At 43.9% G+C, this 144,179-nt stretch overlaps 5 protein-coding genes across 20 annotated transcripts in view; 4 read left to right on the top strand and 1 right to left on the bottom strand.

Moving 5' to 3' along the window:
* LOC139542996 (rho GTPase-activating protein 39-like) overlaps positions 1 to 18,081 on the top strand; it is a 151,969-nt gene extending 133,888 nt beyond the window's left edge. For all 4 annotated transcript variants that reach the window (XM_071349051.1, XM_071349052.1, XM_071349053.1 and 1 more), the window contains 4 exons: positions 3,990 to 4,189; positions 12,582 to 12,673; positions 12,986 to 13,155; positions 13,428 to 18,081. In XM_071349051.1, coding sequence (XP_071205152.1) covers positions 3,990 to 4,189; positions 12,582 to 12,673; positions 12,986 to 13,155; positions 13,428 to 13,622 — 657 coding nt within the window. In that variant the 3' untranslated portion in view covers positions 13,623 to 18,081. The remainder of the gene's footprint in view (positions 1 to 3,989; positions 4,190 to 12,581; positions 12,674 to 12,985; positions 13,156 to 13,427) is intronic.
* Positions 18,082 to 32,812: 14,731 nt separating this feature from the next.
* On the top strand, positions 32,813 to 93,639 carry LOC139542995 (protein NDRG3-like). 9 transcript variants are annotated; one of them, XM_071349042.1, is made up of 18 exons: positions 32,813 to 33,058; positions 57,352 to 57,424; positions 58,835 to 58,867; positions 77,093 to 77,198; positions 77,590 to 77,710; positions 80,446 to 80,508; positions 80,656 to 80,716; positions 81,954 to 82,040; positions 82,150 to 82,206; positions 83,205 to 83,308; positions 83,405 to 83,470; positions 83,817 to 83,868; positions 84,080 to 84,127; positions 84,353 to 84,388; positions 84,653 to 84,704; positions 85,265 to 85,282; positions 88,941 to 88,979; positions 92,019 to 93,639. In XM_071349042.1, exons 2-18 carry the CDS (start codon positions 57,368 to 57,370, stop codon positions 92,186 to 92,188), a joined length of 1,170 nt encoding a protein of 389 aa, XP_071205143.1. In that variant the 5' UTR covers positions 32,813 to 33,058; positions 57,352 to 57,367; the 3' UTR covers positions 92,189 to 93,639. The 9 variants fall into 9 exon arrangements, with proteins under 9 accessions (XP_071205143.1, XP_071205142.1, XP_071205146.1 ...); XM_071349041.1 differs by having other exon boundaries at positions 88,941 to 88,994; XM_071349045.1 differs by lacking the exon at positions 85,265 to 85,282 and having other exon boundaries at positions 32,814 to 33,058.
* Positions 93,640 to 98,091: 4,452 nt separating this feature from the next.
* LOC139542976 (src-like-adapter 2) lies at positions 98,092 to 110,068 on the top strand. 2 transcript variants are annotated; one of them, XM_071349006.1, is made up of 9 exons: positions 98,092 to 98,410; positions 104,668 to 104,703; positions 104,981 to 105,106; positions 107,030 to 107,129; positions 107,305 to 107,391; positions 107,494 to 107,597; positions 107,735 to 107,884; positions 108,099 to 108,231; positions 109,115 to 110,068. In XM_071349006.1, the coding sequence occupies exons 3-9, from the start codon at positions 105,016 to 105,018 to the stop codon at positions 109,248 to 109,250; spliced, it is 801 nt and encodes a 266-aa protein (XP_071205107.1). In that variant the 5' UTR covers positions 98,092 to 98,410; positions 104,668 to 104,703; positions 104,981 to 105,015; the 3' UTR covers positions 109,251 to 110,068. The 2 variants fall into 2 exon arrangements, with proteins under 2 accessions (XP_071205107.1, XP_071205106.1); XM_071349005.1 differs by lacking the exon at positions 104,668 to 104,703.
* Positions 110,069 to 116,756: 6,688 nt separating this feature from the next.
* LOC139542974 (short transient receptor potential channel 4-associated protein-like) lies at positions 116,757 to 130,232 on the top strand. The gene is made up of 19 exons (XM_071348999.1): positions 116,757 to 116,915; positions 117,438 to 117,566; positions 117,728 to 117,844; positions 117,945 to 118,002; positions 118,101 to 118,156; positions 118,447 to 118,575; positions 118,865 to 119,066; positions 119,955 to 120,143; positions 122,361 to 122,503; positions 122,956 to 123,084; positions 123,185 to 123,243; positions 123,382 to 123,483; positions 123,586 to 123,669; positions 123,753 to 123,843; positions 123,951 to 124,091; positions 124,235 to 124,346; positions 127,542 to 127,654; positions 127,871 to 128,077; positions 128,592 to 130,232. The coding sequence occupies exons 1-19, from the start codon at positions 116,799 to 116,801 to the stop codon at positions 128,727 to 128,729; spliced, it is 2,316 nt and encodes a 771-aa protein (XP_071205100.1). The 5' UTR covers positions 116,757 to 116,798; the 3' UTR covers positions 128,730 to 130,232.
* Positions 130,233 to 131,171: 939 nt separating this feature from the next.
* Positions 131,172 to 144,046, bottom strand: LOC139542975 (uncharacterized). Of its 4 annotated transcripts, none has more exons than XM_071349003.1 (11): positions 143,972 to 144,027; positions 143,276 to 143,373; positions 141,958 to 142,175; positions 139,851 to 139,969; positions 139,055 to 139,485; positions 138,452 to 138,928; positions 138,002 to 138,307; positions 137,306 to 137,433; positions 134,958 to 135,498; positions 134,490 to 134,730; positions 131,172 to 133,539 (listed from the first exon to the last, which is right to left on the bottom strand). In XM_071349003.1, the coding sequence occupies exons 9-11, from the start codon at positions 135,363 to 135,365 to the stop codon at positions 133,436 to 133,438; spliced, it is 753 nt and encodes a 250-aa protein (XP_071205104.1). In that variant the 5' UTR covers positions 135,366 to 135,498; positions 137,306 to 137,433; positions 138,002 to 138,307; positions 138,452 to 138,928; positions 139,055 to 139,485; positions 139,851 to 139,969; positions 141,958 to 142,175; positions 143,276 to 143,373; positions 143,972 to 144,027; the 3' UTR covers positions 131,172 to 133,435. The 4 variants fall into 4 exon arrangements, with proteins under 4 accessions (XP_071205104.1, XP_071205103.1, XP_071205102.1 ...); XM_071349002.1 differs by lacking the exon at positions 141,958 to 142,175 and having other exon boundaries at positions 138,452 to 138,639; positions 138,757 to 138,928; positions 143,972 to 144,023; XM_071349001.1 differs by lacking the exon at positions 141,958 to 142,175 and having other exon boundaries at positions 143,972 to 144,023.
* Positions 144,047 to 144,179: the final 133 nt, after the last annotated feature.

The raw sequence follows: 144,179 nt of genomic DNA, 5'->3' as shown, positions 1-144,179 counted from the left end.
CGCTCTCTCCCAAATCCCCACTGGACACGTGGATCTAAAGAGAGGGTTCAAGTCTGAGCTTGTGCCTACCAAACCACCCCTCCATCAGTCAGCCAGTAGAGCAGCCATCTCCCAACCTCCACCCTGTCCTCTGTTGTGTCCCACCCTGTAATCAGCCAGCCCACAGCCCGCCCCCTGCAGCCTTACTGCAGCCTTACTGCAGCCTCACAGCCTTACTGCAGCCTTACTGCAGCCTCACTGCAACCTTACTGCAGCCTCACTGCAGCCTCACTGCAGCCTCCCTGCAGCCTTACTGCAGCCTCACTGCAGCCTTACTGCAGCCTTACTGCAGCCTCACTGCAGCCTTACTGCAGCCTCACTGCAGCCTCACTGCAGCCTCCCTGCAGCCTTACTGCAGCCTCACTGCAGCCCCAGGGCAGCCTCACTGCAGCCCCAGGGCAGCCTCACTGCAGCCTTACTGCAGCCTTACTGCAGCCTCCCTGCAGCCTCACTGCAGCCTTACTGCAGCCCCAGGCCCTTTTACTGGGGGCTATATTTTATTTGTCACATGCTTCGTAAACAACAGGTTTGGACTAACAGTGTAATGTTTACATACGGGCCCTTCCCAACAATGCAGAGAGAAAGAAAATAGAGAAATAATAGAAAAGTAAAACACGTAATAATGAAAGTAATAATAAATACACAATGAGTCATGATAACTTGGCTGTATAGACGGGGTACCAGTACTGAGTTGATATGCAGGGGTACGAGGTCTTTGAGGTAGATACAGTAGGCACATATAACCAGGAATAGAGTGAGAGATAGCAAACAGTAGCAGCAGGGTATGTAATGAGTCAACAAAAAGTTATTGCAAAAAGGGTCAATGCAGAAGATAGTTAAATAGTTAACCAACTAGCTACCCAGACTAACTATTTAGCAGTCCTATGGCTTGGGGGTAGAAGCTGTTCAGGGTCCTGTTGGTTCCAGACTTGCTGTATCGGTACCGTTTGCTGTGCGGTAGCAGAGAGAACAGTCTATGACTTGGGTGGCTGGAGTCTTTGACAATTTTTAGGGCCTTCTTCTAACACCATCTGCTATAGAGGTTCTGGATGGCAGGTAGCTCGGCCCCAGTGATTTACTGGGCCATACGTACTACCCTCTGTAGCGCCTTGCGGTCGGATGCCAAGCAGTTCCCATACCACGCCGTGATGCAGCCAGTCAAGATGTTCTCAATGGTGCAGCTGTGTAACTTGTTAAGGATCTGAGGATCCATGCCAAATATTTTCAGCCTACTGAGGTGGAAGAGGCATTGTTTTGCCTTATTCACGACTGTGTTGGTGTGTTTGGAACATCATAGATCCTTAGTGATCTGGACACCGAGGACTTGAAGCTCGACCCGCTCCACTACAGCCCTGTGGATGTGGATGTGGGTGTGCCCAGCCCTCCGTTTCCTGAAGTCCACGATCAGCTCCTTGGTCTTGCTGATGTTGAGGGAGAGGTTGTTGTCCTGGCACCACACTGCCAGGTCTCTGGCCTCCTCCTTATAGGCTGTCTCAATGTCGTAGGTGATCAGGCCTACCACCGTCGTGTCGTCGGCAAACTTAATGATGGTGTTGGAGTCATGCATGGCCATGCAGTTGTGGGTGAACAGAGAGTACAGGAGGGGGCAAAGCACACACCCCTGAGGGGCCCCCGTGTTGAGGGTCAGTGTGGCGGATGTGTTGTTGCCTACCCTCACCACCTAGTGGCGTCCCGTCTGGAAGTCCAGGATCCAGTTGCAGAGGGAGGTGTTCAGTCCGTAGTGTTGAATGCTGAGCTGAAGTCAATGAACAGCATTTTCACGTAGGTGTTCCTTTTGTCCAAGTGGGAAAGAGCAGTGTGGAGTACAATTGAGATTGCATCAATTGTGGATCTGTTGAGGTGGTATGGAAATTGGAGTGGGTCCAGGGTGTCTGGGATGATGGTGTTGATGTGAGCCATGACCAGCCTTTCAAAGCATTTCATGTCTACAGATGTGAGTGCTACGGAGCGATAGACATTCAGACAGTTTTCCTTGGCATTCTTGGGCACAGGGACTATGGTGGTCTACTTGAAACACTTGCCAGCTGGTCAGCACATGCGCGTGTCCTGGTAATCCTGTTTAATGATCTTACTCACACCGGCCACACAGAGCTGGTGCTGTCACTCATGGTTCAAACATAGAAGGCATTTAGCTCTGGTAGGCTCGCGTCACTGGGCATAGAAGGCATTTAGCTCTGGTAGGCTCGCGTCACTGGGCATAGAAGGCATTTAACTCTGGTAGGCTCGCGTCACTGGGCATAGAAGGCATTTAACTCTGGTAGGCTCGCGTCACTGGGCATAGAAGGCATTTAGCTCTGGTAGGCTCGCGTCACTGGGCATAGCTAGGCTCGCGTCACTGGGCATAGAAGGCATTTAGCTCTGGTAGGTTCACGTCACTGGGCAGCTTGCGGCTGGATTTCCCTTTGTAATCCATGATAGTTTGCAAGCCCTGCCACATCCGACGAGCACCAGAGCTGGTGTAGTAGGATTCGATCTTAGTCCTGTATTGACACTTTGCCTGTTTGATGGTTTGTCGGAGGGCGTAGCAGGATTTTTTAATAAATGTCCAGATTAGTGTCCCACTCCTTGAAAGTGGTAGCTCTAGCTTTTAGCTCAGTGCGGATGTTGCCTGTAATTCATGGCTTCTGGTTGGGATATGTACGTACGGTCACTGTGGGGACGTCGTCGTTGATGCACTTATTAATAAAAAAATAATAATAATAAAAATAAAATAAATAAATAAATAAATAAAAAATAAAGATGGTGATTGATGTGATAATCAATGCCATCAGATGAGTCCCGGAACATATTCCAGTCTGTGCTAGCAAAACAGTCCTGTAGCGTAGCATCCACATCATCTGATCACTTCCGTATTAAGCAAGTCACTGGTACTTCCTGCTTTAGTTTTTTCTTGTAAGCAGGAGTCAGAAGGATATAATTATGGTCAGATTTACCAAATGGAGGGCGAGGGAGAGCTTTGTACATGTCTCTGTGTGTGGAGTAAAGGTGGTCTGGAGTTTTTTCCCTCTGGTTGCACATGTGACATGCTGGTAGAAATTAGGTAAAACAGATTTAAGTTTTCCTGCATTAAAGTCCACGGCCACTAGGAGCACCGTTTCTGGATGAGCATTTTCTTGTTTGCTTATGGCCTTACACAGCTTGTTGAGTGCAGTCTTAGTGCCAGCATCGGTTTGTGGTGGTAAATAGACAGCTACAAAAAATATAAATTGTAAATAGTACGGTCTACAGCGCATCATGGGTTATTTTAACTCAGGCAAGCAGAACCTCGAGACTTCCTTAGTATTACACCAATTGAACAGAGGGTAGAGGATGATTATTTACTCGTCGCCATAGTTTCATCAGGGTACCCACACGTCGGCCTCTAGGTTGCAGTTTATTTTTCGTCTGAATGTCGGGGATTGGGGTCAGGGGTAAGGAGTATATGCCGCTGACTCATTGAAGTAGAAATGTTCTACCAAATCGAGGTTAGGGATCGCTGTTCTGATGTCCAGAAGCTATTTTTATGGTCATAGGAAGCAATGGCAGAAACATTATGTACAAAAACAGCTAAGATCTGTGTGGGGAAAAACACACAAAATAGCAGAATTGTTCAGGACCCATTAAAATGTCCGCCAAACATTCCAGCGCCATTCTTTCTTTTAAACCTTATTTAACCCCTCGGAGCTGCTGAGATGGAAGCTGGGCTTTAAACATGGCTGGGTGTCTCCTGTCTACTTCTGTATATGAGGGACCTGACCTACAGTTCAGCTGTGATTGCAGTAGGGAAGTTACAGTAGTGTGAGCGACTCCACCTGGGCCTGACATAGATAGACAATGTACCTAGATAAGGGTCGGCTTAAAACCAGTTCTAAGATCAAGACTTTCTAGAGCTGTGTTTAGGGACAGGTCCCTTTTTCCTACTCACACCCCCACCCCCTCCCCCCTCACAGGGTCTGAGGAAGCCCACCCTGGAGGAGTTAGACCAGGGGAGGAATGCCATCGTGACCCCTTCCTTGTTCGGCAGCGCCCTGGAGGAGATCATGGAGCGCCAGAGCGAGCTGTTCCCGGAGCGCAGACTCCCCTGGGTGCAGGTGCAGCTTTCTCAGTACGTCCTAGCCCTAGGAGGGGCCCAGACAGAGGGAATCTTCAGGTGAGGAGTCACACCACCATACCATCACACCACACCACATCACCATACCACCACACCAGGCTCGGCTCCTGGGAGAAGGGGTGGGCGTCACGGTGGAAGGATAGGGGGAGCAGAGCAATGTTGGTGGAATTGGATAAACTTAGGGTTCCAGAAACGGTCTCCACAGATGAGGATCACTTTGAGGGGGTAAGTAGCGGTATGTGGTAAAGAAAGACAGGCGTGCATCATGGGAGAAAATACAGTATAGCCATCCCTGACACACATGGTATGCAGAACCAGACTGGGTGGGAGCCATTGTTTCAGCATTAATTAGCAGTACAGACAGACAGAACTATTCTGCTCCTTCTCTCCCAGCCCCAGGCCAGCAGCGTTATAGGACCAGCCTCATCAGAGACTCCCATTGGTCGGGAGGGGAGGAAGTGAGGCTCTTTCTCCTCTGATCTCAGGCTATGTTAATCAGTTAAACAAACACCCTATGTTAACCCGGGGAGGTTAATCCTTACTGACTGGGCTGTGGAGGGAAAATGGAGGAGATGACTGTACACCGTTCTCGCTGATTCATACCCTCTCCTGTGGCATCGGTACAGATGTCTGGCGCTCTGAAGACCCCTTCAAACTCGGGGCCCTGCTCATGGCTCAGACAGACTGGGTGGTCCTACTGAGAAATGGTAGTTCAAACAAACATTAATATGTTTGACATTACCAAATGATACAAATTCACAGACTAAATCCTTGTCACACAGCAAATAATGAAAATCCACCAAGTTCATGCTTCAGATAAAAGCATCCGATGATTAAAGACATTGTTTTCTGCCTGTGTGTGTGAATGTAAATACAGTGGGCAGAGTTTCCTCTTTCTCTCCCGTTCTGTTTGTATTGAAGTACATTTAGAGCCCAGTGGTCTGCACACCATCTCTGTGTAAGTTCCTCTTTGGCTAAGGTCTCATCACATACTGACAGACTGTGGATTGTACATAAAACAAACAGGAGATTATGTGAGATACTGTAAACATATTTTAAGACAGTTCCCTTTTTGTCACAGTTCTCATTTTGTCACTCACATCTCCCTTCAGTCTGGTGTGTGATTTGAACATTGACAGGAATTCTACCCTGACAGTTTTTTTTAAAACCCCTGCTGTCAGAGGATTGTCTTTATTTTTGTTTTCTTATTGAGCATCACGGTTTATTTATTTTTACTTGACAGGGATCCCGGTGTCGGGGGAATGACTGGCGTTATCCTTGTGGCTCAGTGATTTTGCTTTGGTTTTTATCCTTGGCACAATCAGTCCCCATGTAAAGGATACCTCCTAGACGTGTAGCACTGCTATGTCCGTGTCTGCGGACATGAAACACCTTTCTTACTAATTATATCTGCGAGGTATTGTATAACCATGTCCACCTGGGATCATATATCCCCCATATGTGTGGACTAGACCACGGTAACATGCTGAAGTGATACCGTGGTTGTCCCCAGAGACATGTATTAAATACATGGCTTTGGTCTTCACTGGGCAGCTTCAAGGGAACTTTCACAGCTGCTCTCATTTCACTATAAATGATATTAACATATCATGTGTCAAAACATTTTTTTCCCCTCACTACACGCAAATACAACACTGCATCGGTAGAAACGGGTTAGCTACATTTCCTGATTGTAAAAACCACAATATCCAGAATTCATAACAATTTCAGGACGTGGAGGACAGCGCCGTGACGGTTTATCCAATTGATGTGAGAAATATCAAAATGTCTGTTTGTAGCAAGCACTTTCAGCCAGAGGATTTTGAAACGGAACTGAAGTCTCAACTGATGGAGTTGGTACGTTGTCGGTCGTTGACAAGGGATGCTATTCCAATCCCTTCACTTCAAAGGGGAAGGCATCCGATCAGCCAACATCAGTGCAGCAGAAAAGAGGACAAGCTGAGGTAAGGTAGCTAACTTTACCTAGCTAGCTAGCGAACTAAATGTATTTATCTAAACCAAAATCGAGCTAGCTAGCTAGCTAACTTTCATAATACGCTGGCTAAACATTCCAAAGCATATCAATGTAATTAGCCAGCTGCTATCTAGCGATGTGATTTGTAACTTTGCAAGCTAACATTAGCTTCGTTAGGTTATGTTAGCTAACCATTAGCTAGCTAGCTAACTAACTACCGCTGAGGCTAATGTGACTGTTCTATTTAGAGTCCAATCTCATCAACATCTGCAGAGGCATCAACATCAATAGGTTGTGCGTGGGTCCTTAAAAAGTATTACATTAATTTATCTGATTTAAAGGCCTTAAGTCTTAAATTCAGTTTTCAAAGGTCTTAAAAAATGCCACGGCGTGTCACTGCTTAATTGTTGCCACCACAGCAAAAAAAGAAAACAATTGAAAATCAAAATATACTGGAGGCCACTTTAAGATGTTAGAGAGCTATCCACATGTGCGCTTCTGCGTGTGCACGTCACGTGCGTGTGCCAGTGCGAGTCGGGCCGTTGCCAGAGGAGGATCTGCCCTGTCCCCGTTTCGCTGCAGGCTCTCACTCCTGCTCTCCCCCTTTGCACACAGAGGGAAGGGAGAAATGCAAGGGCAAGTATACTGACAGTTGAGCAACATTTTGAAATGTAATTGCAGGAAGGACACCATTTTTAAAACAACAACTGTTACTGTTGTTAAAACATAGTAGTTTCAGCTTTATGTGAGTACAACAATTATTTCTCAACTGTCAATTATAGAGGAAACAACATCACAAACAGAGTATATAATTGAGATGATTTGCCGGCAGAATGGAGAGGAGCCTGTCATTTGCAGTGAATTCATCAAGTAGCCTATATAGGCCTACCAATGGAATGTTTTTGTAGGACATTCCATTTACTGTTAAATCAATTGCATGGCTATCTAGAAATTCTGTTATACCTTTTCTTACCTCCTGTTTCAGGAAGTTATGTCACTGAGTACTGCCCCTATATATAGGACCTTCCACCCCCACCTGGGCTATGGATGCCTGGTGACCTAAGGGTCGAAAACGTTGTTGTAAATACATTTCACCTGGGAGCATGAGCAGCAGGGTGCTGCGTTTTCCTGTCTGTTTTCCATCTAGCAACAATATCATATTTAGAGTTAGCAATCTAGCTAATTGTGTTTTGAGCCCTCACTTCCTCAGGTGGTAAATGATGTACCATGGGCATAGCCTAGGCCAATATGCACAAAAAACATGCAGGCAAATTCATCTCTAAAGAGCCAAACATATATCTGATTTTTCCCGATCCTATTTCGACATGTTGCACATCATCATGCATTCCTTGAACATATTAGATGAAATAGCTAACTTCTCTCATGTCTTACTTGGCACTGGAAATAGTCAGTCTAGAGCCCTCAGCCTTAGCTTCCTTCCTTGGAAGTATTGCCATTTGATACCTAATTCACTGAATGAGGGAATTATTTGATTAGACCTCTTTGTTGTAGGCTAATGTTGTAATGTTCTAATGTCATAGCATAGCATAATACTACCTCCAGGAGAACTACTGGAGCTGGTATTGGTATCAAAGTAAAAATTCTGAACACTTGATATAGCTAATGATTAGCCCATTGGGGTAGCCTAAACAAATGCAGATGGGCAACCCCATGCTTCAGCCATCTATAGCCTAGCCGCTATGCTACTACATCCGTCAGACTACAGGAGAATGTTCATGGCTGCAATAGCACACCTGCCTGATAATATGAGCCATGTAGGCTATAGCCTTTGGGGAAAGAGCTAGCTCTATAAATACAACTTTTTGGCAACATGGGCTCATCTCTGGAGATGAACATTGGCAGGTGTGTGCTGTGCACAGACCTCAAAATTGGTATTGCATTGCATTCCAAGTGGCATTCAAATGGTCTTCAAAAGACTTAAATTTAACTTCATGGAACCTGCAGATAGCCTTGATTCAAGCGCCGCACCAGAGAACAGTGACACCTTCTTAAGTCACCTTCTAAAGTCACCTTCTAAAGTCACCTTCTAAAGTCACCCTCTAAAGTCACCTTCTAAAGTCACCCTCTAAAGTCACCTTCTAAAGTCACCTTCTAAAGTCACCTTCTAAAGTCACCTTCTAAAGTCAACTTCTAAAGTCACCTTCTAAAGTCACCTTCTAAAGTCACCTTCTAAAGTCACCTTCTAAAGTCACCTTCTAAAGTCACTCTCTAAAGTCACCTTCTAAAGTCACCCTCTAAAGTCACCTTCTAACGTCACCTTCTAAAGTCATCTTCTAAAGTCACCTTCTAAAGTCAACTTCTAAAGTCACCTTCTAAAGTCAACTTCTAAAGTCACCTTCTAAAGTCACCTTCTAAAATCTGACTAAAATCTACTAAATCTTTCCATGACTCCATGATTAGCAAATAATATACTGGAGCTAGGCATAAACAGGTCTTGTTGTCAAGGTTGGTGTGTTTACAAGTAGGCTACAACTTCTACTGTAGTTTTGTCTCTATTATGACTGCAAGGCTTGAAGGCTACATTTGCGATAATGAGGTATTAGTAAGGAGGCGATGGTGTGGGTGACTGACTACTGTCTGTTGGGGGGTGGGTATTGTGTGTGAACGTTAGTATGCATGATCTATTGACATGAACAAAAATTCACCAATACACTAAACTGTCTACAAGACAAGTGTTCCTCAAACTTTTCACACCCTTGCAGTCAGTTCTTTGGCATAGGGGAGAGGGTCTGTTAGTGTACCCTTCTAGACTATTAACACTATTGTTGACAGTGCTTGTCTACTCAACAACTGTAGGTGCTCATACACAACTAGACTGTCTACAAGTCAACTCAAACTTTTCACATCTTTGCTAACAGCCCATCTCAATGGCACACTCCGAGTCAATAATGGAACAAAACACATACCAGTCTACCGTACCCTTTTTAGTTTATAGATGAACATGGTTTATTTTATGGTTACACATCCTAATGATCAGTCTTCATGTCTTTCCAGGAGACTTGCAGTACAACAAATCTCCTGCAAGAGGTCGAAGGAGTGGGTGGTGAAGAAAGTGTATGAGAGGCTTGTCTACCTGACTGTGGAGTGTAGAAAGGACCAGACGGTTGTCTACCTGACTGTGGAGTGCAGAAAGGACCAGACGGTTGTCCACCTGACTGTGGAGTGCAGAAAGGACCAGACGGTTGTCTACCTGACTGTGGAGTGTAGAAAGGACCAGACGGTTGTCTACCTGACTGTGGAGTGCAGAAAGGACCAGACGGTTGTCTACCTGACTGTGGAGTGTAGAAAGGACCAGACGGTTGTCTACCTGACTGTGGAGTGCAGAAAGGACCAGACGGTTGTCCACCTGACTGTGGAGTGCAGAAAGAACCAGACGGTTGTCCACCTGACTGTGGAGTGCAGAAAGGACCAGACGGTTGTCTACCTGACTGTGGAGTGTAGAAAGGACCAGACGGTTGTCTACCTGACTGTGGAGTGCAGAAAGGACCAGACGGTTGTCTACCTGACTGTGGAGTGCAGAAAGAACCAGACGGTTGTCCACCTGACTGTGGAGTGCAGAAAGGACCAGACGGTTGTCTACCTGACTGTGGAGTGTAGAAAGGACCAGACGGTTGTCTACCTGACTGTGGAGTGCAGAAAGAACCAGACGGTTGTCCACCTGACTGTGGAGTGCAGAAAGGACCAGACGGTTGTCTACCTGATTGTGGAGTGTAGAAAGGACCAGACGGTTGTCTACCTGACTGTGGAGTGCAGAAAGGACCAGACGGTTGTCTACCTGACTGTGGAGTGCAGAAAGGACCAGACGGTTGTCTACCTGACTGTGGAGTGCAGAAAGGACCAGACGGTTGTCCACCTGACTGTGGAGTGCAGAAAGGACCAGACGGTTGTCTACCTGACTGTGGAGTGTAGAAAGAACCAGACGGTTGTCCACCTGACTGTGGAGTGTAGAAAGAACCAGACGGTTGTCTACCTGACTGTGGAGTGTAGAAAGAACCAGACGGTTGTCTACCTGACTGTGGAGTGCAGAAAGGACCAGACGGTTTTCCACCTGACTGTGGAGTGCAGAAAGAACCAGACGGTTGTCCACCTGACTGTGGAGTGCAGAAAGGACCAGACGGTTGTCCACCTGACTGTGGAGTGCAGAAAGGACCAGACGGTTGTCCACCTGACTGTGGAGTGCAGAAAGGACCAGACGGTTGTCTACCTGACTGTGGAGTGTAGAAAGGACCAGACGGTTGTCTACCTGACTGTGGAGTGCAGAAAGAACCAGACGGTTGTCTACCTGACTGTGGAGTGTAGAAAGGACCAGACGGTTGTCTACCTGACTGTGGAGTGCAGAAAGAACCAGACGGTTGTCTACCTGACTGTGGAGTGTAGAAAGGACCAGACGGTTGTCTACCTGACTGTGGAGTGTAGAAAGGACCAGACGGTTGTCTACCTGACTGTGGAGTGCAGAAAGAACCAGACGGTTGTCCACCTGACTGTGGAGTGCAGAAAGGACCAGACGGTTGTCTACCTGATTGTGGAGTGTAGAAAGGACCAGACGGTTGTCTACCTGACTGTGGAGTGCAGAAAGGACCAGACGGTTGTCTACCTGACTGTGGAGTGTAGAAAGGACCAGACGGTTGTCTACCTGACTGTGGAGTGCAGAAAGGACCAGACGGTTGTCTACCTGACTGTGGAGTGTAGAAAGGACCAGACGGTTGTCTACCTGACTGTGGAGTGCAGAAAGGACCAGACGGTTGTCTACCTGACTGTGGAGTGTAGAAAGGACCAGACGGTTGTCCACCTGACTGTGGAGTGTAGAAAGGACCAGACGGTTGTCTACCTGACTGTGGAGTGCAGAAAGAACCAGACGGTTGTCCACCTGACTGTGGAGTGCAGAAAGGACCAGACGGTTGTCTACCTGACTGTGGAGTGCAGAAAGGACCAGACGGTTGTCCACCTGACTGTGGAGTGCAGAAAGGACCAGACGGTTGTCTACCTGACTGTGGAGTGCAGAAAGAACCAGACGGTTGTCCACCTGACTGTGGAGTGCAGAAAGGACCAGACGGTTGTCTACCTGACTGTGGAGTGCAGAAAGGACCAGACGGTTGTCTACCTGATTGTGGAGTGTAGAAAGGACCAGACGGTTGTCTACCTGACTGTGGAGTGCAGAAAGGACCAGACGGTTGTCCACCTGACTGTGGAGTGCAGAAAGGACCAGACGGTTGTCTACCTGACTGTGGAGTGTAGAAAGAACCAGACGGTTGTCCACCTGACTGTGGAGTGTAGAAAGAACCAGACGGTTGTCCACCTGACTGTGGAGTGCAGAAAGGACCAGACGGTTGTCTACCTGACTGTGGAGTGTAGAAAGAACCAGACGGTTGTCTACCTGACTGTGGAGTGTAGAAAGGACCAGACGGTTGTCCACAAGGAGCCAGAGCCAAAGCCCCCCAAACCCAACATCCCTGCCAACATCGCCACAGCGCCTAAGCCTGCTAAACCAGCTGCCATTACCCAACACAAGAAGAGGCTCACCAGCTGAAGAACATTCTGGAACTTGCCTGGAACATTCAGCCAACACAACATCCATATTCAGTACTGATGTTGTAGTATAATATAGAATGCTCACAACTGCATTGTGGTATAAACATTGCTAGCTGTTGTAGATATGTATATAATGCGTTTTACTAAATGTAACAACATTTTACAAGTGACTAAATTATTCCAGCTGCATCAAAAACCAATAAAGTGTTGACTTCAATTTCTTGATCAATTCATTGTGATATTCAAGTCCAATGCACGGTAACATAGCTCCTGCGAACCTGTAAACTAGTACTGCCCCCGTTTTGAAAAGCCTGCCTTCGAGGGTGAGAACAAGGAAGTATGACTCCTGTCAGGCTGTAGTCTTTACAAAGCCAGGGAAAATGAGTCAACCTAGGTATCCTGCAATGTCCTGGCAGATAGGAACATCGTTGAGACAAGTCCGGTGGCTCTATTGAACAATGATGACCAAATCTACTCGCTGATAGCATGATCGTCCAATCGGCGAAACACAAAGGCCACAATAATTGCTACAAAACTTGACTCCATACATTGTTTTGATCAGACAGCTGACTCAATCAACTAATGACGTCAGTGGTTGAACTCTCCCGGCGAGTAAATTCAAAAATACAGCTATAGTGCATAATTATGTCTGAAACACCCTCTCATCACTCATAATTATGTAGGGAGACTGGAAAAACACCCCAAATACTGGCTAGTGGCGAAATGTCCCTTTAAAGGACCTGCTGCACCACCTAGTGGAGCAGTATCACACTACAACAATCAATATCAACGCTGTCATAATACTGTAGTTCAGCTTCTAGTCCTCCGTTGACATAGCTTTATCTCCTAGCACTTCCTCGTCTGTAGCAGCTGTTAAACCTATCTGCTGTGTGTCTCTTCTCTCAGGGTGCCTGGAGATATTGACGAGGTGAATGCGCTGAAGCTGCAGGTAGATCAGTGGAATATTCCAGAAAACCTTGGGGACCCCAACGTCCCGGGTAAGAAATAAATCCCTCTCATTCAACATCAAAAAAACACTAAATTCCTTCTCTTGGCTGCCTGTCTTGAATGGAGAAACTAACTTTTTCTTTGAAAATGTTGTCAAGGCGGTATATTTAGCAGTCTGCACTCCATCATGCCTGGGGGACAGCAGAGGTGTGGGTGTCAGAGGGGTTCTGTGTACAGTGGAAAAAGAGGGGGGGGGGCTTGTTTTTTTATCTTTTTAGCTCTGGTAAAATGAGGTAAAGATTGTTCTCAAATGTACGGAAAAATAAATATATTTAAAAAATAAGAACATCTCTCTCCCCTAGCGTCTCTGCTGAAGCTGTGGTACAGGGAGCTGGAGGAGCCAGTCATCCCTCAGAGCTTCTATCAGCAGTGCATCAGTAACTATGAGGATCCTGAAGCAGCTATCAGCGTGGTGCAGTCTCTGCCTGAGCTCAGCAGACTGGTGCTCTGCTACTTTATACACTTCTTACAGGTAACCCTCCGACATATAGACGGCTTGGTTGTTTAGCAACAAACCCATACTTGCGCAACCGCGGAGCAAAACAGGCGAGGGTTAGCTTAGAATCACAGGCTTGTTGACAACATGTAAACTACACTGAGTGTACAAAACATTACTTTGTATGTTTTGAAGTCATATCTACATAATAACTAGATGTATTAGTATAAACACAACAAATACCACATAAATGTCTCTGATCTTGACTCGCACCCTAAACTCATCCACTCTCCTTCTCCCTCCTGCAGGTGTTTGCTCAGCCCGTCAATGTGAGTAAGACCAAGATGGACGTCAATAACCTGGCCATGGTAATGGCTCCCAACTGTCTCCGCTGCCAGTCAGACGACCCACGCGTAATCTTTGAGAACACGAGGAAGGAGATGTCCTTCTTACGCATGCTCATTGTTCACCTGGACACCAGCTTCGTCAAGGACATCCTCTGAGGGGGTCAACTCTATCCCTCTTTATCAAGGACATCCTCTGAGGGGGTCAACTCTATCCCTCTTTATCAAGGACATCCTCTGAGGGGGTCAACTCTATCCCTCTTTATCAAGGACATCCTCTGAGGGGGTCAACTATCCCTCTTTATCAAGGACATCCTCTGAGGGGGTCAACTCTATCCCTCTTTATCAAGGACATCCTCTGAGGGGGTCAACTCTATCCCTCTTTATCAAGGACATCCTCTGAGGGGGTCAACTCCATCCCTCTTTATCAAGGACATCCTCTGAGGGGGTCAACTTTATCCCTCTTTATCAAGGACATCCTCTGAGGGGGTCAACTCTATCCCTCTTTATCAAGGACATCCTCTGAGGGGGTCAACTCCATCCCTCTTTATCAAGGACATCCTCTGAGGGGGTCAACTTTATCCCTCTTTATCAAGGACATCCTCTGAGGGGGTCAACTCCATCCCTCTTTATCAAGGACATCCTCTGAGGGGGTCAACTTTATCCCTCTTTATCAAGGACATCCTCTGAGGGGGTCAACTCTATCCCTCTTTATCAAGGACATCCTCTGAGGGGGTCAACTCCATCCCTCTTTATCAAGGACATCCTCTGAGGGGGTCAACTCTATCCCTCTTTATCAAGGACATCCTCTGAGGGGGTCAACTCCATCCCTCTTTATCAAGGACATCCTCTGAGGGGGTCAACTTTATCCCTCTTTATCAAGGACATCCTCTGAGGGGGTCAACTCTATCCCTCTTTATCAAGGACATCCTCTGAGGGGGTCAACTCCATCCCTCTTTATCAAGGACATCCTCTGAGGGGGTCAACTCTATCCCTCTTTATCAAGGACATCCTCTGAGGGGGTCAACTCCATCCCTCTTTATCAAGGACATCCTCTGAGGGGGTCAACTTTATCCCTCTTTATCAAGGACATCCTCTGAGGGGGTCAACTCTATCCCTCTTTATCAAGGACATCCTCTGAGGGGGTCAACTCCATCCCTCTTTATCAAGGACATCCTCTGAGGGGGTCAACTTTATCCCTCTTTATCAAGGACATCCTCTGAGGGGGTCAACTCTATCCCTCTTTATCAAGGACATCCTCTGAGGGGGTCAACTCTATCCCTCTTTATCAAGGACATCCTCTGAGGGGGTCAACTCTATCCCTCTTTATCAAGGACATCCTCTTGAGGGGGTCAACTCTATCCCTCTTTATCAAAGACATCCTCTGAGGGGGTCAACTCTATCCCTCTTTATCAAGGACATCCTCTGAGGGGTCAACTCTATCCCTCTTTATCAAGGACATCCTCTGAGGGGGTCAACTCTATCCCTCTTTATCAAGGACATCCTCTTGAGGGGGTCAACTCTATCCCTCTTTATCAAAGACATCCTCTGAGGGGGTCAACTCTATCCCTCTTTATCAAGGACATCCTCTGATGGGGTCAACTCTATCCCTCTTTATCAAGGACATCCTCTGAGGGGGTCAACTCTATCCCTCTTTATCAAGGACATCCTCTGAGGGGGTCATCTGTTTATCCGTCACCATGCCCTGGAGAGCTGCACTCGTTCATCAGCCCTCATAGCTGCTCTGTCTTTCTATCATACAACTCTCTACAACTGTCTACCACCTTATTCACAACAAGCCCTCTGTTCCTTCACACTTCTCATCAACCATATCACATCTCAACCCTAGATTCCTTCTGGTTCACGAACACCACAGCTGGAGGAACACAGACAGTGGACTGCACAAACAGTGATCGGGTATCTAGACGGTTTTTCGTGCTCCGAATCATCTTCCCTTTTTGTTTGAGACTTTGGGACAAGCTCACATGTAATGGTAGTGGGAGACTGTTTATCCGTTGGAAAGCAGGACATACAGTACACGGTGTTCTTGGGCTCGTGTTAATGACTGGAGCGGAATCAGTGGAATGGTATCAAACATGGTTTTCTATGTGTTTGATACCATTCCATTTGCGCCGTTCCAGCCATTATTATGAGGCGTCCTCCCCTCAGCAGCCTCCTGTGCTACTGTTTCTGCTCCAAACACTGGACCGTGCTGGCGTGAGATTCAGCATGTGAAGAAGAGCAATCGCAATACGAGACTATTATGCACAAGAAGCATGTGTGCAGGGAAAAGTCCAGAGACAAATGTGTAAATATGATGTTGGTTTTTTTTGTGGGGGGGGGGATTAGTTCCTGCTTTGAGTGCCACATATGTATCTGACTGCCATGGTTGTGAATGATGATGATGTCTCATCACGTTTAGACATGACGAATTGAGGGGAAACCCACTACAGACAGAATCTGTATTATACCGTTCTCTTGCAGCCAACGCTTTCCTTCGCATTTCATTTGGAACGCTTTTTTGACAAATTTTAATATGAATTCTGGCTGTGTTGCCAGAGCTGCAGGATGAGTTGATAGTAAAGGTTTAGACTTCCCCTGACCTCTTCACTGGCCGCAGAGAGACCGATTCCCCCTCTGGGCAAAACATAATAATATTTATTTCTAAACCGTTTCTCTTATAAGAAGAATGATAACCCATCAGTTAGGCAGAGATGTGTGTACATATGTGAGAGACAGAGTTTTGGATTAAAACCTTGAGGACAACACATGCCTATTCTCCTCAGCGGTGGAGTTGGGGGGGGATAGGGAAAATTTGTGGAGCACTTTCTGCTGTTTTACTCCAGACAATTACATTTGGCTTATTTTGGAGAGGGCCAAAAAAAAAATTATCCTCCCTTCGAACACAAGTATACCTTTGATGGAGCTTGTAAAAATGCTAATTTTAGCTATTAGCCGGTCAGGGGAAAAGGATGCAGGAGAAAATGAGATCGCTGCTGCTGCCTGGACCTAAAGCCACGCAGACAGCTGTGGATTTACAGTGCGAGCCAAAGGGAGAGGCAATCTGGCAGTGGTTTTAGGGTCTGGGGGTACATTAGTTTAGTGCCATATACTGGAAGGACAAAAAAACAAGCCGATTTAGTATTTTTAGACAATATTGCCTAACAAGGACTTTCCTATTCCTCAAAATCTTGTGCCACATAAGGAGAAGAGGGTTTAAAATCCATATTTCAGCTGTCTTAAGGGCCATGCGGTCTCTGTTATATTTAGCGGTGCGGTCAGGGTTTAGGTTTTAATGCCCCACGTGTTTTCTCTGTGTCTACTTCATCTTAGTGATGGGGTCTGTGCTGCGAGGCTTGTGTGTATGTGTGCGCACGTGTACGTAAGTACTTGCACGTGTGTGTATGTGTGTGTGTATGTTTGCCGACTATGCGTGTGTGTCAACTGTAAATGTGTGTGTTTGTGTGGTAGGAGTCTGTTCATATAGCATATACTTCGTAGTTACTGGAAGCTGGAGCCCCTAAATTAGAGGGTGTGTTTAGCCAGAAAAATGCATCTAGAGGTTATATGGTTGTTAACCCCTTTTCTGCACTCACAGCATTTACAGCGGCCGCTCCTTCGTTTCCTGCTTTAATGCTTTACTGTTAGTCTTACGAAAACCCAAGCCACCAGAGTTGGGTACTCCATAGCCACATCAGAGGACACTACCCAGCTTTCTCCTCACCTCTAGCCAACAGGGGCAGCTCTGAGGTGGGGTGGAGGATGGCTAGGCAGTGCCAGTAGTTCTGGGAGTGCATGAGAAATATATACTGAGCCTGCAGAACGAGGAGGAAGATTTCAGGGGCCAATAGTCACTGGTCTATTGCTAAAGTTGTTGTATTTGTATCACAATGTGATAGTGTTCTTCTAGAATCTATACACAGACCTTTAATAAAACAGCCGAGGACCTGTAACTTTTAAGACACTGAACTCCTGAAGCTCTGGTTGAACTATTCTCCATCCTGTGTTCTTCAGTGGCTGATGATGAATATATACACAGTGTTATATATGAATAGTAGCATGGTCTTTGGTCACTGAATGTTCACAACAATGACGGTTGATTCCACAATGATTCCACAATATTGTGAAAACAAGTTCAATTCTTCAGTAATGTCAATATTCTCTTCGTTTGACACCAATGCTTATGGTGCGAGTCAACGGTGTAATTTCTTGATTTGATAAATCATTTTTGACTCTATTTTGTTCCTAACTGGAATGAGTGTCGATAATGTTTGTTGAGATGATAGAGAAACGGAAGTGTGTCATGTTTAGACTGTGTTTGATGACAGTTACAACACATGTTGTAACTGTTTGCACATATGCTTCCTCTTCCCTGGCCCTCACATGATGGGTGCTATTGAGTCTTGTTGTAAATATGCTTGCAGGTCTTTTGGGTATGCTGGTGTGTGTGTGTGTGTGTGAGTGTGTGTGTGTGAGTGTTTGAAAACAAGAAAAACAGCAACGGTGATTGTGTGGATGGATTTATTTCATAAATAATTGAAAAAATAAAGTTTGTAAAATAAATTTGTCATCACTTGTTTTATACTGAACAAAAATAAACACAACATGTAAAGTGTTAGTCTCATGTTTCATGAGCTGAAATATAAGATCCCAGAAATGTCATACGCACAAAAATATTATTTCTCTCAAATTGAGCACAAATTTGTTTACCTCCCTGTTAGTGAGCATTTCTCCTTTGCCAAGATATTCCATCTACCTCGCAGGTGTGGCATATTAAGAAACTGATTTAAAAACATGATCATTACACAGGTGCACCTTGTGCTGGGGCCAATAAAAGGCCATTCTAAAATGTGCAGTTTTGTCACACAACACAATACCACAGATGTCTCAAGTTGAGGGAGCATGCATATGGCATGATGACTGCAGGAATGTCCATCAGAGCTGTTGCCAGATGAATCCCAGTTTCAACTCTACTGGGCAGATGGCATCGTGTGGGCGAGCGGTTTGCTGATGTCAACGTTGTGAACAGAGGGCCCCAAGTAACTTCACACAGCCATCGAAAAGCAGTGGGACAACATTCCACAGGCCACAATCAACAGCCCGATCAACTCTATGTGAAGATGTGCTACGCTGCACACCAGATACAGACTGGTTTTCTGATCCATGCTCCTACTTTTTTTTTTAAAGGTATCTGTGACAAACATATTCATATCAGTATTCCCAAATCATGTGAAATCCATACATTTGGGCCTAAAGAATTTATTTCAATTTACTGATTTCCTTATATGAACTGTAACTCGGTAAAATCTTTGACATTTGCATGTTGCGTTTATATTTGTGTTCAGTGTATCTTGAAAAGATTTGTTAACAAGGGATGAGTCGAACTTGTGCAAGTCTCCCATTGACATCAATATGCATTTCAGGGTTTTAGTCTCTGGTGACCTACAGAAACATTGGAGTACACAAGTTTGGTTGCGGGGGCCGAGGATACCATTAGGTCCATATGTTATGATAGAATGATGTTTTTCACTGCACCCAACACACCCCGACACTGCCACATCTGAACGTATTTGACAAATAAGCAGCAAATGTTAACCCAATCCCAACAGAGCCATGGCAACTCTGTGTTAAAGCAAAGCTCTGGTATCCACCTGGACAGCTGTAAGCATCAGGCCAAGTAGAGTAGAATAAGCAGACCTGCAATAAATAAAAAGTCTGCAAAATGCTCAAAATACAGGTAACTGCCAAAATACAGGAAACGTTGGAGTAAATGAGGGTTCTGGTGTGGGGTGCATTTTCCTGGCATGGTTTAGGTCCACTCAGCCCCTTAGAGGGCAAGGTAAACACCAATAAATACACAGCCATTCAAAGTGATGACCTTCAACCTGTGGTGAATCATTTCTATGCTGATGGGAGTGGTCTCTTCCAGGATGACAATGCTCCCATCCACAGGGCACAAGGGGTCACTAAATGGTTTGATGAGCATGAAAATGGTGTTACACCATGTGCCATGGCAGTCTCATTCACCAGATCTTAACCCCAATTGAACACTCATGGGAGATTCTGCAGTGATGCCTGAGAGAGTTTTCCATCTACAAAACACAAAAATATGGAATAAGTCACTTGTAGCACTATCCAGACACTTGTAGCATTCCAATCTAGAGGCGAAAGAAACGCACACCTATTTAGGCGAGGTGCTGGCTAGAGGAATAGAACACTTGAAAAATGTAAGGAGAGCAGCACACTCTAGGAGCTCAGATGCAATAACCTAATCACCAGCGTTTCCACAGACAAGCTGTCTTCATCAGGGTTCATCAGGGTACTTGTAACATTCTTATTATTATTATTCTTCCAAGGCGTATTGAAGGTGTTCTGGCGGTTTGTGGTGGTCCAACAGCCTATTAAGACGCTTTGTTGGTGTTTCCTTTCTTTTCGCCATGCTACCTGTACACCATAGCCTAGGCCTACATGGAGATGTTTCTAGCTAGCACAGTGACTGAACATTATCAAGGAAAATACAAAAGCACATTGCTGAAGTTGTTCTTAAAGGCCCAGTTCAGTCAAAAACTTGAGGTTGCTGTGTTATATATATATATATTTCCACAATATGATGTTGGAATAACTGTGAAAATTATGATAATGCACTTTTAGTGTAAAAGCTGTTTGAAAAGACCACCTGAAATTACAGCCTGTTTTGGTGGGAGGGAGTTTTGGCCTTCCATGATGACATCACCATGTGGTAAATTAGTTAATAGACCAATAAGAAAGAGCGTTCCAAACCTCTCTGCCAATAACAGCTTTCCCCTCGCCACTCCTACAGTTTATTCAAAATTCTTGCTAGAGAAATTGCCCTTTGCTAAGAAGCTTTTTTTTTTTTTTTACCATTGAAATTGAAAACAATCACAGTAAGGAACTTAATTGTTACCCAGAAATGATTTGATATTGAGATAAAAACGGCATTGGACCTTTAATAAACTAGAATGAGAAGTGGCTGAACTTAACATCTACATTATGTATGTACGGAGAAACAAAGAAAGTTGGTAGCAGTAGCAAGGAGATCTGTTCTCCTAAATTAAAGCTATACTGCTCTCTGGTGGACAGATGTTTTATAGCATTTGTTTACGTGTAGACCTACTTAATACATGCACAATGCAAAACACAAGTTTCTCAAATTATGACGACTGCATTTCATACAAAAGAGGATTTAAGCCCTACTCTTCTCAAAGTCCTACATATAGTGTAGGTTCATCACAAAGCATGTACACTGGACATTAACACGAAGGGGAATCAAAATGATACAGAATAATAGAATTGAAAAGTACAAACTAAAAAAGCACATGGATCATCATCACTGTGTAGCCTATATTCTCTCTCTCTCAGACAAAAAGAATGCGAGAAGCAATGTGAAAACCGGAAAAAAAAATCTAAATTCTCTCCAAAAAGTTACATTTCATAATAGAAAGACATCGAAAATGTTATGTACACTTCTTGTTCTTGAGCTAGGAGGCAGACAGTAGAATAGCACACACGCATTAGTTATCTGCTTCGTAACAGTGGCCTTGCTCTGACAGACAACGTTTTCCATAGAGGCCCGAGAAGCACGTTGCTCGAAGGAAGGATTTGCAACGCAGTGTGAAACAACTGCGGAGCGCAAGGTAAACGTCTTTGTAAAGAACATGTACAGTGTATTTAAATGTAGCTGTATAATTTAAACGTAAAACTAAAATGTAAAAAGTTTTGGTGGCGGTAATGATGACGCTTCTGTGGATATGAAACTTGCCTGCACGCGTGCGGGATGATGTCTGTCTCGTCATGGTAACGTTAGGCAGTTCAACACATACAACAACACAGAGTTACACATGGAGTAAAACAAACATACAGTCAATATTACAGTAGAAAAATAAGTCTATATACAATGTGAGCAAGTGAGGTGAGATAAGGGAGGTGAAGGCAAAGAAAAAGGCCATGGTGGCGAAGTAAATACAATATAGCAAGTAAAACACTGGAATGGTTGATTTGCAGTGGAGGAATGTGCAAAGAGATAGAAATAATGGGGTGCAAAGGAGCAAAATAAATAAATAAATAAATACAGTAGGGAAAGAGGTAGTTGTTTGGGATAAATTATAGATGGGCTATGTACAGGTGCAGTAATCTATGAGCTGCTCTGACAGCTGGTGCTTAAAGCTAGTGAGGGAGATAAGTGTTTTCAGTTTCAGAGATTTTTGTAGTTCGTTCCAGTCATTGGCAGCAGAGAACTGGAAGGAGAGGCGGCCAAAGGAAGAATTGGTTTTGGGGGTGACCAGAGAGATATACCTGCTGGAGCGTGTGCTACAGGAGGGTGCTGCTATGGTGACCAGCGAGCTGAGATAAGGCGGGTCTTTACCTAGCAGGGTCTTGTAGATGACCTGGAGCCAGTGGGTTTGGCGACGAGTATGAAGCGAGGCCCAGCCAACAAGAGTGTACAGGTCGCAGTGGTGGGTAGTATATGGGGCTTTGGTGACAAAACGGATGGCACTGTGATAGACTGCATCCAATTTATTGAGTAGGGTATTGGAGGCTATTTTGTAAATGACATCACCGAAGTCGAGGATTGGTAGGATGGTCAGTTTTACAAGGGTATGTTTGGCAGCATGAGTGAAGGATGCTTTGTTGCGGAATAGGAAGCCAATTCTAGATTTAAATTTGGATTGGAGATGTTTGATGTGAGTCTGGAAGGAGAGTTTACAGTCTAACCAGACACCTAGGTATTTGTAGTTGTCCACATATTCTAAGTCAGAGCCGTCCAGAGTAGTGATGTTGGACAGGCGGGCAGGTACAGGCGGGCAGGTGCAGGCAGCGATCGGTTGAATAGCATGCATTTAGTTTTACTTGCATTTAAGAGCAATATATTCGCTAGCTACAGCAACATAATTTGTTTAGGGAAAAGTTTCGAAACTCAAGTGAAGTGTAGTATATAATTGTATTTATTTGATTTGCTGCATAAGTGAAGTTAATGTTCTGTGTTCTCAGACTGTAGTTACTTACCGTAGGCAGTGAAAACCATAGTGAGAGCAGGCCTACGGGGCCCCGGGAAAGGAAATCACTGATTGACAGTGGCTGCATCCTATGAAACGTCTGTATCGACCTCCGTCATAAATTGTAACCAATCATTCATCGGCGGCAGTTGCTATCAGTAGAACGCGGAGACAAATTTTTCTTTTTACATTGGCAAATTATGGTTTTCACTGTTTTAACACAATTACGTTAAATGGCTGCATCCCGCTACCGGGATCGATATGACAGCAGCCAGATAAAGTGCAGGGCGCCAAATTCAAAAAACAGAAATCTCATAATTAAAATTCCTCAAACATACATGTGTCTTATATAATTTTAAAGGTATTCTTGTTGTTAATCCCACCAAAGTGTCCGATTTCAAATATGCTTTTCAGTGAAAGCACTACAAACGATTATGTTAGGTCACCATCAAACCACAATAAGCACAGCCATTTTTCCAGCGAAAGATAGCAGTCAGAAAAAGCAGAAATAGAGATAAAATGAATCACTAACCTTTGATTATCTTCATCAGATGACACTCATAGGACTTAATGTTACACAATACATGCATGTTTTGTTTGATAAAGTTCATATTTATAACAAAAAAATCTGAGTTTACATTGGCGCGTTAGATTCACTAGTTCCAAAAACATCCAGTGATAGTGCATAGCCACATCGTTTCAACAGAAATACTCATCATAAATGTAGATGATAATACAAGTTATACACATGGAATTATAGATATACCTCTCCTTAATGCAACCGCTGTGTCAGATTTTAAAAAAACTTTACGGAAAAAGCAAATCATGCAATAATCTGAGACGGCGCTCAGAACAATAGCCAAATTAGCTGCCATGTTGGAGTCAACAGAAACCAGAAAATACATGATAAATGTTTCCTTACCTTTGATGAACTTCATCAGAATGCAGTCCTAGGAATCCCAGGTCCACAATAAATGCTTGATTTGTTCGATAATGTCCGTTATTTATGTCCAATTAGCTACTTTGGTTCGCGCCTTCGGTAAACAATTGCAAAGTCAGAAAGGGCCTCCACTATAACGTGACGAAATGTCCAAAAGTTCCGTAACAGTCAGTAGAAACATGTCAAACGATGTACTGAATCAATCTTTAGAATGTTGTTAACATACATCTTGAATAACGTTCCAACCGGAAAATGTAATTGACTTCAGAAGAGCGATGGAACGGACGTCCTAAGTTGTTCGATGGAGTCGTCAAGACCGTTAAGCCAACCAAAGTAAAGCCATATAAGCTAGAGGTGAGAGCTCCATATGACTGTTGGTTCACAGAAGATGGTAGAAGATGTAGAAGATGGTTGCTCAGGTTATCTTAATGTTTTAAATGTTGTCTTGTGTAATAGAATGTGAAGGCCAGGGAGAGAGACATAACTCAAAGTGAGCAGAGCAATGGGAAAGATGAAGCCAAGGTGAACGGGAAAGCAGAGAGTTACAAATCTTGGCTCTGTCTGGGTGCAGTGGGCCACCGTAGCGCTGCGCCAGCTCCAGCAGGTCCTCAGTGCTCCTCAGGCTGTCCTGCAGCTCAGAGCCTCCCGGTGTCTCCACCATCAGCCTCTGCTCCACCGCTGGGTAGTACGCCCACGGCTGCTGGTAGCAGTGCTCACTGCTGATATAGGAAGCGTTCGAGTCCTAGAACGAGGTTGGGCTCTTCTGAACCCTGTTGGTGCTGCTCAGAGTGTGTTGAAATTCACGTTGCACTCAGCGTGTCGCCCACCTCCTCTCTGTCGTTGGCTGAGGTGAAGGGGCCCTGCTGGTCTCCATACTGCAGCTCCTACCCACCTCCTCTCTGTCGTTGGCTGAGGTGAAGGGGCCCTGCTGGTCTCCATACTGCAGCTCCTACCCAGCTCCTCGTCCTGCTTCCAGGGCTGGCGCTTCAGATCAGAGTGTGTCTGGGTCCTGTACAGAATGACAGAGAGGGGTGAGGGAGAATTCACATTCATTGAAGATGGATCATCCAAGAACCAGTCACACCCCAAATTGTGGAACATGATGTTTTTAGGAAGTATTTGCAGTAACTTTGATAGTACTCACTGGAGGATGCTAATCTTAAGATGTAGGCCGTTGAGCACGTCAAAGACGTGATGCACGTTGCACAGGAGCTGGTGAGTGCTGCCCTTACCACTGTCATCAGACCCAACACTCTTAACCACTAGAATACCTGCTGCCCTTACCACTGTCATCAGACCCAACACTCTTAACCACTAGACTACCTGCTGCCCTTACCACTGTCATCAGACCCAACACTCTTAACCACTAGACTACCTGCTGCCCTTACCACTGTCATCAGACCCAACACTCTTAACCACTAGAATACCTGCTGCCCTTACTATTGTCATCAGACCCAACACTCTTAACCACTAGACTACCCTTACCACTGTCATCAGACCCAACACTCTTAACCACTAGACTACCTGCTGCCCTTACCACTGTCATCAGACCCAACACTCTTAACCACTAGACTACCTGCTGCCCTTACCACTGTCATCAGACCCAACACTCTTAACCACTAGAATACCTGCTGCCCTTACCACTGTTATCAGACCCAACACTCTTAACCACTAGAATACCTGCTGCCCTTACCACTGTTAGCAGACCCAACACTCTTAACCACTAGAATACCTGCTGCCCTTACCACTTATCAGACCCAACACTCTTAACCACTAGAATACCTGCTGCCCTTACCACTGTTATCAGACCCAACACTCTTAACCACTAGAATACCTGCTGCCCTTACCACTGTTATCAGACCCAACACTCTTAACCACTAGAATACCTGCTGCCCTTACCACTTATCAGACCCAACACTCTTAACCACTAGAATACCTGCTGCCCTTACCACTGTTATCAGACCCAACACTCTTAACCACTAGAATACCTGCTGCCCTTACCACTTATCAGACCCAACACTCTTAACCACTAGAATACCTGCTGCCCTTACCACTGTTATCAGACCCAACACTCTTAACCACTAGAATACCTGCTGCCCTTACCACTGTTATCAGACCCAACACTCTTAACCACTAGAATACCTGCTGCCCTTACCACTTATCAGACCCAACACTCTTAACCACTAGAATACCTGCTGCCCTTACCACTGTCATCAGACCCAACACTCTTAACCACTAGAATACCTGCTGCCCTTACCACTGTCATCAGACCTAACACTCTTAACCACTAGAATACCTGCTGCCCTTACCACTGTTATCAGACCCAACACTCTTAACCACTAGACTACCTGCTGCCCTTACCACTGTTATCAGACCCAACACTCTTAACCACTAGAATACCTGCTGCCCTTACCACTTATCAGACCCAACACTCTTAACCACTAGAATACCTGCTGCCCTTACCACTGTCATCAGACCCAACACTCTTAACCACTAGAATACCTGCTGCCCTTACCACTGTTATCAGACCCAACACTCTTAACCACTAGACTACCTGCTGCCCTTACCACTGTCATCAGACCCAACACTCTTAACCACTAGAATACCTGCTGCCCTTACCACTGTTATCAGACCCAACACTCTTAACCACTAGAATACCTGCTGCCCTTACCACTGTTAGCAGACCCAACACTCTTAACCACTAGAATACCTGCTGCCCTTACCACTGTCATCAGACCCAACACTCTTAACCACTAGACTACCTGCTGCCCTTACCACTGTTATCAGACCCAACACTCTTAACCACTAGACTACCTGCTGCCCTTACCACTGTTATCAGACCTAACACTCTTAACCACTAGACTACCTGCTGCCCTTACCACTGTTATCAGACCCAACACTCTTAACCACTAGACTACCTGCTGCCCTTACCACTGTTATCAGACCCAACACTCTTAACCACTAGAATACCTGCTGCCCTTACCACTGTCATCAGACCTAACACTCTTAACCACTAGACTACCTGCTGCCCTTACCACTGTTATCAGACCCAACACTCTTAACCACTAGAATACCTGCTGCCCTTACCACTGTTATCAGACCCAACACTCTTAACCACTAGAATACCTGCTGTCCTTACCACTGTTATCAGACCCAACACTCTTAACCACTAGACTACCTGCTGCCCTTACCACTGTTATCAGACTCAACACTCTTAACCACTAGACTACCTGCTGCCCTTACCACTGTTATCAGACCTAACACTCTTAACCACTAGACTACCTGCTGCCCTTACCACTGTTAGCAGACCCAACACTCTTAACCACTAGAATACCTGCTGCCCTTACCACTTATCAGACCCAACACTCTTAACCACTAGAATACCTGCTGCCCTTACCACTGTTATCAGACCCAACACTCTTAACCACTAGAATACCTGCTGCCCTTACCACTGTTATCAGACCCAACACTCTTAACCACTAGAATACCTGCTGCCCTTACCACTTATCAGACCCAACACTCTTAACCACTAGAATACCTGCTGCCCTTACCACTGTTATCAGACCCAACACTCTTAACCACTAGAATACATGCTGCCCTTACCACTGTTATCAGACCCAACACTCTTAACCACTAGAATACCTGCTGCCCTTACCACTTATCAGACCCAACACTCTTAACCAATAGAATACCTGCTGCCCTTACCACTGTTATCAGACCCAACACTCTTAACCACTAGAATACCTGCTGCCCTTACCACTGTTATCAGACCCAACACTCTTAACCACTAGAATACCTGCTGCCCTTACCACTTATCAGACCCAACACTCTTAACCACTAGAATACCTGCTGCCCTTACCACTGTCATCAGACCCAACACTCTTAACCACTAGAATACCTGCTGCCCTTACCACTGTCATCAGACCTAACACTCTTAACCACTAGAATACCTGCTGCCCTTACCACTGTTATCAGACCCAACACTCTTAACCACTAGACTACCTGCTGCCCTTACCACTGTTATCAGACCCAACACTCTTAACCACTAGAATACCTGCTGCCCTTACCACTTATCAGACCCAACACTCTTAACCACTAGAATACCTGCTGCCCTTACCACTGTCATCAGACCCAACACTCTTAACCACTAGAATACCTGCTGCCCTTACCACTGTTATCAGACCCAACACTCTTAACCACTAGACTACCTGCTGCCCTTACCACTGTTATCAGACCTAACACTCTTAACCACTAGACTACCTGCTGCCCTTACCACTGTTATCAGACCCAACACTCTTAACCACTAGAATACCTGCTGCCCTTACCACTGTCATCAGACCTAACACTCTTAACCACTAGACTACCTGCTGCCCTTACCACTGTTATCAGACCCAACACTCTTAACCACTAGAATACCTGTTGCCCTTACCACTGTCATCAGACCTAACACTCTTAACCACTAGAATACCTGCTGCCCTTACCACTGTCATCAGACCCAACACTCTTAACCACTAGAATACCTGCTGCCCTTACCACTGTCATCAGACCTAACACTCTTAACCACTAGAATACCTGCTGCCCTTACCACTGTCATCAGACCCAACACTCTTAACCACTAGACTACCTGCTGCCCTTACCACTGTTATCAGACCTAACACTCTTAACCACTAGAATACCTGCTGCCCTTACCACTGTCATCAGACCCAACACTCTTAACCACTAGAATACCTGCTGCCCTTACCACTGTCATCAGACCCAACACTCTTAACCACTAGAATACCTGCTGCCCTTACCACTGTTATCAGACCCAACACTCTTAACCACTAGACTACCTGCTGCCCTTACCACTGTTATCAGACCTAACACTCTTAACCACTAGAATACCTGCTGCCCTTACCACTGTTATCAAACCCAACACTCTTAACCACTAGAATACCTGCTGCCCTTACCACTGTCAGACCCAACACTCTTAACCACTAGAATACCTGCTGCCCTTACCACTGTCATCAGACCCAACACTCTTAACCACTAGAATACCTGCTGCCCTTACCACTGTTATCAGACCCAACACTCTTAACCACTAGACTACCTGCTGCCCTTACCACTGTTATCAGACCCAACACTCTTAACCACTAGACTACCTGCTGCCCTTACCACTGTTATCAGACCTAACACTCTTAACCACTAGAATACCTGCTGCCCTTACCACTGTTATCAGACCTAACACTCTTAACCACTAGAATACCTGCTGCCCTTACCACTGTTATCAGACCCAACACTCTTAACCACTAGAATACCTGCTGCCCTTACCACTGTTATCAGACCTAACACTCTTAACCACTAGACTACCTGCTGCCCTTACCACTGTCATCAGACCCAACACTCTTAACCACTAGACTACCTGCTGCCCTTACCACTGTTATCAGACCTAACACTCTTAACCACTAGACTACCTGCTGCCCTTACCACTGTCATCAGACCTAACACTCTTAACCACTAGACTACCTGCCACCTATACCAATGTCTGTTCCATACCACTGTCATCAGACCCTATGTGGCACAGAGATTATTCATTATAGAGATACATTTAAATGATCCTGTTGAAGGAAGATACATTTTTACATGGATGTAAGTATGATGGAACTATTATTTATTCTTGCCATGTCTTCCTCACTCGGTTTCTCCCCTTTCTGCTCTTCCTGCTCCTCCTGCTCTTCCTCCTCCTGCTGCTCTTCCTCCTCCTCCTATCCCTCTGCAGTTTTGGAGAGTAGGCTGGACTACACAGGGGAACTGGAACCTCCTGACCCGTTGACCCGATTGCCTCAGCTCAAACATCGCATCAGACAGATGGTCACAGACCTGGGCACCGTGCATCAGATGTCCCTCTGCTCCTCCAACACATGAGTGCGCCACTGAGTTCAGCACTTCACCACAGAGACCTGGCTGGAGCAGGGCGTAGCAAGCAAGGCTACAGTACAAATGATGTGTGGGCAGGGTAGGGGAGTAACACAAACTGTCGTTAATCAGTTATTATACGAGCAAAACTATTGTAATCAGATTACAGATACTTTTGAAAAACTACATTACTTCTTGGATTACTTTTCAAATCAGAAAAAAATACATTATGACACCTTTCAGTTTTCTTAATGACATTCAATTCAGCATTTTAAAAAAGGCGCAAGTTTAAGTTTGTTCCAACTGAGCAAGTCTGACCGGATGTCAGAGACCACTATGATGACACACCAAATGCATTTGATGGATCCTTTTCTGTCTTCAGTCCAAAAGTAACTGAAAGTAATCAGATTGATAATGAGTTTAGATAATCCAAAAGTTACGTAACTGATTACAATTGTGGACAGGTAACTGTAACGGATTACATTTTTGAAAGTAACCTACAGTCCCCAACCCTGTGTGGGTTACAGGGACAGAGACGTTAACAGGGGATTCCTGACTGAGACACCTGCTACTACTGACGATTCGAGAATCAACAATATGAAATGTCTGGCAACCTGCATTCCTGCCACTGTGATGCAGGATGGATAGGACAGGCTACTTTTCTGAAATGTCTGGCAACCTGCATTCCTGCCACTGTGATGCAGGATGGATAGGACAGGCTACTTTTCTGAAATGTCTGGCACCTGCATTCCTGCCACGGTGAAGCAGGATGGATAGGACAGGCTACTTTTCTGAAATGTCTGGCAACCTGCATTCTTGCCAAGGTGAAGCAGGATGTATAGGACAGGCTACTTTTCTGAAATGAAAGAAAAATAAGAACAGAACATAACCATGTTCAACACTTTTAATTTAGTTTATTAATTCGACCATTTAAAAAAAAAAACAAGCACACATAAAACCTAAAAGCCATACATGCACATGAAACTTAGGTTTTTGATTGTAAGTCAACCCCTCCTAATAATGTAGTTCTTGCAATTAAATGTAAAACATGGTTAATACTTTGTTTTTGCTAACATAAATAATCTATATCCAACAGTGCTTTATGATTGGATGGTTTTGCTATAAGGTTCAAATATAGACCACTGTAGGCTTTTTTTTTCTAGTTAAATGTTTGTATAACATTACACATGTTTGTTCAATGTAAGCACATAGGATTACATATGTTTCAAATGCATATTTTTGATGAGTGTTTCAATGAAATGCATTTGGAAAAAATTGCTTAATAATGATGTTTTAAGATCATAAAAAATAAGGGTCACACTTTATTTGGATAGTCCGGATTTTCCATCTGTAGATGCTCTACAGATAGTATGGCCATCTTGTTGATAAGCAACCTAGCAAGGTTAGGTTTAGAATAAGGTTAGTGTTAGGGGTAGGGTTAGTAGATAGTTAGTTGAAATGTTACTGATAGTCTGTAGATCATCTACAGATGAACTATCCAAAAAGTCATACAAAAAAACAGAAGTAATTTTTAAAGGGAGGGGAAATATTTTCATATTTGCAAATATTGTCCTGTCTTTTGAATGTCCAGAATGTTCTTGAGAATAGATGGTATCTGGTTTCTTTCCTCATAGATATTGACGTAGTATAGTATACAAAGTTATTTAGAGGACATTGACAATATTAATGCTTTTGCAAACAAACAGTATATTTTGTGAATGTAAATACTTTGTTAAGATATTTCTCTTTGATTGAAATATTTAGTTGTGATGTTTGTTTTTTTGTTTCGTTTTTTGTTCTTATTTCATGTTTTTCCATGCGGGCACTGTGCTCTTATCCTTTTATATATTCTGATTCAGAATTTAATTTAGAATTTTTTTGATTGCATCTTTGTAATCAGTAAAGTAATGGTATGTATAGCACGTAGTCCATAGAGTATAGGACTGTGTCACAGTATATTTAGTACTGATATACGCAGTACATTGCCTGTGTATCCTTCCCTGGTGGGTAAAACTAGAGGATGTGTGTGTGCGTATATGTGTTGACTGGAGAGCAGTGGGGGAAAAGCAGATGGAGCCAGCCCAGCATATGGCCCCACAGTGTGTAGTCAGAAGACTCTGGAGTCCCTTATGGTAGTGCCACCCAGATTTTTATATTGGAATTAAAGTGCAGACCTCTGCGTTTCCTTGTACCATATCGGGAATATTACTTTGGTTTCTTTCTATTGTGCATTTTCTTAATCTTTGCATGTGAAATGGGTATTTTATTTAACTAGGCAAGTCAGTTAAGAACAAATTCTAATTTACAATGATGGCCTACCCCAGCCAAACCCTAACGACCCTGGGCCAATTGTGCGCCACCCTATGGGACTCCCAATCACGGCCGGTTGTGATACAGCCTGGAATCAAACCAGAGTCTGTAGTGATGCCTCTAGCACTGAGATGCAGTGCCTTAGACCACTGCGTGCCACTCTGAGCCCCAAATTGACATGTGACTTTGACCTGACCCATTTCAGAATGATTTGTTTTCCCTTACTGTTTGTTTCAATGGTTAAATAATACTTTATACTTCAGCACAAAAGGTGCATTTAATTATTATTCCCCAAGTTGCTAGCAACATTAGCTTACTACTGATGGTATTAGCTATGCAGATACTAAGCATAACTGACATGGATTCATTAATTTGAAGTACCAGAGATCTATAAAATCTTGCTAGCTACTGAGCGCACTGCCAGTAAATTATATTCGCAACGATGTTCACGCTGTGTGTTGGTTTCACTGCTTTGCTCACCTCGCTCCACCCGCTCACTTCTGGTGAGTTTTGCACTTTAGCTGTTTTAGTAAACGCATCAACTACTCTCATTAAGCTAACTTCCCACATTTTAATTAACAGCCATTTAACCAGAAATTTCCATTTATTGCACATTCTAATCATGTATTTATTTAACTAGAAAAGTCAGTTAAAAACAAATTCTAATTTACAATAATGGCCTACCCCAGCCAAACCCTAACGACGCTGGGCCAATTGTGCGCCGCCCTATGGGACTCCCAATCACGGTCGGTTGTAATACAGCCTGGAATCAAACCAGGGTCTATAGTGGCCCCTCTAGCAAATTGACGTTTGATGTGACCCATTTCAGAATGATTTATTTTCCCTTACTGTTTGTTTCAATGGTTAATAATATTTTATATTTCAGCTGTATGTTGGCAGCGTCAGATTTATCAATGTCAGTTTTTTTAATGTATTAGATTTTGTCATGAGAGGACTGAGATTTTTTAAGAAATAATTATTTAATATTTCCATGCATGAAAATAAACATTTTTATTTATCTAAATTACGTGTTGTCTGTACGTTGTGTTACTCTTGGAACATTATAATTCAGACTAGCAAGCATATGATATGCAAATTCACGATTTTACATTGCCAAGAATCAGTCTAGGGAAAGTAGCTAGGTCAATACCAGTATTCATTTTTAGATAAAATAAAACTGATTCAGATACAAAGCAACACGGCTGAAGGAAGTCACAGTATACCTCCTATCACTCACACTGGTCATCCTCTAGGGTCGGTGAATGGAAATTCATTCGAGTTGGCCACCATTTACACGTTGAAGGGTCCGCCTTTAATGTGTCAGATCAGCGTGGTGGTGGTTTCAGTTGGTACATTGTTGGTATCAAGCGGTTCGAGCACTACGAGACCGCCAGTCCGACTGCTATTTCCATTGTTTTATCAAAAATCAACGGGTGAGTAACATGGTGCAAAAGGTACATTCTCGGATATAAATTGTGTAGCTAAGACATTTGTATGGCAGTTGCTGATTTTCTTAGCCAAAGCAAAGGTTTGGTAAAGTGCGTTGTTCTTAGCTAGACAACGTTAGCGAGCTGCTAACGGTAGTTAACTAATTGTAGCTAGCTAGTTCAACGTTAATTGATTAAGCTAGTTATCTATGAAGCCTAGCGTAATCCTTATAATTAATTTGGTTTGATAACATTTTCACACATGTTTTAATAGCTAAACGTTACTGTTTAACTTGGCTAGTTAACGACCATTGGACCAGCAGAGAGTGGTTGGAAGAGTAGCATGTCTGGTGTAATCCTAGCTAAAGTTAGCTAGCCAGGACTTGAGATGCTAACTAGTCACCCCAAACCGTTAGTTATAGCTATCTTGGGTGTGTATGTATAGTTAGTGTGATACTGAATGAATGATTTCACATTAAGAATCAGAACACGGCAAGGGATTTAGGGAGATGGACTGTCAATGTTTAGTTACAGAGAAAGAAGCAAGTCCTTGGCAGAAGAACCATGCCCTTTAAACATAGCTGTCCCTTTGATTGTGTATTCGTGCTGCTAACCTAGATTCCCAAAATACAGAGATTAACAACACAAACAAAGGCCAGCAAAACCATGAGATTAGTGACAGCTGTTTAGGAGTCCAGATGGCCTCTGCAACCCTACAGTAAACCTACACACAAATTATGGCGTTCTGTTCAGACAGAGACCAGAGACTAACATTGAGGGTTGAATTGTGCTTCGTCCCTGTACGTAATCTGCAGCCCTTGGATTTATGTACTTCTTTAAACTGTGTTAATCGATATGTACTTTTTATAATGTACACTACTGCTTCGAAATTGCTATAAAGGAACTGTGGAATTTACGCTCTTTCCAAGACAGCTGAGTTCTGTTGGCAATGGCAAGAGATGATGCCCCCCCCAGGGCTGCTGAAACAAGCAAAGCCTTCTAATGTACTTGAGCTGGATTTTCCAGGTTTCTGTTTTTGTGTGTTACATACAACAGCTGCTGCACAGCCAAGGTGCGGGACAGTTCTCTCCATCCTTGGTTCTATTTCTGTGGCTGTCCCTGGGGAAGTCTTTGCCAAGCTCTGCTGGAGGGGAGGGGAAGAAGGCACCACTACTGTATGTAAACAATGGTGAACATTGTATCCCCTGGGCCCGAGTTCCATTCAATGTGGTTTTGGTTTATTCAATTTGTTTTTGTCCTGTTAATAACTGCTAGGGGGTTGGTTGATGTCTGTAATTTAGATAATTGTGATTAAGCAATGTAATGACAGCAACCAACCTCAATATTACACTCAAGGACCACGTGCAATTGCACGTTACACAGTTGAGATTGAGGTTATCATCCTAAAGTTCCAACATCTTTTATGATTGTGCATCAGCTACTGTGTGGATGGGCGCTAGCTGGCGTATTAAAAATGCTAGCAGACACTCGGCCCTCCGTGGAATGAGTTTGACAGCTGTGATGTAGACCGTCATGAAAGTAAAATAACCGCTATAACCATTTCTTTACGAACAGCCGACTGAAGACCGGAAGGCCAGGCATTCGTGCGGTTGAGTCTGTTTCTGTGATAACATGGACTCTTAGTAACGTAATAACTTTTGTTTTCCCTTGCTGAAACAAGAAAGGTGTTTTAGCAAACAATGAATAGAATGGGCTTGGAACCTCTAACCCTGCCGATTTGACTGGTAAACTCATGAGCTGTGTTCTTATACTCATACTAACCATACTATTTGTTATGTAAATTGAGTATGTAGTATGCTTATTGGCCATAGTATGGATATATTTAGTATGCCAAAAGTTCCAGGCAGTATATTAATTAGTTGTCTAACTAACTCACCAACATTTATTGATTTGATTATTCACGTCATTCTTAGCTAAATGGTTTATTCGTTGTTAATTCTGTCTATCTACTCCGATTTCAGAGCACTCTCGTCTGTGTGCCAGAGCGCAGAATAACTGATGAATTTACGAATGCTCAACACCTGGTTGAATATAGCTGGTGTCTGTAAACATCGGCAAATTTTTGGGGGATTAAATTGTTGCCAGCAGCACAGTTAGTCACCAGCGCTCTGGTTAACATGAAAGCAGCCTAACCAGCTCTGCTAGGGCGGGTAAATTGGTCAGAGTAAGGTGTTCTCTTATTTGTGTCTAGAAGTAGCTAGCCAACGTTAGCCTGTTAGCTTGGGTGCTTGACTGCTGTTGTGAGGTCAGAACCCTCGGATCAACCCTACTCCTCAGCCAGAGCGTCCAGAATGAGGTCAGAACCCTCGGATCAACCCGACTCCTCGACTAGAGGAGTCCAGTATGAGGTCAGAACCCTCGGATCAACCCTACTCCTCAGCCAGAGCGTCCAGTATGAGGTCAGAACCCTCGGATCAACCCTACTCCTCGGCCAGAGGAGTCCAGTATGAGGTCAGCACCCTCGGATCAACCCTACTCCTCGACTAGAGGAGTCCAGTATGAGGTCAGAACCCTCGGATCAACCCTACTCCTCGACTAGAGGAGTCCAGTATGAGGTCAGAACCCTCGGATCAACCCTACTCCTCGGCCAGAGGAGTCCAGTATGAGGTCAGAACCCTCGGATCAACCCTACTCCTCGACTAGAGGAGTCCAGTATGAGGTCAGAACCCTCGGATCAACCCTACTCCTCGACTAGAGGAGTCCAGTATGAGGTCAGAACCCTCGGATCAACCCTACTCCTCGGCCAGAGGAGTCCAGTATGAGGTCAGAACCCTCGGATCAACCCTACTCCTCGGCTAGAGGAGTCCAGTATGAGGTCAGAACCCTCGGATCAACCCTACTCCTCGGCCAGAGGAGTCCAGTATGAGGTCAGGACCATCGGATCAACCCTACTCCTCGGCCAGAGGAGTCCAGTATGAGGTCAGGACCCTCGGATCAACCCTACTCCTCGACCAGAGGAGTCCAGTATGTGGTCAGGACCCTCGGATCAACCCTACTCCTCGGCCAGAGGAGTCCAGTATGAGGTCAGGACCCTCGGATCAACCCTACTCCTCGGCCAGAGGAGTCCAGTATGAGGTCAGAACCCTCGGATCAACCCTACTCCTCGACTAGAGGAGTCCAGTATGAGGTCAGAACCCTCGGATCAACCCTACTCCTCGACTAGAGGAGTCCAGTATGAGGTCAGAACCCTCGGATCAACCCTACTCCTCGGCCAGAGGAGTCCAGTATGAGGTCAGAACCCTCGGATCAACCCTACTCCTCGACCAGAGGAGTCCAGTATGAGGTCAGAACCCTCGGATCAACCCTACTCCTCGGCCAGAGGAGTCCAGTATGAGGTCAGAACCCTCGGATCAACCCTACTCCTCGACTAGAGGAGTCCAGTATGAGGTCAGAACCCTCGGATCAACCCTACTCCTCGACCAGAGGAGTCCAGTATGAGGTCAGAACCCTCGGATCAACCCTACTCCTCGGCCAGAGGAGTCCAGTATGAGGTCAGAACCCTCGGATCAACCCTACTCCTCGACTAGAGGAGTCCAGTATGAGGTCAGAACCCTCGGATCAACCCTACTCCTCGACTAGAGGAGTCCAGTATGAGGTCAGAACCCTCGGATCAACCCTACTCCTCGACTAGAGGAGTCCAGTATGAGGTCAGAACCCTCGGATCAACCCTACTCCTCGACTAGAGGAGTCCAGAATGAGGTCAGAACCCTCGGATCAACCCTACTCCTCGGCTAGAGGAGTCCAGTATGAGGTCAGAACCCTCGGATCAACCCTACTCCTCGACTAGAGGAGTCCAGTATGAGGTCAGCACCCTCGGATCAACCCTACTCCTCGGCCAGAGGAGTCCAGTATGAGGTCAGGACCCTCGGATCAACCCTACTCCTCGACTAGAGGAGTCCAGTATGCGCTCCGACAGCAAAAAGCTCTGAATTTACGAATGGACAATCTGACTGCTCTGGATTTACGTACGCCCAGAGCCACTCTGGCACTCCAGATTGAATTTACAAACACCCAAAATCGTCAAATGCCTAGCTAGTCATTAGTTATGCTAACAAGCTAGCAAGAGTATCAACTTCTGGCAGACAGGCGACTAGTATGCTCAACTGAAACGATACCGTTTGTTTACAGTATACTAAAATGAAGTAATAGTATGTAGTAGATACTCATTAAGTATACAGTATGTTAGTATGGGTATTTGAACACAGCTATGGTTACACTCACAATGACTGCCTGGTATTGTGATGCCATAATGTCCATGGTAATGTTGAATCCTCATTCAAATGATGTTAGCTGATATGGCTCATGGAATGGAATGTAGTTTTTGTGATGTCAGTTGAGTTGAATCAAAAAATCACAGCACATATTGATGGGTACACTCCTTGCTTTTACTTCCTGCTTTGCTCCTAAGTGTACACTCGCTACGGCCGCCAGTCCACCCATTATGCTGTCATTGACTTGAATGGGGACTCCTGGTCTATTCATTCTATTTCTATGGCAGTGCATGCGGTCAGGAAAGGAGAATATGTGAGTGTAAATGATTTGTTGTTGCTATTCGAATGGTTATCACGGAGCCCGTGGTCATTTGGCTGGACAATTACCGTCATACAAAATTCCATGACCGTCACTGTCCGAGCAGCAGCACTGCAGAGATGCCTGGTAAAGAGCTGCGCAGTGGCATTACCAATTAGGCTACCCAAACAAGACTGGTTTGAGCGGGTGTTGTATCACAGAACAGAGAAAGCACTGGCTGCTCCCTGATATTGTGTCGGCCTATATGCAGGGCACCTTTGTAAAATAGATATTGGTTTCTATGGGACTCCCTGCTAAAATAAAGGTGAAATAAAAAAATAATGGCTGATTTCTATATTTAGATATTTTTTCCTTACTAAATCACAAACTTGGCTGAGTATAACCCAGGAGGAACAGGTCCCTTGGCTGTGTATTAGTAAGCACAGTTACTCAGGTAGAGAGGGTGGGGAATACAAAGCAGTGCAAAGGAAGGAGCTAACATCAAATGCTAGTTACCCAGCCCAACGGCTCATAAAGAATATTCTGTCAGAGGTTTTTGCTTGCCGTTTGGATAGCCTTATTACCTCCTGTGGCTTGTCCTGGCTGCTTGGTCACGGTCCCCTAGCCAGGCTACTCTCCCTCTCCTTACTGTGTTGCCAGGAATGAACTATTCTCCTAGCAAAACCAGTGTCTCCATTTCCCCCCCCCCCCCTAGCTCTTCTCTCTTTGGAAGCAGATGTCACCCTCATCTGCTCCGTTGCGTCTTGAATACCAACCTCAATATGTAATGGAGACGAGTCACGAGTGAGTCACTTTGCAGTGCTCAGCCTGCCAACCTTATTCTCCTAGTATTGTGGCTGGCGCCCATACAGACTCTCCATTAGCTGACCATCAGTAGGAGACACCGATGCCTGACCTGGCAGCTCTCCACAGGTGAATCCCTGTGAAACCAGTGCCAGAGGAGAGCCAGACCTTGGGGGCTGCACTGGAATAAAAGAAACCTGAATGTTAGTTGTTTAGTCACTTTAGTGTGGGTTTGTGAGATACTTGGATGGAGTTGGTGACCTTGAGCTTGCTGGAGTGATGTGAGCTTATAGTCCCTGTGCCCAAGAATGCCAAGGTAACCTGTCTAAATGACTATCTCCCCGTAGAACTCACATCTTTAGCCTCGACATGCTTTGAAAGGCTGGTCATGGCTCAACACCATCATTCCAGACACCCTGGACCCACTCCAATTCACACACTGCCCCAACTGATCCACAGATGATGCAATCTCTATTACTCTCCACACTGCCCCTCCCACCTGGACAAGAGGACCACTTGTGTGAGAATGCTGTTCATTGACTACAGCTCAGCTCCAAGCTCATCACTAAGCTCAGGAACATGGGACTGAACAACTGGATCCTGGACTTCCTGACGGGCCGCCCCCAGGTGGTGAGGGTAGGCAACAACACATCTGCCACACAGACCCTCAACACGAGGGGCCCCTCAGGGTGTGTGCTTAGTCCCCTCCTGTACTCCATGTTCACCCACGACTATGTGAATGAGCATGACTCCAAAACCTTTAAAGTTTGCTGACGAGACAAGTGGTAGGCCTGACCGCCAACGACTATGCGCACGCCCCTTTGATCATTCCTTAGTGATGTGGACACTGGGAACTTGACTCGCTCCACATCGTCAGAGCTGTGGTGGAGCTGGTCAAGAGCTTCAAGTTTCCAGTGTCCACGTCACTAAGGAATGATCATGGTCCACACACACCAACACAGTCGTGAAGAAGGCATAACAATGCCTCTTCCCCCTCAGGAGGCTGAAAATATTTGGCATGGATCCTCAAAGTTCTACAGCTGCACCATTGAGAACATCTTGACTGGCTGCATCACGGCGTGGTATGGGAACTGCTTGGCATCCGACCGCAAGGCACTACAGAGGGTGGTACGTATGGCCCAGTAAATCACTGGGGCTGAGCTCCCTGCCATCCAGAACCTCTATAGCAGATGGTGTCAGAAGGCCCCTAAAAATGTTCAGACTCCAGCCACCCAAGTCATAGACTGTTCTCTCTGCTACCGCACGGGAAGCGGTACCAATAGGACCCTGAACAGCTTCTCCCCCCAAGCCATAAGACTGCTAAATAACTACCCGGACTATCTGCATTCATCCTTTTTGCACCCACTCTTTTGACTCCTCACATACTCTGCTGCTACTATTTTTATATATCCTCTTGCCTAGTCACTTACCTATATGTACATATCTACCTCAATTACCTTGTACCCCTGCACATTGACTCGGTACTGGTACCCGGGTATATAGCCAAGTTGTCGTTACTTATTGTGTATTATTTTTCTCTGTGTTGTTGGGAAGGGCCCGTGAGGAAGCATTTCACTGTTAGTCTACATGTATTCTATGCGACACATACAATTTGATTTGATCCCCTGCACTGCTGCAGAGAGGCTGTTGAATATTACATGTGATACACTGGTGTAGCATCGGAGTTTCTGTCTCCTCCAAATTCCAGCCCTGCAATTATCCCCATGGACCTGCTGCATCTGTGGAATGACAGTTCAGTCCTCCTTTTTGAAATAAACTCAAAGACAAAGGGGTTAAATAAGGCTCCCTTTGTTAGTGTCTTCCCCTCTGTACAATGCGACGTTAATGGAAACCACCCACACACACAGCTGAGACTCGGTGTGTGTGTATAAATGAGCCTAGAGAGCCCTGGGCTTTGTCATCACTTTCTCTCCCCCCCTGGCCTCCATGCATCTTTAATACAGTATAGTGACAGTGTGGATATCATATTAGGCCTTACACTGGGTCCATCTATTTAAGTAGCCGTGGTTGACAGACGGAACGGCGGTCACCTGGCTGTTTTACACTCACTGATCTGTTTGTAGCCTGGTGTGTGTATGACCATTGTGTTTTCTCTCCGCCCAGACAGCTTCCAACATGGAACAATTTATTCATTTTTTTGCCAAGAAGTACGTGGCACACTAGGACTAAATCTGGTGTTGTGAAATCTGTTTCGATACTCTAAGGTAAACGTGAGAAGAGGGGGGGGGAAAGTATTAAACTTTAAACTGCAATTTTTTTATTTCATAGTTTTAAAGAAAGAAAAAAAAATGCCGTGAATTTCACAAAACAGATATGGTCCTACATATGACCGGTAGGGGGTGATTCAGTTCAATGTACCTCAGTCCAGGCTACCAGACGGTGCTCACCTTATTGCTGTCCCCCACCCACTCAGCAACCATGGTAGGTCGTGCTGTTTTTTTAGGTTCTCTGCTGTGTGCCTCCCCCATGTTCTCAGGTCAGTACATGGGACTTCATATCCCACTTCTCATCCGTGTGATGGCTCGCTGCAGTGATGTATGAAGCGTGTTCATATGCAGCCAACAATCTGTTGTTAACGCATATGGTGTTTGATAGCTTGCGCTTTGTACTTGTAGAGCAATCATTGTACAATCTCTCAATCCAGACCATCACATTTTTTTTTTCATGGCATCTTGTAGTCGGGCGTAGATATGCCATCAGGCATTGAAGCCAACATCCTCTACCATTGGCTGCATGTCAACTGCAATCTTTTCTGTAATCAACGCTGTGATTTTGTCACTCCGTCCCTCATCGCCTCTGTCTGTTTGTGTCTCACCGTGCCTCCCTTTCAGATGGTTGAGCATTGCACCTGTACTGCCACTGTAGCTCATTTCCACCTCCTAAAGTTTCACCACCTTCTCATTTAACTACTCAAAGTATTGTCCATTGGCCATACAGGACTTTGCTTCCCTTTCTCACTCTCTGCCATTTTTCCAACTGTGAACAACGACGACGCTTTATAACCGTGGTAAATCATGTGAAAGATGCTTATCTCTTAACGTTACAGCATTGTTGCGTTAGGCATTTTCTGCAATTTAAATGTTTCCCTTTTATGATAATGATGATCAGAACCTGTTAGTGGTAGTTTCGTGATAACTGCACTGTGACATTTAAAAAATAAAAACAGTTTTTCAGTTCAGGATTTTTTTCCTAAAGGTTAACAATCCCAATTTCGTTTAAACGTTCACACCCCTACTGTGAGGTGTCATTATCTAGGCTAAAATGTGGACAAAGTGGGAAGCAATTGAAGAGTGTTAACCAGGTTGTGAATAAATGGCTCAGCGGTGTCAAACTAATTCTCATGGAGAGGTGTGTGTGTGTGTGTGTGTGTGTGTGTAGTTACTTTAATCAGTAAATGGCCTGTGTGTTTCCTTAGTCTGTCTGGATCAGAGCACAGCAAAGCGTCATGTAGGAGTGACGTCACCTGACGTAAGACAATGAGAGTGAATTACAGTTGGTTTGAATTGAAACCGTTAACTCAGGAGGTGACAGGGAAGACGTACATATTATCTCCCACAGAAATATAACCCCCTGCCAGAATGTTATAATGATGTCAATGGAAGATGCTCTAAGGATTAGGAAATGAAAAAAGTTAGAGTAAATCTGTGATGCCCTAACCGCAGGGGCTCTGGTGCTTGCATCTGTTGCCAGTCATGCAGTGGCAGCTAGACAGACTGCCAGTTGGACTAGTTATTGGCAGCCCATCTTTATTCCCTTGTGTTGTGCCACAAACTTACCCCAAATGTGCAATGGAACAGTCGGACTGGTCTGACAAATGCCCAGACTGCTGAACATTTTTGGGGGTCACTGGACCGGGTCCCCTAACCCAAGGATCTGAAACCTAAGCCTGTACTGTTCCCTGGGCCCCTCTGTCACAGTTTTTTTAAAATATTTTTTATTCTAAGCACAGATGCAGACTGCCAGTGGTCCAGGAGAGAAGTTCTCATGGGCTTTGACTGCACATGCTGGGTCCAGTGAAGGGAGGTAATTACCCACTAGCATGGCCAGAGTGGTGCTGTCCCTCCACCGCTCCCAGACTCTGTTCCCCCTGTGGCCTGTCTGCTGCCCAGGCCTGCAGGGCAGTGTGACAGAGACCATCAGCCCTGTGATTAGGCTCCCAGATTACTCCAGCAGCTCCCTGAGCCACGCCCAGCTCCCAGAGCTACAACCACCTGCTGCACGTTACTTGCCCTCTTCCTCCATCTATCATAGGAGGTTGGTGGCACCTTAATTGGGGAGGACGGGCTTGTGGTAATGGCTTGAGTGGAATGGTATCAAACACATGGTATCTGATGCCATTCCATTCACTCCGTTCCAGATATTATTATGAGTCGTCCTCCCCTCAGCTACCTCCAAGATTGTGGGGGCTGCTTTGTTAGATTTCAGTGCGGCTTTTGACATTATCGATCATAGTCTGTTGCTGGACAAACATATGTGTTATGGCTTAACACCTCCTGCTATATTGTGGATAAAGAGTTACATGTCTAACAGAACACAGAGCGTGTTCTTTAATGGAAACCTCTCCAACAAAATCCAGGTAAAGTCAGGAATTCCGCAGGGCAGCTGTCTAGGCCCCTTTACATTTTTCAATCTTTACTAACAACATGCCTTTGAGTAAAGCCAGTATGTCTATCCATGCGGATGACTCAACACTATACATGTCAGCTACCACAGGGACTGAAATGACTGCAGCACTTAACGAAGAGCTGCAGTTCGTTTCAGAATGGGTGGCAAGGAATAAGTTAGTATTTCAAAAACTAAAAGCATTGTATTTGGGACAAAGCATCCACTAAACCTCAACTAAATCTTGTAATGTGGTAATTGAGCAAGTTGAGGAGACTAAACTGCTTGGACTAACCCAGGATTGGAAACTGTCATGGTCAAAACATATCCATACAACAGTAGCTAGGATGGGGAGCAGTCTGTCCATAATAAAACGCTACTCTGCTTTCTTAACAGCACTATCAACAAGGCAGGTCCTAGGTTTGTTGCACCTGGACTACTGTTCAGTCGTGTGGTCAGGTGCCACAGAGGGACTTAAGAAAATTGCAATTGGCTCAGAACAGGGCAGCGCGACTGGCCCTTGGACGTACACAGAGCGCTAACATGAGTAATATGCATGTCAATCTCTCCTGGTTCAAAGTGGAGGACAGATTGACTTCATCACTGCTTGTATTTGTAAGGGGTATTGACATGTTGAATGCACAGAGCTGTCTGTCTGAACTACTGGCACACAGATCCGGCACTCATGCGTACCCCACAAGACATGCCACCATAAGTCTCTTCACAGTCCCCAAGTCCAGAACAGACTATGAGAGGCGCACAGTACTACATAGAGCCATGACTACATGGAACTCTATTCCACATCAAGTATCTCATGCAAGCAGTAAAATGTAATTTAATGTTTTAAATACACCTTATGGAACAGCGGGGACCATGAAGCTACAGATAGGCACAGACTCATGCATACATACACATGATAACATACGCACTATACACACGTACACATGGATTTTGTGTTGTAGATATGTGGTAGTAGAGTACGGGCCTGAGGGCACACACTTAATGTGTTGTAATGTTTAAAAAACTATAACTGCCTTTATGTTGCTGGACCCCAGGAAGAGTAGACAGCAGCTAATGTGGGTCCATAATAAATACACTGCCACCTACACTGAGTGTACAAAACATTTAAGGACCTCTTCCTAATATTGAGTTGCACCCCCCCTGAAAGGGTTCCACAGGGATGCTGGTCAACGTTGTGTCAAGTTGGATGGACGTCCTTTGGATGGTGAACCATTTTTGATACACACGGGAACTGTTTAAGGTGAAGAATGCAGCAGCGGTGCAGTTCTTGACACAAACCGCTGTGCCTGGCACCTACCACCAAACCCCGTTCAAAGGCACTTCAATCTTTTGTCTCGCCCTCAATGCCACACATACACAATCCATATCTCAAATGTTTCAAGGGTTAAAAATCCTTCTTTAACCTCTCTCTTCCCCTTCATCTACACTGATTTTTGAAGTGGATTCATCAAGTGACATCAATAAGGGATAATAGATGTCAGTCTGTCATGGAAAGAGCAGATGTTGTTAACATTTTGTACACTCAGTGTATATATCTTGTATTTGCTTCTCTCGTTTTTCCGTCCCATCTTTTATCATTTCGGTTCATCTTCATTTCCCTTTTTCGATGAATACAGGCAGGTCCTTAATATTTTAATTGTGTGTTTGGGGAATGGGGATAACCAATGATATCTCTTCTCGCACCTGATGACGAAGATTGGTCACCATGGCAACTTAGGTTCCGTTCGGGCAGATGTTGCGCTGGGTGGGTGGGGGGAATTGGGGGAGCTGGGCCATGGCTCTCTGTCTGAGAAATCGGGTTAGGAGTTGCCATGATCTGTCTCTCAATAAGACTAATCAGATCTGCATGTCTGTGTCTCTGTATGGCTGTATGTGTATCTCTTATCGCTGCATGTCTGTATCTCTGTATGGCTGTATGTGTATCTCTATCGCTGCATGTCTGTTTCTCTGTATGGCTGTATGTGTATCTATCGCTGCATGTCTGTATCTCTGTATGGCTGTATGTGTATCTCTATCGCTGCATATCTGTATCTCTGTATGGCTGTATGTGTTTCTCTATCGCTGCATGTCCGTGTATCTCTGTATGGCTGTATGTGTATCTCTATCGCTGCATGTCTGTTTCTCTGTATGGCTGTATATGTATCTCTATCGCTGCATGTCTGTTTCTCTGTATGGCTGTATGTGTATCTCTATCGCTGCATGTCTGTTTCTCTGTATGGCTGTATGTGTTTCTCTATCGCTGCATGTCTGTTTCTCTGTATGGCTGTATGTGTATCTCTATCGCTGCATGTCTGTTTCTCTGTATGGCTGTATGTGTATCTATCGCTGCATGTCTGTTTCTCTGTATGGCTGTATGTGTATCTCTATCGCTGCATGTCTGTTTCTCTGTATGGCTGTATGTGTATCTCTATCGCTGCATGTCTGTTTCTCTGTATGGCTGTATGTGTATCTCTATCGCTGCATGTCTGTTTCTCTGTATGGCTGTATGTGTTTCTCTATCGCTGCATGTCTTTCTCTGTATGGCTGTATATGTATATGTATCGCTGCTTGTCCGTGTATCTCTGTATGGCTGTATGTGTATCTCTATCGCTGCATGTCTGTTTCTCTGTATGGCTGTATATGTATCTCTATCGCTGCATGTCTGTTTCTCTGTATGGCTGTATATGTTTCTCTATTGCTGCATGTCTGTATCTCCATTACAGAAAGTGATTGGGGATTCATATCTAATGTCTTTAGTCTTGCTACGGAATGCTGGCTGATGATTCCTCTGATCTAGGATACATGAACTAGTCTACTATGCTCAGTGCTGGGCAGAAAACTGTCTAGGCAGATCTGGGGACTAAGGGAAAGGCCTATATTACAGTAGCACTGTCTGGCTGCACTGGATCCTCACCTGTCCCCCCTCCCTCATAGCCCTGGCTGTGACCCTCCCTACTAATGCTTGACTAACTTTGTTTTCAGACAAGTATTATTTTGCTTGTCCAAAAGCTCAGGTCACTGCAAGGAACCACTTTACAAAATATAATGTATTACAATATTTTTGAACATAGACAATCAGACAATAATGTAGGCTACACTCTGCCTATTGGCTGCTTTGCATATCTGTCAAAAAAATAAAAACAACACTGTCCCTTTAAGGCTCTCCTGCAGGATGGTTGGCCACCCTTTTAAAAACATTTATTTATTTAACTAGGCAAGCCAGTTAAGAAGAAAATCTTATTTACAATGACGGCCAACCGGGGAACAGTGGGTTAACTGTCTTGTTCAGGGGCAGAATGACAGAATTTTACCTTGTCAGCTCGGGGATTCGATCTACCAAACTTTTGGGTTACTGGCCCAGCGCTCTAACCACTAGGCTACCTGCCGCCCTTGGTAGCCTATAAAATATTGCAACATTACAATTACAACCAAATACTTTTTATGTCTTTATAAAATAATTCCCTTCAGGGCTTGAAATTAGGGCCGGCCCGTCGTCCCTCAGACGATAAATATGTCTACGGTTCGAAACAGACTCTGGGACAGTTCTCGGACTACAGATTAAACATTCGTACAACCACTGCACACCATTTTTAGTGTAAAGCAATGAGGCTGATGCAGCAGATCAGACCGTTTTAGTTTAAAATGTTGATTGTTTTATTTCTTCATATTTTAAGCTCAACAAATCAAATCAAGTTTATTTTATATAGCCCTTCGTACATCAGCTAATATCTCGAAGTGCTGTACAGAAACCCAGCCTAAAACCCCAAACAGCAAGCAATGCAGGTGTAGAAGCACGGTGGCTAGGAAAAACTCCCTAAACTCCCAAATGCACACATACATGGCTGTTGGCTAGTATAGGCATATGCACTGTTCCAAAAAGTAATTACTGGTGAAAACACCGTTCTCAAAAGTGCATCGCATGCACGTGCGATTTCATGTGATGAAGATGAAAATACTCCGTTAGAAAGAGGGGGAATCTGATAGCAACATTTAGGATGGGTTATTAATATGACTAGGATTATGCCTTGGTTGCTTTGGGACAATGAAAGAATATTGAATTTGAAAACCAATGGAACATGAGAGAAATGCTGGTTTCAATGGCATTGAGTGTTAGTTCCCTCAACATTTGTATGGTTGTGTTTTGGCTAGGCTACTTTGAAACAAGATAAGACATGCTTCATAAAATGTCCAGGTTTTAAACGATATAGTGAATGGTTAAATAGTTTCAAAATGCTGACCGCCGCCTCTCAGATTCAAGGTGGGTGATGTGCTATACACAACTTGCACTGTCTTTCACTCGGATCTTGTGACCATTTGATCTGAACCAACTGTGCCTCGTATGTCGACAGAATCAAGCCTTTAGACGTTAATGTTAGTTGTCCTTCATTATATTTGTCGAACATGACTGGCTTTTAGCCTATATTTATACACTTCAAAATCTCATTCAAGTTCAGCTTCATTTTCTGGTGCTCCCCTCATGTCAGCGTCAGTTTTAACATGAGGCTGTAGCCAATATGCATATCACCTACACTTTGATCTGTAGGCTTTTTTTTTTTAAATATATGTACATCGAAAAATTTATTTTTATTTTTCCAATGTCGGCCTCCAAACCTGGCCGGCATAATTGTTTGATTGTAATTTTTGAATTTTTTTACTTGTCCATTTCGACATCTTAAATCTATATTCTTCTTGTCCGACTATATTCTTTTTTTAATTGTCCCGGACAAGATGGCAAGCGTTAATGTCGAGCCCTGCTACTCTGTCAACTGCTTTTCTCAAACTCATTATTTATCAACTCATCTGACATGTTAATCTCTTCTTATTCTTTATTCCTGAAAATAAGGCTATACTAGATTACAATTGATGACGTGAGCTACATAATCTGATTGTGAAAGACTCTGTGATACACATGGTCATGGACAGGATATTGGTGTGTATGGCAATAACAGGATTTGTGATTGACGTGTTAGAAAATAGAATTTTGTGATTATTTTTTTTCAAGGGAAAAGGTCATCTCAGTCCTGTCTTGTGTATGCCATGGTTAGCGGGATTGTGGGCGTGTTAGTTTGACCGACTCATCCACGGCTGATATCTTGGGACAGTGTCTCTGTTGCTGCAGAGCTCCTGACTAGGGTTTAATAGCAGGAACCGGGTTACAGAGATTTACTGAGATTTCACCCACTCCGTTTTCCCGGGATAAATAATTGAGGAACCGGTGAAATATAAAGATTTATTTCTATCAACAGCATGACGTGAAATGGAATTGTTAAATTATATGCAATGTCTAAATCTGGCTTCTCTATGGCCTCTGTCTGCATGATCAATCATCAATGCTGAGAGTGGGGACAGACGGTGCATCTCATATGGATCGCAGTTTACAATGCATGTATCATATTGTTTTCTTGCGACAGGTACATTTACTGCAGCATAGCCTATGCATGCCTAATTTACATATCACCATCTGGCTTTCAGGGGGTCACCTTATTTTTGATTTGTAAAAAAGCAGCTGCACAGTTTTCTTTTTTTTTAAACAACCCTATCACTCAAATATCATTGCTTTAAACGGTAGGAAGGATGTGTGGTCCAAATCTTAGTTAGTTGTCACGATCTGCTTACCTATAACTATTATTTTTATATTTAACTTATTTCCAGATATCTTCGGAACTACCCACAATGCACTATTTCTCAAGGTCATATGGAGGATCTACTCTGTGCTAAAGAGTTCATATGCTAGCTCGGCCTGGGTACCGTTAGCAACACCTCTTGATTTTCACAGACTTTGTGGCTGTATTATCTAGTTGGAACGCTTTAGACTGCAGGATCTGGTGCATTCTTGCAGTGGGCTCAAAATGAAAGACAAAATCATACCTGCTTGCTCTAATTGTGCAACAGTGGTGGTACCTTGTCTCTTCTCCTTTTTGTTTTGTCAACTTTTTGTCATGATCTCTGAAGTAGGCGACGCAAGTTGTAACTTTTTCCACCTTACTTAGTGCTAGTGCTAGTTGATTTGACATCTGGAAGCTATCCATTTTGAATTTTTCTCGCTATTGAATTTCCCTCACTCTTACTTACAGATTGATGCCTGGGGCCCATTCGATGGTATCTGCTCTTTTGTTCTGCGGTTGTTATGTGTTGTTTTAACTGGTTTTCAGTAGTTGGGCTCTAGCATGCCGACCGTAGCCGTGCTGGTTGTCTAGGCTGGCTAGGCTAATGTTACCTGGTTATGCTAATAGCTAACTTTAGCTGGCTACCTTTTTTTATTAAAGTTTTGTTGATTACTGGCTAACATAACTGAATATTAGTGATGCACCGATATGACATTTTTGGCCGATACCGATATTTTCCTTGCCCCTAAAAAAACGATACCGATATTTAAAATGTTAGTGGCTATTTTAAGCATTCAGTACAGTTAAATAGTTAACACACACACATGGACGCATCGGTCTCAGGCTGTATCACATCCGGCCATGATTGGGAGTCCAATAGGTCAGCGCACAATTGGCCCAGCGTTGTCCGGGTTTGGCTGGGGTAAGCCGGCATTGTAAATAAGAATTTGTTCTTACCTGACTTGCCTAGTTAAATAAACATTACACACCACACTGACCAAAAAGTTATTTTGTTGGCATTTACGTATGTCCCCATTACCAGTAAAACATAATCAAAACCAATTTCTTTCACTTACTTGCTGTGCTGTTTCGCTGTTCAGTCGTTTCATTCTCAACCAGGATTTCTATGGAACGCCACTTGGGTCTTTGCATGTCAAAAAAGATACACGTCAAATATCACTAATTGACATGTCAAATAAGCTTGTTGCCCAATCAGGACCTGAATTTGACTGCGCGTCACAATTTAACGCGTTCATACATATTTTACGTAGTTATTTCACTATCACTCCTATTTCATGTCACAACGATTCATCGATACGTGTGCTATGATGCTGGTAAAGTTGTCTCGCGCACCTACAGTGCTGGTCATTAAAAAAAAAAGATGCAAATGGATGCAAACAATGTTCTTCCCCAAAAACATAGCAAAACAACATCTGTTTCAGTAGCTATATAGTTTGCTAGCTAACTATATAACTAAGTGTCATCATCTAAAATAACCCTAATTTTATAACAGTTATTATTTGATTAGTGGTCGGATCCATCTATGTGAAGCTAGCCACAAGAAATAGCCACAATAGTGGACTTTGCGGTTAGCCTTCAAAATAAAAGTATGTAATTGACAGTGATGCAAATGAATACAAATGGTACATTTTGCAGTAATTGAATAGATCATGCTAAACGAGGTTGGAATGTTGTTTATATAAAATCAACAAAAGACAATTTGTTAATTTGAAAAATCTGAAATCACACTGGATGTATTATACTTTAGAATTGCATTGGGGGCATACTTATTTTACTGTACAGCCTTACCTATAGATTGATACCATGTCATTGATCTACAATCTACTCAGTGACACCCAGAGAACATTAGGGAGAACGTTAGTCTAACTCTGAGGACGTTGGCAAAAAATATCTTGGATATTGAGTAGACTGATACCCCATTTCATTCATTCCCAATCCTTAGGAAAAGCTGTACAGTGCAATATGAATCTCAATACACACAATAGGCTGACTGAGGTGATTTCACACCTCAGAGTTGCAACGCTAATATTTGCGTAAACTCTTCACAGTTGTGTTCTGTGAGTCACCGAGTAGACTGATACCCCATTTCATTGCTTCACATTCCAACCTTGTTTAACATTATCTAGTCTAAATATGCCATGATTCCAACAATTTGTAATCTTCTGCATCACTTTCAGAGGTACTTTTATTTTGAAGGCAAACCGCAAATTCTACTATGGTGCTTAATCCCAGGGTTAAGTAGCTAGCTATTTATTTTCATGAACCGATGTTCAATTTCAATAGGCAAACAACAAGTGGCTACCTAGCTAATACTTACTCACAAGGATTACTTTATCATTGCTAAGAATAATGAAAATGACTGCAGTTTCTACTGGTCATTGTTTTCAGGCTGGTTGTATTGGTGCTACAGTGGTCCCTCCTTTAAAGTTGCGGCACACCTTGCGTGCTGCCGCAGAATTCTGTGGCACGTCATTAAATTGTCAGACATTTTTTTTCTGTTATTACTAGTTTGACCACCAGAGGGCATCTTTGAGAAGCATTTGATAGTATTCCGTATTTTTATTACCAGATCATTTAAAACCTTTTTTGTAATAACATAGTATATGGGATTGATTTTAAGAAATTTGACTTAATTAATTTGATTAATATTATGGTGTTTCTATTCAGAGGAAAAACTAAGCCCTCAAGGTTTCCATTAGGATGGAATGGAAAATATGACGCTGTACAACGTGATAGTCGGGAGTTGGCTACAGGATTGGAGGATTCTCTACATTGTTTGCCTTCATTAGACAACTTTCTTCCAATATTTCTGTAAATCAGTGATATTTATTCCCATAGTAATTTGTTATGGATCCATAACTAAATCAACATCTGCATTTTGAAAGGGTATTTCTTTTTTTAATCATTATTTAACAAAATGTGTATTAGGCTACTGTGCAGTCTACAATACATACTGTAGTAAACATGGGAAAGTGCCTAATTCCTTACATAAGGGAGAGCAGGCCATGTCTTTACTACAGAATGCGGGGCATGTGGGAGACCGGTGTTATTTCATAGTTGTGATCCTGGAATGAGTAGGTGTGTCCAAACTTTTGACTGGTACTAGCTTAATTAATTTGATTAATATTATGGTGTTTCTATTCCATCAAATAATGTAATAATTGTTCTGAAAGCAACTTTTCTGACACAAAGGAAGTCTAAGCGGACACCTACGAAGAAGGACTGTGTGATGATGGCATCTCAGGTAAGCAGCACTGGGCGTTCTTCCATCCAACTTTTACATAGCTAGTATTTAGCTCCTACGATTTAGTGTCGGTTCATAACATTCTACTATATTACATACATACCGTAGAATGATAAATCATGCAATTATTATTCTCGAGCTAACCAAAGGCATTTAGCTACGAACGCCTGTTCTCGCCAGTCGAATTGATCTAACTTTCTTTCATGGAAACTCATAAGCAGGCCATGTCATATTTGTTTCATAGTCGATATATAATCATATTTCATGACTGTGTAACGGTTAGCTTTTTTTTACAGAAGGATGAAAGAACACGAAGAGTTAGTCTTTGCAGCGTGTAGATGGTGCAGGTATCATTGCATATTTCCCATCACCTAATGAACAACCACAATACCAGTCTGGTGTTAAGCTTTCTCTGCTGTATTGACGTATCCTGAAAATGACATCTTCATCCATCTCCCCCTGCTCCCTAAATCCTCTAGGTTAGATCAGCTGTTTTGGTGAACCCCTCCTGTATCTGAACTGGCTGACAGAGGGCACAGCATGATCATAGGTGAGAGGTCACTTGGTCGGGTCAACAGGAAGTATTATTAAAAATATGCTTTACATTGAAATACAGACAGAGATGTAGTAGTCCCAGAGTTAATGATCCAAGGTCTGTTTAGCATTTCACCTCCTGATGATTATGATGACTGACCGTGTTAGATTAAAAAAACAAAAAAACAAGGCTTAATCATGGTCTCTCACTATCCATCTGTCTCTCGTCTGCAGGTATGTTTTGATGTGAGAGAGGACGCCATCGCCACCTCAACCTTCGGGCCAAATGGGGGCCCAAGGCTGGTTAGGATAAACTGCAATTGTGATGAACTGAGAGAATATTAGGGTAGCACTGCAATTCATTAATCATATGCTGTCTGCCGCTGTTCTTACCTCTTTCCCTTTCTGTCTTCTACACCTCTCTCCCCACCTCGTGTATCTTCCTTGTTTTATAATGCACACCATATGTGCATTGAAGTACAGATTGAACTTGTATATATAATATATTACAATTATCATAATTATAATGCATGTATTATGTATTTATAACACCTGGATAATGAACTTCTTTCAGTAAAGCGTTTCACATTCTCCACTGGTTGAAATTAAGTATCTCATTGAAATACTATCCTGTGTCCTCAGATTGATGCAGGGAGTTAGATATGCATATTTTTTTTTCTGTATAGGAATTACAAATCAGCGTTACTTAAATCATGTTTCTTGTCTATTGCATAGTTACAATGTGTAATCATTAATGTCCCAGGTGCAGGAGTGGTAAACACTGTTGAAGTGTATAATTGTAATACATACATGCAGACACAGCATCATTCAAATAATGGAGTTTGATATGACTGAAAAATAATGTCTCAATGTCTTTATTTGCCAAGGAAGAGTACATGATCAGTGAACATATTCAAAGTACAGGCTACAATGTGAGAATCTCATGCATGGTAATAACTACAGTACATGTATATAGGACTTGCATCCTTGGCACAGTAAAGTTATTATATTCTACTCTATCCATAGGCTTCATTAATGCCATCCAGACTTGAAGTTGATACAACAACTATGATAGCTGAGGTTCATAGATTCTGGTTCTGAACTAATATTCATACCAAACGTTTTAGGGTTGATACACAGATCGGCTACATACTTTAGCTAGCTACACATCCATAGGCATACAGTTATTTTTATCCTCTACTACACAATAAGCAAGTAAATAGTTAGCTAAGTTACTTCAGCTGCAAGGCAAGCTTACACAATAGTACGTTCAATTTGCAGTAAATGCTTTAGCTAGCTAGATTCTTTACATCCACTGTTTCCCAAGATGACAGCCTGGTTTGCTGGTTTTCTCAGGAGTCCCTAAAACATTAAACAACACGAATTATAACTCATTCTCCTATCATAACGCTGGCTAGCTAGCTAGCTGGTTAATGTTAGCTAGTCAGCAAACTTGCTAAATAGCTATTTTCGTAAATTAACTATATGACAAAAATATGTACTAACGTTTGTCTCTACATTAACTAACATTCCTCTCAATTGTACATTTTTTTGCTTGACTCGTTATGACGTTATAACTACTTACATTTGGTTCCACCGTAATGATTTGTCAGCCATCTTCACACAGGGATGGGTGGCTCGCGTCAAATTCGTCATTGGAACCACTCGATATGATTGGTCATATAAAACCCTTGGGACCCAAATGTATAATGAGTGCTCTAACTCCCCCTTGTCGTGGTCTGGAGCAATGAAGCCGTGATGCTGGGTACCTCAAAGTCCTGCGGTGAAAGCTCGCAGCTTTTAAAGGAGGAAACACTGTAGCTAGCTACCCCAGAAGTTGCAGTCGAACAAATAATGCTTTATTATCAACGCAGTATTGTAAACACATCGTTCATGGCCAGTGTTTGCTTGTTTTCAGAACATTTTTTGTACAGCTTTGACAGTGCTACTGATAGTAGTGGTGCTTGGCTTGCACGTGCAAATTCAGAATACACAACATTCTATAATAGAACTGTGTTATTTGACGTGTCAAATTAAAAGCTTATTTAACTATTCAAATAGTGTTATTGTCAAATAGTGTTCTTTGACGTGTATATCTTTTGACACGCAAAGACCCAAACGGCATTCCATAGTATGTCGTGAAGCTAATACCAGTGACGCTTTTACTGTGTAACTCCGGTAGGGCAACATCTGGAAAAATAGCGCACTTGGTAGTTTGTACTGGTGCTGGACCAGTCGGCGAAAGCCAACATCACCCACGACCGAGAACGGTTGATTGTCAAGGGCAATGAATTCCATTATCTTGGCTTTAATGGATTTCTCCTTTCTCGCTGAAATTTTCTTACTCTTTCAAATGACTGCTGGACTTGTTGACTGCTCGATGCACACAGCATTTTTAGCTAATGTTCACCGATATATCGTACATCCCTACTGAATATAGCTAACATTCTTTGATGTTTGTTTAGATTCCGTTATATATTTCCAAAACATTGGTTTACTTTTTATGTAGCTGGAAGCTAGGTGTTGATAGCAACTGGCACTGCTAATGTAACGTTAGCAGGCTGGTAGGGCTTGTGAGACAAGGGCCGATCCTACAAAAACATCTGTAGAGTCCGAATGGTTTGTGCTACAAACTATATTAAAAGCTATCCATGAAAAGCTGAGACTCTCATGATATGTTTTGCTCTGTGACACTCGCAAGCTACACAAGTCATTAGAAGGTAAGGTTAATTCTACATAGGAGATCATAGGGAATAATAAGCTCACATAGTGACTGTTACAAACGCCAAACTCACTGACTGACTTGTTTGACGTTTTGTCAATAAAACTTATGAATGCAACTTTGTCAAATTTTTGTAGTCCTGACTAAAAAAATTCTTTCTCCATAAATTCCATTCAAATTGCATCCATAATAGATCATCTTGTTCAAGGTAGATGTGCTAGCCTCCCTCTTTCAGGCAATACATTCAATGCAGTATTAGCCTTATATTTAGCTAATGAATTAGGGTTTAATATGCATAAGATTCTAATTTAGCTATAGCCTCTGCAGTGTTCTTTTGCACAATGAAACTGCTCTCCCAGGAAAAGCTAGACTAGAATAGATGGTTTGAAGAGGGACGCAAGGTTGCTCTCGTTTGCTGAACGTTAAATACAGCAGCGAAAATAACTCGCAATGAGATTGAACGAAGAGAGAGAGAGAGGGAGAAAGCATGGATGGCTATAGCAGTTATTTATTTGTCTTACAATGTAATGTCTTTGTCCTTGGCTGCCATCGACTTCATTCGACTCTTCCTGAAAGCAAATCCCTTAGCATAGTCATTGAGCTGATCTAACATGGTGGGAGAAATAATGTCTGCTTCGTTCAGGACGTCTCCAGTGATCCATCAGTAGTGCAGGCAGGTAAGCTGCAGGCAGAGTTTTGGTAACAATCATCTCCTGGGTCAGCAAGTGCAACCATCGTCAGCGACTACAGGTTTTCTCTTGGCTTTGTTTGTCCCCCTTTCAGCTTTGTCACATTGAAGGAAGTGTTGGATCCATCCCCTCTCCCGGAATAATACCGCCCCTCCAGTCTCCAGTATGCTTGGCTGATATGGTTTTAATTGAGAGCGATTGTACGGAGATGTTGCTTTGACCTCCGTCCACTTATAGCTTCCTGTTAGTGGGCTTCCCATGTTTGGTTTTCCTGCCTGTTTTGTAATTTAATCAATACTATAGAAAGAGACATGTTTGAGTGGTAGGCTCTGTTGAGTTCTCTGCTGAAAATCTCTTCATCAATGTACCCATCAAAGATGCATTCTATTTTCAGCCCACACTTTCAAATCCCTTTGTTTTCTGTCTAAAAAATTCCTTCCAGATTATGTGAGTGAGACTGTGTGAGACACAGGCATGCTGTGAAGTCCTCATCTACCCCACATATAATTAGATTTAGAACTGGGACAGACTTGGCAACGTTCACTAAAAAAACATAGCAGCACAGAGAGAGAGAGGAGCGTTCAATAAACCAGGGGACATTCATCATGACAGTCAGGATGATATCCACTACATGTGATCCTGGGGCCATTTGCTAGATCCTTGTCTTGTTGGTTCTCTTCTGGCTCATTTCACCACTACTGTAGCATTTAGACGTTGGCCACACAGTGATGACACTCTGTCACATGCTCCCCTACTGCGACAGGATAAGGGACTGTCCCCACTGACACCCCCATGGGGAGGGAGATGAGGGTCGGTGTTGACATGCCCAAATGCACATGACACACAATTTATTTTCCCTTTCTTATTGCACCCTCAGTGTGCAATAATATAGGAATTATTTTGGTGCACTGTTAGAGTTCAGTGGAATATGTCTGCCAGTGAATGGCTGAAAACTCATACTAGTATCCATTTAGGGGTTCTGACAACTTGAGTAGCTAGGCTACTACTGCGATTAAATCTAATTTCTATTTTAAATGGATTCGTCATAAAATAGAAGTGTAGCAGTTATTATACTGACAATTTCCAGCCAGACGTGTCAGTACTACTACATCAATACTCCCTCTCCATGTCATTACTTATTCATGTCCTCATTTCTAGTGCTCTCCATCTCTGGTTAACAGGATTCTTCCTGCTCTCTAATCCTGTTCTCTCTCTCTTCCCAGTTCTGCTCCCTTTCTGTGGGTAACAGAGCTCCAGTCCACACATCCTAATCTACCACTATAGCATCCTGTTCCTATCTAGTGAGCAATGTTAAGAGGACACTCTGTGTCCATGGCAACGGAGCCGCTGTTTCTCTCTTGGTTTCTCCTGATCTCTGTTTTTGAGTCTTCTATCCTCAGACTTATTCATGCTGGCAGAATACAGGATATCACTCAGGGAGTTGAAGTCAGGGAAATAAGTTGGTGGTAGTAGCTTACTACTGCTTCCTGTGTCTGATACATTTCTCTCTCTGTCTCCCTCAGGTGTTGTCAGACCTAAGTTGAGATGGACGAGCTCCAGGACGTGCAGCTGACTGAGATCAAGCCCCTGCTCACAGATAAGGTGAGTGGACAGGAAGAATAAACCCACTCCTTTACTCCCACCAATAGGTTCAGAAGTCACTAGCCTGGGCTGATCAGCTTAGCACTGCACAGCTCTGCCTTTCAGTCAGTCTGCACTCTCTGCATAGATCGGTTCCTTTTATTTACATTTGATCAATTTGCCTGCCAGGCCCCAGGGTGCTGCTGCTGCTAGTTACCCTGGGAACGAGATTGGCTGGGGTACATGGTGGTGGGGTTGGAGGTGCTGCAGGGGTGGATGTGCTATAGGGGAGAGCAGTGCTAGACTTGGACTGGAAATAGGTGCCGGTACACATTTTGGGTGCCGGTACTGTTTATATTTAGGTGCAGTAGCTCCAGCAGTAGAACATTTGAGATGTAGGTACTCAGCTCCGGTGAGCTCCTGCCCAAGTCAAGCACTGGGGAAGAGGAGAGGCTGATATGAAATTAGATTGAAATGAGATGTTATTAGATGTGATGGCAGATTAGATGTGTCTATATTGGTAGCTAGCAGATACTGGGAGCTGATGTAAGGTTGTCTACATTGTCAGGAAGAGGGCTTGCTTAGTGAGCTGTGGTTTTGATATCACAGTGAATCAGCCATTTGAGTTTCAAAACACCGTCCCACTTTGCTCACTATAGTGGATGGCTGAGGCACTTGAACCACTCTGCAAATCATTAACCCCTTGACCCTGCCTCGTTAGAATGAAAGGGCCTGACTGACTGTAGTAGGGAATGTGCCTGTGTTTTCTGCCCATGTAAAGGGCGGCAGGTAGCCTAGTGGTTAGAGCGTTGGGCCAGTAACCGAAAGGTTGCTAGATCGGATCCCGAGCTGACAAGGTAAAAATCTGTCGTTCTGCCCCTGAACAAGGCAGTTAACCCACTGTTCCCCAGTAGGCCGTCATTGAAAATAAGAATTTGTTCTTAACTGACTTGCCTAGTTAAATAAAGGTTAAATAAAAAAGGTCTTATCTGCAGTAATGATCCTGTTTTAGCTCCTCAGCGACATCTGCTCAGTGTCTCCACTCTCCGCTCCAGCAGTACATTACTGCTAATGATGAGGGTGGGTGGAGGGCTCAGTATGAGGACAGTAATGACACAGAGAGAACCCAGGGTGTCCTCCACATTGCTGGGAGCACAGCGAGACAGAGCGAGAGAGAGGCAGGCTCTGGCATCAACCACTAGAGGTAATTTACTCCACACATTGATCTGAGATGGCTCTTGTTGCCCTCTGCCGCCTCCTGGTGACACCTGTGGCTCTACAGACTCTTCTGCAGGCCTTGGAGCAGAATGACTGAGGGATAATGAGGGAGAAGAGGCGCTTCGGATCTCGTTCAATCAAAACATATATATAAATATCTGGCACTTGTTTATGACTTAAATACATCTAATTTTTCTTCTCATCCCTCTGCAGAATGGGCGTAACTTCCAGGACTTTGATTGTCAGGTGAGTCAAACGTCTCTTAAGCAGTGTTCACGTTGGCAGTTTGAAGTGACTCAAATCCAATTTTTTTGCATATCCGATAGAATCTGTTGTTTTCCTCCAGTCTGAACAGTCAAAAGCACATGGAATCGGGTATTTCAAGTCACATTTCAAACCACCTTCATAGGTGGTTTGAAATCAGATACAAATCTGATCCCTGACCATGTGACTTGTCTGAATAGTCAAATCTGATTTTCCCTCAAGTGGTTTTAGACTGTTATTTGGCATATCTTGTTTTTTGCTGGCTACTCTGTTGACAGTTGGACAAGAACATGTGGTAGCTAACTAGCTTGGTAGTTGTTTACAAACAAATTAGTGAATGTGCTAGAAAGCTATACAGATACCTAGCTAGCGAGTGGACTGCTGTGGCTAGCTAGCGAGTGGACTGCTGTGGCTAGCTAGCGAGTGGACTGCTGTGGCTAGCTAGCGAGTGGACTGCTGTGGCTAGCTAGCGAGTGGACTGCTGTGGCTAGCCAAAAAGGACTCGTTTTTGAAAGTGTGTGCACACACACACCCATTGTTACTATGACAACTAGCGTAGCCATGTCAACAAACAGATGTCTGAACACACACACATCCGATTTGGTCACTTAGAGCTTGCTGTTTGCACAGTCGCTATTTCTTAACAGATTTGAAAAGCGAAAGCGCAAAGAGAACTGTGAAGACAGTCTAAATATGTGTAGTCCAATTTAGAAGCGTATGCAACCCATCATTCATTAGCTAAATGTCAGGCCTAACACTGCAGTGAATAGCCTATAGCCTACCCAATGAATTTACACAGTGAAATATATATTTTTGATCAGATGATGAAATAACAGGTAGCCTAGGATGGTGTGCTCCCCAGGCTGCGCTCCAGCTTTTTAGCGAAAACAAAATGATCATACCTAGACTATAACAACACAAAATAATATTTCTAAATGTTTTGTTGTCATTGGTGTGGACGGCCCTTTGACCATTCTACTGTGAATAGGCCTAGTCTGAGATTGTTGCAGCTTTAGGCCTACCCATAGTAGAATGGTCAGTCTGAGATCGATGCAGCTTTAGGCCTACCCACAATAGGATGGTCACTCTGTGAGATCGTTGCAGCTTTAGGCCTACCCACAATAGGATGGTCAGTCTGAGATCGTTGCAGCTTTAGGCCTACCCACAATAGGATGGTCAGTCTGTGAGATCGTTGCAGCTTTAGGCCTACCCACAATAGGATGGTCAGTCTGTGAGATCGATGCAGCTTTAGGCCTTCCCACAATAGGCGCGTCGACGCGTTTCCCCGTGGCGCGTCGTCACGGTAACCTTCTCCCCGTGGCGCGTCGTCACGGTAACCTTCTCCCCGTGGCGCGTCGTCACGGTAACCTTCTCCCCGTGGCGCGTCGTCACGGTTCCTTCTCCCCGTGGCGCGTCGTCACGGTTTACTTATTTCCTCTATACAGTCAGCCTAAAAACACACTCCTCTCGGTTGACCCTGTTGGACACATCTCTATGGTGATTGATTGGCTAATCGACTGCTTGTGGCGGGGCGTGGGCGATGTATGTTGTCAGCATGTGATGAGCACAGCCTCGTGTCCTCTGGGTTGATGTGTAGTAGATTGCTGTTATTAGACTGAGTGTGGATGTATTCACTGAATCCAAACAACCCTGAGGCTTTACAATGCAATACATGCAACCCAGCCGCCTGCAGGAGCCTTGAGAGAAGCCTTGCTGCATCTGATTCCCTTAATGACTCTTCTTCTCTTTCAGTCCTTCATTGCTTTTCTTCCTTAATTAACATCCTGTGTCTCAGCGGGCTTATGAAGCACCAGGTTTACCTCATCTTGACAGTTTCAGACACGCAGACAGACAGGGACGGGCGGGGGCAGGCAGGCAGACGCGCAGGCGCTCGCGCAGGCAGACAGACAGACGCAGGCAGCACGGCGCCCTCCCCCCTCATGGCAGCACGGCGCCCTCCCCCCTCATGGCAGCACGGCGCCCTCCCCCCTCATGGCAGCACGGCGCCCTCCCCCCTCATGGCAGCACGGCGCCCTCCCCCCTCATGGCAGCACGGCGCCCTCCCCCCTCATGGCAGCACGGCGCCCTCCCCCCTCATGGCAGCACGGCGCCCTCCCCCCTCATGGCAGCACGGCGCCCTCCCCCCTCATGGCAGCACGGCGCCCTCCCCCCTCATGGCAGCACGGCGCCCTCCCCCCTCATGGCAGCACGGCGCCCTCCCCCCTCATGGCAGCACGTGATGACTATTGATGAGGGGCATCATTAAAGATGGTTGTCATGGTATGAATCATTATGTTGGCCAATCCACCTGCTCTTCTCCCAGAATATGTCACAGTATTTTCCGAGCCTTATTACTGTTTAAAGGGGTTGGAAAAGGTTGCTGTACTTTGTCACTCAGTTGGGTCTCCTATCCGTGTTTGTTATGAGTCAGAAATGGATTGGAGGAACGTTGGTGTAGTAGGAGGGAATGGAGGACAGTGTTCCCAGTGTGTGTTCTGTTGCTTTTCAAGGTACACTGGAGAACATTGGGGTGGACTGAGTTGTGGTTATGATAGTGGACACTGTGGAGAACATTGGGATGGACTGAGTTGTTGTTATGATAGTGGACACTGTGGAGAACATTGGGATGGACTGAGTTGTGGTTATGATAGTGGACACTGTGGAGAACATTGGGATGGACTGAGTTGTGGTTATGATAGTGGACACTGTGGAGAACATTGGGATGGACTGAGTTGTGGTTATGATAGTGGACACTGTGGAGAACATTGGGATGGACTGAGTTGTGGTTATGATAGTGGACACTGGAGAACATTGGGATGGACTGAGTTGTGGTTATGATAGTGGACACTGTGGAGAACATTGGGGTGAACTGAGTTGTGGTTATGATAGTGAACATTAGAGTGGACTCAGTTGTGCCTAGGCTAATGGACCATTCACCATTTTATCTTTTGTCACAAAAAAGAGAGAGGCATGGTTGTCATGGCAATCCCCTCAACTCTATTCTTTACAAAGCAGATAGAGGATGTTCTTTTTCCATCCAAGTGGTTGAGGGGAAATGGAGTTTCATTACTGTACTTAAAAGCACCGGTGCCTCCAGAAGAGGGCATCATGAGCACACGTGTGAATCTCCGAGTCAACCCCAGGGAACATGGTTATAGAATTATTGCAAAACCTTCCATTGATGTAATGAACTATTGTTGACAGAGCTGAACTCAACATGTATTCGCTTTAGCCTCACTGATCATGAGGACTTAATGAATGGTTCGCCGACTGGATAGCATGTGTACGATCAGGGAGGTTCTCGAGGCTAATGAAAAGTGTGCTTTGGTTTGATAATGGTGTCCCTGACTGAACAGGTTTAGGCCATCACTATCTTGTGCTTGGTTTTATTAGTTACATGTTAGTCATTTAGCAGACGCTCTTATCCAGAGCGACTTGCAGTAGTGAGTACATACGTTTTTCGTACTGATTTTATGTGACGGCTTAACACCAAACTATCCTCCATCCTGGCCTGTCATGTGGGCTGCCTGTTTTCTGCATAGGGCATCACAGCAGCCAGTGAGACTGCGTCGGGACGAGTGATTTTGAATGGCAGAAGGCCTGGGATTAAACGATACAGTGCTGACAGCAACCTTGCCTATCATGTCCACTCAGTGTTTTCCCTATACTGTAGGTCAGCCATGTTGTCTCTCCTGGTGCCATGTGACCTAGATGGGCTAGCTATCTTAAGATGAACACACTAACTGTAAGTCGCTCTGGGTAAGAGTGTCTGCTAAATGACTAACATGTAAGTGCCAATGGGAGAGGGGTGAGGAGGGCTGAGAGAGTGTGAGGGAAAGGGGAGTGATTCAGTGTCAGGGGAAGAACACTAATGGTTGGATCGGAAGAGGATCAATAAACTACCTGTGGATTGGCTGATACTGAACACCTGACTAAAATATTAGGTTTAGGCATGATATGGTAATAACCTCACATAGACGTCTAATCCATTCCAATCCATAGAGTTCTTAGAAAATGGCGTGTTGGTGGTTGATTTGGGTATTAGCATGTCATGTGCATACCATCCGTTTCCTTTAGGTCTGGCTGCCCCCTAACATGCCGACTAGACCGGGTGCGCGCACTGCTGAAGGGCAGGGTCCGAAATCCTGCCTGCCGATAGATGTTGGGAAGCTGCCTGCCGAGAGACTGATTTATTCTGATGAAGTCGTTATTGGAGCCATATGGTTGAGATATTTATATCCCGACATGGCCGGTAGGGGTAGGGGTGGTGGAGAGGAAGAGGGGTAGGTGAATGCACACTAAGGTCAGTGTAAACACATGGAACATTGGTATAGGGAAAACATACAACTCACTGTAAGTATGTAGCGCCCTCTGTGACCGATGCCATGAACTACAATTTTATGAGTAGAGCTATTTCTATGCAAGCATGAAGTTACTATTTCTTGTGACAATTGTTTTAGTTTTTTTATATTAAATTTTACCCTTTTTCTCCCCAATTTCGTGGTATCCAATTGTTAGTAGTTACTATCTTGTCTCATCGCTACAACTCCCGTATGGGCTCGGGAGAGACGAAGGTCGAAAGCCATGCGTCCTCCGAAACACAACCCAACCAAGCCGCACTGCTTCTTAACACAGGGCGCATCCAACCCGGAAGCCAGCCGCACCAATGTGTCAGAGGAAACACCGTGCACCTGGCGACCTTGGTTAGCGTGCACTGCGCCCGGCCCGCCACAGGAGTCGCTGGTGCGCGATGAGACAAGGATATCCCCACCGGCCAAACCCTCCCTAACCCGGACGACGCTAGGCCAATTGTGCGTCGCCCCACGGACCTCCGGTCGCGGGCGCGAACCCAGAGTCTCTGGTGGCACAGCTAGCGCTGCGATGCAGTGCCCTAGACCACCTGGGAGGCCTTCTTGTGACAATTGTTGAGCTGATAGTTCAGCACTGCACACAATTATTACCTCAAGTTGGCAGTTGGTTATCTGAGCACAACAGCCTTACAGCCTCACACTGCAGCGAACGCCTGGTTTCCGCCTCTTCCTACATCGAATATGTGCTCAGAGTGGGTAACCTGTAGAGAGGGGGCTGAATGTGGCCCAGGGAACCCTCGTTTGCAGGGATTCCCTCTCCCCCTCACAGTAATGTCACTATGAGGGAGGTGTTTCCTGTCAATATGTTTGAATACGCTCACAGACAGGTGTCTCTCAAAGATCTCTACCTTTGTAGATCTCTGCTATCAGAGGTGGTCTGCACAGCTATAGACTGTTCGGGGCCAGCTCCCTGTCTTTCTGGGCCTGAGGAGGATATCCTTGTCCCAGCATTACTTCGGCGACCCCATTCATATGACCCACATAAATGGTTCAAAACTTGTAAAGAAAGTGTTATCTAACATTTGTTGTGTAATTCCAGGCATGCCACTTTACATCAATTAGCCAGATGATGGTCATTCTAACCCCAGGAACCTGCTCTAATTTGGGTTTGTCTCCAGATTGGAGGTGGAGAGATTAGCCTGCTGCAGGCCATGGCAGCTGGGGATCCCAGGGTTGAGCCGAGGATCCCAGGGTTGGGCAGAGGTAGCAACAATAGCACTGACCCAGTTTGGAGCGTAGTTTTGGGCTGCTTTCCCTGTCCTGAATCGGCCCTAATCCTGACCTCCAAATCCATCGTGTACTCGTTTTAGCAGATCTACAGTGTTTCTGCCACAGTGTCTCTGTATGTTTACAGTGAGTATACCAAACATTAGAAACACCTTCCTAATATTGAGTTGCCCCCCCCCCCTTTGCCCTCAGAACAGCCTGAAGTCGTCGGGGCATGAACTCTACAAGGAGTAAAAAGCCTTCCACAGGGAAGCTGGCCCATGTTGACTCCCAATACTTCCCACAGTTCTGTCAAGTTGGATGAATGTCCTTTGAACCATTCTTGATACACACGGGAAACAGCATTGCAGTTCTTGAAACACTCAAACTGGTGTGTCTGGCACTTGTATCATCCTCATCCAGAGCCAATGGCTAAATAACAGACTTTTAGTGCAAACTGGTTCTGAAATGGACTGCCATCACAATGTATAGTAGCCTAACTGGAGACTGAGGAGAGCTAGTTCTTACCTTTCAATGAATGCCTTATGTTGTAGGCTGTGTTATGTTGCACTACTGTGCTGTAACCGTTGTCTCCTGATTTATTATTGCTGAAAGACTGCAACATGAAGGAACGAACAATGGGCCACAGACATTGCTGGTGCTACTGTCTGTCTGGATATCCCTCTGACAGAGAAACTGAGTGGACATTGCTGGTGCTACTGTCTGTCTGGATATCCCTCTGACAGAGAAACTGAGTGGACATTGCAGACAGGGTCCAGAGAGCTGGCTGGCTAGCCCTGGCTGAGAAAGCCATATTGTCTTCTTGACATCCCATATCTGCAGTTAACCCCCCCCAATTCATGCCAATGCTCCCTCCGTCTCGGTTCTGGTGCTGCAGACAGCAGGCCAGGGAGGCAGAGCAGAAAGATTGTTTCCCAATGAACAGACTGAGGATTAAACCCAGGCCAGGCTCCTTACATGCTGACCACACCAGTCACGTCGTGTGCACATACATGTTATTCAATCATTGTACCCACACTTCTCCCGCGCATCAACAAGCGTCTGCGTAGCCAGGTGCTAAAATAGAACTTGGTTCTATTTGTGAAGCTTGACATGCTGCAAGTCCCGTCTATCCCATCTCCTCATTGGTTTTTAGGAGCATATACCCATGTGGGTGATTGAAAGATGAACGGAGGTCCACACTCCAGTTAGTGGTGGTAATGCACCTTAAAGTTGGTTGCCAACCGCCATATGAAGTCTGAAGAAGAAGAAGCCTGAAGGAGGAGAGATTACTAGAAACAAACTTGGTTTACCCTTTTATCTGTGGAGTAATATTCAGAGTAGAGGACCTTGTGCATTTCAGGTCAAATAACAACCCAATGTTTATATCCCAGGACAAATTAGCTAGCAACAGCAAGCTAGCTAGCTAAATTGCTATAAATGTTTAATTATTTTCAACCTGTCCCCAAATTAATATAGTTGGTTCAGAGTTTGTTTTGATATTACAAACTGTGTCTGTTGTGGCTGGACAAAATCAACATGTGTGCGAAAGCGCGCGCACCCGGTCTAGTCAGCATGTTAGAGGGGGCAGCCAGACCTAAAGGAAACGGATGGTATGCACATGACATGCTAATACCCAAATCAACCACCAACACGCCATTTTCTAAGAACTCTATGGATTGTAATGGATTAGACGTCTATGTGAGGTTATTACCATATCATGCCTAAACCTAATATTTTAGTCAGGTGTTCAGTATCAGCCAATCCACAGGTAGTTTATTGATCTTCTTCCGATCCAACCATTAGTGTTCTTCCCCTGACACTGAATCACTCCCCTTTCCCTCACACTCTCTCAGCCCTCCTCACCCCTCTCCCATTGGCACTTACATGTTAGTCATTTAGCAGACACTCTTACCCAGAGCGACTTACAGTTAGTGCATTCATCTTAAGATAGCTAGGTGGGACAACCACACATCAATCACAGTAAGCTACTTTGAGGGTTAATTGATCAGCAAAGTCAGTGCTAGTAAGGGGGGAGGAAAGTAAAGTGCGAGTGTTTAATTCACGAAAGGCTTTTTTTAAGATACTCTTTGAAGAGGTAGGGTTTCAGATGTTTTCGGGAAGATGGCCAGTGACTCTGCTGTCCTAGCTTCAGGGGGAAGATGGCCAGTGACTCTGCTATTCTAGCTTCAGGGGGAAGATGGCCAGGGACTCTGCTATTCTAGCTTCAGGGGGAAGATGGCCAGTGACTCTGCTGTCCTAGCTTCAGGGGGAAGATGGACAGGGACTCTGCTGTCCTAGCTTCAGGGGGAAGATGGACAGGGACTCTGCTGTCCTAGCTTCAGGGGGAAGATGGCCAGGGACTCTGCTGTCCTAGCTTCAGGGGGAAGATGGACAGGGACTCTGCTGTCCTAGCTTCAGGGGGAAGATGGCCAGTGACTCTGCTATTCTAGCTTCAGGGGGAAGATGGCCAGGGACTCTGCTATTCTAGCTTCAGGGGGAAGATGGCCAGTGACTCTGCTGTCCTAGCTTCAGGGGGAAGATGGACAGGGACTCTGCTGTCCTAGCTTCAGGGGGAAGATGGCCAGGGACTCTGCTGTCCTAGCTTCAGGGGGAAGATGGACAGGGACTCTGCTGTCCTAGCTTCAGGGGGAAGATGGACAGGGACTCTGCTATTCTAGCTTCAGGGGGAAGCTTGTTCCACCATTGGGGTGCCAGGACAGCGAAGAGCTTGGACTGGGCTGAGCGGGAGTTGCCTTCCCATAGGGGTGGGAGAGCCAAGAGACCAGAACGGAGTACTCAGGTTGGGGTGTAAGGTGTGAGCATCCGGTGCATTAGGAAAGTATTCAGACTCCTTCCCTTTTTCCACGTCTTATTCTAAAAAAGAATGATGAGGGGGAATAAACAAAATAACAATCTACACACAATACCCCATAATGACAAAGCGAAAACAGGTTTTCTGGCAAATTTGCAAATGTATTAAAAATAAAAAACCTTATTTACATAAATATTCAGACACTTTTGTATGAGACTAAATTAAGGTGCATTCTGTTTCCTGTTTCCATTGATCATCCTTGAGATGTTTCTATAACTGGATTGGAGTCCACCCGTGATAAATTAAATTGATTGGACATGTTATCAGGGCCCACAGTTGACAGTGGATGTCAGTGCAAAAACCAAGCCATGAGGTTCGAAATAATTGTTCCTCGAGCTCTGAGGCAGAATTGTGTCGAGGCACAGATCTGGGGAAGGGTACCAGAAAATGTTTGCAGCATTGAAGGTCCCCAAGAACACAGTGCAGTGGCCTCCATCATTCTTAAACGGAAGAAGTTTGGAACCACCAAGACTCTTCCTAGGGCTGGCCGCCCAGCCAAACTGAGCAATCCGGGGAGAAGGTTCTTTGTCAGGGAGGTGACCAAGAACCCGATGGTCACTCTTGACAGAGCTCCAGAGTTCCTCTGTGGAGATGGGAGAACCTTCCAGAAGGACAACCATCTCTGCAGCACTCCAGATCAGGGCTTTATAGTAGAGTGGCCAGACGAAAGCCACTCCTCAGTAAAAGGCACATGACAGCCCGCTTGGAGTTTGCTAAAAGGCCCCTGAAGGGCGGACCGCGAGAAACAAGATTCTCTGGTCTGATGAAACAAAGATTGAACTCTTTGGCCTGAATGCCAAGTGTCATGTCTGTATGAAACCTGGCACCATCCTTATGGTGAAGCATGGTGGCAGCATCATGATATGGGGATGTTTTTCAGCGGCAGGGACTAGGAGAATAGTCAGGATCGAGGGAAAGATGATCGGAGCAAAGTACAAAGAGGTCCTTGAAGAAAACCTGCTCCAGAGCGCTCAGGACCTCAGACTGGGGTGAAGGTTCACCTTCCAATAGGAAAATGACCCTAAGCACACAGCCAAGACAATGCAGAAGTGGCTTCGGGACAAGTCTCTGAATGTCCTTGAGTGGCCAAGCAAGAGCCCGGACATGAACCCGATCAAACATCTCTGGAGAGACCTAAAAATAGCTGTGCAGTGGCGTTCCCCATCCAACCTGACAGAGCTTGAGAGGATCTGCAGAGAAGAATGGGAGAAACTCCCCAAATACAGGTGTGCCAAGCTTGTAGCGTCATACCTACGAAGACTAGGTGCTGTAATCGCTGCCAAAGGTGCTTCAACAAAGTACTGAGTAAAGGGTCTGAAATGCTTATGTAAATAATTTCAATATTTAATTTGTAATAAATGTGCAAAAAAATCTATACCTGTTTTTGCTTTGTCATTGTGTGGTATTGTGTGTAGATTGATGAAGGAAAAAAAACAATTCACTACATTTTAGAATAAGGCTGTAACGTAACAAAGTGGAAAAAGTTGAGGGGTCTGAAACTTTCCGAATGCACTGTAGCCTGCTCTTAAATGCTAGTAAAACTAAATGCATGCTCTTCAACCGATCGCTGCCCCTACCTACCCGCCCGACTAGCATCGCTACTCTGGCTTAGAATATGTGGACAACTACAAATACCTAGGTGTCTGGTTAGACTGTAAACTCTCCTTCCAGACTCACATTAAGCATCTTCAATCCAAAATTACATCTAGAATCAGCTTTCTATTTCGCAACAAAGCCTCCTTCACTCATGCTGCCAGACATATCTTCGTAAAACTGACTATCCTACCGATCCTTGACTTCAGCGATGTCATTTACAAAATAGCCTCCAACACTCTACTCAACAAATTGGATGCAGTCTATCACAGTGCCATCCGATTTGTCACCAAAGCCCCATATACTACCCACCACTGCGACCTGTATGCTCTCCGTTGGCTGGCCCTCGCGTCATATTTGTCACCAAACCCACTGGCTCCAGGTCATCTATAAGTCTTTGCTAGGTAAAGCCCCGCCTTATCTTAGCTCACTGGTCTCCATAGCAACACCCACCCGTAGCACGCGCTCCAGCAGGTATATCTCACTGGTCATCCCAAAAGCCAACACCCCCTTTGGCTGCCTCTCCTTCCAGTACTCTACTGCCAATGACTGAAACAAATTGTAAAAATCACTGAAGCTGGAGTCTTATCTCCCTCACTAACTATAAGCATCAGCTGTCAGAGCAGCTTACCGATCACTGCACCTGTACACAGCGCATCTGTAAATAGCCCAACCAACTACCTCATCCCCATTTCTTTCTTTTGCACCCCAGTATCTATACTTGCACATCATCTGCACATCTATCACTCGTGTTAATGCTAAATTGTAATTATTTCGCCACTATGGCCTTTTTATTGCCATACCTCCCTAATCTTAATACATTTGCACACACTGTATATACATTTTTCTATTGTATTATTGACTGTATGTTTGTTTATCCGATGTGTAACTCTGTTGTTTGTGTCGCACTACTTTGCTTTATCTTGGCCAGGTCGCAGTTGTAAATGAGAACTTGTTCTCAACCGGCCTACCTGGTTAAATAAAGGTGAAATAAAAAATAAACAAAGCCTGAAGTTAGGGAGGGGCAGTTCCTCTTGTTGCTCCGTAGGCAAGTACCATGGTCTTGTAGTGGATGCGCGTTTCGACTGGAAGCCGGTGGAGTTTTTGCGGAGGAGCGGGGTGACATGGTAGAATTTGTTCAACCTACTGGCCCACCTGACCTTCTAAATGCAATTACAAAGGGCTACTGAGTGCCCAGACGACCGTGAGAGCTTTGTGCAGCAAGAAACACACTCCCTCCCCCTTCTTCCTCCACGTCTCTCTCGAGCTTCCATTCACACCGCCTCGCCACTCCCTCAGTCTCTCTCCCTCTCTCCCTCCCCTCTCACACACATTCTCCTCCCATCTTTTGATGGGACCAGCTGCTGCTATCGAAAAAATTTCAGTCGTTCCTTGTGGGCTCTCCTCTCCGTTCTGTCGCTGCCCCCTCTCCGCCGTCATCTCTCCGCCACTACCGCCCCTTTCACAGACAACACAGGGACAGACAGCACTCTTCTCTCCTTTCTCTGGCTGACAAAATGACAGCCGTTATGGACCTCAATCAGATTGCCATTGCCTGTTCGGCCATTGCTGTGGTGGTGAGTGAGACTGTCTGTTAGATTGTGTGGGGTTGTGTTTATTGCTGATACCATCGCCAGTCACCCTCCGTGGCCTGCCTGTTGCTGGAGCTCTGAGCAGCAGTGTGTTCGATTTCTCTGGGTTGTTTCTCGGGGGTGTGATCTCTATGGCATGGGAAAGTGGGTGTTAGGCAGTGTGGTGATGTGGGCGAGCGTATGACTGAGGAAACAAAAAACCTGCTGAGCATATTTGTGCTAGTGAGTGTGACTGTGTTGTGTTCGTGACGAAGAGATAATGCATCTGTCTTTGTCTCTGTCTCTCTGTGTGTGTTTTATTCACCCTCTTACTGATGCCGATCCAGCGAAAGGCGAATGAACAGTGTTGTCAGTGTATCAATACACCAGGCAGGTAAAGGGTTTGTCACAGTCAGGGGCCTTGAGAATATCAATCAGACTGAGGGAAATGTGACAGGCGTCTAGCAAGTGGAAAGCATTGCGAAGGTGGGAAGAGTACAGAGACTGCATTGTTTACCCCATCCAGTGGAGTGAAGGGTGTGACAAGAGGAATGGGGGTGGGTTTAGTCCTGGGGGTGGGTTTAGTCCTGGGGGTGGGTTTAGTCCTGGGGGTGGGTTTAGTCCTGGGGGTGGGTTTAGTCCTGGGGGTGGGTTTAGTCCTGGGAGTTTAGTCCTGGGGTTTAGCCCTGGGGGTGGGGTTTAGTCCTGGGGGTTTAGCCCTGGGGGTGGGGTTTAGTCCTGGGGGTGGGGTTTAGCCCTGGGGGGGGGGGGGGGTTAGTCCTGGGGGTGGGGTTTAGCCCTGGGGGTTAGTCTTGGGCGAGCGAGGGACCAGATTTATTTTTTAAATGGACGCTCCGCTTGCTTACTGAGTCACTACCTGGTTCCACTGTGTGGACTGGACCTAACTGGTTCCTGCGCTTCCTTCACTTCCTTCACTGCGTTCAGTGGTGGTGTGGTCCTGCCTAGACTAAAACCCAGACTCCTACCACACAATGGGTTAGGTTATCCATCTCTCCTCCCTGTGTCTCTTTCGCCCCAGGCTACTGGGAGACATACACACTACAACCACACATAGATACAGTACAATGCCATTAAAATCATTGAGGATGACACCAAAAAGTTTAAACGTATTCTGTTGTGGTCCTCATGAAAATACATGCAAACAAAATATACACGATTATAACATAAACAAAATGCTTCTCAAATTCATCTCAATAGGGAGGAAACCGTTAAAGGAATAAAATAGATGACCAAGTAACGTTAATTGAAACAATTATACTTTAAGCCTGTGCCGTTTTTAAAGCATTTTGTCCATGAACCATTTCTTAACTTCCTAGCGTACGGATGGTTTTGATATCGTTTGGTCCACCATTCCGTTCCTCTGCTCCAGTGTTAAGGACAGAGCTCAGCGGTCTGATAGTGACAATAGGGAATCTGGTGTGATGGCTGTGAGAGAAATGTAATGAAATTAAATGAAATTAAAATAACCAGATATGTAACTGGGGGTAAGGTCATGTATAACTTTTAAAAACCTTCTACAGTTTGAGATCAACTGGAAGCCAGTTAATTTTCCTGAAATGATTAGGATCCATGTGCGTCCTAGGGCTGAGCTTGAGTATAATTCTCATTAGTTGGTTTTGGTGTGTTTTGAAGTTTGTCCTTCAGGTTTTAGGGTTATGGCATTGAACAATGAGATACAAGCATGGTCATAGTGGCACTGTATCAGAGATGTTGCCACGGTCCTCAGTCTCTGTATCCAGGAACTTGGCTACCTTTGCCAGGAACTTTTTCCTGAAGTGAACCTTCCAAATGTTCACCTGTCATGTGTTGGTCTAGTTCACATCCCAGAGCATTTTTCCTTCACCTCTACACCATTACACTTGACTGAGAAGTTGGAAGAGTTTCTCACTTTGTGTTTGGAACCAAACAGGATACATTGTCTTCCCTAAATGCAGAGACTGTTGTCGGATAACCACTTACTGACTTTAGTCAGTTGGCTGCTTAGGTTCTTTTCAATGGTCTCGTTTTCCTAATGTGAAACCAAGAGGGCAGCATCATCCACATACAGGAACAGAGGGCATGAACAGGCAGAGTCCATGTCATTTAGGTAGAGTAACAAATCGAAGACCCCAAAATGCTCCCCAGGGGTACATCACAGTTTATCTCCTTAGCGTCAGACGGTGTCCTGCCCACATCCACCCTTTGGATCCTATCAGTTAGGTATGACGTCATCCTATCAGTTAGGTATGACGTCATCCTATCAGTTAGGTATGACGTCATCCTATCAGTTAGGTATGACGTCATCCTATCAGTTAGGTATGACGTCATCCTATCAGTTAGGTATGACGTCATCCTATCTGTTAGGTATGACGTCATCCTATCTGTTAGGTATGACGTCATCCTATCTGTTAGGTATGACGTCATCCTATCTGTTAGGTATGACGTCATCCTATCTGTTAGGTATGACGTCATCCTATCTGTTAGGTATGACGTCATCCTATCTGTTAGGTATGACGTCATCCTATCTGTTAGGTATGACGTCATCCTATCTGTTAGGTATGACGTCATCCTATCTGTTAGGTATGACGTCATCCTATCTGTTAGGTATGACGTCATCCTATCTGTTAGGTATGACGTCACCCATAATAAGGAGCTGTTGCCAAAACCAATTATGTTCCGTTTGTACAACTAAATATCATGGTTCACAGTATCAAATGCTTTTTGTATGTCAAGCATGACCATAGCACAGAAGTTGCCCTTTGTGTGAATTCAATTTCATGCTTGATAAAATCTGTCAAGTATAGCAAACAAGTGTCAGTATAATAGGATTGTGTAAAACCCGGACTGAAGATCATATACAATGTTATGGTCATCATGTACTTTATGACCTGTTCATGGAGTGCTCTTCCTAAAACATTTGACAAGACACTGAAGATTGACACTGGTCTGTAGTTCCCTTGTTCAACTTGGCTTCCTTTCTTGTATAAAGGAACAACTCTTGCATGTTTAAACTCTTGTGGTACCTTTCCATACCGAATGGAAACACTCATGTGTCTTTTTACATGACGCCCAGTAGGATCAGCAGCATCACTTAGGAATCTAGCTGGGATCCAATCGTGTTCCTTTCTGTTTGTCAAGATCGTTAAACATCTTTGTAACCGTTGAAACCTCGTAAATGCAAACTGTCCTTTGGAGATGCCGTTGACTGAATAATAGGTTTCAATAGGATGGTTTCCAAAGGTTCCAGAGTATTCTGGGAGTTGGTCAACGGGGTTGCTAGTAATGGTGGTGGAAAACTCTTGAATGTTTATCAGAACACCTGCCTCTCCTGCTGCTGAACTATCCTTGAATCCTTCTTCCTCATTTAGCATAAAGTGGCTCTACAAAACAACACCACCGACATGATTATTGCCATGTTGCTTTTCTCTCTATAATATGGAAAAGCAGGATCCGTGTTGTCGTGGTAACCGATAGTGTTCAGCTTTTCTCTTTAACTTGTTCCGTATTAATTGCCTCCTCTCGGTCTGTCTTTGTTGTCGTTCAGAGGGGGTGAATTTGAGGCTTTTACCAATGAATACTAACATTTTAGGCTTTTACCAATGAATACTAACATTTTAGGCTTCATCAAAACAAAAATAGTATGGCTATTGTTTACACCTCAAACCCCCTCAAATGCCACCTCAGATCCACATGCCCCTTTTGAGAAATGGGTCCAAACTTGCAGTGCTCTCTGAATGACACGATCTAGACCAAGGGTAGTAGGGCTGGAAATTGCCAGTGACCTCATTATTCTATATGTATTGCAACTCGATTTTTGTGATTCGATGGTTCCGAACATATTGCTCACGATATGTCTGCTGCAGAGGGACAAGAGAGCCATAAGAAAACGTGTTTTGATCTGTCATGGAAATAAAAGTGCTGAAAACAAACTGGCTCCCTAATTTAAAAACTAGAGATCAATCTATGAAGGGAAAAACATGAGTTTTTACTAGAGGTACTGCCAACTAGCGCAAAAATATTGTCAATGATACAATATGTCATCAAAAATAATATATAATTTCCCCCCCCATCACTAAGGGGTAGGCAACTATATTCAGACGTGGGACGATTTCTGTCTGGATGGATAGTTGGGTGGGCCGGAACATAATTATAATTTGTACACTGCAAATTGGCCACAACTAAGCCAAAAAATAAAATAAGTTGACACTTTATTTGGATAGTCCGTCTATCTACTAACCCTAGCTCTATCTTAACCCTAACCTAAATCCTTACCCTAGCCCTTATTCTAAACCTAACCGTAACCTTAGCAGTTGCTTGTCAACAGATAGTCCATCTGTAGATGATCATACTATCAACAAACTATCTGTTGACAAGCAACTGCTTGCTAAGGTTACGGTTAGGTTTAGAATAAGGGCTAGGGTAAGGATTTAGGTTAGGGTTAAGATAGAGCTAGGGTTAGGATAGAGCTAGGGTTAGTAGATAGACGGACTATCCAAATAAAGTGTGACTGAAAATAACAATTTCATACCTTAATTACATTGAGACACAAGTTTAAAAAATTACAAAAAAAAGCCCATTCTCAGGATACTGCTGCAGCAGATCTCCTCATCACATGACCCCTCCATTGTAACAAGCCAGATATCAGCAGTGCACAGCCGCTCAACCTTGTGCCAGGAATACATAAAACGGTTATTGGGACTGCTGCTGTTTTCAAAGCACCGAGTGGTTTGTTTTGTTTGGTCAAGGCCACCATTGACTCGGAAGCTATTTGAGGTCATTGACATTTCAGACGAAAAAGCAATGTTGTTTTTTGTCTTTCTCTCAGGCTTCCATTTCATCTGGTAGATAAAAGCCCCAGGCTACAAAATATATTTCTCTTTTTAGTTTTTTTTATCCTTCAGTTGTGGCAATCCTTGCCTACTGAAGCCTCTTTGATCAGAGTCGTCATATTCAACATGGTTACAGGTGTCTGTATGAGGGACCAAGCTGATGGCACCTCACATGTATCCTCCATCTCTCACAAACACAACCTTTCACACAGCCAAGCCCTTCAACCGCAGCTTCTATTTGTACTCCTCACCACCCAGATAGGAGTGTGACTCTGCCAGCGCAGCTGATGGAAGTGTTTATACAGGCTAGGGTTGAACAACTACAATCCGTATTGTATAACTATTGTATTTGCTTTTTGCAGACATGGCTGAATAGACTGGTTTAGCCTAATCTCTAACCTACCCCCTCCCAGCCCCCATGGTGTTGAGTGTTGCTCAATGTTCTGGTGACGTGGCGGATTCTGAACAGTTGTTGAGAGGGCCTCATGTCTCCGCGTGGAGTCCTTCCACCCAGTTTAGATCTCTGACGCAGTACGGCCCTCAAACCGCCGTCTCTGTGGTTTTCAGCTGCACCAATGGACCGGAAGCTGAACACTGTGACATAGCTACACGCGTTATAGTACTGTTCCTATATTTAGGTCTCTGCTTGTTGATTGGTTTTCTCGCTATAACTAAATGACCACCATGCCATTAATGCTACCAGACAGAAACATGCCTCACACTAGGCTGTAGTAGCACTGTGCTTACTAGTAAACTGTATGGTTGTATCACACCTCTATATGCATTGCCTTCATTAACTTTTTGATGTTGATGTGTTCCTGTGTTGAATAAACGGCATATGTGGGAGAAGTTAACTCTACCTACATGTACATATTACCTCAACTAACTGGTGCCCCCGCATATTGACTCTGTACCGGCACCCCCCTGTATATATTGTTATTTTTTTACTGCTGCTCTTTAATGACTTGTTACTTTTATCTCTTATTCTTGTCTGTATTTTTTGAAACTGCACTCTTGGTTAGGGCCTTTAAGTAAGCATTTCACTGTAAGGTCTACTACACCTGTTATATTCGGAGCATGTGACTAATAACATTTGATTTGAAGTTGTGACCTGTTAAATGACGTGTAATGTTGAATTAGCGTCAGGTCTAAGGGCTGTGGACAGACAGAGATTCCCATCCCCACGTAATTACATTAGCCAGACGTCAGATGATGTTATCTGTGAGACGGGACAGGTAGAGGGCCCTCTACTTATCCACACATCTGCGTATGGCGTGAGACTCTACAGTGTGCACATATGTGTCTGGTGTGGCGCCAACAGCACCTCCTGACATTAGCCGTGCCGCTCACATGCAGCGGTCATTGTGACCACAGAGATATGGGTCATGATGATCCAGCCAGTCAGTTTTCAATCTAGGTCATCCTCTAGGCTACCTGCTAAAGAGGACCCAGTTTTCATCATGACCTGCACGTCCTGAAATTATTTTCTCTCTCCTGACACTTAGCCTCGCTGAGGAAGTGATTTTCTGTCTCCTACTGACACATTGAAAATCACTTCCTCAGCGAGGCTAATTGTCAGTAGGAGACCGAAAATCACTTCCTCAGCGAGGATTTCTCCTACTCGGTGTATGAATGAATAATACATGTTTTTTTCTCATCTGCACCTGTATAGTGCTATGACTGACTGGCACTAAAAGGCTGGCTCCTCTAAGCTCCACAGACACCGCTGGCCCTGACCCAGACCATGCTGTCTTGTGTTTCAGGAGCATGACATCGAGACCCCCCATGGTGTTCTGCACGTGACGATGAGGGGCACCCCCAAGGGCAATAGACCAGTCATCCTCACCTACCATGACATTGGTCTCAACCGTGAGTGTACACACATTCAGGCTCTCATTGGCCTAGCTTTGAAATCTCTCCAAACACCCCTAAAATGCATAATATCACGGGTGAATTGTCATTAGAACAGTTGACGCTGTAGAGATGTAAGAAACTGGAGGGTTGAAGGTAGAAATCTCTTTGAGCATTGGGGATATGAGCCACTATGTCCGACTGGATTGCTCCACCAGTTGGCTGCCTCATTGTAAAACAACACTGATCGTTTCAGTATGTTTTTTGGTTGATTACTGGTATGGGATGGGATTTGTTGACACGCTCAATATTACATTCAGTGTTGTCGTTTTTGTTAAATGTCTATTTGAGTAGGACCCATAAATGAGGTGACTTTAAACAGTGCTGGGTCTCTCCTCCCCCCCTGCAGATAAGTCCTGTTTCAACACACTGTTCAACTTTGAAGACATGCAGGAGATCACATCACACTTTGCTGTGGTCCACGTGGACGCCCCAGGACAGCAGGAGGGTGCTCCCCCATTCCCCACAGGGTAAGAGACCAGTTCACTCAAGTCATCATCCTCAACATCATGTAATAATATCACCACAAGTATCAACACATTCATGATTGATATTGTAGACCTGAATAAATGGTGGCTATGTCATCAGAGCCAGAGTAAACCATGAGGTCCTCTGGCTGCACCCCCCCCCCCCCCCCCCCCGCGCTGACTCTTCCCCTGGCCGTGCCTCCCCTTCCCCTGGCCGTGCCTCCCCTTCCCCTGGCCGTGCCTCCCCTGGCCCCGCCTCCCCTTCCCCTGGCCCCGCCTCCCCTTCCTCTGTGTGAGTGAGTGAAAGGACCGTTTCAGACCAGGAGACAGACGGCCGGCCAGAACATGACATGGTGCCTGGATAGAATAGGTGTCTGGCTTTGGACTTTCATCAACTTGATAGGAGGGTGTGCTGCTCCAGGTGTCTGGTAGTGTCTCTGGTCATCTGTTTGTCCCAGGTCCCAATACCCTACAAACCTATCTGTCTGTTTGTCCCAGGTCACAATACCCTACAAACCTATCTGTCTGTTTGTCCCAGGTCCCAATACCCTACAAACCTATCTGTCTGTTTGTCCCAGGTCCCAATACCCTACAAACCTATCTGTCTGTTTGTCCCAGGTCCCAATACCCTACAAACCTATCTGTCTGTTTGTCCCAGGTCCCAATACCCTACAAACCTATCTGTCTGTTTGTCCCAGGTCCCAATACCCTACAAACCTATCTGTCTGTTTGTCCCAGGTCCCAATACCCTACAAACCTATCTGTCTGTTTGTCCCAGGTCCCAATACCCTACAAACCTATCTGTCTGTTTGTCCCAGGTCCCAATACCCTACAAACCTATCTGTCTGTTTGTCCCAGGTCCCAATACCCTACAAACCTATCTGTCTGTTTGTCCCAGGTCCCAATACCCTACAAACCTATCTGTCTGTTTGTCCCAGGTCCCAATACCCTACAAACCTATCTGTCTGTTTGTCCCAGGTCCCAATACCCTACAAACCTATCTGTCTGTTTGTCCCAGGTCCCAGTACCCTACAAACCTATCTGTCTGTTTGTCCCAGGTACCAGTACCCTACAAACCTATCTGTCTGTTTGTCCCAGGTCCCAATACCCTACAAACCTATCTGTCTGTTTGTCCCAGGTCCCAATACCCTACAAACCTATCTGTCTGTTTGTCCCAGGTCCCAGTACCCTACAAACCTATCTGTCTGTTTGTCCCAGGTACCAGTACCCTACAAACCTATCTGTCTGTTTGTCCCAGGTCCCAGTACCCTACAAACCTATCTGTCTGTTTGTCCCAGGTCCCAGTACCCTACAAACCTATCTGTCTGTTTGTCCCAGGTACCAGTACCCTACAAACCTATCTGTCTGTTTGTCCCAGGTCCCAATACCCTACAAACCTATCTGTCTGTTTGTCCCAGGTCACAATACCCTACAAACCTATCTGTCTGTTTGTCCCAGGTCCCAGTACCCTACAAACCTATCTGTCTGTTTGTCCCAGGTCCCAATACCCTACAAACCTATCTGTCTGTTTGTCCCAGGTCCCAGTACCCTACAAACCTATCTGTCTGTTTGTCCCAGGTCCCAGTACCCTACAAACCTATCTGTCTGTTTGTCCCAGGTCCCAATACCCTACAAACCTATCTGTCTGTTTGTCCCAGGTCCCAGTACCCTACAAACCTATCTGTCTGTTTGTCCCAGGTCCCAATACCCTACAAACCTATCTGTCTGTTTGTCCCAGGTACCAATACCCTACAAACCTATCTGTCTGTTTGTCCCAGGTCCCAATACCCTACAAACCTATCTGTCTGTTTGTCCCAGGTCCCAATACCCTACAAACCTATCTGTCTGTTTGTCCCAGGTCCCAATACCCTACAAACCTATCTGTCTGTTTGTCCCAGGTACCAGTACCCTACAAACCTATCTGTCTGTTTGTCCCAGGTCCCAATACCCTACAAACCTATCTGTCTGTTTGTCCCAGGTCCCAATACCCTACAAACCTATCTGTCTGTTTGTCCCAGGTCCCAATACCCTACAAACCTATCTGTCTGTTTGTCCCAGGTCCCAATACCCTACAAACCTATCTGTCTGTTTGTCCCAGGTCCCAATACCCTACAAACCTATCTGTCTGTTTGTCCCAGGTCCCAATACCCTACAAACCTATCTGTCTGTTTGTCCCAGGTCCCAATACCCTACAAACCTATCTGTCTGTTTGTCCCAGGTCCCAATACCCTACAAACCTATCTGTCTGTTTGTCCCAGGTCCCAATACCCTACAAACCTATCTGTCTGTTTGTCCCAGGTACCAATACCCTACAAACCTATCTGTCTGTTTGTCCCAGGTCCCAATACCCTACAAACCTATCTGTCTGTTTGTCCCAGGTCCCAATACCCTACAAACCTATCTGTCTGTTTGTCCCAGGTACCAGTACCCTACAAACCTATCTGTCTGTTTGTCCCAGGTCCCAATACCCTACAAACCTATCTGTCTGTTTGTCCCAGGTCCCAATACCCTACAAACCTATCTGTCTGTTTGTCCCAGGTCCCAATACCCTACAAACCTATCTGTCTGTTTGTCCCAGGTCCCAATACCCTACAAACCTATCTGTCTGTTTGTCCCAGGTACCAATACCCTACAAACCTATCTGTCTGTTTGTCCCAGGTACCAATACCCTACAAACCTATCTGTCTGTTTGTCCCAGGTCCCAATACCCTACAAACCTATCTGTCTGTTTGTCCCAGGTACCAGTACCCTACCATGGATGAGCTGTCTGAGATGCTGCCGTCTGTCATGACTCAGCTGAAGTAAGTTCTCCTGCGGTGTTTCCATCATAGATATAGAACCCTATATTGTCTATGGTTTCCATATCTACCTCTTACACTGTCGTTTAATGACTTTAATTGTTGTTCCATCTTCATGGAGGCTTATATTTTTCTCTCCCCTTTCCCCAGGGTGAACAGTGTGATTGGGATTGGAGTTGGAGCTGGAGCCTACATCCTGTCCAGACTGGCTGTAAGTCCCCATTCCTCCTAGTTCTCCATATACCACATGAACTCCTGCTCACCCTGCTTGTTTCCAAACATATAACAGGATCATTTGTTAAGACAAAGGTCTTTAAGGGATAATTCGAGATTTTGGCAATGATGACCTTTATCTGTTTCCCCAGAGTCAAATGAACGTGTGGATGCCATTTTTATGTCTCTGTGTCCAGTATGAAGGAAGTTCGAGCTAGTTTCGCGAGACAGTGCTAGCTAGCGTAATGACTGGATATCTATGGTATCTGCTAGCATCTGCACTACTCAGTCTGTCCTCTGTCTTCAATAATAACTGGGCTGAACAAGGATGAACAGAGCACTCTATCTCCACTAACAAAATAGGTTTACTACTTCTTCAACATAGATAAGGTATACTTTCACAAACTCTCTCTTTCCCCCTCTTGTTGTTGTGTACATTCCTCTCTCATGCGGTCTGTGTGTATCTAACCTAATGTAGCCGGTGTAAAACTGTATCCATCTCGGTCCGAGCCAGAAAAAACAGACGCAATGGAATATGGTCATTGCAGTTAATTACCACAGCGCAGTGTCCCACGTAGTTCTGGACATGAAGGATTAGATTTCTCTCTAGAGAAACGGCGCGTTGGGCTCACATTTTTTTTATTTTATACTGAATAAAAATATAAACGCAACATATAAAGTGTTGTTTCATGAGCTGAAGTAAAAGATCCCAGAATTTTCCAGACCATTCCAAAAAGCTTAGTTGTCTCCAATTTTGTGCAGAAATTGTGCAATTTTATGCATTTCTCCTTTGCCAATATAATCCATCCACCTGACAGGTGTGGTATATCAAGAAGCTGATTAAACAGCATGGTTATTACACAGATGCACCTTGTGCTGGGGACAGTAAAAGGCCACTCTAAAATATGTGGTTGTCACACAAGACTTCGCCAAAGATGTCTTAAGTTTTTGAGGAAGCGTGCAATTGGCATGCTGGCAGCAGGACTGTCCACCAGTCCTGCGTGCGGCAGGTAGCCTAGCGGTTAAAACTGTTGGACCAGTAACCGAGAGGTCGCTGGTTCGAATCCCCGAAACCGACTAGGGGGGAAATCTGTCTGTGCCATTGAGAAAGGCACTTAACCCTACATTTGTGTGCTGCCCTGCTTCCTCTGCTGCTGGGCCCTGTCTGTGACTCCTTTGGTCCTCTATGTTCCACACAGTACGGTCAGTACAGTAACCCCCTATCCTCTCTCCAGCTCAATGAGCCGGCCCTGGTCGAAGGTCTGGTCCTCATCAATGTGGACCCCTGTGCAAAGGGCTGGATGGACTGGGCTGCCTCCAAGGTAAGAACGTGCACACACACACACACACACATTTCTATGCTAACTCTGTACATTTTAGAGTCACACTAGATTGGCACGTTGGAACATAATTATTTGTTCTTTGTTTTAGATGTCCGGCTGGACCAGCAACCTGGTGGACATAGTGATGTCCCACCACTTCAGTGATGTGAGTCAGAGGGCTGTCTGGAGGGGTGGGAGACTGAGATGGGACAGAGGGCTGTCTGGAGGGGTGGGAGACTGGGATGGGACAGAGGGCTGTCTGGAGGGGTGGGAGACTGGGATGGGACAGAGGGCTGTCTGGAGGGGTGGGAGACTGGGATGGGACAGAGGGCTGTCTGGAGGGGTGGGAGACTGGGATGGGACAGAGGGCTGTCTGGAGGGGTGGGAGACTGGGATGGGACAGAGGGCTGTCTGGAGGGGTGGGAGACTGGGATGGGACAGAGGGCTGTCTGGAGGGGTGGGAGACTGGGATGGGACAGAGGGCTGTCTGGAGGGGTGGGAGACTGGGATGGGACAGAGGGCTGTCTGGAGGGGTGGGAGACTGGGATGGGACAGAGGGCTGTCTGGAGGGGTGGGAGACTGGGATGGGACAGAGGGCTGTCTGGAGGGGTGGGAGACTGGGATGGGACAGAGGGCTGTCTGGAGGGGTGGGAGACTGGGATGGGACAGAGGGCTGTCTGGAGGGGTGGGAGACTGGGATGGGACAGAGGGCTGTCTGGAGGGGTGGGAGACTGGGATGGGACAGAGGGCTGTCTGGAGGGGTGGGAGACTGGGATGGGACAGAGGGCTGTCTGGAGGGGTGGGAGACTGGGATGGGACAGAGGGCTGTCTGGAGGGGTGGGAGACTGGGATGGGACAGAGGGCTGTCTGGAGGGGTGGGAGACTGGGATGGGACAGAGGGCTGTCTGGAGGGGTGGGAGACTGGGATGGGACAGAGGGCTGTCTGGAGGGGTGGGAGACTGGGATGGGAAAGAGGGAAAGGGCCATGCAGACATTTCTGACGTGCAAACTGATATTTAATTTCAGGATAAGTTAATGGTTTAGTTAAGGATCCGTTTTTGGCGAGTCAGTTTGAAAGGTCTTGATAACTCTGTCCAGGGGCAGAGCATACTGGCTGAATACTGTGGGTGGTTGAAAGTGATTTAACAATCTTTGCCCCCTCAGGATGAGCTGTCTGACAACCAGGAGATCACCCAGACGTATCGGCTGCACATCGCCCAGGATATCAACCAGGAAAACCTGGCCCTCTTCTGCAATGCCTACAACAGGTACAGTACTGTACATAGAACCCCAAGAGTAACTGCCTGTACATTTTGGGTAGAAATGATAGATGGGTTGATTGGTTCATCTATTTGTTATGACAGCCGTCGGGACTTGGAGATTGAGAGGCCTGTCACCGGTCTGACTGACAACACGGTGAACACACTGACGTATGTAAACATGCTGCAGACGGTATTACTGCAGCTCTGTCTTATTGCCTATGGACTGTATGTTTTGTATGTGAGTTGTTGTTTTTTATAAATTGACTGGTTCGAGCCCTGAAGGCTGATTGGCTGACAGCTGTGGTATATCAGACCATATACCACAGGTATAAAAAAACATGTATTTTTACTGCTATAATTACGTTAGTAACCAGTTTATATAGCAATAAGGCACCTCGGGCGGTTTGTGGTATCTGACCAATATACCACGGCTAAGGACTGTGTCCAGGCACTCTGCGTTGCGTTGTGCATTAAGAACAGCCCTTAACCGGTTTTCCCTCCTGTCTCCATCCAGATGCACTTCTCTGCTGGTGGTTGGTGACACGTCCCCGGCTGTCGATGCAGTGGTGGGTGCACACTTTATCTCCATGGCAACACAGTAGCGAATAAGCCAGAGGGTCTGATTCCAATACAAAGTATCAACCCCCCTCAGGGACAGTGTGTTCAGTCTATAGAGACGGGGGTTGAGGTCACTAGACGTTTCTGAATAGGAGAGGCCAGACTGAACCCTGTCTAAACTGTTGTTGTATCTCATCTATCTTCTTTTCCTGTTTACAGGTTGAATGCAACTCGAGGTTAAATCCAACCAAAACAACCCTTCTTAAGGTGTGTTCAGTTACTCTGTTGTTGTTAGAAATAGGAGTGGTAATGCTATGGTGTCCCTGCTGTTCTGCTCTTTAGTAATGCACATGATCTGACTGGTACGCTAGAGGAGGTTCAGCATTCTTCCATGTGTTCATAGACCAGTGAATGTTAAGGTGTTTTGACTAACGGCATGGTCCTGTCTGTGAGATTCTCCACTCTGGTCATGCTCTGGTTACTTCCCTATAGATGCAAGACTGTGGCGGGCTTCCTCAGGTCATCCAGGTGAGTCATGAACTAGTTTTGTGTTTGGCTTAAACTACACTTAAGTGGTCCTCTGTAACTCAGTTGGTTAGAGAATGGCGCTTGCAATGCCAGGACCGTGAGTTTGATTCCCGGCACCACCCGTACGTAAAATGTATTACTGTAAGTCGCTTTGGATGAAAGCTTCTGATTTATATATGCCATTTAGCAATCTCAACTGTTACTTAATTCAGTTTTATTTCAAATGGCTCCGTTTAACGGATGTTTTCTGTTTGTGTCTTACAGCCGGGTAAACTCGCGGAGGCCTTCAAATACTTTGTCCAGGGAATGGGTTACAGTGAGTACTGCTCTCTTTCCTTCTCCTTCAGTCGTCTCTGGTGTCAGACTTGGGTTTTTTCATGTCCTGGTTGTATCAGTCTGTTCCATGTCCTGTTTACTGAAGTCCACCTCTATCTCAGAATGAGACCTCAGTCCAACTGATATCCCATAGAACGTGACCATTTCAGGCAGCAGCCCTCCCATGTGGGCATCACACACAGACACACACAGAAGACACTCTTATCCAGAGTGACTTACAGTTGAGTGCCATGCTCAAGGGCACATCGACAGATTTGTCACCTAGTCGGCTCAGGGATTCGAACCAGCGACCTTTTGGTTACTAGCCCAACGGTCTTAACCGCTAGGCTAGCAGCCACACACATTTGTGCCCTAAACTAAGGCTAATGTAGCATTCATGTAGCACTTCAAGAATAGAGCGGAACCCCAGTATCTACAAGACAACTTGTACTGGATGTCCAAGGATGACATTACTGACAGCCAATTGTTGCATACAAACCATTACTGGTAACTGACGAGGGAACTAACCTCAAGCTAACCTTGTTTCTTGTCTGTTTGCAGTGACTCTTAACAACGGGTGTAAGTAGTGTGATGCTGAGTAAATAAATTACATGCAGCATGGTCTTCCCTTGAACATGCACTACATTGACAAAAGTATGTGGACACCCCTTCAAATTAGCGTATTTGGCTATTTCAGCCATACACGTTGCTGACGGGTGTATAAAATCGAGCACACAGACATGCAATCTCCATAGACAAACAGTCGGTAGAAGACCTCAGTGATCTTCGACGTGGCACGTCAAAGGATGCCACCTTTCCAAAAAGTCAGTTCGTCACATTTCTGTCCTGCTAGAGCTGCCCCGGTCAACTGTAAGTACTGTTATTGTGAAGTGGAAACGTTTAGGAGCAACAAAGGCTCAGCCGCAAAGTGGTAGGCCACACAAGCTCACAGAACGGATCCGCCAAGTGCTGAAGCATGTAGCGTGTAAAATCGTCTGCCTTCGGTTGCAACACTAACTACAGACTTCCAATCTGCCTCTGGAAGCAACATCAGCACAAGAACTGTTCGTCGGGAGCTTCATGAAATGGGTTTCCATGGTCGAGCAGCTGCACACAAGCCTAAGATCACCATGCGCAATGCCAAGCATCGGCTGGAGTGGTGTAAAGCTCAACGCCATTGGACTCTGGAGCACTGGAAACACATTCTCTGGCAGTCCGACGGACGAATCTGGGTTTGGCGAATGCCAGGAGAACACTACCTACCTAAATGTGTAGTGCCAACTGTGAAGTTTGGTGGAGGAGGAATAATGGTCTGGGGCTGTTTTTCATGGTTCAGGCTAGGCCCCTTAGTTCCAGTGAAGGGAAATCTTAATGCTACAGCATACAATGACAATTAGACCAGGGATCATAAACTAGATCCAGCCATGGGCCGATTTTATTTCTTGAGTGGATGATCGGGGGACCGGAACATAATTACTAATCATTTGTAGACTTTAAATTGACCGCAAGAAGATCAAACATATATATTTGACTAAAACAATCATTTCAAACCTTGCTTACTTTTTGTATACAATCACATGTCTCTCTATTGTGCTTAGGAATACTTGGAAACAGATTTTTTAAATTAATATCACTTGGAAATTATTTCCTGGTGTTTTTACAGTATTTTATGTCCAACAATAAAAAAATTACACCAGAAAACTTGGGGGTCAAATAAAAACACAGCGGGCCAAATTTGGGCAACAGTTTGGGGAAGGCCCTTTCCTGGTTCAGCATGACAAAGCCCCTGTGCACAAAGCGAAGTCCATACAGAAATGATTTGTCAAGATCGGTGTGGAAGAACTTGACTGGCCTGCACAGAGCCCTGACCTCAACCCCATCGAACGCTGAATGCGAGCCAGGCCTAATCGCCCAACATCAGTGCCCGACCTCACTAATACTCGTGGCTGAATGGAAGCAAGTCCCTGCAGCAATGTTCCAACATCTAGTGGAAAGCCTTCCCAGATGAGTGGATGCTGTTATAGCAGCAAAGGGGGACCAACTCCATGTTAATGCCCATGATTTAGGAATTAGATGTTCGATGAGCACATACTTTTGGCAATGTAATATACCTTGGTGTGTGGGTTGATCTGTAACACACACCTGACAATGGTTCCTTCCCCCAGGTCTTAAGATGCAGTGCCCTAAACAGGGAGCGTGTTTACAGGCCTACCTTTTAAAGCTGTGGTTCATTTAGGCCTGCTGAGAGCTGATCTGGCTTGTGGAATGATCATCGTAATAGAAACAGACCACGTATTGGGCACTGTATCTTAGAACGGCCAAATTCCATTCGCTGTCTTTGATCACTTTTTTTTTCTCTGCGCTTCAAAATGTTTATTTTGTTCATATAAACATTTAAAGGTTTGAGTTGCTAATTCAGAGTGGAAAATGGAAGGTGTTAGTGAGGTCAGAGTAAAAGCTGCTTGATTATTACAATAGTCTCAATTAGTTTTTGTTGTTCTCCCTCTGGAATCTTCATCTGAACATTAAGCCTTCTGTACCTGTGTAAACCTCACTGGCAAAACCCTGCATCCCCTTCCACACCTCGTCTGGCTTGCCCTCACCATCCTCACCCCTGGCCCTCTCCCCATCACCCCTGGCCTTCACCTACCCTCCCCTGGTCCTCACTCCTCCAGTGAGGGCTGACTGAGGCTCCAGTGGTTCTCCAGGTATGGTAATGTCAGTGGCAGATTAGTGTTCTCATTAAAGGCTGCTCTTAAGCCTCACATGGTGCTGCTGGAGGGTAATGTTAGGAGAGCAGGGCCTCAGAGAACCATGCTGCCTCCGCACAGCACTGTGGGAAGGAAGATTTGTCGTTGCCTTATTCCAAATCCTACCCACTGAGGGTGACCCTTGATGTTTTGTCTGCAACAAGTGACTACAGGGGCGCTCCAGGGGCTGGCCCGGGGTTCGTTTTGGATTGAGTGGTGGTTTATCCCACGCCCCCTCATTCTTCCACCTCTTGGAGGTCTGTTTTCCTGCTTGAAGAGTTATTCTGGATACCCATCCTACTTATTGAAATGAACTAGATACAGTATAGCTTGAAAAACTATTTTCACTCATCAAACCCTGATAGCCCTCCTTTCTGTTGTTTTTCTTGTGAACCCTGTCTCTGTTGAGGTGTTAAGTATGGTGGTTTCCTCGCCGTCTTAGCTTTCACATCACACACGTTATGCTCTTCGCCCACACCAAGCAATAGCACGTTTCAGAAAGTACCTCCCCTTTCTGAGAATACCGAAACAGTTGAGGACATTGTGAGCTTTCACAAACACAATTGTGGCATACTGTAGGAGGTTTGTAACTCTGTAGTGTTCGGGCTGCGCCTTCTGCCAGGTGGATCATCCCAGAAGATCAGCATTGTGTTGAAAGGAAAGCAGTAAGCTAGCAGGAGATTGGTTTGAGTGTGAATAGATGAGCAGTAGAGCTGGGACGATAAACTGAAAATGATCGACACCGACCGTACCACAACCAATTTACTGATACCGATAATCCCAATAAATAGCCTACTAGAGAAATGTGAAGTTTAAAGGAAATAAGTTTGCTAATATGGGCTAATGGTACAATTGATTGATAGTACAACATTCAAAATAGTAGTAGTAGTGCTAATGGTATGGTAATATATAAAAGAAGGCTAACAAGTGTACATGAATGTTATAAACGTATCGTTCTATTTATGGTTATCGTGATAATTCAGTCAATTTATCGTTCTATGGATTTGTGTCCATATCGCCGAGCTTTACTGAACAGTCAAGTGCTCGTCGAGGCCCTGTTTGAATGGTTACTTTAGCGCGGAAGACTGTAGTTCAGTGGGGAAATGATTGCAGTCGGGGGACGACGACACATTAAACTAACTGAACTGGATCAGACAATGTACTCATGAAGCACATCTTGGCTCAAAGTTCTCTTCAGGTAATCTCAGGGCCACAGGTGACATTGCCTTTAGATTGGCAGAACAGTAAGAAAGCTTTCTGGCTATTTTCACAACTGTCAGATATTTACTGAAAATTCATGTAAACGTAGATAGTGCTAGAATGAACTGTACACAGTGCTGCTTCAAGTCTCTCCTAGGTAAAGCTGTAGGACACAATGTTTGTTTCCAGATCTTTTGTGAAAGACAGAGCATTAATCTGACAGTCTCTCTGTACCCCTCCTTTATTTCTTCCCTCCTTCCTTTCTGCCCGTCCGTCAATGCTAACAGTCCCTCATGTACTGCTTAGCCACGTAAGCAGTGAATCAGGTACCAGGGCCATAGGTAACAGCCTTGGCTGCACCAGCCTGCCCTCTCTACCTACAGTACGCTATCCTCCCAACCCTGTTTGCCCATCGCTGGTAGTCACTTTTTAGCCATCCTCTCAAGTCTGAGATTTGAAGCATGTGGTCAACTTTATTATTTTTTAAAGATTCCTTTGTCTCTCTAAATGTGTGGTTTGAGAGGGCGTGGATGTTTTATGTGATGTCTATCAGGTAACATGGTTGTCTTATGTCTGTCTGTTCTTGTCTTTGTTATTTTTCTCTTCTGAACAGATGGCCCTCAAATCTCTTGTGCATGCTGCATAATCATATTGGCCTTTCCTATTTATTCATTTTTTCTCCAACAGTAAAAATGAATTGGAACTTGACCTGATCAGGCAATCTCTTTTTCTTTATGGGAGAATAATGAACACAGTGAGGGATTCTGCTCAGACATTTCAGACCCCAACCACTTTAATGAGATGCATATGCAGGACCAGTCAAAAGTTTGGACACACCTACTCATTCCAGGGTTTTTCTTAATTTTTTACTATTTTTTACATTGTAGAATATTAGTGACGACATCAAAACTATGAAATAACACATTTATTTATTGTATTTAACCTTTATTTAACTAGGCAAGTCAGTTAAGAACAAATTCTTATTTACAATGACGGACGACGCTGGGCCAATTGTGCGCCGCCCTATGGGACTCCCAATCACGGCCGGTTGTGATACAGCCTGGAATCGAGCCAGGGTCTGTAGTGACGCCTCTAGCACTGAGATGCAGTGCCTTAGACCGCTGTGCCACTCAGGAGCCCACACATGGAATCATGTAGTAAGCAAAAAAGTGTTAAACAAATCCAAATATTAAATTTTTGAGATTCTTCAAAGTAGCCACCCTTTGCCTCAAATTAGCCACCCTTTGCCTTGATGACAGCTTTGCACACTCTTGGCATTCTCTCAACCAGCTTCATGAAGAGGTCACCTGGAATGCATTTCAATTAACAGATGTGTCTTGTTAAAAGTTAATTTGTGGAATTTCTTTCTTAATGTGTTTGAGCCAATCTGTTGTGTTGTGACAATGTAGGGGTGGTATACATAAGATATCCCTATTTGGTAAAAGACCAAGTCCATATAATGGCAAGAACAGCTCAAATAAGCAAAGAGAAAAAACAGTCCCTCATTACTTTAAGACATGAAGGTCGAGAGAATGCCAAGAGTGTGCAAAGCTGTCATCAAGGCAAAGGGGTGGCTACTTTGAAGAATCTCAAATATAAAATATATTTTGATTTGTTTAACACTTTTTTTGGTTACTACATGATTCCATATGTGTTATATCATAGTTTTGATGTCTTCACTGTTATTCTACAATGTAGAAAATAGTAAAAAAAATAAAAACCCTTGAATGTCCAGAACTTTTTGACATACGGTGAAATTTCCAGTATTCCTGCTTCACTGATATCAATCTCCTGGACCCTGACTAGAAGGCAGTGTAGCTAGCACGAGCTGAACACTACAAGGTGATCAGGTTATTAACTGTTTAGAGATTTCATTATTCTCCCTGGGCTGCAGTCCACCCCATCTTAAATTGGGAATGTTGATGCAATAATGATTGTGGTATGATTACCAGGGGCCTCATTTACAAACATTGCGTATGCACAGAATATGCCCCAAAACATTTATAAAAACTGAACTTATCCTCCTGCAAACTTCAGACCATGAGTACGCACACTTTCTAGTGGTTGAAGTATTGCATTGCAAGAAGGCAAAAGTAGCCTAGTAGCCTTGTGCAAATGGGGGATATACTGTATGATGACTTATACATAACTAAAAAAAACAGGTAACGAAATATAATAAGATGCAATCATTTGCTGTTAGTGAGAAGAGAATCTATGTTTGTTATCTTTGCATTCTAAAATAATTAGAAGTCACCTTTTCTGACTGATGGTTTCATACTCACAAAATAGCCTACAGGCCAACAACAAGTTAGTAAAGGCTACCATTCATCCCAGCTCTCATTTAATTGGACCCACTTCACAGTAGTAAGTAGGTAAGTTATTGAGATTTAAAGTGTTTTGCTCTCTGCGATCCAAAGGGCAGTTTAATGGTAGAACAGACGGTTCACCTTTTCCATTGACGTTTGTAGGCTATTTTTGAATACTGTAATGTAACATTTCTCCTGTAGCCTAGACAATTTATAAACATAATACATGTATCATAACCAATTGCACCTCTTCTGGCCGTGATGCGCTCATATTGCTGAAGTAGCCATACAACAAATTACCGTACGCATCTCTCATTTAATTGGGCCTATTAGATAGGCTATTATAATTTCTAGTTTTTGCTATATGCATCCAACAGGGAGCGTGGTTTCTAATGTACAGTAGAATTGAAGTGTGTGCTACCACTGTATGTAGGCATACTGTAGGTTTTATTCCAGAGTAAACAATGTTTCAGAATTCACGGGCAGTGCAGCATGTTTCGGAGAAAGTAAATGAAAAACTTTATTGAATTCAAACGATCTGTTTTCCAGGTCCACAAAAATGTGCAATTGTTTTTGTGTTTCAGAAACGGTCAAATATAGCATATGTCACACACAAAAAACACATTCCGCCAACATCTCCAAAGACATTTGATCGCCGTTGCTATTTCCTTCAGATGTCTTGGCTTAATTCCAATACTTCCGAAGTATTCAGGAAAGAATGGCGTTATTGTCACCTTCAAGGGTGAATGAAGGGCGTTATAATCCTGGTTCACAGTTTTACAACCGGTCTGATTTATAATGTGAAACGTGTATGTATGGCATGCGCCAAGTTTATACATCTACATTTTTCCATACGTGTGTAGTGTTTTCAGAAATGGCTCATGCAGATATTTAGTGTAAAATTCACACAACGGTTATAAATGAGGCCCCAGCATCCTACCCCTAGCCACGTTCTCTAAAGCAAACTACCCCTCCCACAAAACATTCAACACACACTAAGCAAATATCCTCATACGTGACTTCTTAACCTAAATGTTCTCCTCTCTCTCTCGTCTGTAGTGCCCACGGCCAGTATGACCCGCCTGGTGCGTTCTCGTACCCACTCTACCTCCAGCATGGGCTCTGTGGAGGGGAGTCGCAGCCGCACCCACACACAGCTAGAGGGCGCCACAGCTGCCGGCCCGGGTGTCGAACAGGCCAGGCCACAGACCATGGAGGTTTCCTGTTAAAGAACCCTGCCCAGAAAACCACCACCTCTCCCTTCCTCTCTCTCTCTCCCTCTCTTTTTCCTTTCCCAGGCTCAAGGTCAGAGAGGATTGGAATCCTGAGGGGGTGTCTGAAACGTGTTCTGAAAGATAATTTATGAAGACAGAAGCAGTCAGGTTCTCTGCTGTGTTCTCTCACCATTTCCTGTTGTCTGTCTATCATGCCTGTCTGTGCATGACTGCTGTGGTAGGGCAACCTGAAAGTCAGTAAGCAGGCGGACGATGCTGCTTGTCTGGTTTTCCTTTTGCTGTCTACCAGCTCTCCCCATTAAAAGAGGAAGAGGTTGTTTTTTAATCCTTGAGATATGAGATATATTTGTATTTATAACTATTTTGGGTCAGTGTGTCAGTTTTAAAGATAACAGATGGAAAGGCATCAGGAGTTTTCTCTTGTAAAGTACTCTATACGGAGTAATGTTGCCCCTCTTTCTGTCTCCCTCTGGGGTCTTCCTCACCTTGCTAACTGGTAAGATCAGACCAAGTCACACCGCCCCTCCTTAGTGGTTCATCCTTAATCAGTCTCATGACACACCATTTTTTCTTCTTTTTTATTGTTGTTTTTATGTTGTGATTTGTGAAAAAAATACCTTTTGCTTTCCTGGATTGCAATACGATGTGATAAACTTGCTCCTGCTCTGTACCTTTATACCAAGAATATCTGACAGAATGACCCTCTAGTAGATGAAACGTAATGGACGTGTCTGTAGAATTGCTTTTGTCTAGATGTATCTAGAAATAGTTGTCTTGTTTGATATTTTCTTTATCGAGTGAGTTATTTGAAATGGCAGGCCCTGGGTGTTTGATCCCCCCCCCACATTTATTATTGACGGGCAGAGAAAAGAACCAACCCACAGGGCACAGACGCCACTTCAGTGTGTGTCCCATGTTGGTTCAACGTAATGATGTGGAAACAACATTGATTCGACCAGTGTGTGCCCAGTGGGAACATTTACTGTAGTTTATTGAAAATTCCAGTCAAAAACGGAGAGTACCTAAACTAGCCCCAGCTTAGAGGTGAGTAAATGTCTGCGAATTGAGGTACAGATAACATTACTGCCTCTTTCATCAAATAAAACACAAATATATTAACTTCCTATTTTCTACTAACTGGAAGCAATGTATGTTTCCCTCCTGATGAAATAAAGACGGGGTGAAAAGGTCAACGGGTCAGATGCCTGAGGGACTGTGGATTGTGTAATAAATGTTTTGATTTAGTTTGTTAATAATGTTATTAGTTGTTAGTTTTCTCTGTGGTTTTCCTGCATTTCTCTCTGATTGTACTACAGCTTGGGTGAGCAAGTGGTGGTGATGCATTGTACTCTGCCCGCATAGTATACGGGGTGCTGTAAGTCATACTGTCTGCTGACTATATCAATTTGTACTGATTATAAAATAAAGCTAGAAGCTGTACATGACTGGACTTTTCATCTTATCCTTCTGTCACTGGCATGTCTGTTTTCTTACTTGGTCAACTAGCCTGATTATAATAGTGGTCCTTTGTAGCTCTGTTGGTAGAGCATGGTGCTTGTAATGTCAGGGGAGTGACTTCCATACCTGGGACCATCCATGCATAAACTGGATGCACCCATGACTAAGTTTGGATAAAAATGTCTGATAAATGGTATACATTTATTATTATTAGGTTCTGCATCAACAGTTTCTCTTTCTATGTCAGTCACTGACACAATCAATTAGCCATGTCCGCTAATTTGGTATGTTTATCTCGCCAACTATCTAAACCAGTGGTATGTTTATCTAGCCAACTATCTAAACCAGTGGTATGTTTATCTAGCCAACTATCTAAACCAGTGGTATGTTTATCTAGCCAACTATCTAAACCAGTGGTATGTTTATCTCGCCAACTATCTAAACCAGTGGTATGTTTATCTCGCCAACTATCTAAACCAGTGGTATGTTTATCTAGCCAACTATCTAAACCAGTGGTATGTTTATCTCGCCAACTATCTAAACCAGTGGTATGTTTATCTAGCCAACTATCTAAACCAGTGGTATGTTTATCTAGCCAACTATCTAAACCAGTGGTATGTTTATCTCGCCAACTATCTAAACCAGTGGTATGTTTATCTCGCCAACTATCTAAACCAGTGGTATGTTTATCTAGCCAACTATCTAAACCAGTGGTATGTTTATCTAGCCAACTATCTAAACCAGTGGTATGTTTATCTCGCCAACTATCTAAACCAGTGGTATGTTTATCTCGCCAACTATCTAAACCAGTGGTATGTTTATCTCGCCAACTATCTAAACCAGTGGTATGTTTATCTAGCCAACTATCTAAACCAGTGGTATGTTTATCTAGCCAACTATCTAAACCAGTGGTATGTTTATCTAGCCAACTATCTAAACCAGTGGTATGTTTATCTAGCCAACTATCTAAACCAGTGGTATGTTTATCTCGCCAACTATCTAAACCAGTGGTATGTTTATCTAGCCAACTATCTAAACCAGTGGTATGTTTATCTAGCCAACTATCTAAACCAGTGGTATGTTTATCTCTCCAACTATCTAAACCAGTGGTATGTTTATCTCGCCAACTATCTAAACCAGTGGTATGTTTATCTCGCCAACTATCTAAACCAGTGGTATGTTTATCTAGCCAACTATCTAAACCAGTGGTATGTTTATCTAGCCAACTATCTAAACCAGTGGTATGTTTATCTAGCCAACTATCTAAACCAGTGGTATGTTTATCTCGCCAACTATCTAAACCAGTGGTATGTTTATCTCGCCAACTATCTAAACCAGTGGTATGTTTATCTCGCCAACTATCTAAACCAGTGGTATGTTTATCTAGCCAACTATCTAAACCAGTGGTATGTTTATCTAGCCAACTATCTAAACCAGTGGTATGTTTATCTAGCCAACTATCTAAACCAGTGGTATGTTTATCTAGCCAACTATCTAAACCAGTGGTATGTTTATCTAGCCAACTATCTAAACCAGTGGTATGTTTATCTAGCCAACTATCTAAACCAGTGGCATGTTTATCTAGCCAACTATCTAAACCAGTGGTATGTTTATCTAGCCAACTATCTAAACCAGTGGTATGTTTATCTAGCCAACTATCTAAACCAGTGGTATGTTTATCTAGCCAACTATCTAAACCAGTGGTATGTTTATCTAGCCAACTATCTAAACCAGTGGTATGTTTATCTAGCCAACTATCTAAACCAGTGGTATGTTTATCTAGCCAACTATCTAAACCAGTGGTATGTTTATCTAGCCAACTATCTAAACCAGTGGTATGTTTATCTAGCCAACTATCTAAACCAGTGGTATGTTTATCTAGCCAACTATCTAAACCAGTGGTATGTTTATCTAGCCAACTATCTAAACCAGTGGTATGTTTATCTAGCCAACTATCTAAACCAGTGGTATGTTTATCTAGCCAACTATCTAAACCAGTGGCATGTTTATCTAGCCAACTATCTAAACCAGTGGCATGTTTATCTAGCCAACTATCTAAACCAGTGGTATGTTTATCTAGCCAACTATCTAAACCAGTGGTATGTTTATCTAGCCAACTATCTAAACCAGTGGTGGTCGGTGCCGTTTAAAATGAGGGAGGATGTTTATTTTTATTTTTTTAATGAGCACGGCCTTATTTCTATTACAGCATGTTGGATTATTGTCATTCATATTCCATTCATCCAGCTCAATGTAACATCCATAGGTTTAGGCTACTACATAATACTCAAATCGGCGCAATGAATATCCCCCTGATCACACGCAAACACATTTTACTTTCATACCAGACACACACAAACAGCTCGTTGTATATATAATTCCTTTTCGCATCTATCCACTCTCCTCTCACATGCTCCCCTTGCTTGTGGACTTCAGTGAAGAACACATCAGCTGTCTGTGACCAGGTGGGAAAATAACTTTCCAAGCTAAACCTTCATATCATGACTGCTAACTGCTACACACAGCTTACATCATTGTCACGTCATAGTTAACATAGGCATAGCTACTAGAACTAAGGCACCGTGTAGTCCGGCAAGCAGTTTAGCAGTTACACCTGCGGGCCCCAGAGGCAATGAATTAATAAAGCCAAAAGCTTACCTTGACTTGGAAGAGTTCCAGTATTGGATAGCAATAGCCAGCTAGCTAACATAGCATCTGTTGGAGCCGGGTGTTTGAGTAGGCTAAACTAGCTAGCTGCATTGGACACTAGCTAAGTAAGTGAAAATTGGAACAAAAAATCTAAGAAATATAGCTAGATCTCTCTTGCTTCTTTAATTTTGGAAGAAGTTAATTTGTTCAAAACTGTTCAACTATTGTATTTCTCTGAGTCAACTACCGCATGTTATGCACTGCAGTGCTAGCTAGCTGTAGCTAATGCTTTCAGTGCTAGATTCATTGTCTGATCCTTTGATTGGGTGGACAACATGTCAGTTCATGCTGCAAGAGCTCTGATAGGCTAGAGGACGTCCTCTGGAAGATGTCATAATTACTGTGGAAGTCTATGGAAGGGGGTGCGAACCATGAGCCTCCTAGGTTTTGTATTGAAGTCAATGTACCCAGAGGAGGACAGAAGCTAGCTGTCCTCCGGCTACACCATGGTGCTACTCTAGAGAGTGCTGTTGAGGCTACTATAGACCTTCATTGCAAAACAGTGTGTTTTAATACATTTTTTGGTAACAAACATATTTAGTATAGTTTTATCTAAAAATAATGTTTTTTAATGTTTCACTTTTTATTTTTATGAAATTCACTAAGGAGGATAGTCCTCCCCTTCCTCCACTGAAGAGCCTCCACTGATCTAAACTTGTAGACCTCATGGCCCGAATGACTGGGCACGTGCCAGACCAGACTATCGCATTTGGGGCCCCGGGACACCAACCTCTGGAGAGTTGGTGCTGCATTTCAACACATTTTGCCATAGTGCAGAGTAAAATGTGCAGCTTTATAATGCTACTGTACACATTTTGTCATGAGGCAGATCATTATTTTGCTGTTTTATAGCTCATCTCATGCTTTTAACATTTTGCCATGAGAAAATGCTAGTCACTCTCACTCATATTATATTGTCATGGCAAAATGTGTAGAATGCCAGGAAATTTGTTTTAAAACTGCAAACATTTCTCTACACCCCATGGCAAAATGGGTATAATTGCAGGAAATTCTTTTTAAAACATAGATTTTCTCTACACCATCAAGATGCGGTGCCAGTAGAAAAATCTTGTTTAGGGCCCCTAAAAGGCTAGGACCAGCCCTGGCTACTGGTATAATACAGTTAGTTCAGAGGGTTCATTAGTTTAACTGCACAAATGGATTGATTGCACAAATCAGTGTGGGTATAAATGTGGGTATGCAGAGAACCATGAGCCCATGTCTCTTGATAATGAGTACAAAAGGGTTATGAAGAGAAAAATAATTGCTCAACACTTTTACCCAATCAACAGCATTTACCTGAATGACGAAGAATATGAAGCTCTATTCTGGGGAAAAACCATTGTGACCTCACTCCACACCAGTGTATGTATGCCACCGCTCATGCAGATGCTGCAAAAACAGAACATTTGCACAGACCAAATGCATCTCATTGCTACAGCTGATGACTCATTGATCAAGTCACTGATGTCAAAGGTCTGTCTGTTCCAATTACTACAGCCCCATGTTCAGTAGATATTGTTGAACAAAATCTTTCTTCCTTTCTCTTTGTGCATCACTTTTTCTTTGTCTTCCCTCACTCTTCTCCATTTCCCTCTCTTCACTCTGATGTCTGAATTGTGGTGTGTAAAAGTTTCAGGCCTCATTGAAACAGGAAGCAGTGTGTGTGAGGTGAATATAAAAAAAAAAGCCCTCCTGTCACATCTCTCCACTCAGATGTACTATAGATCACTCTGCTCTGCTATACGTACAGAGCCTCTACCTACCACGGCTGGCTCCTTTCCTCTTGGAACACCACAAAGGAGAACACTCTTTCTTCATTGGAGCCTAAAGAAGTCTCACACAGACTCTCATACACACGTCATCCTCTCGTTCCACATGTGAACACTACCAGCAGCGTGCAACTCCCAGATCCGCTGGACTCTTCTGCCCTCTGGGCCGCACCTCTATCCATGTGCTAGTCTACTGTGGTACTCTACAGCTCTGACATCAACTCATACCACAGCATCAGAAGACTGACGTTCACCAGTGCCACAACAGGGAAATGCTGTGAGTATAAACATATTTTTGAGCTGACAATTGTCTAATCGATCTGACTGTACTGTACACGTAAAAGGTTAGTTTTATCCAACCCAGATTTAAAATATTAAAAGTAGACTTTTTTGTTTTAAAGAAGAAGACAAAGGTCAAGTACACTCAGAATAGCATCTATTTGTCGGGGCATGAACTCTACAAGGTGTCGAAAGCGTTCCACAGTAATGCTGGCCGATGTTGACTCCAGTGCTTCCCACAGTTGTGTCAAGTTGGCTGGATGTCCTTTGGGTGGTGGACCATTCTTGATACACACAGGAAACTGTTGAGCGTTAAAAACCCTGCCAGCGGTGCAGTTTTTGACACAAAACGGTGCGCCTTGCACCTACTACCATACCCCGTTCAAAGGCACTTAAATCTTTTGTCTTGTCCATTCACCCTCTAAATGGCACACATACACAATCCATGTCTCAATTGTTTCAAAGCTTAAAAATCATTCTTTAATCTCTCCTCCCATTCATCTACACTGATTGAAGAAGATTAAACAAGTGATATCAATAAGGGATCACAGTTTTCACCTGGATTTACCTGGTCAGTCCATGTCTTGGAAAAAGCAGGTGTTCTTAATGTTTTGTACACTCAGTGTATAGGACAAACTGATCTTATATGAACAGAAATTTGCCCCGCTAAATGCTTAAATGAATAGTGTAGCTTGGTGTCCAGCCAGGTCTACACCTCTGGATTACAGCGTCTGCTAAATGTCATATGCATACACTATATATACGAAAGTATGTGGACACCCCTTCAAATGAGTGGATTCGGCTATTTCAGCCACACCTGTTGCTGACAGGTGTATAAGACTGAGCACACAGCCATGCAATCTCTATAGATAAACATTGGCACTAGAATGGCCTTACTGAAGAGCTCAGTGACTTTCAACGTGGCACCGTCATAGGATGACACCTTTCCAACAATTCAGTTGGTCAAATTTCTGCCCTGGTAGAGCTGCCCCGGTCAACTGTAAGTGCTGTTATTTTGAAGTGGAAACGCCGCCATTGGACTCTGGAGCAGTGGAAACGCATTCTCTTTAGTGATGATTCACGCTTCACCATTTGGCAGTCCGATGGACAAATCTGGGTTTGGCAGATGCCAGGAAAACACTACCTGCCCCAATGCATAGTACCAACTGTAATGTTTGGTGAAGGAGGAATAATGGTCTGGTGCTGTTTTTCATGGTTCGGGCTAGGCCCCGTAGTTCCAGTGAAGGGAAATCTTAACGCTACAGCATACAATGACATTGTAGATTATTCTGTGCTTCCAACTTTGTGACAACAGTTTGGGGAAGGCCCTTTCCTGTTTCAGCATGACAATGACCCCGTGCACAAAGCGAGGTCCATACAGAAATGGTTTGGAAGAACTTGACTGGCCTCCACGGAGCCCTGACCTCAACCCCATCGAACACTTTTGGGATGAATTGGAACGCTGACTGCGAGCCAGGCCTAATCGCTCAACATCAGCGCCTGATCTCACTAACGTTCTTATGGCTAAATGGAAACAAGTCCCTGCAGCAATGTTCCAACATCTAGTGGAAAGCCAGAAGAGTGGAGGCTGTAATAGCAGAAAAGGGGGGGATCAACTCCATATTAATACCCATGATTTTGGAATGAGATGTTATATATTATTATTATTATATTACCTCTCGTGTGTTTCCTGACCCCTGGTTGGCAGACTGACTACTGTGGTTGATAATGGTCATCTGTTCTCTGTTATAATGGAACATTAGAGAGCAAGGTTATTTTAGTCCCTTATACTATATGGGGCCTGCTTTTCTGTCTGTCCATCCCCATGACCCTGTGGTGCCATCTGGCTTAACAGGTGGCCATTTTCTCAATGATTATGAAACGTGCCATATTACAGAGCATTGAGGGAAGATATTTAGAAATATTTAATGCCAATATATTTCATATGACTATTTCTGAAATTATCATCTATTTTTGTGTCTACTACCATTGTCAAAATTAGACAAACACACACCGGGGTAGAAAGGTGTTCACAAAAAGACAGCATTTATTTTCTACTCAATGATATCCTGCCACTTTTATATTTGACTCCAGTGTTCAGACACACCCACCCGGGATCTGTAAGGATGCTTGAGATCTCATGCATTACTTTACAGTAAAACATGTTGCAAATTACGACACAAAACTTTTCATCTTATGCGGTGGTTTCTGCATCAGTGTATTGCTGCGAACTAATTTACCTATCCTCCATGGTTCCTGTGGAGCAGAAGGTTGCCATGAAATGTCATATTTGTCACACGTGTGTTTGTGCAAATCACCAATGAATGACACTTCAACTAGTTGCACATTAGAGCATTGTTGTTTACATCAATTAGAGCAGTGGTCCCCAACCGATCCATCACGATCGTCAATCGGATGGTTCAGATTACGGTGTCTGCAGTAATTTAGAAGGCATAAAAGAAAGCAACAGAAAAATTAATACTGTGAGATTTCAAAATGTTTAAAACCATCACTAGAGAGAAACTGTCAAGAAAGAGATGCTGTTTTTATTTAACCAGGCAAGTCAGTTAAGAACAAATTCTTATTTACAATGACGGCCTACCCCGGCGACGGTGGGTCAATTGTGTGCCACCCTATGGGACTCCCAATCAAGGCCGGATGTGATTCAGCCTGGATTCGAACCAGGGACTGTAGTGATGCCTCTTGCACCGAGATGCAGTGTCAGAGACGCAGCTCCACTCGGGAGCCCAGTGAGTTGAGTTTAAGTTCTTACTCAGCACTGTCAACACTTAGTATTCAACACTTTTATAAGCCATGAAATGTGCGTTCTTCCTATTTCCACTCAGTTCTACAACGAGTAGTGCAGCAGTAATGAACGAGTAGGCAAATGTATTTATAGACTTGCGTTGTTGTTATTATTAGCAGCTTGGGTATTTTTTAATATCGAGGAATATTTCACTTTCTCTGTTCATAGTAGTAATTTTCGCATTAAATAATGCAGTGCGACTCGAGTTTCCCCATCAGCTGGAAGACGGTGTCCCTTTATGGTCAGTGTCAGTGGAGGAAAGGGAGAACGGAGGGATGTTGAGGGGTGGACCCTCACTCTGCTGCTCTCTCCCTCCGCTGAGACTGACCATCAGATGCAGACATTATCAGCCCAGTAAAATAAAAAGCGAATTATTTAAATGTATGCTCACTCAGCTGTGCCTCACCAGTAATATAACAACGGATCTATTACCAGTCTGATCATATGGCCTACCTCAAATTAAGAAATATATATATATTTTTAATGGCCCAAACAACAATGCTTTGTCAGGGCAATTCAAGCAAAGCCAATATGCGGTGATAATGTATTGGGCCTATAGCTTACTGCACGAACCTCATTGCTACAGTACTGTTTTTAATTGGTTAATGTTGCATAGGCTTGTGTTTAAAAAAAAGTCTGAGCCGTAGATCTCGGCTTGTATTTTGACTCAAAAAGTGATCTCAAAAGGTTGGTGACCACTGAATTAGAGAGTGTTCTGTTATGTGTTCTAATATTGTTATTTATTCAGTCGAAAGCCCATTATTTTCCTTGCCAACAGCACCTCGACAACCAGAAACCCATGTGTAAAAACAAAAGTGTGGTTGGAAACTAAAGGGTGTTCAGAAGAGTGGTTTTCAACTTCCTCCCTTCTTTTGTTTGACTTTGTTTGACTAGCTACCTGGCAGTAAATAAAATTAAAATAGGCAGGGCTATTTTAAATTCCCTTCACATTGTTTGTGTTGATATATATTACCTGTAATAAGTTACAGTGAATTGGGATTGATACAATAGTATGCATAGAAAACGTGTCTCTACCCATATGAAGAGTTTAATTCCAAAATGCTATACAGTGCATTTGTAATGTATTCAGACCCCTTGACATTTTCCACATTTTGTTACATTACAGCTTTATTCTAAAATTGATTAATACAACAATAACAAATCCTTACACAATACCCCATAATGACAAAGCGAAAACAGGCTTTTAGAAATGTTTGCAAATATATTAAAAATTAAAAACACATACCTTATTTACTTATGTATTCAGACCCTTTGCTATGAGACATGAGATTGAGCTCAGGTGCATGCTGTTTCCATTGATCATCCTTGAGATGTTTCTACAACTTGATTGGAGTCCACCTGTGGTAAATTCAATTGATTGGACATGATTTGGAAAGGCACACACCTGTCTATATATGGTCCCACAGTTGACAGTGCATGTCAGAGCAAAAACCATGCCATGAGGTCGAAGGAATTGTCCGTAGAGCTCTGAGACAGGATTGCGTCGAGGCAAAGATCTGGGGAATGGTAACAAAACATTTCTGCAGCATTGAAGGCCCCCAAAAACACAGTGGGCTCCATCATTCTTAAATGGAAGAAGTTTGGAACCACCAAGACTCTTCTTAGAGCTGCCCGCCAAGCCAAACTGAGCAATAGGAAGAGAAGGGCCTTGGTCAGGGAGGTGACCAAGAACCCGATGGTCACTCTGACAGAGCTCCAGAGTTCCTCTGTGGATATGAGAAAACCTTCCAGAAGGACAACCATCTCTGCAGCACTCCACCAATCAGGCCTTTATGGTAGAGTGACCAGACGGAAGCCACTCCTCAGTAAAAGGCACGTGACAGGCCGCTTGGGGTTTGTCAAAAGGCACCTAAAGGACTCAGACCATGAGAAACAAGATTCTCTCATCTGATGAAACCAAGATTGAACTCTTTGGCCTGAATGCCAAATCTGGAGGAACCCTTGCACCATCCCTATGGTGAAGCATGGTAGTGGCAGCATCATGCTATGGGGATGTTTTTCAGCGGCAGGGACTGGGAGACTAGTCAGGATCGAGGGAAAGATGAACGGAGCAAACTACCGAGAGATCCTTGATGATAACCTGCTCCAGAGCACTCAGGACCTCAGACTGGGGCGAAGGTTCACCTTCCAACAGGACAACGACCCTAAGCACACAGCCAAGACAACGCATGAGTGGCTTTGGGACAAATCTCTGAATGTCCTTGAATGGTTCAGCCAGAGACTGGACTTGATTCATATCGAATATCTCTGGAGAAACCTGAAAATAGCTGTGCGGCGACACTCCCCTGACAGAGCTTGAGAGGATCTGCAGAGAAGAATGGGAAAAACTCCCCAAATACAGGTGTGCTGAGCTTATAGCCTCATTCCCAAGAAGACCTGTGGATGTAATCACTGCCAAAGGTGCTTCAACAAAGTACTGAGTAAAGGGTCTGAATTCTTATGTAAATGTGATATTTCATTTTTATGTTTTGTTAAACATTTGCAAAAATTTCCCAAAAACTTTTTATGCTTCATCATTATGGGGTATTGTGTGCAAATTGATAAGGGGGGGGGAATTATTACATCCGTATTAGAATAAGGCTGTTGTGTAACTAAATGTGGAAATAGTCAAGGGATCTGAATACTTTCCGAATGCACTGTATATCAGAAATGTTGGTAAATTAGGTGTAAATGTTTGAAAGAAGTTTTTCTAATCATGGCAAGGAGTTGTTCAATGACAGACATATTTGTTTAAAATATATCACTTGATGGTGTCACGCCCTGGCCTTAGTTATCTTTTGTTTTCTTTATTATTTTAGTTAGGTCAGGGTGTGACATGGGCGATGTATGTGTTTTGTATTGTCTAGGGTTTTTTGTATGTTTATGGGGCAGTGTTCAGTCTAGGTGTATGTATGTCTATGGTTGCCTAGATTGGTTCTCAATTAGAGACAGCTGTCTATCGTTGTCTCTGATTGGGAACCATATTTAGGCAGCCATATTCATTAGGTAGTTCGTGGGTGATTGTCTATGAGTAAGTTGCCTGTGTCGGCACTTATATATATAGCCTATATAGCTTCACATTCGTCGGTTCGTTGTTTTGTTTAGTTTGTCAGTGTCGTTTCGTCTTCGTCTTCAAATAAAGAGAAGATGTATTGTTATCACGCTGCGCCTTGGTCCTCCTCTCTTCCACGTTACGACGAGCGTGACAGATGGCTTAATTTCAGAGAGACAATCATGTTTTTTTTGCAAAATGCTATATATCCAGCTCATTGTCAGAGAAATAAGTAGTACTGCCAGGCTTTACACAGTCAAATGTAACAAATAACTAAAGTTTATATTTTTTGAAAAAAACTTCACAAAATACATTTGTGACATAATAAAAAATAAAAAATAACTGAAATACAGTAATATGAGATCTATATATAAAACATTTACATTTTACATTTCAGTCATTCAGCAGATGCTGTTATCCAGAGTGACTTACAGTAAGTGCATTCAACTTAAGATAGCTATGTGAGGCATCCACATATCACAGTCAAATATACAGGATACAAACATTCCAATCTAGCTTAACAATGGATATATAGTGTATTGCACACAAAAAAACATCTAAAATCTATGAATAAAAAATCTGAGAAGAGTAATATTTTACACACACATGCAAACATTTCTGATTAAAAAAACACGTGAAAAATTGGTGGATATAGCATTTAGGAATTAATTGTCTATTAATTAATAGCTGTGATTCCCTCGTACCCACAGAGTCCTCTGGTGACCCATAAGAGCTCCACATCGCCATGGGCAGTGGGCCCAGTAAAGAGCGTCGGGGATCCAGCACTCAGGCAGCCTTGCTGGGCCAGGAAGAGCCCGCTGAGTCAGTCATACTGGGTAAGGCCTGCCCTCCCATCTCGGTCTGAGCACAGGACTCTGGGAAACAGGCCAGTACTAGCCTTTCTCTTCCTCTGTCCTCAGGGGTCAATCGTCCTGGGATTGTTTTGACTGAAACCTATAGGGAATTGGAAGCGTGCACAACAGCCAGGTCTATTTATGGTTAAGGACAATCATTGGATAACCTGCATTTTTACTTAACTTGTTTCTTCTTAAAAAGGCATTGCTGGTTAAGGGCTTGTAAGTAACCATTTCACTGTAAGGTTGTATTCAGCACATGTGACAAATACAATTTGATTTGATTTGATTTCAACGTTCAAATCAATGCGACCAACATAATGCGGAATTGTTTTTGTTAATGTTCCTGCATCCATGGTGTGGTGATGCTGTTGCTATGCATCCATGGTGTGGTGATGCTGTTGCTATGCATCCATGGTGTGGTGATGCTGTTGCTATGCATCCATGGTGTGGCGATGCTGTTGCTATGCATCCATGGTGTGGTGATGCTGTTGCTATGCATCCATGGAGTGGTGATGCTGTTGCTATGCATCCATGGAGTGGTGATGCTGTTGCTATGCATCCATGGTGTGGTGATACTGGTCCTATGCATCCATGGTGTGGTGATGCTGTTGCTATGCATCCATGGTGTGGTGATGCTGTTGCTATGCATCCATGGTGTGGTGATGCTGTTGCTATGCATCCATGGTGTGGTGATGCTGTTGCTATGCATCCATGGTGTGGTGATGCTGTTGCTATGCATCCATGGAGTGGTGATGCTGTTCCTATGTATCCATGGTGTGGTGATACTGGTCCTATGCACCCATGGTGTGGTGATGCTGTTGCTATGCATCCATGGTGTGGTGATGCTGTTGCTATGCATCCATGGTGTGGTGATGCTGTTGCTATGCATCCATGGAGTGGTGATGCTGTTCCTATGCATCCATAGTGTGGTGATGCTGTTGCTATGCATCCATGGTGTGGTGATGCTGTTGCTATGCATCCATGGTGTGGTGATGCTGTTGCTATGCATCCATGGTGTGGTGATGCTGTTGCTATGCATCCATGGTGTGGTGATGCTGTTGCTATGCATCTATGGTGTGGTGATGCTGTTGCTATGCATCCATGGTGTGGTGATGCTGTTGCTATGCATCCATGGAGTGGTGATTCCCCAGATGTTTAGATACCTCTCTGATAAGTATGACCATAGTTGATGTGCAAGAAAGAGGCAAAAAAACATTCCTGGTCTTCTGTTGAACCACCAGAGGAGAGAAATGAGCTTGTGCAATAACTCAATTCGCCTTTGCACTCCTTCTAAACAACGCTTTTTTTTTTTTACTTTGGCAAAGTGTAAAGTCTACGAAACTTAGTCCACTCTGTTCGTAACAGGTTTTAGTGTTGGGAACAGAACTGTATTGAGATCAAATGTTTCATCGGTGGGAAAATTTACCGAATGTCGGCCAAAGTCCATCTCGTTTCCTTCTTCTCCTGCCGGCCCCTTGGCTTCCTCTCACTACCACATTTGGTAATGAATGGAAACACCAAGCGGATCCTTCACATTTCTGCATCCGGTGAAATATCTGGCTCATTGTTCTATCTGTGGCTGCACTCCCTCTAGTCACCCTCTAGAAATGGTGTGAACCAGGTGACATTGAATTCCTCAAGATGTTAGTTGATGAAGATCACATCAATCATTTAGCTCAGAAAGACTGATGATCATCTCATTTTTGTAACTTGGAAGTGTCTTGCCTAACCATGACTACTCACGTTCAAAGTGTGAAGTACAAACATACAAGTACAAAGATATTTTCTCTTTTGCTTTTTTTGTTGTTGCTTTTTTCTCAGCATGAAAATACTGCGTTGTCATGGTTTGAGGTTCTCATAGTAGACTGACACTAATCTTTCATGTATCTGTTCTGTCTACAGAGAGCAGCAAGTATATGGTAGTGTCCCTATATAACTATCCCACTGGTCACCCAGCACACTGCCGCATCCACGCTGGAGAGAGACTCAAAGTGCTTTCAGAGTAAGAAACCATAGCCTCTACATACAACTACCATAATTACTACTACTACTACTACTACTACTACTACTACTACTACTACTACTACTACTACTACTACTACTACTACTACTACTGTGATGTGTGTTTTTCCTGTAATAACGTATGCGTGTTTCTGTGAATGTGCATGTCTATGTAGCGAGGGGGAGTGGTGGAAGGTGAGATCCTCTGCCACAGGCAATGAGAGCTACATCCCCAGCAACTACACAGCCAAGGTGTACCACAGGTGAGTCCGCTGATCCGTCTGACTCTATTCCCCTTTGGAATCTCTAATTACATGTCTCTGTCTATTTCTATGTCTGACTCTATCTCTATGCTCTTGGCCTAGGTGGCAGTATGAGGGTCTCAGCCGAGAGAAGGCTGAGGAGCTCCTGTTTCTGCCCTACAACCAGACTGGCTCTTTTCTGGTCCGGGAGAGTGAGACCCACCCTGGTCAGTTCAGTTCACACTCCAGGCTACACATTATCAAACGCTAACAAGAACAGGGAAACAATCTTAAAAATGTCATTGATAAACCTGAAGTGATAAAATGTGGTGACTGAAGTATGGTCTTACACTGTCCACTCTAGGTGCCAACACCCTGTCAGTGCGTAAGAGCAGTGACCAGGATCGTTGCTCAGTCAAACATTACCGGATCCAACAACTGGAGAATGGCTGGCTCTACATCTCCCCCTGCCTCACCTTCCCCAACCTCAGAGCTCTGGTGGACCACTACTCAGGTCAGGTGCTTTAAAGCATTTACAGTGGTGTAGAAAATACTGAAAGCTGTAGTTACATCTGTTCAAGCCCTTTGTATCCAACCCACACATTTGAATCTTTTGCACAAGTGTCAGTGGGTTAAAAGCTGGGGACACTTAAAGCATCTTCAGTCATTAAATTGTAGTATTCATGTTAAGGCTGAGTTGTAACAGACTGATTGACATCTTCTTCCAGAGGTCCGTGATGGGCTGTGCTGTCTGCTAGGGGAGCCCTGCTTCATCCAGGGGTCCAACAACGTTCCTGTGGTTACTGGGCCACTCCCCATGGCTATCAGGAAGCCCACCCTCAACTGGAAAGATATGGACAGGTGAGGTCATTTACTGTTGTGGTACAGTAATATGTTGCCAGTCTCTGTGTATCCATGTCTGTCAATAAATCTTATACTGAACAAAAATATAAACGCAACATGTGACAATTTCAATGATTTTACTGAGTTACAGTTCATATAAGGAAATCAGTCAATTGAAATCAATTCATTAGGCCATAATCTATGGATTTCATATGAGTGGGCAGGGGCACAGCCATTTGGGAGCCAGGCTCAGCCAATCAGAATGAGTTTTTCCCCACACAAGGGCTTTATTACAGACAGAAATACTCCTCAGTTGGCTGGTCTCAGATAATCCCGCAGGTGAAGAAGCCAGATGTGGAGCTGGCGGTGTATTTACACGTGGTCTGCGGTTGTGAGGCCGGTTGAACATACTGCCAAATTCTCTAAAATTATGTTGGAGGTGGCTAATGGTAGAGAAATGAACATTCAATTATCTAGCAACAGCTCTGGTGGACATGTCTGCAGTCCGCATGTCAATTGCACACTCCCTCAAAACTTGAGACATCTGTGGCTTTGTGCTGTGTGACAAAGCGGCACATTTTAGAGTGGCCTTATTGTCCCCAGCACAAGGTGCACCTGTGTAATGATCATGCTGTTTATTCAGCTTCTTGATATCCCACACCTGTCAGGTGGATATATTATCTTGGCAAATAAGAAATGCTCACTAACAGGGATGTAAACAAATTTGTGCACAACATTTTTAAGAAAAAAGCTTTTTGTGCGTATGGAACATTTCTGAGATCTTTTATTTCAGCTCATGAAACATGGACCCAACACTTCACATGTTGCGTTTATATTTTTGTTAAGTACATATTCTTTGTCAGCATTTCCTCACTAATGGGGTTTCTCTGTCTGTCTACAGCTCCATGATTTTTGGCAAGGACAAAGGCAAGGACAATGAGGATTCCCTGGTGAGCGAGGGATTGAAGGAGGCCATCAAATCCTACCGCTTCATGACAGAGGGCTGCAAAGGCTCCAGCCACAAATGGGACAGCTGAGCATGGATCTGACATCATAACGACAGGGAGATACTCAGACTAAAACAGACCATAAGATGGAGAGCTTCACATCAAGCTACCCATTAAAGCTGAGGCAATCCTGAGGACCAGACATTCTGGCCATGAACCCAATGAATCTCATTAAAGGAATGTTGTTAGGGGAACTGGAAATCACAACTCAACCACTGCAGAGAACCATGGTTCTCAAAGCTATGGTTGTAGAGTGCTCAACATTACATTCCCAAGCAGCTGAGGCCCATCTTTGCTTGGATTCATGACCAGAATAAATGTTTAGATCCTGGAGGCAGACTTTGCTAGACTTAACAGAAAGTAGTTTGAAAGTGAGATATACAGCCTTGTGAAGGTGATCCAGTATCATCAATAAACAGACTATATGGTTGGTTTTGTTGAAGTACGCTACCTTGAAAACAATTAAGGAACTATGGGGTATAAGAATTAGTCTGTTTGATTTATGTGTTTCCTGTCCTGAACATTAACACCTTTAGCTGTTGCTTGTTCTCCTCCGCACTACAGTCTTGACTTTGGCACAGGAAATGGTCAAGGTGCAGTGGAAAGCACGATGGTGTGGCAGAGACAGCAGAACGTTGAGGTAATGGTAAAGAGCATCTCAAAGTTATGTCAAATATTATGGTATGAAACACTGACATGTTATTATGAGGTTTCATCAACTGAAACAATGCACTGTAGTGTGTATATAATGTTAATATCGAGTTTCGCGATGTTTTTGGGTGGGTGGAATTTTTTTTAATTACAAAAAAAAAAAACTATTCTACATTAAAATGTTGCATTTTGTGAAATATGGGGAAACTATTTTGTTGATGTGTTGGTTTTTCACAAATCAGAGAATTAATAACCAAACGCATAAATAACCAAATACATTTCACACATGAAGTGGCAAGTATTTGGCGTACCTTTATTTACTACTGTATCTTGTCTTGTATCGCCACCTGCTGGGGGAAATGCGTAGGTCGTCAGGTTGGCGGAGACGTCAGTGCCATTCAATTTACTTCCCCGTTAACCGTTTAGTGTGTTGTTGTTGCGTTTGTTAATAATTGAATCAGTGTATTTAGCTGTTATCCAATACCTCGGTTCTTAATGCTTAGGTTGCTGTGCACTATTCGTTTGTGCGTAATTCATGTCTTTACATTGATCAACAATGCAAAAGGACAACAGTTTTACAGAACTGGAGATGCCTTCTGGTGCCTTCAGAAAGTATTAACGCCGCTTGACTTTCACACACCGCTTCACATTTCCACATTTGTTGTGTTACAGCCTGAATTTAACATTTATTACATTGAGATTTTGTGTCACTGGCCTGCACACAATACCCCATAATGTCAACGTGGAATTATGTTTTTAGACATTTTTACAAATTAATTACATATGACAAACTGAAATGTCTTGTAACAATAAGTATTAAACCCCTTTGTTATGGAAAGCCTAAATAAGTAAAGGAGTAAATATTTTACTTAAATATCACACCTACAGTATATTTGCGCAAAATGTTTGGAACAAAAAGTTCAACATTCACCTTCTGCTACCATTTCGTTAAAGCGATCTATGCATACAATTCGGTGCATACGTTGGACGATAAAAAGAAACGGAATAGAGCTAAGTATAGGTAAAATCCAAGAGGAAAATCTGGTTCCGTCTGAATTCCAACAGACACTGGGAGACAAATTCACCTTTCAGCAGGACATTAACCTGAAACATCAAATATACACTGGAGTTGCTTACCAAGACTGCATTAAATGTTCTTGAGTGGTTAAGTTACAGTTTTGACTTAAATCAGCGTAGTAAATCTATGGCAAAGCTTGAAAATGGCTATCTAGCAGTAGTCAACAACCAACTTGACAGAGCATGAAGAATTTTTTAAAGAATAATAATAATAATCCAGGTGTGTAAAGCTCTTAGAGACTTACCCAGAAAGACTCACAGCTGTAATCGCTGCCAAATGTGATTCTAAAATGCATTGACTCAGGGTGTGAATAATTATGTAAATCAGATATTTCTGTATTTCATTTTTAGTAAATGTGCAAACATTTCTATAAACAGAATTCCACTTTGACATTATGGGGTATTGTTTGTAGGCCAGTGACAAAATCTAAATTTTATCAATTTTAAATTCAGGCTGTAACACAACAAAATGTAGAAAAAGTCTAGAGGTGTGTGAATCGTTTCTGAAGTCCACTGTATATTAGTACTCTACCTCTCTTTGTTTCCTCATATCTTTCAGAACATGAAAGTTGTTAACCCCTTTCCATCTTGCATGGGTTTTTCTGTGCCTGACGTTGGGCCTAATTTTTCAGTGCCTCTGTTGGAAAAAATGATAATGTGTGGGTGTGTGCACACACCAATCAGCATGCTGAATTTGCCATCACGTTGTAAAGAGCCTGGCCACTCTGATGGAACTCATTCTGCCACTGAGTCATCACTTAACTACACATGGTTCACGTAAATCAAATGCTGTTTGCATGTGAAAATGTCACAGGATGCATTTGCTCCAACATGTTTTGTTGGTAGCCCTGTCTTTGACGGTATTCACAAACTAAGGAGTATGGCTCATCACAAGCTCCACAAACCCTACTGGTTTGCCAACTTCAACATGCCATCACCATGCTTCCTCCATTCCTGAAAAGTTTGGCTTTAAAAGTGGCATACCAGTCTGATTTTCTCCTCAATTAACACCAGATTTACTTAACAAAAGGCACATTTCAATAGGTGGTCCAGGTAAGTCATGACATAGCAAAAGTGTGTGTGTAAATTACTATTATCAGCCAAAGAGATGATTCCAACGGCCTTTTCTTCAACTAGCTAACTAATCCTTCTTTTAAAATGGTGAAAAGCTGCTGCATACCGTTTTGTTTGAACAATAGGAGGAGAAAAGACCACCAAATTAAGTTTTACCAACTGCCGAAGGACCAGATTAGACAAACCTTAAGGTTTCAGGCCATTACGCCGCTATGATGATGGAAAGCTGTGGGCTCCGGTTACTTGATACATTAACGTGTGTTCAAATCGCCGGCAAGTGACTTGTTTGCATCTAACTAGCTATGTGTATTGCTTGTAGTAAGGACTAGTGATCTGTATCCGTCCAAATAACATTATATTCTATTGCATTTGTAGGAAAAAAACTTGAATCTAATAGAAAGAGTACAGAAATGAACGGGTATCAGAATAAAAACGTAAATAATAAAAAAGTAGGTTTTGATATCGCCATAGGCTACTTTATTTGGTAGGGTTGTCTCCCCAGCAAGGTCTCCGGCAATTTGAAAGGACATGTAGGCAAGCCGGCAAGAATAAACTTTTCTAAATACCTGGACCTTTCAAGGGCAAGCAAAGACTAAATAGTTACGCGACATATCAAAGTCAAGTGAATTATATGGAGATTAATTTCTCTCGCTTGCCAGCCAGCTAACGTCAGGTAACCGGCAAAAAGGCTAGGGGTGACGTAAGTATAATGTGACAGATTTATTCGCTTTACTGTCAGTGTTAGCAGGTCGGGTAACACATCAGCGGCTGAATAAGTATCATGTAAATCATTTGTTGTTTATTGAAATTACGTTTATTGAAATTACAAAAAAGTGTCAGTAGTTTGTTTAGGATGACGCCAACGTTAGGCTAATTACATTGGAGTAACGTTAGTACCCTATCTATGGCTGTACCCTACTCGGGGCCGTGGTCACGTTAAACCACGCCTCGCCATGTGTATCTACTGTTCCTCAAGCCAGGGGAGAGGCTGATGACATCACGGATTTCCACCAGACCAACCAACTCCTTGAAATCATACTTGGGATATCGCATTCAACAGTAAAAGTTTATTTAAAAAATCGCTGGACGACGTCTTTAAGTATACCCAGTATCACTTAAACCTGTACATTTTAAATAACCTAAAAATTACAAAACGTATATTCTATCAAAAAGGCCTCACATAGCAAATTAGCAGTTAAATAATTCAACACACAAAACAAAACACTTCCACTACAATCTGCAGTTGCTACATACATTTTTGGACTTATAAATGAATGATATTCAATCAATAAAATGGTATTCATCACATGCGGTGATTAAATGCTTTACTGTGAAATGCTTACGAGTCCTTTCCCAACAATGCAGAGTAAAAAAGCTAAAAAAAAATAAATAAAAAAAGGAAATATTAACATAATAAAACTGCAATAACAACACTAAATACAAGGAGTACCGGTACCGAGGCATGGATTCTACAAGGTGTGGAAAGCGTTCCAGAGGGATGCTGGCCCATACTAGTAGAAAGAGGAGGAAGGGAAGCGCTACTAAGGTACACAATAATAAATGTTGGTAGATAGAAGGTGCTCTTTGGTAAAAGGGGTGAATTGGTCATCAAAAAGAAAGGAGGACCAAGGCACTCTTCATATAATTAATTAAAATGCCTTTATCTGTATGGCATGTTCAATAGAAACAAGGTTTTAAAAATCCAACAGTTTCAGCTATATGGCCTTCGTCAGGGAGTACAAATGTAACGGATGTGAAATGGCTAGCTAGTTAGCGGGTACGCGCTAGTAGCGTTTCAATCAGTTACGTCACTTGCTCTGAAACCTAGAAGTAGTGTTGCACCTTGCTCTGCAAGGGCCGTGGCCTTTGTGGAGCGATGGGTAACGATGCTTCGTGGGCGACCGTTGTTGATGTGTGCAGAAGGTCCCTGGTTCGCGCCCGAGGTCGGGGCGAGGGGACGGTTTAAAGTTATACTGTTACATTGATGCTGTTGACCCGGATCACTGGTTGCTGCGGAAAAGGAGGAGGTTGAAAGGGGGGTGAGTGTAACGGATGTGAAATGGCTAGCTAGTTAGCGGGTACGCGCTAGTAGCGTTTCAATCAGTTACGTCACTTGCTCTGAAACCTAGAAGTAGTGTTGCACCTTGCTCTGCAAGGGCCGTGGCCTTTGTGGAGCGATGGGTAACGATGCTTCGTGGGCGACCGTTGTTGATGTGTGCAGAGGGTCCCTGGTTCGCGCCCGTGTCGGGGCGAGGGGACGGTTTAAAGTTATACTGTTACACAAAGAAATAATACAATGTCCTCTTTTGAACAGCTTTTCCAATTAGCCCTGGTTTGAAGAGGAAGTGGTTACAAAATTGATTGGACACATCTAGTAAGCAATACTATACACAGTGTGTGTCCAATCAATTTTGTAACCACTCCCTCTTCAAACTAGGGCTAATTTGAAAAGCTGTTCAAAAGAGTACATTGTATTATTTCTTTGTACTCCCTGACGAAGGCCATGCAGCCGAAACTGTTGGATTTTTAAAACCTTGTTTCTATTGAACATGCCATACAAATAAAGGCATTTGAATTAATTATATGAAGCGTGCCTTGGTCCTTCTTTCTTTTTGGGGTGCTGGCCCATGTTGACTCCAATACTTCACACAGTTGTGTCAAGTTGGCTGGATGTCCTTTGGGTGGTGGACCATTCTTGATACACACTGGAAACTGTTGAGTGTAAAAAACCCAGCAGCGTTGCAGTTTTTGACACAAAACGGTGTGCCTTGCACCTACTACCATACCCCGTTCAAAAGCACTTAAATCTTTTGTCTTGCCCATTCACCCTCTGAATGGCACACATACACAATCCATGTCTCAATTGTCTCAAGGCTTAAAAATCATTCTTAAACCTGTCTCCTCCCCTTCATCTACACTGATTGAAGTGGATTTAACAAATCAAATCAAACTATTTGTCACATGTGCCGAATACAAGTGTAGACCTTACCGTGAAATGCTTACTTACAAGCCCTTAACCAACAGTGCAGTTTTAAGAGTTAAAAAAAGATTTACCAAATAAACTAAAGTAAAAAATAAGTAACACAATAACATAACAATAACGAGGCTATATACAGGGGGTACCGGTACCGAGTCAGTGTGCGGGGGTACAGGTTAGAGGTCATTTGTACATGTAGGTAGGGGTGACGTGACTATGAATAGATAATAAACAGCGAGTAGCAGCAGTGTACAAAACAAATGGAGGCGGGGGGGGGTCCATGTAATAGTCCGGTGGCCATTTGATTAATTGTTCAGCAGTCTTATGGCTTTGGGGGTAGAAGCTGTTAAGGAGCATTTTGGTCCTAGACTTGGCGCTCCGATACCGCTTGCCGTGCGGTATTAGAGGAAACAGTCTATGACTTGGGTGACTGGAGTCTTTGACAACTTTATGGGCTTTCCTCTGACACCGCCTAGTATATACACTACCGTTCAAAAGTTTGGGGCCACTTAGAAATGTCCTTGTTTTTGAAAAAAAAAAGCACATTTTTTTCCTCCATTAAAATAACATTAAATTGATCAGAAATATAGTGTAGACATTGTTAATGTTGTACATGACAATTGTAGCTGGAAAAGGCTGATTTGTAATGGAATATCTACATAGGTGTACAGAGGCCCATTATCAGCAACCATCACTCCTGTGTTCCAGTGGCACGTTGTGTTAGCTAATCCAAGTTTAATTTTAAAAGGCTAATTGATCATTTGAAAACCCTTTTGCAATTATGTTAGCACAGCTGAAAACTGTTGTCCTGATTAAAGAAGCAATAAAACTGGCCTTCTTTAGACTAGTTGCGTATCTGGAGCATCAGCATTTGTGGGTTTGATTACAGGCTCAAAATGTCCAGAAACAAAACACTTGTGGAAGACTACCCGTAACGTTTGACCCAAGTTAAACAATTTAAAGGCAATGCTACCAAATAAAGTGTCACTTTTCAACAGCTTACCAACACCCTCCCTCTCTTTCAACATCGGCAACTACACTTATGTGCTTGAACAAATTATAATGACAACATTTGTATTGTTTTGTGAGACTATGTAGCCAGGGATAAACGCAAACATAGAGACATGTTCATGTAACAAAGCCTTCACTGCCCACCCGCCCTGCTTCGGTGGGTCATTATCTTTCAAAACATTAAATGCGTTCTAAAATAAATCGCATGCAGGTTTAACGTTAGCACTTATGCCTTTGTTGAGTTTAGCCCACTCACACAGCTCACTCCAACTCACTAAACTAACCCACTATAACAATCCCACACACACTCACTAAATTAATCCAGTATAACAATCCCACACTCACTAACCACACATAAACTAACCCAAATTATTACTTCACAATAGGTGTACTTATCTATAACAATAACTATTGCAATAACTAGCTGCTACTACTACACTTCCACTGGGCTACAGTCATTTGTCTATTTCACTACCACTGCATTCGCTATTTACTTCCACTGTAACTATTCCACCAACAGCTACTATCCCACTACAACAAATAATACAGTCACTAGTACTTGTACTACTACAGTAGTCTCCATTTCTTAACACTAGACTCTAACAATTTAAACGTTTCAACTTCTTCCACCTACCATAAAAATACGCCACCCACAACATTTTTCTTGAATAATTACGATCTCTAGTTAGACAATTGTAGTTGCTATAGCACACCATTAGGTGGTCTGTGCGAACTCTGCCGTCGACAGTCCTTAACTTCCTGTTTAGACAAGCAAAAGAGGAAGAAGTATGGCGACAACAGAGCGACTCGGGCCCTCTCGGACCCGAAGAAATAGTAATAAAAACATACTTACAAGGATCAGACATGGAGAAATCAGTGGCGGGGGACTTAGTCGAGGCACAGAGGTAAAATACACATTTAGAAATCCTTTCTAAAAGCTGAAATTATGAGGGTTTGGGACGGAGAAAACCTAGCTAACTAGGTTGATAGCTAGCTAACGTTACGTCTACTCGGAACGGAGCGCTGTGCAAACGGCTGGCTAATGTAGTGGAAGTGAATGTAGGTAGTCATTTTATTAGCTAGCTAACAAGTTAATATGCTAGCTACTACGTTATCTACTTCACTAAGATGGCTGGCTTTCTTGTAGCGGACTGAACTCCACTCCATGGTGAATGAAGTAAAATAAACTTCCTTCACCATGTCCGCTAGCTTCCTTGCTGATCACTGGAAAAGTTGTCACAGCAACCGCTCCAGGCTACAGCTATCTCATTTTAAACATCAACTGGTATAGCCCCTCAAATTAGGGCAATGACTCGTGTGTGTATATCTTGTCTATCTAATATACACTAAGAGGGGGATCGCTTATTTATGTACTGCATTTTCCCTATCATTTTCTTGTTCCTATCGTGTTCCCTCCTTGTCCTCAGATGTCTGAGGCCCTACTTCAAGAGAGGGACCATCAGGCCAAGTGGCATGGGATTCCAGTGATGCTGCAGAGACTGTATGACAGCAGTCACCTCAACAGTGACCTCTCCCAGATCCACTCCATTATCAAGGTGCAATAATTACTCTTCCCTGACCTCGTTGGTGCTGTAATGCCCCTCTTTACAGGTGACTGTTTCATGTTTGTTTTCCTCGTGGTAGCTGTGATGGTAATTGTTGCTGAGCTGACAGATGTTGTTCATGACGTGTTTGTGTTCTCTCTATGGTGTGGTAGGAAGTGGCATCTTTTCTCTCCATGGAGGCAATGTCGTTTGTGACAGAGGACAGGAGAACAGCACAGGAGTCCACCTCTCCCAACACATACACTTTTGACCTCTTTGGCGGCGTTGATGTGAGTCTCCAACATGTTGAAAAAGAGGCGTATAGAGCCGACGGTCTTGTCAGTGACCATATTTGCTGTGTCAGGGTTTTAATTTCTCCTTTGTCCTCAGTTACTAGTGGAGATTCTGATGAGACCCACCCTCACCACGCAGACAAATTTCCCTAAAAGTAAACCATATTACATTCCTATGTCATAGTTTTGCAAATGTGAGGAACCAATTTTTTCATGCCTTCAATATATATTCTAACATATGTTCTCATTACAGTGAGTGATGACCTCGTCAAGGATTGTTTAAGTGTTCTGTACAATTGTTGTATATGTGTAAGTATCAATGCCTTAGATAAAGTGTTTGAATGCATGTAAGAAATACAGAAATCCTCCCTGTATGATGCCAAACGCTGCATCATATGAAAGTTACATATCTTGAAAACTTGATTGCTGACAAGCAAAACATTTTGGGACTATGTCAACAATGGATTAATGAAACAAATACCAAAATATTGTTTTTGGGTGGAGTTTTCCTTTAACACAGTCTGACAGAGGATGATGTCTACCCTCTTTCCTTTCTTTTAGTCAGGGAAGGTTAATCATGAGCTTTCCCTCACTTTCAGATGGAAGGAGTCACTAAAAGTCTGGCATCACGAGATGACTTTGTCATGTTTTTGTTTACGCTCATGTCAAACAAGAAGACATTTTTGCAAACCGCCACATTGATTGAGGACATTCTTGGGGTCAGGAAGGTAAGGATGCATACTATCACTATGTCAGTCCTTACACATTTGCAGTTACCACAGGTCATTCAAATTAGCTGAACTTTGATCAAACCAAACTGAACCTAAATGGCCAAAAGATTCACAAAAACGTTAATGAGTTGTTCCATGCCATTTCAGCAAGCCATGACACCCACCATTTTGGATGAAATGGTTTCTGTAGTTAGAAACAGATAAGAAGCATTCCAGAATAATTTTTGCTTTGCCAGTTTAAAGTGGAATGACTCTAATATCTTGTACCTTCATCTTTATGCTCCAGGAGATGATCCAGCTGGAGGGCATCCCCAACCTGCCCAGTCTGGTCCAGAGCTTCAATCAGCAGCAGCTGGCCAACTTCTGCCGCATCCTGTCAGTCACCATCACTGAGCCGGACCTGGGCAACGATGACAAGCACACACTGCTGGCTAAAAACGCCCAGCAGAAGACCAACCTCTGCCCTTCCCACTCTGAAGTCAACCAGGGTAAGACAGCTCTCACCATCAGACCAGGGAGAGAGAATGGAAGGTGTTGTCACATAATGATGCTTCATATGACTAGCATTTAATGAAGAAAATCCTTGCAAATTACTTGTCCCTCTTTTGCTCAGCGATGAATGAGATAAAAAAAATTATGGATTTGTACTTCTCAATGTTTCCTTAGGGCTCAGTTAAAGGGGAAATCTGCAGTAGTTACATCCATTTTTGGACTTAATGATTAATGATATATACCTATTGATTATATAACTTCTAAATGCCTCATAAGCTTAGTTCAACTGTCGTACCCCATCAGAACCCAAAATATACGATTGTTTTACTCCAATGTTTGTAAACTAAGTATAATTTTGATATCATGGATGGTCAGTCCTTGCATCCATAGCTCTACACATAACCATGTGTATGTGACAAATAAAATTTGATTTGATTTGATTTTTCTGTTTATGAATTTTAGAGTGGTTGCATTTCTCCAGCCCCATGCTGCAGCTTTTTAGTGAAACAGCGACGGGGGAGTACGCTTTGTTATTGTTTTGACTGCTGATTGCCACTTTAATGGAAACAGTAAATTGATAATAAAATAATCTGTTCTCTCCGTGTGCTCAGGGTTTAAAGTTCTCAGTCACTTTTTGGGGGCTAGGTTGATAGCTTATTTTGTCTAAAAGAAATACTGAAGACCACACCTGAACGTCTACAACTAGATGGACATGTATAGTTTCAAATACCTGCCTTTTGTTTTGACAAACAAATCATTCCTAAAAACAATCTGTGATGCTCTCTGTTGAGTTTGGAAATCCCGATGTGGCACGCGAGCTGAGATGGACTTAAGTTTCAGTCATTCATGGGATTTAATTTTGATTTAACCCCTGTGTGCATCAGTGGCCCTGCTGAACATCCCGGGCTTCATTGAGCGGCTGTGTAAGCTGGCCACCAGGAAGGTGTCTGAGGCCTCGGGGGCATCCAGCCTGTTACTGGAGCTTCAAGACTGGTACACATTGCTGGACAACGCCCTGGTGCTGGACGCTCTTATGCAGATGGCCACAGAGGATGCCGAGCAGAGCAGCACAGGTCAGACCAGTAGATAATACATGCACTCTCCCTCACATACATGCCTACACGCCATGCTCCGGTCATCTGAGATATGCTGACGGTGTAACGGACCGTTGTTCACTGTTTTCTTACATCAGTAATACGGTTCAGAATGTGACCCACTTTACAGTCACGTGATGTCATAATCTTCAGGGATGTAAACTCGTCACTTTTGGCCGTTTTGATTTCAAAGTTAATGTGTAGATCTGAAAGAAAGAAAATCTGACAAAGTGCAGAGTGTATCACCCATTGGGCTATAAAATAAAGGCGCAAACAGATCTTCTCCCTGTGTGATCACTAAATAATGGTGTATAATAATAGTGTCATAGACTTCTCTCTCTGCTACAGCACAGCAAGTGGTATCGGAGCGCCACGTCTAGGACCTAAAGGCTCCTTAACAGCTTCTACCCCTAAGCCATAAGACTGCTGAACAATTAATCAAGTGGCCACCGGACTATTTACATTGACCCCCCCCATTTGTTTTTACACTGCTGCTACTCACTGTTTATTGTCTATCCATAGTCACGTCACCCCTACCTACATGTACAAATGACCTCTAACCTGTACCCGTGCACACTGACTCGGTACCGGTACCCCCTGTATATAGCCTTGTTATTTTATATTATTGTATTTTTTTTTACTTTAGTTTATTTGGTAAATATTTTCTAACTCTATTTCTTGAACTACATTGTTGGTTAAGGGCTTGTAAGGTCCACAACCTGTTGTATTTGACGCATGTTACTAATAACATTTGATTTGATATGTTTCTCATACCGAAATTAATGGCTGAGCACAAATCAAATGTTATTGGTCACATGCGCCAAATACAACAGGTGTAGTAGACCTTACAGTGAAATGCTGATTTAGGAGCCCCTTAACCAACACTGCAGTTTAAAAAAAATACAGATCAGAATAAGAGAGAAATGTAACAGAATGTATCCCTACTCGTTCTACAAATAGCTCATCAGAGTTTAGAGTGATGTCTTATCAGACTGAGTGCTTCATCATCCAATGTTGTGTTTGAGCAGCCAGCCACATCCCCTAACCAGCCATTAGCCTACTCAGCTGTGGACAGACAGCATCATCCCCTAACCAGCCATTAGCCTACTCAGCTGTGGACAGACAGCCACATCCCCTAACCAGCCATTAGCCTACTCAGCTGTGGACAGACAGCATCATCCCCTAACCAGCCATTAGCCTACTCAGCTGTGGACAGACAGCCACATCCCCTAACCAGCCATTAGCCTACTCAGCTGTGGACAGACAGCATCATCCCCTAACCAGCCATTAGCCTACTCAGCTGTGGACAGACAGCATCATCCCCTAACCAGCCATTAGCCTACTCAGCTGTGGACAGACAGCATCATCCCCTAACCAGCCATTAGCCTACTTAGCTGTGGACAGACAGCATCATCCCCTAACCAGCCATTAGCCTACTCAGCTGTGGACAGACAGCATCATCCCCTAACCAGCCATTAGCCTACTCAGCTGTGGACAGACAGCCACATCCCCTAACCAGCCATTAGCCTACTCAGCTGCTTCTCCATCCGTTCTTTCTGCGCATCCCCCATCAGTTTTAAAATGTTATTTAGCCGTGATGGTGGGCTGGGGTTGTGCAGACAGTGATGGGGTTTCTGTTACATTAGTTTAATTATTGGAGCGGCTCACAGCGCGAGCGTAGTGGATACATATATCTTTTAATAGCTTCTGTAAGAACAAGCAGGCCAGTCTGACTAGGCTGAGTGCCATAGAGGAAAACAGAGCACAGAGACAGTCATTCTTGTGCCTTTACATCACTGAAAACTACCAGTTTCTAGCCCAAACCTCTGGAACTACCTTCTCCCCTTTTCTACATCGAAATTGTCGCACATTTTATATTTCTAAACTACTCGAGGGCTACTCAAACAACCTTGTTTGGTCATGTTACCTGGATAGCTAACTAATAACAAGCTACATTGGCTTAGGACTGCATAATTTATTAGCAGTATCACAATACTACTCTATGGTGATATTTGGCCTGGTGTATCGCACGGTTAGTAAAAATATTGTTATTGTGACGACCCCACTCGGAAAATAGGCATCTTACAGCTTTTCTTGGATTTAACTGAATTATTTTTGTCCCCTTTTTGGGCCCCTCACCAGTTATCATCCCTGAGTCTTAATGTGTTTCTTTGCACTGTGCTGTTTCTTTCTCAGAGTCGCCAGACGAGAGCTCTCTGGTCACCAGTCCTCTCAGGCACAGTCTGCCCCAGTCCATGAAGATCGTCCATGAGATCATGTACAAGGTGGAGGTTCTCTATGTGCTCTGTGTGCTCCTCATAGGCCGCCAGAGGAACCAGGTGAGACACAGATAGCTGGACTTTAGTTAGGAAATGGCTTCAATCAGTAACTGAGATTGTAAAGTTTCTCCACTGTGCTTCTGCCTCTGCATTCCTTGCCTTTTGTGGTTTTAGGTTGGTTGTTAAGTACTTTGTGACATCTGCTGATGTAAAGTTAAGCTGTAAGTCCTGGGGGGGTGGTATATGGCCAATATACCACAGCTAAGGGCTGTTCTTATGCAGGATGCAACGCGGAGTGCCTGGGCAAAATGCAACGCAGAGTGCCTGGATACAGCATTTAGCCGTGGTATATTGGCCAGATACCAAAAACCCCTGAGGTGCCTTATTGCTATTATGAACTGGTTACCAATGTAATAGACCAATAAAAATAACCTGTCCTGTCATACCTGTGGTATACGGGCTGGGTTTTATAGAATCCATTTTATTGTAAAGACATGGTGCCTTGTAAACAGGTTCACAGAATGCTTGCAGAGTTCAAACTGATTCCAGGACTCAACAACCTGTTTGACAAGCTGATCTGGAGAAAGCAGACATCCACCCACGTCCTCCACGGCCAGAACCAGAACTGTGACTGCAGCCCGGTAAGAAGACCGCTCTGGGAATGGGCTCAATGGCGCTGTAACACTAAGCACCTCTATTGCAGCACTCATTGGTTCTCCTCTCTCGATCTCACTCACACAGGAGATCTCCTTTAAAATCCAGTTTCTACGACTACTCCAGAGCTTCAGCGACCATCATGAGTGAGTTCAGTACAGACACTATGATTTAAACTGTATTTCTGTGGAATTAGACATATGGGTCTGGTACTGAGTTTGGTACCATCGTGTTCAGTGACTCTGTCATTTGGATCATGTCTGTTCTTTCCTCCTCCCTCTCAGGAACAAGTATCTCCTCTTGAACGCTCAGGAGCTGAATGAGCTCAGTGCCATCTCTCTGAAGGCCAACATCCCTGAGGTGGAGGCTCTCGTCAACACGGACAGGTAGGGCTGTTAGTTAGCCAGGGGCATAGGGATGGAGGACATTTTGTGTTTCTGAATTTGACAAATCCTCCATTGCGTTGGATATTTTCTCTCTATATATAGAAATCTAATCTGTGATGGTAAAAAGGGCCTCCTGACACGGCTACTTTCAGTCATGAAGAAAGAACCGGCCGAATCCTCATTCAGGTGAGTGTGTGTTGACTCCAGGAGTTAATTAGTGAAACGTCATCAGGTATAGGAAGAGAAGTGTTAAACCCCTGTCTGTCTAGGTTCTGGCAGGCGAGGGCGGTGGAGAGCTTCCTGAGAGGATCCACCTCCTACGCTGACCAGGTGTTCCTGCTCAAGAGAGGCCTGCTGGAGGTACGGAGGCTGTTGCCAAGCAGTGAAGCCACACACACCTATGATAGAACCGCCTTCAAGTCTTCATTTAAAACCTCCTATTAAATCCCTCTCCTCTGTCCTTCCAGCACATCCTGTTCTGCATCATAGACAGCGGCTGTAAGTCCAGGGACGTGCTGCAGAGCTACTTTGACCTTCTGGGGGAACTCATGAAGTTCAACATCGACTCCTTCAAGAGGTTCAACAAATACGTCAACACAGAGGAGAAGGTAGGACACGGCCCAGGAGAGAGGCACTTCAAAACAATGAGGATCAGACCGATGGAAAGGGAGTGCAGTCCACTTTCTAGCTTAACCCTAGAGATCACTTCCTTTTAATACATGTTTGGTTTCATTTCTGCTTCCTGTGTTAGTTCCAGACGTTCATGACCCAGATCAACAGCTCTCTGGTGGACTCCAACATGCTGGTGCGCTGTATCATTCTGTCCCTGGACCGCTTCGAGAGCCAGACTGACGATGTGAGAGGTAGGTCCATAGAAAATAGTCTTAGGCCTACCGGTGAACACGTTTGTGGCTGTAGAAACGTGTTAACCCTCTAGAGTCGACTGACACACCGTTGCGTCAATCTAAGTGGTGGTCTCCGTTTTGCTCTACGGCCCCCACAAGTGTCTGGATTCATCTGAAGTCGGTACCATCGACGTGCCAATTTCTGTTCGAACCGTTTGGGTTACAAACAAACTCACAAACACTATGGTGTTCTCCGTTTTTCTCTACGACCCGGGACTTGTCTGAAGGTAACCAGTACCAGTTTAAAAACATTGATGGAAGTATGAAGGTTGTTTTGTGGCATCCTAAAAAAGGAGTTTAATATGTGTTTTTAAAAAATATATACACACACACACAGTGGTGGAAAAAGTACCTAATTGTCATACTTGAGTAATAGAAAATGACTCCAGTGAAAGTCAACCAGTAAAATACTTGAGTAAAAGGTTTTAAATATACTTAAGTATATTTGAGCAATTACATTTACTTTTAATACTAATATTTCACATTCCTTATTTTCTTGTTTTTTAAGTTTATGGATAGATAGGGACACACTCAGACATCATTTACAAACAAAGCATTTGTGTTTAGTGAGTCCACCAGATCAGAGGCAGTAGGGATGACCAAGGATGTTTTCTTGATAAGTGGGTGAATTTTACCATTTTCCTGTCCTGCCAAGCATTCAAAATGTAACAAGTATTTTTGGGTGTCAGGGAAAATGTATGGAGTAAAAAGTACATTATTTTCTTTAGGAATGTAGTGAAGTAAAAGTTGTCAAATATATAAATAGTATAGTACAGACCCCCAAAAAACACAAAAGTTTAGACACACCTACTCAAGTGTTTTTCCCTTATTTTGACTATTTTCTACATTGTAGAATAATAGTGAAGACAAACTATGAAATCACCAATGGAATCATGTAACCAAAAAAGTGTTAAACAAATCAAAATATATTTGAGATTCTTCAAAGTAGCCACCCTTTGCCTTGATGACAGCTTTGCACACTCTTGACAAACCCGGTTTTTAGAAATGTTTGCTAATTGATATATACAATTTAAAAAATCACATTTACATAAGTATTCAGACCTTTTACTAAGTACTTTGTTGAAGCAACTTTGGCAGCGATTACAGCATCTTCTTGGGTATGACACTACACGCTTGGCACACCTGTATTTGGGGAGTTTCTCCCATTCTCTACAGATCCTCTCAAGCTCTGTCAGGTTGGATGGGGAGCGTCACTGCACAGTTATTTTTAGGCCTCTCCAGAGCTGTTCAATCGGGTTCATGTCCGGGCTCTGGTTGGGCCCATTCAGAGACTTGTCCCAAAGCCACTCATGCGTTGTCTTGGCTGTGTGCTTAGGGTCGTTGTCCTGTTGGAAGGTGAACCTTCACCCCAGTCTGAGGTCCTGAGCACTCTGGAGCAGGTTTTCATCAAGGATCTCTATACTTTGCGTCGTTCATCTTTCCCTCAATCCTGACTATTCTCCTAGTCCCTGCCGCTGAAAAACTTCCCAACAGCATGATGCTGCCACCACGCTTCACCATAGGGATGGTGCCAGGTTTCCTCCAGATGTGACGCTTGCCATTCAGACCAAATAGTTCAATCTTGGTTTCATCAGACCAGAGAATCTTAGGTGACTTTTGGCAAACTCCAAGCGGGCTGTCATGTGCCTTTTCACGGAGGAGTTTCTTCCCTCTGGCCACTCTACCATAAAGGCCTGATTGGTAGAGTGCTGCAGAGATGGTTGTCCTGATGGAAGGTTCTTCCATCTCCACAGAGGAACTCTGGAGCTCTGTCTGAGTGACCGTCGGGTTCTTGGTCACCTCCCTGACCAAGGCCCTTCTCTTCCTATTGCTCAGTTTGGCCGGGCGGCCAGCTCTAGGAAGAGTCTTGGTGGTTCCAAACTTCTTCCATTTAATGGAGGCCACTGTGTTCTTGGGGACCTTCAATGCTGCAGAAATATTTTGCTACCCTTCCCCAGATCTGTGCCTCGACACAATCCTGTCTCGGAGCTCTGTGAACAATTCCTTCGACCTCATGAATTGGTTTTTGCTCTGACATGCACTGTCAACTGTGGGACCTTATATAGACAGGTGTGTGCCTTTCCAAATCATGTCCAATCAATTAAATTTACCACAGGTGGACTCCAATCAAGTTGTAGAAACATCTCAAGGATGATCAATAGAAACAGGATGCACCTGAGCTCAATTTCAAGTCTCATAGTAAAGGGTCTGAATACTTATGTAAATAAGGTATTTCTGTTTTATTTTTTTTATTTTTTGGATATAAATATTTTTTGATCCATTTTAGAATAAGGCAGTAACGTAACAAAATGTGGAATATATTATATATATTTTCCACAGTGTTACGTTACTGCCTTATTCTAAAATGGATCAAAAAATATTTATATCCTCAGCAATCTACACACAATACCCCATAATGACAAAGCGAAAAAAGGTTTAGAAATGTTAGCAATTTTTTTTCGCTGAAAATAAAAATGCTCAGGATATATACCCTGAGCTTATCTCCTAGATATAGGACAGACACGTCAACCTTGTTACTTATGATTTTATTTTTGGACTGTCTGTTAATTTTTTTATTTATGAATGTGTTATTCAATGTGTTTCTAAAGGCCAAAATGTATATTTTATTAAAAAATTCTAAACCCAATAGCTAAATGATCCATAGTATGACCATCTTAAAACAATTCCATGTATCAGCTTAGAACCCCCACAACAGCGTAGACTTTTAAGAATTAACCAGGCAGTCATTGTAACTAAGAATGTGTTCTTTATTTTACCAGCCTGGTAAAATAAAGGTCAAATAAAAGTAAGCCCATTTGATGCATCAGGAGGCTTTGAAGTAGTGAAATATTCCCACTGGGCACAGACATCAGTTCAACGTCAAGTTTTGATTTACATTTGGTTGAGTTGTCAACTAATGTGAATTCAATGTGAAATAAATAAAACCATGTCATTGGCTTTGGGTTCAAAGATTCAATGTCATATACATTTTTAGGTTGAAGTGACGTGGAAACAACATTGATTCAACCAGTGGGTTATGTCTACTCTTGGTGTTTGTAGAAATCCACCTCTGACTCCTCCATGTCTCTGTTTTTTTTTTCTGTCTGTCTCTCTGTCTGTCTCTCTCTCTGTCTGTCTGTGTCTGCCCTGTAGTTGTGGAGGTGCTGTCAGAGTGCAGTCTGTTGTCCTACATGGTCCGCGTGGAGAACAGACTAACCATCCTCTTCAGGCTCGTCAACATCATCAACGTGCAGACGCTCACACAGGCAAGGAACCCCCCTATCCCATCGTCTGTTGTCAGGTTTACTGTAATGCTAATGACTGTCATGGCATTGCATCCTCCTCCTAGCTATCATAGACTTTACATTCCTCTATTTCTTGTTTCTCATATTGAGACATACACTTGTCTGGATCATCTACATGTTAACGGACTGTGATCCTTTCCCTTCTGTTTGATGGTGGCTGGACCCTACCAATGTTAGGAGAATGTGAGCTGTCTGAACACCAGCCTGGTGGTATTGATGCTGGCCAGGAGACGGGGCAAGCTGTCCTTCTACCTCAACGCCCTGAGAGAGAAGGAGTACACAGAGAAGTACCCCGGCTGCCTGCTCAACAACTTCCACAACCTGCTGCGCTTCTGGCAGCGCCACTACCTCAACAAGGACAAGGACAGCACCTGTCTGGAGAACGTGAGTGTCCTCCCCAATGCGCTCACACACACACACACACACCGACCGTTGTTCCTTGAATGCTGCCTACTCTATGGTGGTAATTCTGTATTAGGTTATCTGTACACTAAACCATGTTCTGTCCTATTGTGGTTGACTGACTTACTGATGTATCTCTCTCTTTGGGTTAAATGAGAACACATTTCTGTTGAATGCATTCAGTTGTGCAACTGACTAGATATCCCCTTTCCCTTTCTATATCATTCTCTCCTATCACTCTCTCTCTCTCTCCTATCACTCTCCTATCATTCTCTCTTTCTCCTATCAATCTCTCTTGCTCCTATCATTCTCTTTCTCTCCTATCACTCTCTCTCTCCTATCACTCTCTCTCCTATCTCTCTCTCTCTCTCGCTCTATCACTCTCTCTCTCTCTCTCGCTCTATCACTCTCTCTTATCATTCTCTCTTTCTCCTGTCTCTCCTCTCGCTCTCGCTCTCCCATCGTAACATTCTCTCTCTCCTCCTATCTGCAACAGAGCTCCTGTATCCTCTTCACCTATTGGAAGGAGACCGTGTCAGTTCTGTTGGACTCAGACCGGACTTCACTATGTGCCATAGCCAGCTACATCGACGAGGCCTACATGGATCTGGGAAGAGACTTTCTGGAAGTTTAGTCCCTGCGACGCTTTCTCTGGAAAAGAGGGGGGGGGTGAAAAGAAGAGAGGCAATGTCTCAATCACCTGAAGACTGAACAGATCTGAGCGCTCACTTCTTCACATGGCTGTTATTCAGGGATCCATCGGTGTACAGAATGACTGTGTGCACAGTTTTGGGCATGTGTATGTATTTTTGCATTTGTGTGTGTGTGTGTGTGGATATGCTTTAGTGGGTGTGTGAGTATTGGCTGTAGGAGTGGATGCGTATGCTTGTGTGTGTAGCAGTGGAGGCTGGGGAGAGGAGCTATAGGAGGACGAGCTCATTGTAATGGCTAGAATGGAATAAATGGGTTTGTGTTTGATACCGTTCCATTTATTCCGTTCCAGCCATTACAATGAGCCTGTCCTCCTATAGCTCCTCCCACCAGCCTCCTCTGGTGTATAGCTGTGTTGGGGTGTGTCACATGCTGGAGTTTCCATTCTGTTTTATCTGTGGGGGAAAACAGTCAGCCAATCAGCAGCCTTTCACTAACAGAAGGGAGATGATTTCTCGTACCCTGTTGTCACTAGTTACCACAGCCACAAAGTCATAACCCTTGCCTATTTTTCTCATTTCTATTCTTAAAATGTGATTTCAAACCGAACCTTAACCGCACTGCTAACCTTATGTCTAATCTTAAATTAGGACTAAAATGCTCATTTTTGTTTATATGAATTATTACGATATAGCCCATTTAGTCTTTGTGCCTGTGGTAACTAGTGGAAACCCTCCTACCCTCTGGCAAAAAAACGACGGTCCAACTTCATATTGAGTGGTGCCAAAACTCTGCATTTACATGGTAATTACACTGGCAGATATAGTGGGTACATATACAGGGTTAGTACTTACAACTGGTATACCTGTTTTGATGCTAGTGTAATAGTCGAACACGAAGGGGATGTTTTAACACAATCAATTTGAATTTGTTTGCAGATATAAAGCATGTTAAATACATTTTGTTGTGCAGTCAACGCAATGTGTAAGTACACCAACTGGGAAAAGAACATTACTCTGTATCTAACGGTATGTAATTACTATGTCAAAAATGTTTTAGGGACATTTAATACAAGTGGGACCAAAACATTGATATTTAAGGGACAAGCAATTGTTTTATTTTGGTGGTCTAAAAAGGGACTCTATATTTAAAGAAATGATCCATGTAAATTATAAAGTATTTAGGTGAAGGACAAGGTCGACACAAGGCTCTGGAACATGGACTCACCAGAAGCATGAATGTCTTGGGTCCGACAACACAGAGGGGACCTGACTGGCCATCCTAAGTAACGTTAGGAAAGATGCTTAACTTATGGCATGAGGATACGAGACTCCCTGTTTCAGAATGTGTATCTGTATGTGGCACTGGGCTTATGTCTGAGCTCTTCTCAGAAAGTGAGTGAGAGTATGTGTGTGTTCATCTAATACACAGGTGAGTATCTGTAACTTCACTTTGTAAAGCGAATGAGATAAATAACAGAACACCACTTTGGCTCTGTCTTGTCTTTTTATTCAAGTGCTTTAATTCACTACAACACATGGATGTAAAGTACAATCTATTGTTGACAATGGACAGTCCTGTCAAAGGCTATTTAATATTTTAACATGGCGTTGGTTTGTGTTAGTCTATCACAAATCATTGCTATTTGAACACACGTGTCAAACACTTAACACCCATTGCAGTCATCTGAAAGCACAAGAGTTTAATCCAGGAGTACTAGCAGGCCTCCACTTAATTCTGCAAGCAGATTTAAGTCAGGCCTGAGACTAGACCACTCAAGAACACTCCACGCGTCTTGGAAAGCCATTTCAGAAGACGGGTGGGTTTTCCTGTTACATTTTACCTGGGCTTTGCTACTTTCATATTTCTTTTGATCCTAACAAACTCCCCAGTCCCTGCCGATGACAAGCATACCCATAACATGATGCTGTCACCACAATATTTGCAAATGGAGAGAGTTTCACTCTGTTGTATTGAACTTCACCCAACCCTGTCGTTTTTATTTTAGGCCAAAAAGTTAATTTATTTGCGGGTTTTAACAGCCTTGTTGCAAACAGAATGTATTTTTTGAACACAGGCTTCTTTCTTTACACTTTGTCACACAGGCCAGTAATATGGAGTGAATGCAATGTTGTAGATCCTTTTTTGTATGTTCAAGTATTGTGGTGGCAGCATCATGTTATGGGTATGCTTGTCATCGGCAGGGACTGGGGAGTTGGGATGAAAATAAATATGAAAGGAGCAAAGCCCACCTCAGTCTTAACCCTGGGATAGGTTTTATATTTCTGTGGGACAATTACACACATCTCCATGTAAAAGACATACCAGCATGGCTTTCCAGGAGGTGGTGAGTGGTTTAGTCTCAGTCCTGACTTAAATTTGCGTAAAACAAGATTTAAATATTGCTGTCTGTATTTTTACATTTACATTTAAGTCATTTAGCAGACGCTCTTATCCAGAGCGACTTACAAATTGGTGCATTCACCTTATGAAATCCAGTGGAACAACCACTTTACAATAGTGCATCTAACTCTTTTGAGGGGGAGGGGTGGGGTTAGGAGGATTACTTTATCCTAGGTATTCCTTAAAGAGGTGGGGTTTCAGGTGTCTCCGGAAGGTGGTGATTGACTCCGTATCAATGAACCCCAACCAAATTTACTGAGCCTGAGCAATTCTGGATATACGGTTAATTTGGAAAGTATTCAGACCACTTTACTTTTTCTACATTTCGTTACATTACAGCCGTATTCTAAAATTGACAAGAAAACTAATTTTCCTTATCAATCAACACACAATACCCCATAATGACAAAGCGAAAACAAGTTTTAAAAAATATACCTTATTTACATAACTATTCAGACCCTTTGCTATGAGACTCGAAATTGAGTTCAGGTGCATCATGTTTCCATTGATCATCCTTGAGATGTTTCTACAACTTGATTGGAGTCCACCTGTGGTAAATTTAATTGATTGGACAGGCACACACCTGTCTATATTAAAGGTCCCACAGTTGACAGTACATGTCAGAGTAAAAACCAAGCCATGAGGTTGAAGGAGTTGTCTGTACAGCTCTGTGACAGGATTGTGTTTGCACAGATCTGGGGAAGGGTACCAACAAATGTATGCAGCATTGAAGGTCCTCAAGAACACAGTGGCCTCCATCATTCTTAAGTGGAAAAAGTTAGGAACCACCAAGACTCTTCCTAGAGCTGGACGCCCGGCCAAACTGAGCAATCAGGGGAGAAGGGCCTTGGTCAGGAAGGTGACCAATAACCCAATGGTCACTCTGACAGAGCTCCAGAGTTCCTCTGTGGAGATGGGCGAACGTTCCAGAAGGACAACCATCTCTGCAGCACTCCACCAATCAGGCCTTTATGATAGAGTGGCTAGACAGAAGCCACTCCTCAGTAAAAGGCACATGACAGCCCACTTGGAGTTTGCCAAAAGGCACCTAAAGACTCTGAGACCATGAGAAACAAGATTCTCTGGTCTGATGAAACCAAGATTGAACTCGTTGGCCTGAATGGCAAGTGTCACGTCTGGAGGAAACCTGGCACCATCCCTACGGTAAAGCATGGTGGTGGCAGCATCATGCTGTTGGGATGTTTTTCAGTGGCAGGAACTGGGAGACAAGTCAGGATCGAGGGAAAGATGAACAGAGCAAAGTACAGAGAGATCCTTGATGAAAACCTGCTCCAGAGCGCTCAGGACCTAAGACTAGGTTGAAGGTTCACCTTACAACAGGACAACGACCCTAAGCACACAGCCAAGATGATGCAGGAGTGGCTTCCGTATAACTCTCTGAATGTCTTTGAGTGGCCAAGCCAGAGCCAGGACTTGAACCTGATCGAACATCTCTGGAGAGACCTGAAAATAGCTATGCAGCGACGCTTCCCATCCAACCTGACATCCAACCTGACACCAACCTGACATCCAACCATCCAACCTGACAGAGCTTGAGAGGATCTGCAGAGAAGAATGGGAGAAACTCCCCAAATACAGGTGTGCCAAGCTTGTAGCGTCAAACCCCAGGAAACGTGATGCTGTAATCACTGCCAAAGGTGCTTCAACAAAGTAGTAAAGGGTCTGGGTGAAGGGTCTGGATACTTATGTAAATGTGACATTTCAGTTTTATATTTTTAATAAATTAGCAAAACATTCTAAAAACCTGTTTTTGCTTTGTCGTAATGGGGTATTGTGTGTAGATTGATGAGGGGGGGGAAAAACAATTTAATACATTTTGGAATAGGGCTGTAACTTAACAAAATGTTGAAAAAGTCAAGGGGTTTGAATACTTTCTGAAAGCACTGTGTACGGGTGACCACTTAGTTAACCTAAGTGTGACCTCTGAACTTGTTCTCCTACAGTTGTTTCTTAGTGTTCTGGCTGAAGGAGATCTTGGTATCATAGCCTCCGGTTCCACTAGCCTACAATTATACTCTGCTACACAGAGCGAGAAGCAGAGAAAGGTGAGTTTGGTTAGCTTCTCGAGGTCAGTTAACTTTCTGACAAATTAATAACAAAGTCATGCTGTGCCGTGTGACCCATCATTTTAATGATTGACAGACGCTATGTGTTTAACTAAGGAGCTAGTTAGGCTACTGTATATGGTGAAGTGTGTTTTTCATGTCCCTTTACTAACATAGTCCACTTGCTGCTCCAGCTTGACCTTGGTTAGTCAGGGCCAGGTTAGTCAGGGCCTGCTGGTAGGCCTCCTGCAGGGCTGCCTTCTCCTTGGTCAGGCTCAGCATGGACTTGCCCAGAACACCTATCTCCTCCATCCGGTTCTTCACCTGAGGACAGAAAGGGGGAACAAACAATGTGGTATAAATATGAAAGTTCACAGTCATTGGACTCTGGAGCAGCGGAAATGCGTTCTCTGGAGTGATGAATCACGTTCACCATCTGACAGTCTGATGGACAAATCTGGATTTCACAGATGCCAGGAGAACACTACCTGCCCGACTGTAAAGTTTGGTGGAGGAGGAATAATGGTCTGGGGCTGATTTTCGTGGTTCGGGCCCCTTTAGTTCCAGTGAAGGGAACTCTTAATGCTACAGCATACAATGACATTGTAGACAATTCTGTGCTTCCAACTTTATGGCAACAGTTTGGGGAAGGACTTTTCCTGTTTCAGCATGACAATGCCCCTGTGCACAAAGCGAGGTCCATACAGAAATGATTTGTTGAGATCGGTGTGGAAGAACTTGACTGGCCTGCACAGAGCCCTGACCTCAACCCCATCGAACACCTTTGGGATGAATTGGAATGCCGACTGCGAGCCGGGCCTAATCGCCCAACACCAGCGCCTGATCTCACTAATTCTCTTGTGGCTGAAAGGAAGCAAGTCCCCGCAGCAATGTTCCAACATCTAGTGGAAAGTCTTCCCAGAAGAGTGGAGGCTGTTATAGCAGCAAAGGGGGGACCAACTCCATGTTAATGCCCATGATTTTGGAATGAGATGTTCAATGAGGACGTGTCCACATACCTTTGGCCATGTAGTGTATCTGATATATACAGCACAGTAAATTGACTGATCAGAGGTTTACACTACAGGAATGCTGAAAAGTATATCTGCGGGCATTGAGCCACCCATATATACCCCCTTAGCTTGGGTACCAGTCTGTTTAGCTAACATTCCACTCCATGTCATTGGCCAAAAAAATTTAGCATTACAAGGAGGGGCAAGGAGTAGAACGGTAGTTAAACAGACTGGTACCCAGACTAATCCCTCCCTGCTCACCTTGTTCTCTGTGGCATGTCTCTCCTTCTCCACCTTGGCCATGGTGATCTCCAGATCTGTCTTTCTTCAGCTCTGCACACACGTCCTCCAGCTTGTGTTTCTTGGCGTTCAGGCTGGCGTTCAGGCTGGCATTCAGGCTGGCCTTCATCTCCTCATCCTCAAGTCTTTCCTTCAGCTCTATGACCTTGGCCTTGATCAGCAGGTCACAGTAGTCCTCTGCATCCATCAGGTTGTCCTGCTCCTGGGGGTCAGGGGTCACACAGAGAGAGACTTCCTGTTTAGTACATCTTCTTAGCATCTCTTATCTTGATTTATGGCCTAATCGTTTCTGGTCTATTCTGATTAGGTCTACATTTACCTTGTCTGATCATATTTCTACATGTTTACTTTATCTTATCTCATTGATCCTTATCTTGACAGTATCCTGTTGTACAGTGTAATATATTGATGTTATCTGTAAACACTCACTGCCTGCAGCTGTAGGGCCGGGTCATTCTTCTCCTGGATCAGGTCCACCTGTCTCTCCTGCACCCCCTTGTGCTTTGCCTCCGACTTGTCAAACACGTCCTTCAACTTGGCAAACTCCTCCTCTGCCGTGGCGCTCCTCAGGAGAGGCCTGAGCTTGAAGAAAAGCAGGGCCAGTTCCTCCTCTGCCGTGGCGCTCCTCAGGAGAGGCCTGAGCTTGAAGAAAAGCAGGGCCAGTTCCTCCTCTGCAGTGGCACCCCTCAGGAGAGGCCTGAGCTTGAAGAAAAGCATGGCCAGCTCCTTCTCTGCCGTAGCGCTCCTCAGGAGAGGCCTGAGGTTGAAGAAAAGCAGGGCCAGCTCCTTCTCTGCCGTGGCGCTCCTCAGGAGAGGCCTGAGCTTGAAGAAAAGCATGGCCAGCTCCTTCTCTGCCTTGGCGCTCCTCAGGAGAGGCCTGAGCTTGAAGAAAAGCAGGGCCAGTTCCTCTGCCGTGGCGCTCCTCAGGAGAGGCCTGAGCTTGAAGAAAAGCAGGGCCAGTTCTTCACCACTGTAAACGCCAAGATGTTTTACTGGATTAATCTCTATTCATGGGTGAAAAGAGGAGAATGGTTTTTGTGCACTAAGGTCTGAATTTAAAAAGGAATGACATTTGGGACTAATGTTCATGTTTTTGCCTTAATTTATTTATTTTATGTAACCATACCATACGGAGTGACTTGGATTTCCGTATAGAAATGCTAAATGCTCTGAAACCAGGTTGTGTGTCCTCCTGGGCAGAGCTATTGGGGGAATTTTTTTTGTATTTAACTAGGCAAGGTAGTTAAGAACAAATTCTTATTTACAATGACGGTCTACTGGGGAACAGTGGGTTATCTGCCTTGTTCAGGGGCAGAACGACAGATTTTTACCTTGTCAGCTCAGGGATTCAATCCAGCAACCGTTTAGTTACTGGCCCAACGCTCTAACCACTAGGCTACCTGCCACCCCATGAGAGGCTGTCAGATCCTCGCCATGCGGCAGGGCCAACTCATGAGTCTGGAGAGACGCAAGATGTCGGAGGAGAAATAAAGATCACACGTGAAGCGGTTCCACTGGGACGGCTCTGTATTTTGAGTTTTCAGGCCCAACCCAAAACGTTTTTAGTAGTGTTTTCTATGCGAATTGTGTGTGAGTGTTTTGTTAGTGTGTGTATTTGCCCCCAAGTTTGTGCCCCCAAGTTTGTCGGTATGTACATGGCATGCGTGAAGTATGTGTGTGGTGAGCGTGTCAGAACTTGCTTGCTTTACTGTGTGTGTGTGTGTGTGTGTGTGTGTGGTCCTGGTGGAAATAGCCTGTTGTAACCTCCGGGCGCTAACTGGCACTTACTAAAACAGGAGGGGTTGACACATGGCCCTTAAAGAACAGCACCTGTCATGTCCTCCAGCCCCGTATTAATAATAACCCCTTCTCCCTGGTCCCCTTTGTCCATGGAGCCTGGAGTTCAGAGCCTCCACATAGCTGGAATAACTGGCCAGGTAATAAGGGATTAAGTCCTCTGGTTTCACAGAGGGCTGGAGTTTCACATAATAAAATACCCTCTACCTGACCCACAGTGTGTCTCCAGTCTTGCCTTGCCAGTGATTCACTATTGATTTACTTCCCCCGGCCAGCATGCTTGCTGTCTCCCAGCACCCACTATTGTAAAGCAAATGAGACAATGGCCTGCGCCCACCAGGCCATATTTGGTAAGCAGGGCACACACAGATCTAATTTAGAACAAAGAGGGGTGGGAGGGATCTAGACCACGCCCACCCGTTGACTGACCAGTTCATTGGACACATGACAGGGACATGTAAGGGTGGAAAGCCATAGGACAAAGCTTCTCTAGCTACCTTTTGTAGTCTACTGCTTTACAGCACATTTCTAAAAAGCTCTACTAATACACACATTATCCCCAATCAATCAGGCATATATGTTTCATTATTTCCCCACCTAAATAGAATTTGTAACATATCGTACGTTTTGCGATATTCTTAACATATTGTACGTTTTGCAAATTCGTTACATATATGAATTGTAATTCATAACATATCATACGAAATGGGTGTTGGACACAAAATATTACCTACCATACGAAATGTAATATATCATACTAAATGGATTGTCCTGGATCTACGTACAGAATAATACGAAATGCTCTGAGACACATACTGACAAGTAAGTCTGTCCCAAACATTACGACAACCGATGAGGAGTGGCCATATGCTTTAAGCTTCAGCCACAACACCAGGCACAACTGGAGATGAGATCTCAAAACACAAGAATCCAGCTCCAAACTCATTCAGGTGCACCAGTACCAGTCATACAGTACCCACCTTGGTGATTCATTCCAAACTTGTACTGGGTGTGGTCAATGTCCTGTGATCTCAGCAGCTTCTCCACAGCCTTCCTGCTGTCCAGAAAGGATTCCTCAGGGATAGCCATGGGGTTCAGGATACGATACCTGCACAAGATAGCACACACAGCAGGGAACACGTAAGTAAGTCCTTGATTCTTCACATTATTGTCATTTTGATAATAAGATGGTACACGTGTTTGTGTCTCTGTGTTTTCAAAGTTCTACATGTATACTGTATGTGTTACAGAGGTACTATGCCCATCGTAGTTTGAACTCTGCATAGAGGATCCGGTTGGGGAAGCCCTTCCTGCAGATACGGAATTCCCTCCAGTACTCCGTTACACCGTAACTGCTGAAGGACCTGGAATGGGTCCATGCCTCCTGGGACAAAGATGACTGAAAGAGGCAATCTTACCTCATCCTTGTCCTCAGTCAGAGGCATGAAAGAGTGGAGGTAGCACAGACTTAAAGTGATGTTCATGAGCTGAGTTACCTAAACATCACTGCAAGTCTTAACTACCTCCCTCTCAACTCAAGGCAGGTCATCGTGACTCAGGAAAAACAAACAGAGCACCTCTAAATACTCCCCTTCTGATCTCTACTAAACCACACAACTCCGACACCTAGAGACACTCTGGTAATGCCAGCCTGTCTCTACGTCACTCTTACACACCTTGTGAAGCTGTGACACGGTCTGGAAGGAGGCCCCTTTCTCCTCCTCTTCTCTTTGGACTCTGTCTTTTGAATCAGCAGCTGAACAGTCAAACTGTAGATCACGATGACTTCATTTCCATATTTAGTGTAGTTTCACTTTAAAAAAATGTAAAGTTGTGTCACTGTCAATAGCTGCATCGCTACTGATAAAGTTCTCTAAAAGGCATGCCAACAGTTTATTAAATGATCCCTGTAAGCAGGTGACTATTGTCTCATCTAAGGGGTCTCTGTTTTTGTCCAGCCATCCTCTGATGTTGTACCGTACCTGGAGATGGGTGACGGGAGAGGATGGGTCAATGGTGAGAAATAATACCTTTAACATTGATTAATATCAAGTGTCATGAAGACCACATGTTTTAACTGTTAAAAAAGGAGCAAATGTTTCAAATAAACAGACTGGAGCACTTACCACTCCAACGTAGTGCACCAGCTCAGAGTGGGTCTCGTATTTACGTTTCTTGTCAGAGCCGTGGCTTGATGAAGTTGGGAGACTTGCCCACATGGTTGTCATACAGCTTGGTCTTAAAGCTGACATCAGTGGCCTTTTGAAACTTGCATTCTTCCTCCAGGATGAACAGTATACTGTATGCCCATGGACTGCAGGAAACAAACGAGAGTAAATCACACAGAAATCAAACCACTCTTCACAGGCTAAATGTACCGGTCCCTCTGCTCTAGCCCCTTATTTGAATGGCTGAGACAACAGACACACACCTTCTCTATGAGGTTGATACAGGTTTGTAGATCCAAGCCAAAGTCGATGAAGGTCCAGTCAATACCCTCCCTCTTATACTCCACCAGCTCCAGGATGAACATGTGGTGGTTGAAATACTGTTGCAGTTTCTCGTTGGGGAAGCTTATGCACAGCTGCTCAAAGTTGTTGAACCTGAGTGGAGCATGGAGAGATAGAGTGAAGGAGGGTTGAAAAGAAGGAGAGGTTTATGAGCTGAAACAGTCAGGAAAAAGACAATATAAAATGCAAAATTTTGTTAGAGGCAATGTGTAGGCCTACCTCGAAGATCAGAAACCCTTCAATGTTCAATAGACCGACGAAGAACTGTCTTGGTAGGGCCATGTAGAGGCTCTTGTTGATCCGGCTGTCTTGGCAGGGCTGTGTAGAGGCTCTTGTTGATCCGGCTGTCTTGGCAGGGCCATGTAGAGGCTCTTGTTGATCCGGCTGTCTTGGCAGGGCCGTGTAGAGGCTCTTGTTGATCCGGCTGTCTTGGCAGGGCCATGTAGAGGCTCTTGTTGATCCGGCTGTCTTGGCAGAGCCATGTAGAGGCTCTTGTTGATCCGGCTGGCTTGGCAGGGCCGTGTAGAGGCTCTTGTTGATCCGGCTGTCTTGGCAGGGCCGTGTAGAGGCTCTTGTTGATCCGGCTCATCATCCAGTTGAACATGCGGTCGTAGGTGGATTTGGCTAGAGCTCCAAACTGAGTAGTTCACCTAAAAAAAGGGAACATATAGCTGTTACAGTAAATCACTGACTTTGCTCAGAAAACAATATTGGCAATGTGGATAATATTAGCTTGAAGTCAACTTATTTAAAAAATAAATAAAAAATGTATGTAACCTTTATTTAACTAGGAAAGTCAGTTAAGAACAAATTCTTATTTACAATGACAGCCTACCGGGGAACAGTGGGTTAACTGCCCTGTTCAGGGGCAGAACAATTTTTTCCTTGTCAGCTCAGGGATTTGATTCAGCACATTTCGGTTACTGGCCCAACGCTCTAACCACTAGGCTACCTGCCACCCCAATTCTATAGTTTTTCTATAGTTGTTCTACAGAGAGAGAAGAAGAGAGCTCACCTGCTCAACAGTCTGGCCCTTGACGACGTACTCGTTACACACTTTGACCCGAGGGTGGAGCAGACCTTTGGTGAGGTCACCTGAATTGATCCCCATCAGGTAGGAGGCCTTGTCCGCACCTGAATACCAAAGCACATGCATACACTATATGTATAAGGTGAAGAGGAGGCTGGTGGGCGGATCTATAGGAGGACGGGCTCATTGTAATGGCTGTAATGGAATAAATGTAACGGTATCAAATGCATCAACTTGGAAACCACGTTTGACCCCGTTCCATTCATTCCATTCCAGCCATTACAATGAGCACGTCCTCCTGTAGCTCCTCCCACCAGCCTTCACTGATTGGGTGGTGTTTCATATTGACATTGTGTTTGCAAAATAGTTTTACAAAAACCCTATCATAACGGTAATGTATTCCAGTTTAAAGAATAGGAATGCTCAGGTTGACAATCATACTCAGGATGTTAACATTATAGAGTAAACGATGCACTATAGTCTGTTTAATCAGACATGAAGTCGGACTGACTGCTTGCTCCTCTCTCCGAACCTTCTTGAACTTCGTGTTGCCAAAGTGCATGATGGACCCCACTATTTTATAGCAGCTGTACTTCTCCTCAGTAGTGAAGCCCAGACTGTCCATTGCATACGGAGGAGGGGTCAGGCAGAGAGAGAGAGAGGTCAGACTGTCCATTGCATACGGAGGAGGGGTCAGGCAGAGAGAGAGAGAGAGAGGTCAGACTGTCCATTGCATACGGAGGAGGGGTCAGGCAGAGAGAGAGAGAGAGAGAGAGGTCAGACTGTCCATTGCATACGGAGGAGGGGTCAGGCAAAGAGAGAGAGAGAGAGGTCAGAGGCCAGAGAGTAAGGAGAGAGAACTTCACATAGTAAACAGAGTGGAGGAAAGGCAGTCATCTGTGGCCAACAGTTCCTCCTCCTCGTCATTCACGTTCTCCACTGTTGTCACACCTTGGGAACAAAAGTGGTAGTCGAAGGGATCGGTGGACATCAATAACATGTATGGAAGATCAACAAGAAGACACCCTGTCAAAAGCTTGGAAACTTGGAGAACTCTGAACAGATAAAACTCTAACCCAAAAGCATGGATTGATTCTCATGATGTATTGAGAAAACATATGGCCCAGAGTTACCAGAATTTATTTATATTTTTAGGCATTTACTTACTTATTACATACGTACTATTTTTAAACGTTGTGTAAGCACTGTGAACATATTTAATCTAAATGTAGATTAAATAATTCCAACATGACACAGCTTCTATCTTTATATAGAATTGGTTGTATTGTTGTAGACTTACTATGCATGTCAATGTAGGCGTTGTCAACAATCATGCGCCTCTTGCCTTTGTTGAGAGAGAGAGCGCTTGGTTGTGAAACAAAATATCGCCCACATAGAGGGAGAGTCTCTCTGATTCAGAATAACCTGTTTATCCTCCCTAGAGCTCCTCTATGGCATAATGTACAGAACTGTGACTCACATAGATCATCCACATACTGTAGTGCCTGGTGAGGTTGAAGAGCACAGAGGCATCATTGAGGGTGGTCAGTGTGACCATGTCCTAAATCATGTCTACACTTCAGAGGGTTCATCTGCTGTATGTCATCCTCCTTCACAACCAAAGTGTTAGGGAGAGTTGGGCAAGTCTGTAGTTAATTCATACAGTAGGTAGCGAATGATCTATCACTTCATTCTAGGGACTCCTGCACCACAGCATTTTAAATGTTTGGTGATAATATTTCACATAGATTCTATTAGATCTGCAAATCTTTTTAATAAAAAAAAACACAAACTATTGTCACAAATGTGACAACAGTGCACTTCAGAACAAAGTAAAGTTATTTTGATTTAGCTATGGACTGTATTACCTACACCTACTCATTCATTCAAGGGTTTTTCTTTATTTTTACTATTTTCTACGTTGTAGAATAATAGTGAAGACATCAAAACTATGAAATAACACATATGGAATCATGTAGTAACCAAAAAAAGTGTTGATCAAATTAAAAAATATTTGAGATTCTTCAAAGCAGCCAGCTTTTGCCTTGATGACAGCTTTACACACTCTTGGCATTATCTCAACCAGCTTCACCTGGAATGCTTTTCCAATAGTCTTGAAGGAGTTCCCACATATGCTGAGCACTTGTTGGCTGCTTTTCCTTCACTTTGCGGTACAACTCATCCCAAACCATCTACACTGGTTTGAGGTCGGGTGATTGTGGAGGCCTGGTCATCTGATGCAGCACTCCATCACTCTCCTTCTTGGTCAAATAGCCCTTACACAGCCTGGAGGTGTGTTGGATCATTGTCCTGTTGAAAAACAAATGATAATCCCACTAAGCACAAACAAGATGGGATGGCATATTGCTACAGAATGCTGTGGTAGCCATGCTGGTTAAGTGTGCCTTGAATTCTAAATATATCACCGGCAGTGTCACCAGCAAAGCACATCATACCTCCACCTCCATGCTTCACGGTGGGAACCACACATGCAGAGATCATCCGTTCACCTACTCTGCGTCTCACAAAGACACGGCAGTTGGAACAAAAAATCTCGAATTTTGAGTCATCAGACCAAAGGCCAGATTTCCACCAGTCTAATGTCCATTGCTCGTGTTTCTTGGCCGAAGCAAGTCTCTTCTTCTTATTGGTGTCCTTTAGTAGTGGTTTCTTTGCAGCAATTCGCCCATGAAGGCCTGATTCACGCAGTCTCCTCTGAACAGTTGATGTTGAAATGTGTCTGTTACTTGAACTCTGTGAAGCTTTTATTTGGGCTGCAATTTCTGAGGCTGGTAACTCTAATGAACTTATCCTCTGCAGCAGAGGTAACTCTGGGTCTTCCTTTCCTGTGGCGGTCCTCATGAGAGCCAGTTTCATCATAGCGCTTGATGGTTTTTACTCTAAAAGTTATTGACATTTTCCAGATTGACTGACCTTCATGTCTCAAAGTAATGATGGACTGACATTTCTCTTTGCTTATTTAAGCTGTTCTTGCCATAATATGGACTTGGTCTTTTACCAAATGGGATTATCTACCACCCCTACTTTGTCACAACATAACAGATTGACTCAAACACATTTAGAAGGGAAGACATTCCACAAATTAACTTTTAACAAGGCACACCTGTTAATTGAAATGCATTCCAGGTGACTGACTCCTGAAGCTGGTTGAGAGAATGCCAAGAGTGTGCAAAGCTGTCATCAAGAAAAAGGGTGGCTACTTTGAAGAATCTCAAATATAAAATATATTTTGATTTGTTTAACACTTTTTTGGTTACTACATGATTCCATATGTATTATTTCATAGTGTTGTCTTCACTATTATTCTACAATGTAGAAAATAGTAAAAATAAAGAAATGAACATCAGTATGTTGTATTCAACTGCAACGAATAGCCTACCAACCCTTACATCTTTGGTCTCCACAGTGGCTTTGTCACCATCTAGTTGTTTAACCTTCACCTCGATGTAAGCCTCTTTCTCACCCGGGATCAGCACTTGTATTGTACCTGAGTGAATGGGCATTTAGAAGACAACAACTGAGTGGCAAAAAACATTGCAAAACGGTCAATATTCTCATGGTCATCTTCCATACAGTCCATAGAAAGTGATGTATGGAATTTGAAAAATAAAATTGTTGCATTTCTGGTGTTGAATCTGACAGTGCCATCAAATGCATAATTGTCCTTGGTGAGGCTGGTGAGACAGAACGAAGTTGCCTCCCGAACTCTTTAATTTAATTCAAGTTGAACATGCTGACAACTCCGGATGAAGAACAAGCACCAGCGCACCTACAAAGAATAAGCGCAGTAACGGAAACACATTGTTGAAGACATGCTCAAAACTACCGGAGGTCCATTTGAACTGTAAAATGTGACTACGACTATTCTTATAAAATTATGGTTAGCTGATGTCATAAATTCATGTTAAATTATTTACATTATTAATCACTCACTAATATTTGTAAACATGGTACATGTGGTGTGCTGATTCAACAAGTTACTCCAACGCATGCAATGTGTAAAGAGTTGCGTTAATTTGTTATAATCGCGTAATTACGCATCAATTGTAGAGTGAATGGAACGCGCATGCATCCGGTGTACTAACCTTTGAGCGCACTGTAAAAGTTTGACCGGTGTGCGAGAGTGTCCCTTTTATTGTCCTCCTCAAGGTCAGGGTTGGGGGAGCTACGTCAGACATCCCCATGTGTTCCCTTCCTCAACAGCCTATTGGCTCGGACCTTGTGCATGGAGCGTCACAAAAGGCAATCTGAATTTTTTTCTTTCCCCAAACATATATATATATATATATATAT

This window comes from Salvelinus alpinus, chromosome 17 (assembly GCF_045679555.1).
Source record: "Salvelinus alpinus chromosome 17, SLU_Salpinus.1, whole genome shotgun sequence".
Taxonomy (NCBI): Eukaryota; Metazoa; Chordata; class Actinopteri; order Salmoniformes; family Salmonidae; genus Salvelinus; species Salvelinus alpinus.
The sequence above is the reverse complement of the archived record's forward strand: the minus strand, read 5'-3'. Positions and strand labels throughout refer to the sequence as shown.

Coding starts and splice junctions, on each gene's coding strand:
- LOC139542995 (XM_071349041.1), top strand. CDS start 57,368: ATGGACGAGCTCCAGGACGTGCAGCTGACTGAGATCAAGCCCCTGCTC. Junction 58,868..77,092: donor TCCAGGACTTTGATTGTCAG/GTGAGTCAAACG, acceptor CTTGTGTTTCAG/GAGCATGACATCGAGACCCC. Junction 77,199..77,589: donor CCATGACATTGGTCTCAACC/GTGAGTGTACAC, acceptor CCCCCCCTGCAG/ATAAGTCCTGTTTCAACACA.
- LOC139542976 (XM_071349005.1), top strand. CDS start 105,016: ATGGGCAGTGGGCCCAGTAAAGAGCGTCGGGGATCCAGCACTCAGGCA. Junction 107,392..107,493: donor ACAGCCAAGGTGTACCACAG/GTGAGTCCGCTG, acceptor CTCTTGGCCTAG/GTGGCAGTATGAGGGTCTCA. Junction 108,232..109,114: donor AACTGGAAAGATATGGACAG/GTGAGGTCATTT, acceptor GTCTGTCTACAG/CTCCATGATTTTTGGCAAGG.
- LOC139542974 (XM_071348999.1), top strand. CDS start 116,799: ATGGCGACAACAGAGCGACTCGGGCCCTCTCGGACCCGAAGAAATAGT. Junction 116,916..117,437: donor GACTTAGTCGAGGCACAGAG/GTAAAATACACA, acceptor CCTTGTCCTCAG/ATGTCTGAGGCCCTACTTCA. Junction 123,670..123,752: donor CCGGCCGAATCCTCATTCAG/GTGAGTGTGTGT, acceptor CTGTCTGTCTAG/GTTCTGGCAGGCGAGGGCGG.
- LOC139542975 (XM_071349004.1), bottom strand. CDS start 135,365: ATGCTTTTCTTCAAGCTCAGGCCTCTCCTGAGGAGCGCCACGGCAGAG. Junction 134,731..134,957: donor CGGCCCTACAGCTGCAGGCA/GTGAGTGTTTAC, acceptor CCTGACCCCCAG/GAGCAGGACAACCTGATGGA. Junction 133,540..134,489: donor GACATGCCACAGAGAACAAG/GTGAGCAGGGAG, acceptor TTCTGTCCTCAG/GTGAAGAACCGGATGGAGGA.